Below are 109,841 nucleotides of genomic sequence, written 5' to 3'. Positions count from 1 at the left end.
GGCTGGTAAACTATGGCCAATGGGCCAGAACTAGTCCAACATCTATTTTTGCCCAAAAAGTTTTATTGGAACACAGCTATGTCTATTTGTTTATGTATTATTTATGGTGACTTTTATGCTACAATGACAGAGTTGAATAACTGTGACAGAGACCATATGGCTGACAAAGCCCAAAGTATTTACTATCTGGCCCTAAACAATAAAAGCAGATACGAAGGACCCAATAGAAAACAAACAGGCAAAGGAAATGAATAGGCAATGTACCGAAGAACACACTGGAACATTCAATAAATGCATGAAAAGATGCAGCTGTAATCAGGGGAATTCAAATTTAAAGTACACTGAGATTGCATTTCATATGCATCAGATCTGCAAATATTTAAGTCTTACAACATCAGGTGTTGGTGGGATATAGAGTAATGGGAATTTTTATTCTCTGCTGCCAGAAGCACAAGTAGGTACGATCACATTTGAAAGCAATTTGACAACATCCGATAATGGTGAGTGCATATAATCCACCCCTACACACACACACACACATGCACACACATATAAAGGAAATGCATATTAGAGAAACTCTTGCAGGTATGAACAAAGGATACAAGAATATTCATGGTAGCGTTGTTAGAAAAAATAGAAATAAGCTTAATATTAACAATAGAATAGATATATACTGAGTACATTCTTTAAACGGAACACTGTATTAGTAATAAAAATGAACTCATAATAGCCACATAGATCACAGGCTGCATGAAAAAAAGCAAGTTGTACAGGAGTACAGAATGATATTATTTATATTTGCAAAACAATGCTATATGTTATTTAGGGATACACACATAAGAAAAGTATGAAAATGCTGAAAATATTCATGGGAATTAACTACAAAGTTTAGGAAAGTAGCTGACTTCTCAGGTGGAAAAACATTGGAGAGAGATACAAAGGGAGCTTTGAATACATTTGTAACATTTTGTTTCTGTTTGTCTTTAATATTTATTTTAATGTTTGTTTATTTATTTATTTTGAGAGAGAGAATGTGCAAGCAGGGGAGGGGCAGATAGAGAGGGGTACAGAGGATCTGAGATGGGCCCTGTGCTGACAGCAGACAACCTGATGTGGGGCTTGAACTCACGAAGCAGAATGACCTGAGCCAAAGTCAGATGCTTAACCAACTGAGCCACCCAGGTGCCCCATTAAGATTTTGTTTCTTAAGCTGATTGCTGTGAATTCTGATTTTTGTTCTTTTTGTAAATTAGAAGTAATTCACACAAAAAAATGAAATTCAATCATTATAGCATTATGGGGGAATCCCCACAATCTCCCTGTTTTTATTTCTGTAATGGGGCACCTTCGCCCAGCAGGCAGAGCCTCTGTATACCCTTATACAGTCTCCATATTTGGGCAAAAATCAATCAATCAATCAATCAATCAATCAATCAATCAGTATAATACACAATTCTCATTTTAAAGCAGCAAAAGAAAGTGAAATCTTGGCAAGAAAAATTCTGTCATCTTTCCATGTTGTTATAAAAGAGCAATCTTGCAGGGCACCTGGGTGGCGCAGTCGGTTAAGCGTCCGACTTCAGCCAGGTCACGATCTCGCGGTCCGTGAGTTCGAGCCCCGCGTCAGGCTCTGGGCTGATGGCTCAGAGCCTGGAGCCTGTTTCCGATTCTGTGTCTCCCTCTCTCTCTGCCCCTCCCCCGTTCATGCTCTGTCTCTCTCCCAAAAATAAAATAAAACGTTGAAAAAAAAAATGTAAAAAAAAAAAAAAGAGCAATCTTGGGGCGCGTGGGTGGCTCAGTCAGTTGAGTGTCCTACTTCGGCTCAGGTCATAATCTCACGGTTCGTGAGTTCGAGCCCCACGTCAGGCTCTGTGCTGACAGCTCAGAGCCTGGAGCCTGCTTCGGATTCTGTGTCTCCCAATCTCTCTGCCCCTAACCCACTCTCATTCTGTCTCTGTCTCTCTCAAAAATAAAAATAAATAAATAAATAAATAAATAAATAAATAAATAAATAAATAAATAAAAGAGCGATCTTAAGAGAATCAACTAAAGAAACCAAATTTACAATTTTGCCTCACTTCACTTGCTCCTGAGAGCTGCTAGAAAATAATGGAAATGATTTAGACAATGGGCACCAATTTAGGGAAGGCTCCAAGGGCATCAGACAAGGACACAGGAGCCCAGGTTGCTCTGTGATGATCTTAGGCAGAGTACAATACCAGAGAGCTTCAGATTTCTTATCTATAAAACCAGAGGGTTGTCCATCTGTCTTTATGTTCTCTTTCAGACCCACAATTAGAGGAAATATGTCATTCCTAAAATCTTGAAGTCAAGGCATGTTTATATTTATTGACTTTCTAGCATATAAATAAATGTATTGTATATTAGTCGCGTGTCCAACTGGGCATTATTTTTTATTTTTTTTTCAACTTTTTTTTTTTGGGGGGGGGACAGAGAGAGACAGAGCATGAACGGGGGAGGGGCAGAGAGAGAGGGAGACACAGAATCGGAAACAGGCTCCAGGCTCCGAGCCATCAGCCCAGAGCCTGACGCGGGGCTCGAACTCACGGACCGCGAGATCGTGACCTGGCTGAAGTCGGACGCTTAACCGACTGTGCCACCCAGGCGCCCCTGGGCATTATTTTTTAAAGATAAACTCTCAAATGCAAAGATGATAGCAAGGTTTCATTTTAAACTTCTTAGGTCCGTTATCAATTTATTTCCATTTAACTTAATTTTACTTAGGTGACATGAACGGTAAACTATAAACTAGTGGCATTTTAAACCCTGTCTGCCTTAAAGTATTCATGAAAAATGTCTCTAATGTAGAGTAAAATAACTTGAAGGCATAGTGGAAAGTAAGAAAGGAGGTGCCCACAAAGCAGAATAATGATTCTATGGGGTCTATTAAGCCACAAAAGTCTACAAGAGAAAGGAATGCTGATAATTACCTGACACCAAAGTTGCTGCTGGCTTCTCAGTGGTAGTCATCTAGCACTCAAATGTTTTCTTGTCTGGAGACAGTGTCCCGTGTTCAGAAACATCACCTCTTTTGCCCCTTACAAGATTACTGGGTTTTAGGATTTTACAGTACGTGAGAAAACAGTCTGAATCAAGATCACCAAAACTATGTAACGTCGCGGGTTAACCGCTCACATGTAGCCTCCCATACTAACGTGCATATCAACACAGGTATAAAGATCCCAGGTGAAGTGACAGGCTTGTGGGGGTACACCGCTTTAATTCAATACATAGCTAACACTTAACTCTGTTAGATTAAGGGAGGCTTGCCCCCTGCTCTTCAAAATCTTTCTTCCATTTCCACAGCTCCCAAAGTCCTCACCCTTTGGGAACAGTGGAGAGTCATTTGAAACTTAACTGAACGCTGGAGGCAAGTTCTAGTTTTCAGGTCGTCCAATTTAGGAGATCCAGTTTCTGCAGAGGGAAGAAGACGGGTGGGGGAGGGAAAAAAACAGAGTCTACATATTCAGATCCTTCTACCTTCCATTCACGACCTGCCACACACATCTGGCCAAACCAGGGATTTTTGCCTTGAACCACCACCACCACCACCACCACCACCACCACCTTGTCACTCACGCCCGATAAACACGCCCCTCTGGTCCTACTCTTGGCCTGTGGCGGCTCCCCTCCTTGCATAGTAATGAGCTCGAGACCTCCGCGGGCCAATGGCGCTCCGGGAGAAGGGTTAGTTTTGCATGTACCTAAGTGATTTGCATAACCCAGCGGCCGGGGGCTTGGGAACCCGAGCGTGCAACCCTAGAAGGGAAAAGGACGGGAGGAGATTGAGCCGCGGCGGCGAGAGAGCGAGCAGGAGCCTGGGTGTTTGTACGAGAGCCGGGCGGGGGCTGGGGCGAGGGGCCGGCATGGCTGAAGGCTGCGCTCCGCAACCTTGAAGAGCGGCTGCGGCGGGAGGCCGGGGACGGGGCGGCGGGTACGATGGCAGAGCGCGGCCCCCGCAGCTGCGCACGGCCGGGCCGGCTGGCCTGAGCCGCCGGACGAGCGGGGCTGCCTCTGCGCTTCCATGGAGCAGCGGGAAGGGCGAAACTCCGGAGCGCCGCGTCCCTGCGCTGCTGCCGCGGACTGTTGAAGGGGCCCAGCCCGCGCGACCGCCGAGAGGGGAGAGCCCCCGCCCCAGCCCGCAGGCCGGCCGCCCCGGGGCGGCGGGGGGCGTCGGAGGGCAGCGGAGGCGCGCCGAGCGAGCCGCGCCGCGGGAGAGGCCGGCGCAGGAGGCGGCCGCAGCAATGCCGGGCCCGCTGGGGCTACTCTGCTTCCTCGCCCTGGGGCTGCGCGGCTCGGCCGAGCCCAGCGGCGCGGCGCCGCCTCTCTGCGCGGCGCCCTGCAGCTGCGACGGCGACCGTCGGGTGGACTGCTCCGGGAAGGGGCTGACGGCAGTGCCCGAGGGGCTCAGCGCCTTCACCCAAGCGCTGTGAGTGCCGGGGTCCGGGTGCCGGGGAGGGGGGCAGACGGCTGTTGGGGGGGGGGGGGCGGAGCCGGTGGTCAATCCCACCCCACCCACCCACAAGCGTCCCGAGGACTGGGGCGCGGGTCACCTGTGTGTGGGGTGCTGGGCACCCACTCCTGCACGGCGGGCTTTACAAACTGTGCCAGCCCGTGTCCGAGCCGCGAGTGGCTCTTTTTCCCAGACTTTTAGGGCACAGTCACCGCCCCCCCCCCCCCCTCAAGTGCATCTGGGGCCAAGCCGGAGGGTGGAATCTGGAAACGCTTGCCCCTGTCAGCCTTTTCAGGAGACCTTCCCTTCTCACGCGGGGCCCCGCTCAGCTGGCGACAGCTTCGCAACGCGCAGGCTGAGGGCGCCTAGAACTTGGCCTGAGTCTGCAGACCTAGGCACGCTTCGTGGGGGAAACACCTGGAGCCTTCAGGGTTCCAGCATGAGGGGAGAAGACACACCTGTGCCAATGTACAGGGCGAATCCCCTTCCAGTTTGGCCTCATCCAGGTAGAGCGACTTGGCACCTCGGTCCAGTTCCGCTCTGGATTCACCGACTAACGCCCAGGGTTCCGGAGCGCGCGGGGGAACCGGGTAAAAACAAGACAGGAGGAGGGGGAGGAAACTGCAGGTTTCTTTTGGTGAAAATACTCTCCTCACCCAACTAGGCCTTTTAAAGAAGGAATGCTGACCTGAAGTACAGGCTGTTGAAAGAAAATCAAAGTTCCGGAGCATAGAATCTGCCCAACCAGAATGGAAGGCGGCAGTTTTCTCTTGTACCTTTCTTTTGAGCTGCCTGAGGCTGGGAAGGCCACTCAGATGGTTCTGACTTCTAAAATCCCCCCTCCTCAAAGGGGGACCTGAGGCTTTAGACATTCCCTTCAGAAAAGCAGAGGACTCTGAAATAGGTGTTGTAGGTGGTATTGGCAAATACCGCCAATAGAGAAAGAATAGGGTAATTGAATGCAGGGCTTGGTGTGCGCACTGGCTCTTGTGTTGTGTGGCCAGAGTGATTCAATCAAGAGCCATGAAAGAGCTGTTTGAGAGAGGACGGGATTCTGAGAGGTCCTTGGGTGAAGGGAATTTCCTTTTACCTTACGACCAAGGAAAAGGAACTCTGAGAAATAAACAATGTTAAAGGAATAACTGACCCTGTGAAGACATCCTTTCTGTGCAGGCCAAAGCATTGCTGTGTTTCCAGGTGGGTTCAGCTTATTGCTGTCTGCCAGTGGGGTTTTATTGAGGATTGCAGTCTGTTGCCTTAAACCTGTCTCATTCTTTGCCTCCAGCTCCCCCTCTTTATTTTTCCTGTGTCACGTGTTCGTTATGTATTTGAAGTCATTTTCCTCCAGTATGGTGGAGCTGAACTTTTCACTGAAAGAAATTAATTTTGCAGTGAAGAGCGGTGTGCCCACAAACAGGTACATTACACCGGCAGGTTTGCGTGGGACCCGGGAGCAGTGAGGGACAGAAGATTGAGTAGAGGAGATAGGGCTGGTTTTCTTGTTTTGTTTTGTTTTTTTTTTTTCCTGTTCTCGTGAAACTTAGGGAATTCATGCAGCAGAGATTCCTTACCTGAAACCTCTCAAGCCCCTCTATTCATAGAAAGCCATGTTTTTACTATTTTGACCAGTTGTAAAGACCTTGTTTAGCAGATTTTCCCAGTTTTGATGGGTAGACTTGTCCCATAAGGAGAGGGACTGTTTTACATTTTACAAAACCACAAAGAAATGTTACATTTTTAAGAGAGCATGCTGCTGTGTAGAGCATCTTCCTTTAGAACTCACTGGAGGTGGTAAAATGCTCTCTTCTCGACGTGGAGCCTTTACAGAACTTACTGTTCAAGGCATGGGAAACAAAAATCATTGGCACCTGTCCCCATTAGATCGTCTAAACTAGCACCATCATGGCACTTCCTGAGCTGCTGTGGTGAGCAAATGTGTAACATTTTCCTCTTCCACTTGTGACCTATAGCCAGAGTATACAGATAACTCCTTATTTCATTCCCAGTACTCATCATGTCATCCTCAAAAGTATATATTGTGTGAGTACCCCATTTATAGGGCATTTCAAGGGCAGTGTGTTTGCATTTTGGGAAACCAGCTAGTCCAAGTGAATCTCAAAGGCCATGTTGAGCATGGGCACGTACTGTCGGTTTACACACTCCAATTGATTTGCAATCACCTGGGGTCTTTTCCCAAGTATGTCTGATCTGTTGTCCCACTGTAGCTTTAGTGAGCCACACACACCAAAGGATTAGATCCACGGTCCCAAACTTTTGTTTACCTACTCCTAATTTCTGGAGCATGTACACCCATAAAATTACACAGATACAAGTTAAAAAGATGAGAAAGATTGATTAATCAGAGTGATTTTATTTTCTTCTCCTGGCTCAATGGTGTAACATCCTCCCCTCTGCCGGGGGGAATGAATGCATCCCACGTTGGAGACCCTGGGCTGACAAAGAGCAGAGCTTTTATTTTACTCGGCTTGGAGTCCACAGAGCCTGGTACACAGCAGGCACTTAAAAATGTTGCAGTGATTAGAGAGGAACTTAATGCCACACTGAGGGAAGAGTCGGGGCTTGGGATTCAGACATCATTCCCACACAAGATTGCCAAATTCAGCGTTCTCAGCATTTAGTCTTTTGTCCAGATTTGAGGAGGCCCCAGAGAGAGGATACCTGCGTCTTCTCCTTCAGGCTCGTTTAAACTTGTTCAGTCCAACAGTGTCTATTTCCTGCTGAAAGCTGCTTTATCCGAGTCTGGGGGCAGAGTCAGACATAATCTCAGTATTGTTGATGGGATTCCTGTGTTCACACTATTTGCTGCACCTGTAGTGATTATTTATGTTTTGCAATAGCAGTTCTCAATCCTGTGTCACAATGCACTGGCTTGTCACAATTCACCCCGCGGTGTTTTGAGGGAAGTAACCTTACTAGTATTAAAATTCCAAAGTTTATTTTATCAGAGGGATTCAAGGCTATTCCTATATTAATGGTAATAGGTCACTCTGAATCACCTACACTCCCAGAATCTAGACTGTGGGGAGAGAGGGATGAAATCACAGAGGTGGTGGGGAGGGGTTTGCATATGTGTGTTCTCTGGTTTATGTGTGGTTACCTTGACGTCTGGAAGCCGTCTGGAAGAGTATAGGTTTCCACATCCTAGATTATGTCTGGTGACCAGTTTTAAGACCACACAGGCTGTTTGCGTGGCTTTGATCCCTTGGTTTGTCCTTACCATGCCACTAAATATTATGTGTCCTTAGGCAAGTCATTCTCCCTTCTTTTCTTTTCTTTTTTATTTAGTAACCATTTCCTCATCTGAAAAAATGAAATAATTGGATTCACTAGATTACATCTAAGGCTGCTTGTAGCTCCCAGAAGTTCTAATTTATAATTCTCACATAATTTTAGGATGGCAAGCTGTCGATAATGTTATGATCCTCTCATAAAAGATCCCAGGAGCAGCAGGATTTTGTTCTATGTGAAGTTGCTCAAGCCTCTTCATTACCACTCACTTGGAGGAGGAGTTCTTTGTGTTTAGAAGTGTGTGTTAGGAAATTTGCCATGGAGACTTGCTGCAGAATGCATGACTGGCTAAGGCGCTTTGCTAGGGTAGAATAGCCTTGCTTGTTTCCTGTGGGTATGGCTTAACACTTGGAAAATAAAATCATTCGGTTTCAGTAATTTGGATACTGTACAAAAAGTTACTCAACGTCCTCACTTCCATATAATTAGTCATAATCTCTCCAACCTTCCCAGTGTGTGTACCCTGTACGTTGGGCAGGTTATCGAGCTTTCTGTACAGAATTCATGGTTACCGAAGAGGCTTTGAAGTGTTTTTAAAAATAACCTGTTGCTTTTTTTTCTGTTGGAAGCATCATCTCAGATTCTTCCTTAAGATGTGCTTTTTTTTTTTCACTATGTGCTTTTTTTTTTTTTTTCACTACATCAAATACGTTTCTTCTTTTAATAGTATCACTTGAAAGTATTTTCTTATGCTTACTCCGATGTCTACTGTATACTCAGGCAGGTCAGTCATTAGTGGTAAATATTTGTATCTTTCTTGATGGTAGAGTTTTGATATCCCTCGATACCTGAATTATTTTAATGTTAGTTTGTGTGGTGGGTCTTTCTAGAGATGTATTATTATCTCCTACAATTGAACTTTCTGCTAAATGAGGCCAACACATGAACATCTTTAAGTATAGATCCTTTATTTTTACAAACTAATGAACTACTGGGTTCTCTTTAAATACAAGAGAAGAAAGAGCATTCTGCTGGGCATATGGAGAGCCATTTCCAGACCTGCCCGCAAATCACACAAGTGACCTTGAGCTCGTGACATGCTTAACCCCTCAGGGCCTTGGTTTCTTCACCTGTAGAACAAGAAAATAAACAACTCTTAACTGCCAAGAGTTTTCTTTCTCTTGAATTTGATTATTATTTTTTATACATTTCTTGCATCCTGTCTGTTAAGGGAAGTATATGGTCTAAATCATGGAATCTCTCACCCACCCAGGAAGCTTCTGCATTTGTCCCAACTCTCCTGGCATATTTCCATTGAATGGGGAACTCACTGCCTTCTGGAGGCAACAATGTGCTGGGTGTGGTCTGAACAATACCTAGGACTTGAACGCTAATTATCATTGGGAGCCCCTAAAGGTTTTGCAGTAACCACTAATGTTTTATGATTTCTAGCCGAACCAAATGCTAGTGACAGTTATGGTATCAAGCATTTAAAGTCCAGGCACTTGGCTCTCAACATTAGAATTGTAAGGTAACATTTGACAACTTAATCTTTTAGGGAAGATCAAAGTTTTGTACTGGTAGGTGGATCCAGGCAAGTTTAGGCATTTTCTTGGCCTCTGTCAGTTATCTCTCAAATTCTTATTTTAGTCATCTTTATAATAGCAAAAGTACTGACAGCCTGCAAGTTTGGAGTTTGGTTTCTGGTCTCCCTGTTTGCACCTATACCTTCGTTCCCATTTTTCTGATCAGTAAATAGTGGATTTTGGATTAGATGATGGCACAGATCTCTGACTGCTTTGAATTTCTCTGAACCTGTGTCAACTATTAGGCAAGTAAAGTTCTAGGAATCCTTTAGTGATTCATTGAATTTTTTCTAAGACTGTCTCTCACTTTTTCTCTATAAAAAAGATATAAATTTCCATAAAAGTACAATGTCTGTTGGTATACCTGGGTTAAAAGTTAAACCCTGCCAGATGTGCCTTTCACTCTGAAAAATGTAACTAATATAACTCAGAGTGTTCTTGATAAGATAGCTTTGCTCTTTTAATTTTTCAAGCTCGATCTCAAGGTTTTGGCTTTAGAAGGGTGTTATCCAGCTTGCCTTTAGCTGTCTTGGTCAGCCTTCAAGCTTTTGACAATGCTAACAGCTTTTCACATATATAAAGAATATGGATAACTCTTTCCTTTTTGCCCCCAACGTTGTTCAGTGAGCTGCAGCGTTTTTTTTAGAGCTTCACTAAGATGATAAAATCCTCTATTTTTAAGTCCTGCCAGGGAAGAATAAAATGCTAGGGCATTTAGCAAGTTAGTACTCTTACCCAAATGGCTAATTTGTCTGCTTTTCTAGGCATTTATTTTGTGTTTAAGTACTTGATGGTCACACTGTAGGCCAGGTAGCAGCCCTATGGTCTGAAGCTGGGTGAGTTCCAAACTGAGTTTAGAAATCAGGCTTAGCAAGAGACAGATCGTGATTTTATAGTTCATAGACATTTAATAACCTCAATTTCTAAAGACTTTAGCAAGTTTGTACTCCAGTCCCCCTTTTAAATGGCAAGGTATAATTATGTGGTCGTCTACTCTGGATTTACCCACCCATAGACAAGTATTTTTTGTTAAACAGTGTAGATGCCCAGCACTCTGTTTAGCACGGTCCTTCCAGTGTAATGAAGTCAAAATTCTGAAAGTTTGGAGTGGTTGTTTTCAGTCTCTAAAGCGTGTTTTGATACCATTACATCTCTTAATTGTCAAAAGCACTCGCCCTCGGCACTGAGTCGACAGCAAGATTTGGCATTAGGTGTCTCTTTTTTTAGATGCAGGTGATTGAGGTTCAGGAATGCCCTTCTAAGAGTCCATGTTCAAGAAATGAACGTCTTTGAAAAATACTTTTTTCTGGGGGCGCCTGGGTGGCTCAGTTGATTGAGCGCCCGACTTCAGCTCAGGTCATGATCCATTGGTTTATGAGTTCGAGCCCCACATCGGCTCTGTGCTGACAGCTCAGAGTCTGGAGCCTGCTTCGGATCTTTGTCTCCCTCTCTCTCTGTCCCTAACCCACTTGCATTCTGTCTCTGTCTCTCTTAAAAATAAATAAACGTTAAAAAAAATAAAAAAAAATATTTTTCTGGTTCTCCTAGCGTTACTGTACTGAAAGACCTTATGGGGAAGGCATCGAACCACCCCTCTGTGGCAACATGTTGGCCCATAACAATGTAAGAATAGCCTTGTAAGGAAATGTAAACCATAGATATTTTGGGAGGCGGCTGGGCCATGTATCCCAGGCTGGTCTGATGTCTGTGCTGGTGAGAAACTTGTGGAGGAAACATATCTAATATATTTCAAGTTATTTAATGACTCTTTACCCTTCATATTTAATTTGTTTTTACATATTCAGAATCAAGACAAGTAAAAGGTTGTGGAAGCCCCATTGGCTACTTTTTCTTTTCCTCTATTTTGACAATAGAATGTAGCCTTTTATTTATTTTTTTTTAGCAAAGTTTTAAATATAAAGTTGACCATTGAAAGAATGAAAATATTAGTGCACCTTGACAACAAAATATTTTTTGATACTTGAATCAGATTTCAGAAGCCCATATCCAGAAAAATCATGAGTTAGAGTCTTCACAGTCCCGTACATTTTTAAGGTTTTATTTGAGGAAAATTTTCCCTCCTAAGAAGAGTGATGTAAATTTGGCTGGGAGATGATACCTTCAGCTTGGAGCTGTACTAGGCAGGGCTGAGGAATGAGTCTCACTTCTCCATTCCCCTCAGGCGGTGAAGTTCATCCAGGCAGTTTCTAGTAGGAACTGAAGACAGTAACTTAGTACAAGTGGGTGACATCAAAACATCCCTGAAGATCTTGATTGGAACTGTTTTCCCAGGAGGACGGGTGGATGTCCTCATTCTCACTCCTGTCAAGGTTCTTAGGTATAGGGGGTGTGCTTCTAAGTTGGCAGTCCTTTCTCTGAAACTCTAGAGATTGGGTGGTGCTGTTGATTAAATTCTGGGTTTCCCCTATTTTCCTAAGGGAAAATGCTAAGAGGCTCTTGGAGAAACTACATGGATCATAGGAGAAGGGCTCAGCAGATGAGATTTTTCCAGGAGGGAAGAGACCTGTGGTGGCCACTCTGTTTTATGTTGTCCCCCTTCCTGTGTGGTGGAAGCCATATCAGCTGCTTTCCTGTGGGAGAATTCTCCAGAGAAGGAGAGCATGAGCTCTTGAATGATTTATACCTTAGGAACTCTGTTTTAAGGTCTACAGACTCTTGGGGCGCCTGGCTGGCTCACTCGGTAGACCATGCGACTTTTGATCTCAGAGTTGTGAGTTCAAGCCCTACTTTGGGCATAGAATTTACTGTTTAAAAAAAAAAAATCTACTGACTCTTTGGAGTTGGGGGGTGAGAAAAAACGTCAACTAACCTTTAGGTTTCTTACTGTTCTAGAAGACTTTTCAAACACTCTTCTTTTTTTTTTTTTATATATATATTTTTTATTTTTTATTTATTTATTTATTTATTTATTTATTTTTCTTTCTGAAATTTATTGACAAATTGGTTTCCATACAACACCCAGTGCTCATCCCAAAAGGTGCCCTCCTCAATACCCATCACCCACCCTCTCCTCCCTCCCACCCCCCATCATCAAACACTCTTCTGTTTTAGGCACTAGATCCACCTAGTCTTGGCATATTCCAAAGTGATAACTGCCTTTTAGTTCTCTTCAAACTTTCCTTATCTCACATAAATTGAAGCACAGACAGAATGTGTATACAATATGATCAGAATTAATTAGGAGATTTCTTTTTTTTTTTTTTAATTTTTTTTTTAACGTTTATTTATTTTTGAGACAGAAACACAGCATGAACAGGGGAGGGGCAGAGAGAGAGGGAGACACAGAATCGGAAACAGGCTCCAGGCTCTGAGCCATCAGCCCAGAGCCTGATGCGGGGCTCGAACTCCCGGACCGCGAGATCGTGACCTGGCTGAAGTTGGACGCTTAACCGACTGCGCCACCCAGGCGCCCCTAATTAGGAGATTTCAAGTGCATTTAATACACTTCAAATATTTTCGTATCAGGTTTTAAAAAAATACTCATTATGGGTGTACTGATATTTAGCAGTTTATAATAATCAGTTTTCATCCTTTCTCTGCTACTTCTGGTAGTTCATTTGATTAGTTTATTCAATTTTTATTTAATTATTTACTTTTTAAAATTTTTTTCATTTCATTCTTTTTTTTTTTTTTTTCTTTTTTTAAATCTTAGTATTTTCCTATCTTTGTAAGAAAGAAACTTTTCTTGTTGGCCTTCTGTTCTTTCCAAGGTCATTTTAAGTCCATGGTCACTAATCCAGCTCTTTATGTCAGAGTCTTCTTTTTATAGGCCTATCTTTATGAACAGGCCTTCAAAAATGACTTTGTTTTTGAGAGTATGGCACAAGGAATCATGACCTCGAGTTCCCAAATCAGTGTGGGCATGTCATGTAGCCACTTTGAATTGGCTTTTCCATCTGCAAAAAGAGGTAAGTTCACTTTATCTTCGAGGGTGACATGTAGGAAACTTCAGCATGACCTGTTTGAGTGACGGCAAGGACCCGATTTGTTGTCCTTTCTTTTGGGAGTGACTAAGCCATTGCATGTGTGTGTGAATCCTATTTCTCTTGTTCTTTGAATGTATACTAGGTCCACAGGCTGTTGTAGACTTCATAAGTGAGCTATTGTGCTGATGGAAAAAATGTCTACTTATCTGGCTGATCATTTTCATTCAAAAAACTGTAAAGATCTTGGAGAGAAAGTAGTGTATACACTTTTGTCAAGATCTCCTCTCTTAGGTGGTGCTACTGCCTTTCTAACAAGAAAGCCTCATTTCTGGGGTGAGGGAAGGAGTTACAGTTTCTCCTGAGGAGAGAGCTCGGGGGGGGGGGGGGGGGGCACGGGAATCGTGTTGGCTCCCCTGGGTCTCTGTGATTCCAACAGCACTGGTCCAGTAGAAAGGTGCTGTCCTAACAGGGGACACAGTTTTTTCTCCTCACAGCCAATAGGCATGTAACCTTAGGCAGTGTCAGTGTGATCTTTAGATTCAAATTTTCTACTTCCGACTTTGGAACACAGGATTTTCATTAAACCATGCCTAACTCTTTGGGAAGCCTCATGCCAAAGCATGCCTTCTGTAGTTTCTCAGATCATTTTCCATGTTGGGGATAGATGAGATTTACTCAGGATTGACACTTTTACTGCATTCTTTTTTCTTCATATCACGTTCTTTCTAGAAACATTCAGATGATGAGAGAACTTTTTAAGTACTTTGAAAATGGCATTTTATTGGTTATTTGGATACCTGTATATTCCTTTTTACATTTGAGATTAATGCTCGAGTTTTGTAGATAAAGAGAAGCTTATTATCTTAAAAGTAATTTTAGAGCCCATATCCATTCTTTAAGATCTTTTGCATTTCTAAAAAGTTAGATGGCATTCTTGTTAAGCAGCTAAATCATTCTCAGAAACTTTAAAAACTTTTCTAGGTTTTGATTCAGACCTGATCTGAAAATGAATGATAAAGCCAGAGCAGCAGCTAACATACGCAGCGGCGCTCACAACCTATTTAGATTGGCTGAGTGTTCCAAATACAGTTGTGCGTTTTCTACTTGGGATCTCTTTCTTTAAAAAAAAAAAAAAAAAATGTTTGGGATGTTTTTCCCATTACCATCTTGACATCTGCCTGGTTACACATGAATAGCTTGACCCAGTCCCTCAGCAGGGAGACTACCGTGGCCTTGCTTTCAATAGCCATGTCACTGACAAAGAAAACATATGGAATATTTCATTCCTGGCCTTTGCAAACAGTCTGGGGCTGTGAGGGCATGCAGCAGAAGGCTTCGTACTTCATGGTAGGTTGGCAAGTTTGTGTGCTAACCACAGGCTGTGCTGCTAGCAATCAGATGTGTTTTCCAAAGCCCTGCTACATTCTGTGGAAAAGGAATCTTGTGTTTTGGATAAATCAGTTTCTACTATCAGTTTGAATTAAGTTTGTATGACCTGATTGCATGGTGGGTTTCCAACCTAATCGTATATTTCACCAAAGGAAACTTGTGTAAGTGAGTGTGTGTGTGTGTGTGTGTGTGTGTGTGTGTGTGTTCATGTGCGTGTGTGTGTGTGCGTGTATATGTGTGTGTGTGGGCATGCAGGACATTTGGATGCTGTTCTCCCAGGTTTGATACGTGGTGGGTTTAATGGATACACACATTGGGAATGAGGATGCTTGATTCCCAATAGAACATGCCTTGAGGACTGTCTGCCTCTATGTTTATCTTCTTGTCAGTTCAAGGTCAATTGGTCATTGTCTACTAGCTAAGTACTGCTGTATTGACCTTTATAGGTTTCTCTTGCAAAGTACCAGCCTTCTACTTGGGGGCTGTGTTTCAGTTCAGCTAGCATTAGCAACTTTGCTTTGTGGCATCTGAATCTACGATGTGGAGGCTTATCCGTAGGGGGGAAGCGTGGGGGGGGGGGGCAGGAGAGGGCCAAGAATGTGAAGAAGAGGGGTAAATCAGTTGCCTTTTTCAGGTCTTCGGTGTTAAAAGAATTTGCCCTTGGCACAACCTTGGCTGAGGTGGCGTTCCAGAAGGGGAAAATACAAAAACAAAACTCTATGACATCCCAGGATGAGAAGATTCATGACTTTGGTGAAGGAGATAATGACATACATTTCATTAGGGTCCTTTCCAACGAAGTTACCCCAGCCTGAAATTCTAGTTTTATTGTTTCCCAGACATGTGGGCTGGTTTTGACAGGAGTTGATTTATGGAAAAGGAAATGAGCTCCTGTATTATCCCAGATATAGCCAAATATTTAAATGTATGTATACATTTTTTTTCCTGTAACGTATGTATACATCTTATCTAGAAGCTATTTCTGATGGTTCTTGGTGTCATCACTAAACATTGCTGTAAAACAGTGTGCTGAGAGGAATTATTGCCTCTCACATTTTCTCATAAGCTTAATTCCCTTTTTAGTTCTTGAGTATCATAGATTTCTTTTAAATTTGTTGGCTCTTGGAAGGTTACATTTTTGAAAACTTAGATTTTATGGTTCTTCACAAATGAGCCTATTTGAGGTCCTCCACTTTCTTTTAGTGCCTTCACATTTTTATCCTAAAATAACTAGTTTAATCTTGGGTGTTCCATCTTCTTTCTTCAACTGCTTAACTTTCATAGCTTTGAATTCATAAGGAAACTCCCCTCAAATCCCTCAATTCTAAAATGCACCCTTTCTTAGTGTATAGCATTGCCAGTGTTGAAGTGCATCCAGTAATGTGACTACTACCACTGTCCAGATCTAGAACATTTCTATCTCTTTGCCTCCACCCATGCCCTTTGTAGTCCTCCCCTGTCCCCACCCCTAGTCCTTGGCAGCTGGTGAACTGTTTTCTACCTTGGTTCTCTTCTGTTGTTTTTCATTTACCAGAATGTCCTAGAAATTGAGTGAAACAGAATGTAGTCGTGTGCCTGGCTTCTTTTACTTACCATAATGCTTTTGAGATTCTACCATATTGTCACACATGTTATTCTGTAATATTCCTTCTTATTGTTGAGGAGCAGTCCATAATGTGGATGTGCTACAATTGATTTGTCCATTTCCCAGTTGAGGAATACTTGCCTTCCTTTCAGTTTTTGGCAGTTATAAATAAAGCCAATATAATATTCACACAGAGGTTTTGTATGAATGTAGGTTTTCATTTCACTTTTGTAAACACCTAGGAGTGAGATCCTGTGTCATGTGGAAAGTGTAAATAAAATGTTGGTCTGGGTTTTAATGTCTTAGAGCTATAGTGAGGTTTGATATTACTAACTACTTATAGCCTCAATATATTATTAGCATGGTATATATTAGTAATAGCAAAAGCTGTTAAAAACGGATTTTGTTTAAATGGCTATACTTTTTAAAGGAGTGTAATTATTGTTATTATTATTATTTTAAGTAAGCTCTATGCCCAACGTGGGGCTTGAACTCATAACCCTGAGATCAAGAGTGCCACACTCTGCCAACTTAGCCAGCCAGGCACCCCAAAAGAGAATTCTTAGCCCCCTTTTTGGCATCTGACAGTTACTCTGATACCTCCAAGGACTTGTGGAGAAATGCTCCCAATGTGGAGCATTTTGCTTATAGGGACAAAAATTTTGAATTTTTAGCGTGTCCATGTCTGGAAACTCTGATTCAAAAAAATGGAAATTTGGTGAGGAATTGCTGGGCTTACTTGTGTATCAGACATGTTACATGTGTTAACTATAATTTCCACAGTAATCATCCTAGGTCCCTGACATGGTTCACATTTCATAGCTGTGTATCTGGAGACCTGAAAGGGTTCAGTAACTTGCCCAAACGTCCCACAGGTAGCAGGTGGTAGTTTGTGAAGCTCAGGTGTTCTCTGTTTGTACCTCCTGTAGTTTACTTGGATAGTCAATAGTTTATTAGAAGAGGAGAAGGTACAATGAGAAACAAAATGGTGAGAAGCTGCAGGTTTTTACAGGGGGAGAAAAGATCAGAACCGAACATAAAGTATCCAGCAGAAGCACACAGACATCTACGTGTATGTGCACACGATCGGAGTCTGTGAGTTGATTTAGGAGTAATTTACATTAAACAATCTACTTACTGTGTAAAATTAAGTAATCTTTTATTCACAGCAGAATTTTTTGAAAAGTATATCAGTCTACGTTTTGTATTTTGTTTGAAAGCTTTCACATCATTTTCTATGTTAATAGAGTTTTTCTGTGTCAGCAAAGTATCAGTTGTGTGCATTTTGGCTTGCTTTTTCTTTCTTTTGTGGAATTCACTTAGATGTTATATGAGGATCCATTAACATACTGACTTTACTGCTTCGTACAGAGCAAATTTCTGAATGTGCCTCTTTGAACCAAAACGATGAAGTAAATGAAAAAGTGAAGTGTGCACTATGATGGTTTCCATATAGCTGCTCCCTTTCACTCACTGGAATTTCCTGCCTCTCCTGTTGAAGATGTTTTTATAGGGAAGTCAGCATAAAAGTGCATCACCCATGAGCCTTTTTCCCCTCAAGGCATTTCATTTAGCCAACTTGGTATTAATTTAGTTGGTACTCTTTAGTTGACTTGAACACTGTGTTTGTTGATTGTGTGAGCTGATGTTTATTAAGCTGTTAATATTTTACAGACTCGATGGGCTCCTATTTGGATCTGTGTGCTCTTTTCTTTAGCAGCAGAGCTGTTCATGATTGAATCTGTGGCCACAGTTTTGACTTTGAACGGGGTGACAGCCAGCCCCATGCTGGAAGGTTATTTGGTGGCTCTAAAGGTTTTCTCCTGGAAGCATTTTCCTTTTTCATCTAATTCACATTGCGGTCTTGGTCTTCTTTATGGTCCGTCTTTCTCTACAGATAAACCATCATCATCATCTTGTTATTCACTTACATGCTAATAATAATAAATGTTATTGAGGGCCAGGCATTATGTGAAGTGCTTTACATGTGTTATCTATTTAATACTCTTAATAACCCTCTAAAGCAGATGCTGTTATTCTCTCCATTTTAGAGATGAAGAAACCACAGCGGGGAAGGTCACACAGGTAATGAACAAGGTTTTGTAAATGGGGTATGAGATCTTGGTTTTTCAGATCAGCATTGTTTGGTTGAGTGGGCGAGATGACAGTATTCTTCCCTGTCTCTCCTAGATGTAGGCATTCATCTGTCTTGCGTATCGTGGATGTCATGAGCTGCTCATTTTATAGGTGAGGAAGTCGTTCTGGAGAGGTTAGATCTGTTTCGTTCTCTACTTGAAGTGTCCTCGGCCTCTTAAACTGTAGACTTGGACCCTTCCAAATCTTAAAGGTCATCTGGTGCGGTGGTGCTAACACTCTTCTGTGTATTATGGGCCCCTCATTAAAGAGGCTAGGACTTTCTTTCCGTGGGGGAGACAAAAGTCCATTTTTCCCAAGGACATACATTTACATGTTTCTAGACCTGATATCTGTTTATTATTTGCTAAACCTTTCAGTTACATAAACTGGGAACACCAGAATCTTACATTTTTCAGACCTTCCCTCCCTTCTCAGCCCACTTCTTTTAAGACTGGTACAAAACAGTTGATCTGGTTTAAATTCTCCATCAACTGGGCAGAAGTCCAGTTACATTTATTCATATGACTTGCCCAGAACCATTGGTAGCCCTCCAGAGTATGTTAAAAACAAAACAAAGGAGGGGCGCCTGGGTAGGTAGCTCAGTCGGTTAAGCGCTGGACTTCAGCTCAGGTCATGATCTCACGGTTTGTGGGTTCGAGCTTACTTTGGGCTCTGGGCCGACAGCTCGGAGCCTGGAGCTTGCTTCAGATTCTGTGTCTCCCTCTCTCTCTGCACCCCCCCCCCCAAATAAACATTAAAAAACAAAACAGAGGAGAATAAAACACATTATCAGAAAAGATGGTCTTTTCTTTGATTATGTAAACCTTTAACATTTAAAAAGACTTTTGACTTAAGTTGCTTGTCAGATGCAACTTAAGCTTGTCAGATGCTAAGATTATCTGTGCTTTTTCCTGTGTTTTGTCCAATCTTTCATGGGCCCAGTACTTTGTTGAAATTGTAGGAGATGTTTTGTGGAGGTGAATAAAAAGCTTTCACACAAAGTTCAAAACGATTTTTTGAGAGCTACTAATACTGTATTTGTATAATGGTTCATGGAATCAGTAGTCTTTTTTTTTTGTTGTTTATTTATTTTTGAGAGAGTGCAAGTGCAGGGGGAGGCAGAGAGAGGGGGACAGAGGATCCAAAGTGGACTCTTGCTCTGACAGCCCTGAGCCTGATGTGGGGCTGAAATTCACAACTCCGCGAGAGCATGACCTGAGCCAAAGTCACACGCTCAACTGACTGAGCCACCCAGGTGCCTAGAATCTGTAGTCTTTCAACTTTAAAGTAATAATTATCGAGGCAATAAGTCAATACTTAAAAAATTAATTTAGCATTTATTAAGTGCTTTATGTGTTAGGAACTGCTGTTAGTGCTGGAGACAGAGTTATCAGAAAGCATCCCCGCCCTCACGTAATTTACCTGGCCTGGGATAAGGTAGGGGTGGTGGCAGACAGTATAAATACAATAAGGGGCACCTGTGTAGCTCAGGTGGTTAAGCATCTGACTTCGCCTCAGGTCATGGTCTCTTGGTTCTTGAGTTCAAGCCCCATGTTGGATTCTGGGCAGACAGCTCAGAGCCTGGGGCCTGCTTCAGATTCTGTATCTCCTTTCCCCTCCCCTACTCACACCCTCTCTCTCTGTCTCTGTTTCTCTCTCTCTCTCTCAAAAATAAACATTAAAAGTTTAAAAAAATATAATAAACATGAGGTCAGGTATTAGGAACTGTGAAGAAAAAGAAAGCAGGGTGAAAGGGTCTCACTAAGCAGTGTAGTCAGAGAAGGTTTGAACGGGGTGATTAAGATAATTACTGATTAAAATAGTACCTATTGGAATATGAACCATCTTAATCAATGGTAAAGCAAGATTTAAAAAGTTGCTCCTGGGGCACCTGGGTGGCTCATTTGGTTAAGTGTCCAACTTCGGCTCAGGTCATGATCTCACGGTTTGTGAGTTCGAGCCCCACGTTGGGCTCTGTGCTGACAGCTCAGAACCTGGAGCCTGCTTCAGATTCTGTGTCTCCCCTGCCCCTCTCTCTCTGCCCCTCCCCAGCTTCCTCCCTCCCTCTCTCTCTCTCTTTCTCTCTCAAAAATAAACATTAAAAAAAAAATATATATATATATATATATATATATATATATATATATATAAAGTTTCTCCTTACCCCATAGTGATAATTAAAACATAAAAAGAATAAAATCAACATTCCATAATAACCTGGTATGTCAATGCAGTGGAATAGTACACTGCAATAAAAGATCAAATTATTGATACATGAAACAACATGGATAGATGACGTGGGTATTATACTTAGTGAAAAAGCCAATTTCAGTAGGTTCCATATCCTGTACGATTCCATTTAAAACACTCTAGAAATGATGAAATTATAGAAATGGGGAACAGGTCAGTGGCTGGTAGGGTTAAATAGGTGGGAGGACAGCAGTGTGACTTTGGATGGGCAGCAGGAGGGAGTGGTGGAGTAGCAGTGGCAAGGGGATGTCTTCATTTTATTTTGCTTCATTTTACATATAGGTGTAGTTGATCTAGCAAGGAATGGAGTGGAGAACAAAACTTTCCTTGAGAGTTTTTTTTTTATTGTTATTATTTCATGGCAACACACTATGGGAACTTCCGTTTCATTTTCCAAGTAGAAGTTTGTGGAATTGAAGGTGTCTTTTTTTCGAGGAATTGAAAATACTCTGCCAGGAGGAATTGGATGTATTAATTCCACCTAGGGCTTCATTTCAGGTAGAGTAATGTACCCGTGTTTTTGTTGTTGTTGTTGTTGTTGTTTGTTTTTTGTGGTGATGGAGCAGTTTCTTATGATTTTAGTGGTGACTGCATGAATCTGTGCATGTGGTTAAAACATGAGTGCATGTAAAAAGTAGTGAAATCTCAGTAAGGTCTATAGTTACTAGTGCACCAAAAGTGAATATCCTGGTTTAGCTAATGTATTATGGTTATGTGAGATGTTGCTGTTGGGAAAAACCGGGTCAAGAATGCATAGGAACTCTACTATTTATGCAAATTTTGGTGAGTCCTAAGTTGTTTAAAAACAACAGATACACTAAATCAGTTTAAGGTCTTGAGAAATCTTTGTCTTGGCCTCACTCCTTAAATAAGATGGGGAGGGGCTCCTGGGTAGCTCAGCCGGTTAATAGGTTAAGCGTCTGACTCTTGATTTGGGCTCAGGTCATGATCTCATGGTTTGTGGGTTAAAGCCCCTGGATTGGGCTCCATGCTGGCAGTGTGGAGGCTGCTTGGGATTCTTTCCCTCTTTCTCTGCCTGTCCCCTGCTCATGTGCTCACTCTCTTGCGCTCTCTCTCTCTGTCTCAAAGTAAATAAACTTAAAAAAAGTTTTAAAAAATAATTTAAAAAATAAGATGGGGAAACTGAGTCTCTGAAGTGAGATGATAAACAGATTGCAGAGCCAAAGTCTGAATCTAGACTTTTTAACTTTTCAGGTCAACGTTATTTTGCTCCCTTAGAACATAACCGGTTTTAATTGCTTTTAAGCAGTTGTTGGGAGATCATGCTTGTGTTCTCCATCTTTCTCCCCTGCTTCCTTCCTCAAGTCCCCTCCACCTGTGTGTGTGTGTGTGTGTGTGTGTGTGTGTGTGTGAACTCTCTTCTATGTCCTGCAGCCTAGAAAAGTGTAAGATATAAAGTATGCACTGGGTTTATCATTTAAATGATTTTAACCATGTATTTGAATAGAACCCCTATGCCTCTTCTATTATGGAGGCATTTTGTTTCTGAGCACTTGGTATAATCTAAGTAGCTTGGGGATGATGTTGGATCTCTGCCTGTGAATTAGTAGCTGAGTGGTGTTTTACTTCTGATGATTCAGTATATTTGCCTTAATTGCTGGATTAACCAATTTCTTGCCTCCCACAAAAAGCACACACATTTGTGTAAAGAGAGGGTAAATGAATGAAGTTTTAGGGACTAATTTTTGTGGTATTTAAGCAACAATAGTCTAGATTACCCACAACCTTAATTTCCTTTCATGAGTCCTATAGATGGGCTTTGTCACCATTTACACTTGATTACTTCATTGTTAACCCCAGTGATGTGATTTAGCGTGCTAAGACTTAATTATTCCTTTCTGGCCTAGTGAGAAATTTCCTTCCAATAATTGCCTCCACTGTCCTTTAGCCTCTTAAGCATTTAGTTTGTTTGGAACAACATGGTTGTTCAGAAAGCATTTCCAAGCTCAGCAGTGCCTGGAGCTGTGTCTGGGCCATAATTTATACCTTTGACATAGGGACTGAGGCCTCAGTTCTCGGGCTGTGTGACTGGTGGATGCTCTTCATTAGAGCAGTGAGGTGATGCGTGTATCTGAAAGTTACAGGAAGAAAAGTTCATGACTGAACAGTACTGAAGAGTTCTCTTGTGGCCTCTCTTTCTCAGTTTAACATTTCCTTATTTTAACTGAACACTTATGCCAACTTCGGAAATAACATTAGGTTCCTAAAAAAAAACAAAAAAAACCAACCCCCCCCCCCCAACTTTAGTGTTTTAAAGAAGTGTTTTTGTAAGGCAGTCACATGCAGTGATGGTTATAGTGTAGAAGAGGTCACTGGAGAAGGTGTCCCTGTCAACATGAGGATCAGACTTGCTGGATGAAATTGAAATTGATGAAATTTGCCAGGTTTGGCAAAGAGATGTCTTTGTTTTATTTCAGTTAGCTTTTAATATAGGCGTAGTTGCATCTAGAACCCTAAAGCAAGGGATGGAGATGAGAGAAAAATTTTCCGTGAGAGTATTTTTTATTTCACTGCAACATCACGGGAAGTCCTGTTTCATTTTCCAAATGGAGGTTTGTGGAATTGAAAGTGTCTGTTTTCTGCAAGGAATTGAAAATATTCTGCCAGGAGGAGTTGAAAGTATTAATTCTACACAGGGCTTTGTTTCAAGTACAGTAATATTCCCGTGTCTCTATAGGCAATTTATAAGGCATAGTTAACATTAGTTTTTGGGGGGAGGGGGGACAGCATAGTTTCAGCGCTTTACTCCTAAGGCCCCTGTCACCCAGCTTCAAAATTCTATCCCTTCCCATGTCCTTAAACAATATTAACTGCTCTGTTTTTCTCAGAGAAGGTCTAGAATAACAATGGCATCATAGGGTAATTGGATATTCTACAATAAAAATACTTACATGCCAGTCTGTTGGAGGTACAGCTACTTCATTAGGCAGTAGAATAATATCACATTCATCACACTAATAAAAATGTTTGGGGCACCTGGGTGGCTCAGTCAGCTAAGTGTCTGACTCTTGGTTTTGGTTCAGGTCATGATCTCCTGGCTTTGTGGGTTTGAGCCCCGCATCAGGTTCTGTGCTGGCAGCCTGGAGCCTGCTTGGGATTCTCTTTCCGAGGAGAATCTCTCTGCCCCTCCCCCCACTCGTGCTGTCTGTCTCTCAAAATAAGTAAACTTAAAGTGTTTTTATAGGAAGTGTCTTATGTAGCCAGATTCCACCTTTTAGCTGCTGTGCTTTAAAGACATTTTTGCCTTGGGGCGCCTGGGTGGCGCAGTCGGTTAAGCGTCCGACTTCAGCCAGGTCACGATCTCGCGGTCCGTGAGTTCGAGCCCCGCGTCGGGCTCTGGGCTGATGGCTCAGAGCCTGGAGCCTGTTTCCGATTCTGTGTCTCCCTCTCTCTCTGCCCCTCCCCCATTCATGCTCTGTCTCTCTCTGTCCCAAAAATAAATAAACGTTGAAAAAAAAAATTAAAAAAAAAAAAAAAGACATTTTTGCCTTAAACAACCAATTTTTAGGAGAATCATCTCATTTTGTTAACATAAGAACTAAACCAAAGGAATACTTACTAAAGAGAGAGGTAGGTTATAAAACAGTTGCAATTATTGAAGAATTGGTCAGAAAGCACAGCAGAAACAATTGAAACCCTTCTGTAATGTGTTCCCTATTTTTTAGAGTTTAAAATACTCAGCATAATCCAGACATTTGCTATTTGATTTGATTTCTGTAAGTACTATCTCAAGTAACAGAATTTTGCTCATAAACAGTATTTTCAAAATTTCATGCAATGACTGAAATAGATTTCTGTTAAACTTTATTCTGATACAATAATAAATTCAATTATTATCCTTCTTAAACTCTCAGAGTTGTTTTAAAGATTCAGTATATTTAAGTAGGCATTGAGTATTTTTTACAGACAGCCAGTAAATATCTGGACAGTGTTCAGAGGATGGATACTACTTTCTCTTGAATGAATATTGGCTCTTGACATAGATTGATTTGTTGTTACCACTTAGTTAACTTATGATCATTAGATATTGTCACCTAGGTGAGATTTCCACCCTCTGTTTGTGTACTTCCATGGAAAAAGAAGAAAAGCAGCCAAAATTTATCATGGTGGATTTTCTTGGTTTTGTTTGAATTTGAAATATCCATGAGGGCATGAGAAAAGGTGTCTGTTGGTGATCTAGACCGGTGAGAGGAAGTAAGAGGCAGGGAGCTTGCCTGCTTGCCTTCAGGGAGCTTGCCCCAGCTGCTGGCTTAAGGAGCCAATTTCTGTTGGTCTGTTGCTACTGTCTAAGGAGAAAGGTAGTAAATCTGCCTTGAGGTTGTCAAATTCAAATATGTACAGATAGCTTTAATGCGTTATTCAGATTTTCATGAAATTAGTGTTTTGTGACCAAAGGACTGGGGTCATGAACAAATGGGTAGCAAAATCGTTTTGTTTCCATAACATTCTTTTCAGCTAAAGAACAACTGACACTCTGGATAATTTATTTTAAGTCAGTAAGGGTTTTAAATTAGTTATGATTTCATTAAAGCAGGTCTGACTAAAATTGCAACATTTAAAGAAATAATTCTGTATTTAATGATAATAAAGTCTTTGAAAAGAGCATAATGGAAAGAGTGATTGTGCCACACATTTGTTCATGACCCAGATTTTAAGATTTCATGCATCAGTAGTTTTGACTCTCGCGGTGCTCCAGAGAGCAGTGACCATTGTCACAGAACCAGAGGGCATGGACCTGGAACCGATGCACGCACTGTATCAATGTGGAGCATTCGTAAGAATTACAGGGTTCACTGAAGTATGTAAAATATAACATCTTTAAACTCTTATTCTCTCTTCCCTTAGCTAAATGAGACCCATTGGTTGTACATAGCTTTTTAAATATGTGATGAAACGTTTAAGGGCGCCTGGGTGGCTCGGTCGGTTGAGCGTCCGACTTCGGCTCAGGTCATCTCACGGTCTGTGGGTTCGAGCCCTGCGTCAGGCTCTGTGCTGACAGCAGAGCCTGGAGCCTGCTTCGGATTCTGTGTCTCCCTCTCTCTGCCCCTCCCCCACTTGTGTGCTCTCACACGTGTGCGCTCTCTCTCAAAAATAAATAAATGTTTAAACGTGATGGCTTAATACACTGTTGAGGAAATGCACATTAGTCAAATATATTGTGAAACCCAATCAGCCATTAATGTAATAGACATATATTTCCTGATGCCTCATGCTCAGAATTGCTTGTAAGCTCCCTGAGGGTAGTAATCAATTCTCACTCAACATGTTCTTAGCTATTCCCTTACCTACGTTTGTGCTTTGCGTGAAACTTACCCTTAAATCGTTGAATAGATTGAAGGATATGAAACGATTACTTTTGGAAATTGTTTTTTAACTGGTGACATTTTATTAATAACTTGCTTAGCAAAAGTTGTTACCATGAACATGGAGCGCATGCCTATTATCCTTCCAGCCACGCTACTGTCTTCACTGGGGGAGAAAAGAGGAGGACTCTGCTTCCTGTTCTAACATTGGTCCTACTGTTGGTGTGCCAGGCATTGGGCAAAGAGCTTCACGTTTACATTGTTGCTGGATCATCACATCAACTGTAGGAGAAAGGTACTCTTCCTTCTCATTTTAAGCTGACAACACTGAGGCACAAAATGTTTCAGTAACAGGTCCAAGGTCGTATGTTTTATAATCTCTAGCCAGGATTGGAACCCAAGTAGTCTCTTCCAGAACCTGTGTCCTCCTCCACTCCACCATGGGGGCTCACAAGCGTCCATGGGGGATCTGCTTTGGTGGAGAAGACAGACCTAAACACAGAATACAGTGTGGGAGTGCCGTAAGGTGGGATGAACAAAGGCTGTGGGAGCAAAGAGGAAAGGAACTTACTCTGCTTTGAGAAGCTGGAAGGCTTCGCAGCAGAGGTGACATTTGAGCTGGGTCATTCAGTCTTCTGTGGGGCAGCTGCCGGGAGTTCTGCCTTGTTTGAAATAAGCACATTTACAAGAGAATAGTGGAGCACATTCCGCTTGATGGATTGGATTGACAGTTTGGAAGTAACTCCCCAGAATGATGGCTTTGTTAGGTATTTATTCTCCAAGAACCCTACCTGCCACTCCCCTTTGGTGAATTGTGGCAAGAAAGCTGTCACATTAAGCTGTCACTCAGGATATTTGCGAGAGGGGGGAGGGAGGAACAAATTATGGGCACAACTAGATATTTTCAGAACAGCCTAAAACCCGGAAAGATTGTATTTCAGAGCATTTGAAAATGAACAGAACAGCCTTTTTTAAGTTGTGCAAAGAAAATCGAATAATGAAAAGTTAATTAGGCTATGGATATTTTTAAAGCTGGACATTCTGATTCTTATCCACCATAATTACTTGAAGCTTTGTGAAGGCCAAGATAGAGGGGAGAAGAAAACTTTAGAGGCAGGAATCTTACAGAACTGTACAAAGTTCTTACAGAGATTGTTTAATTGTGAAAATACCTTATCTTTTTCCATGAGATTTTTAAGGAATGTGTAAGGAGCAGATTCAGTTACGACTCATGTTACCCTTTATCTCTGTTGTCTAGTTGTTTGCTTGAATAGCGTCTCACGAGTTTTGCTGTCTCTTTCAATGTGTGTACGTTAAGCTATTGAAAGGCTTGAGAGATCAATCTAGATCTTTCTAAGTTATGTCTGCTAACAGTTTTATTTCTGGGGAGATGGTTTTGCGACCGCTTCTCAAGTTGGCACTTCCCTCTCCTCCCCCAGCTCCTGCTTTCTCCACCTCCCTTCTGAACAACCCCTCATTCACCGTCCACTCCCCAAGCCTGGAATGGGAAGAACTTGCTTTGTTACTGATGATAATATTTAAGCTCTAAAATTTTAACAGTATTTCAGTTGCAAATAAATGGAAATTGTGTATTCTGTTTAATGTGTTTCAGAAAATCCCTGCTATTTTTTTTTCTTTAAATACAAGAAAACAGGCGTGTAATGCCTCATTGAGAAAAGCCTGTGGGGGTGCTTTGTGCAGGTCTTAATTAAGGGCTTTGAAAGACCAAACAAAAGGAGAAAGGAAAATGCTACAGGGTTATTGTTATTCCACCCCCATTGGCTCAGCTAGCTGACCATCCATTGGAGCATTTTGTCCATTTTGAAACTGAATGACACTTTTGTTCGTGATTAACAGAGGTGAAAGAAGCCAATTATTGGGCCGTCTTTTTCCATAGAGCAGCTGCTGTTGGATTTAACTGCAGGCAAATATGGCCTTTTACTACCACAAGGATGTTGTGATGACAGTTTATTTTTATAGAACTATGTGGTGGAAAACAAAATCTGTCTGACTCCTGTTATGAATATGCCCTGGAATTTATCATGAAAGGATGATTTTAATGTTCAGGCTGTACCACAGTTCTCCTTTTAATAATAACGTGTGTGTGTGTGTGTGTGTGTGTGTGTGTGTATGTAATACATATTTGTACACATTTCAAACAGTTCTTTATGGGATTCCAACACTAAAGTTATATATTTGTTAATGTGTGCATTTGTAAGCTGCTTCAACTTTTCCCCATGCATTTGTAAGCTGCTTCAACTTTTCCCCAATTTTAAGTATACCACGTTCCATTACCTGTTAAAGCTGCAAAGTAATTTGGTAAGACAATGGTGTTGCCTGGGTTGCAAGCTATTTTGATATATAGACTATTTAGGTGGGACAAATGGGTCTCAGAGACCACCTACCCATTAGTGCAGACTTCTGGCTTGCCTCTCCAGTATTCAGTGGTAGGAATGTAACTGGAGAGGACGCTCCCATGTGCCTTGGTATTGAATGAATGTGTAATAATGGGGTGTAGCTGGAGGAGGGCCCAGGGGTCAGCTCTCAGGATTTACCCTACTTGGATATGCTTTTAGATAATAGGGCAGAAGGTGGGGTTTTAGGGTCCTGGGGGTCAGCCGTGACTTACCTCAGTAAAATTCTACCTTTTCCTTTTTATCTTTTGAGGCATGCTGGTGTAGTAGACAAAGCTCCGTGTCCGGTCTGCTTGGGCAAGTTTCTTAACCTTTCCAAGATTATTCCCTGAGTAGTGGAGTTTAAAATAGCTGTCTTCAGAATGGTCGTGAGGATTAAATGATTGAGCATGTAGGTGTCCAGCACCGTGCTTGGCACACAGAAAACGTCTGATCTGTGTGAACTCCCTTTCTCTTTGGCCGGGTGGCTCCTGATACCTAAATCCGAAGCCAAGGGGCAAGAGTCTGGCAATTTGGCTTCTTACCCAATTAGTTTTCCTAACTAGATTTTCAAGTAGCAGAAGGTTGAGTTTCCAGGCATAAGTTAACGAGAATAAATGGTTTCCCTCCGCAGCCTTCTCTTCTTCAATGGCCTAGGACGGAACCACCATGACCCCTCTGTGCACTGTAGTGTCTGTCAACAGCCTGGAGTACTGACTTGGTCTTGAGAGCCATTGTTGCAGTTCATCTAAGAGTCTTCTCAGGCCTGGCTCCCTCTTGCTCCACAACCCTGGGAAAGCTCAATTTCTGTTTCTTTATTGGCAACATAGTGATAATCCTTAACTCCTTACCCACTTTCAGGTATGTCTTTGAAGATGGTTACATCCTAGGCAGTTTTAAAGAACTCATTAGAAACCACTACATTAAAATGGAAAGGTGAGTTCCCCAAAATTGTAAAACAAAATAAATTTTTGTGACAAGCTAGGTAACTTAGTCGTGTAGCTGCATGGGATTCAGTTTCGGATCAACAAACGGTTTACAGATGTTCAATTTGTTAGGTACTAAAATCTTCGGGTAGCATTTTCATCCCCATGGGCAAATGAGATTGTAGACTTCCCAGAAGACGTGGTGTTGGACTGGGTTTTATGCCTCTTATCCTCTAATTTGATTTCCCATTCCTCCTCTCCATCCCCAGTCCTTGTGCCATGTTCTTTGGAGCTCTCCTCAGGTTGATACTCCTTCCTGCCTCCACAGCCTCTTTACTGGTTCTTCCTTGAGGACGGCGCTTGCCTGCAGCTTTTAGGTTTTCTGTTGCTTATCTTCCCACACCATTAAGATCTTAGCATTGAAGTTCTTGCCACTCCTCATTGCTGCCGGTGGGTCACTAGGCTTCGTTCTTCACTTACAACCCCTGTTCGTCCCATGCTGTGCAACCTTCAGTTCTGATGCCTTTCTGGTAACAGTCATCTATTAGCTTCTCTGTTGGTCCCCGTTAGAAAAGAATTAGGTGTTGAGCTCACGGTCTTTTCATTTCTGCCACCTCTACGCTACGACAAGTTGTATTATTTACCCCACGTGGGTAATCCTCTCAACGCCATTACCTGTCTCCATCATACTGGTGAGCCCTGTTTCAATGTCACGTCAGCCATTCCTCATGGCTGCATCCTGGACCTTGCTAGCACCCAAAACTGCCACATACCGGTTGTTGTTGTTGTTGTTGTTGTTGTGGTCAGCTCAGTTTCTCCATGCCTGTCACTAGGTGAATTTTTCAACCTCATCATGCCCTCACGTCCCTTGATTCATTTAGTTTCTCTCCGTTTATTCATTTCTTTCTCTGGCAAGATTAAGGTTCAGGGTCCATTCCTTCACTCTCTTGCCAGTATCCTTAATCTTCTTATCCTGTTGTCTTATCAAAGGTGACTTTTTTGATGATGAGATCTACTTAGTCACCCTTGCTGCTTTTCTGTGAAAGATCTGGTAGGTCGCAAACTTAGTTCTTACCACACATGCCTCAGGGGAAGAAAAGGAACTCATATGGTTTGAGGAGGCACTTATTATCAGAGGCTCACTGCTCAGATGAAATGGTTTGTTGGAGAATGAGCTTTCCATTATGATGCCCTGTGATCTTATTCAGATCCTGGAGCCTTCTGGGGTTCTAGCTGCCTAATCTATATAATGAAACTGCTTTTTTTTCTGAACCTACATGTAATACTAAAACTAATTTGTTCTAACTCTCCATTGCCTTAGCTTTGTCACCTTAGACAAAGTCCAGTGATCTGGGCCTCAGTTTCCCCATTTTTAAAAAGGGACACTACCTAGCCCTGCCTGCTTTGCAAGGTCGTTGTGAAATGCAAATAATAGCAGGAGTGTGAAAGTGCTTTGTAAGGTCGAGGCAGCTGTGTTCCTTTAATGTGCATTTGAATCACCAAGTTTTTTATTCAGTGGACCTGGGGTGGGACCCAATTATTGGCACGTCTAGTAAATTCCCAGGTGATACTGATGCTGCTTACCCTGAGAGCACACTTTGGGAACCACAGCTTTCAGGAGTTCAAGATTTGTGAAAGATTACCTCATTACCCTTTCCCCTTTTATGTAGTTATGTCAACCATACTTTTTAGTTAAAAATCAGGACAAGCCTAAAGGTCTTTGGGAAAAAAGTTATGCGTTAATTGGAATTCAGACTCTTTCTGAACATCTTGGACCTGTGGTGCCTTAGGTAAGTATGTCAAACTACAGTTCTTGAAGAATTAACTCCTGGAAATGACTGAATTTGGATTGAATACTCAACAGTAGTACTGTGCCCTGTAAAACCAGAATCGTCAAGGTGCATGTAAATATGAAAGCTCAAAAATATTTTGACTCTTTTTCTCAAAGGAGGTGCCACATAGAAAACTCAAAATTATATGGGAATTATGTCTCTAAGGTTTCACAGACTGGAGTCAGAGGTAGCTGTCAGAATGGGTTGGGGTGGTGTGCCTGGCTGGCTCAGTCAGTAGAACATGCGACTCTTGATCTTGGGTTGTAAGTTCTAGCCCCATGTTGGGTGTAGAGATCAGTTTAAAATAACATCTTTTTTATTTATTTACTTCGTAATGCTTATTTTTTGAGAAAGAGAAAGAGAGTGCAAGTGGGGGAGGGTCAGAGAGAAAGGGAGACACAGAATCCAAAGCAGGTTCCAGGCTCTGAGTTGTTAGCACAGAGCCCGAAGCAGGGCTCAAACTCACGAACCGTGAGATCATGACCTGAGCTGAAGTCAAATGCTCAACTGCCTGAGCCACCCAGGCATCCCACTTAAAAATAAAACCTTAAAAAAAAATGGATTTGGAGAAGGGTCATCTACTGGGCATACAGATGTATTTCTTTTTGTTTTCCATACCTCTTCACATCCCTTCACCCTGGTTAAGATGCATTGTAGAAATTGTACCTCAAGGAAAATGGACCGTGACTCTTCATAATTAACAACTCATTCCCTCAGGTTTCTCTAATGGTACTCCAATTTAAAAAAATATTGGTTCACTACCTGCTTCACAAAAGGGCCAAGGTACAGGAAGGAAGTAGAGCAGAGAGAGGTAAATAGAAGTAAACTTCAGAAATCGGTGGTCTTGACAATTCAAAATGCAATTGAAGGAATATAAAAAGGTGTAGCTACTATGGAAAACGGTATGATAGCTCCTCAAAAATTTATTTAAAGTTTATTTATTTTGAGAGAGAGAAAGAGTGTGCATGCATGTGAGCCAGGGAGAGGCAGAGAGAGAGAGAGAGGGAGGGAGATTGAGAATCCCAAGCAGGCTCCATGCTGTCAGCACAGAGCCTGATGCAGGGCTCGATCTCTTGAATCTTGAGATCATGACCTGAGCTGAAATCAAGAGTCTGTGCTTATCCGATTGAGCTACCCTGTTGCTCAAAAATTTTTAAATGAACCATAAGATCCAGCAGTTCTACTCCCAAGTATCTACCCAAACATTTGAAAGCAGAGTCTTAAAGAGATATTTGCACACACATATCATAGTAGCATTATTGACAATAGTGAAAAGCAGAAGCCACCAAAGTATCCATCAATGTAGTTGGATAACGAAATATGAAAAAGGAAAGAGATCCTGACACAGGCTACAGCATGGATGAACTTGAAGACATTATTCTAAGTGAAATAAGCTAGTCACAAAAGGAGAAATATTGTATGATTCCATTCATATGGGGTACCTAGGATAGTCAGATTCATAGAGACTGAAAGTAGATGGTGGCCATCAGGGACTGGAGGCAGGGAAGTGGAGAAAGAAGAATTATTATTTAATGGGTATGGAGTTCCAGTTTTGAAAGATGAGAAAGAGTTTTGTGGTGGATTGTGGTGGTGGTTGCACAACATTGGGAATATGCTTAATGCCACAGGACTCTATACTAAAAAATGATTGAAATGATAAATTTTATGGTTTATATAACATAACATCTTTATTATAAAAATGTCAGTATTCTTATCAGAGTTTTTCAACCTTAGCATCTACAATTTGAGCTGGGTGATTTTTTATTATGGGGGGGGGGTCTATATTATCTGAGTTCTCTGGAGAAATAGCACAGTAGGATATATAGAGCACATTTATTGTAAGGAACTGACTCCTGTGGTTATAGAGGCTGAGAAGTCCCAAGAGATGTGGTTGGCAAGCTAGAGACCCAGAAGAGCCGTTAGTGTAGTTCCAGCCTAAGTCTGGATTCCAAGGCAGGAGAAGATTGGTGTCCCAGCCTTAAGATGGGCAGAGAGAACAGTTCCCCCATATTCTACCTTTTTGTTCTATTCAGGCCTTCAACAGATCAGGCCAGGCTCACCCATATTGGGGAGAATAATCAACTTTACTCAGTCTGCAGATTCAAATGTTAATCTCATCCAGAAACATCCTCACAGACACATCCAGAATAATATTTAACCAACTATTTGGGCACCCTGTAGCCCAGTCAAATTGACACATAAAATTCACCATCACAGGGCCTGTCTGTATAACATAGGAAGTTTAGCCCCATCCCTGGCCTCTGTTCACTAGATGCCAGTAACAACCCCCACCTCTCCAGTTGTGACAACTAAAAATATCTCCAGACATTGCCAAATGTCCCCCAGGGGACAAAATTACCCCTGTTTGAGAACCATTGCTATACATTCTTTAGTTCTTAGGTAAAGAAAATAGATAATCTTTACAGATTTGCATTTGTTTTGCTTTCTTCTATTTTTTTAGATTTACATTTTGTATGTTATACACATTAATTACCAGTTTGTATTTGGAAGAATGCAGGAAATGCTGAGACCTAGATTTTGTTTTGATTCTGGTTAAGTGGCTTGGAAAAAAGCAATTGTCCCCTTTTTGGCCCTTAGATTTACTCATCAGTACAAGTTCTGGGGGCAGGGATGGGGATGGATGAACTAGATCATCTCTCTGGCTTATTTTAGCATCAACACACACAAACGCACAACTCAGATGAGATTCAGGTAAAAATCTGTAGACTTGAGAAGCAGAAGCATCTTTTTTCCATGCTTAGCATGACAAGGATTGGAAGGACAGACCTAATTCCTGTCCTTTGTGGGAAATACCTGATCAGGTGGCACTCAGCAAAAATAGCCACTCCTCAATTTTAAGTCACTGTTTATTATAAAGCACTTTGTAGAAAGTGTATTATATGGAGATCATTGGTTTTAATGATTACTGCTAGGTACCATTTTGAAACGTTTTTTCATTTCTAGAAAATAGCATGTCATTGGTCTAACATCCATGGATGATTATGATTTCTTTTCAAAATAACAATTTATTAAAAAAAGGAAAAAATTGGCCAAAACAGTAGGGTTCCTTGCCTATTTTTAAGGAAGAAATTACTAAGATGCAAAATAAGTTTTAAAATAAAAACGAGTGTGTGTATATTTGTACTAACTTACATGTTTACATTGGTTGTCCTGGCTCAGCCACATAAGTGGCAGTTTGCACTCTGAGCCAAACATTTGAGCCTTGACATCCCCCAAATTTCAGATCCATTCCAACCTTTATGGCTCATGTTGCTGCCTAAATATTGGGTAGAAACAGCGGAAGAACAAAAATAAAATGGGGAGGGGGGCTGGTATTCGAAATTAAAGCTAGTCAGTAACCAAACAAAACAGGCAGATTGTGCGCCCACTTTTTTAGTGTCTCCCCCTCAGCCTCCCCCTCAACACCTCCCCTCCCCCCATCACCCCCTGCTCCTGGTTTCAGTGCGAAGACTGGCTAAGGTACCGCCAAGCAAGAGGCCCATCCATCACACAGAGACAGGATTTGCAAACACACGATATTCAGGCCTGGAGTTACTTGCAAGTGTGGGATAGTCACATGAGAACATTGGGAACAAACAATATTAACACCTGTGACGAGGGTAAGTGATCTAGTGGTGATTTTCACCACCCTGTTGTAAACTATAATTACCAGCATTGCAGGGCCCTTAGAAAACCTTCTAACTGCTATCGGACATTTTCCTGAGATTTTTCCTTTCTTTTTTTTTCCCCACATACTTGATGAAAAATTAAGGTGGAAAAACAATGCAATACATGTTTTAGTTACATAAATGGCTTCACTCTCCACCAAACCAAGTGAAGCTCCCATTCTTACAGGATAAATTTCCTGGGTAAGTGGATGGTGTTAGAACATTTCTGAAAATGATTTGTTAGTGCCTGACAGGTTTTTTGTTTTTTAAAGCATTATGGTGTAGTGATTATGGAGACAGCGTTTGGAGATGGGCTGCCTGCGTGTTTGAATTCTGGCTTGACCGCTCTGCCGGGTCATTTTGATGCAGTTCCACTTCCAGTTCTGTAAAATGAGAATAGCGATGGTGTCTACCTTTTCTGATTGTTGAGAAGATAAGTACGTGAATCATTTGCTACCGTGCCTAGCACTGAATGCCAGCTCTTTTTGTTATTGAAGGGGTAGTGTTGGTTAGTGGAAGAGGCACTTGGTCAAATGTTATCTAGAAGGGATAATCTGTTATAGAGTGATGGCTTAAGAGAAACTAAAAGAATTTGTATCCAGTTGGAGCACCATAATCTCTGAGTTTAAAAATTTTTAGTCATCTACTCCTGAAATCATTGTTGCACTGTATGCTAACTAATTTGGATGTAAATTAAAAAAAATAAAAAATAAAAAAACTAACATTTTTAGTCAGAAAAGCCATCAGATGGAAGGATGTTGCTTCCTACCTGCCTGTGTGATGAATTGCAGGTGAAATATGAAAACGAGTGGCAATGTCATGATTTTAAGGAAGACTTCTTTTAGTCACCGAAAGGGCCATCTTTTATTCTAAGATGACGCCCTTTTGGCATTAAATCTTTCCTGCCTGCTTTTAAAATAGGTTGATGGATGATGATTGTAAATGTTCTCACATGTCAAAATAAAGAGTTGTCAGCCCTGCACTGGTTTCCCCGGTTGTGTGGGATTCAGGGCTGGGGGTTGGGTGCTTTGTTGATTTATGGTACCAGAATTCTGAGAGTCTTATCCATGGTAGGAATCTTGTCACGGGTCCTTGACAGAGGTCTTCTAGCCACTGCCTAAGTGTCTCCAGTGAGGATGTAGTGGCTTCTCCTACTGAACAGCTCTAAGGCATCGACAGTGTTCTTTTCTGTTCTATTTTGTAATATACTCTACTGCCCAGCTCAGTATAGTGGAAAGACCACAAGCTTCTACTGCAAATATTATTTTACTTTGGGTATGGAAGGCCAGACTTCTAAATATTAAAAGGGGATGCAGATGTAAACACTGAGCATGTATGAGAGTCTTAGGGATTGTTAATTTCCTTTCTTCCTTTCCCATCCGTAGCATCTTGTCACCATGCCTAACTGTCTCATCTGTGAGATGCATCTTCTCTGATTTACATGAGAGCTTCAGTTCCTTCCTTCAATCTCATCTTCTCCAGACCAGATTTCCCATATTTTTAGTGGCTCCTCTAGTCAGCATTTTGAGATCCCTTTATTTCCCAGCCTTCAGTTTTTGAGGCAGACTATGTGAATTTTCTAGGTACCAAGCCTTCTGTGTGGGCACCTAGTATGTGCAGAGAAGTAGTAATAACACCTCAAGTTCACAGAGGGCTTTATTGTTTTAAAAATGCCTTCCTGTCTTTCCCAGACCTGTGGCAGGGGAGAGGCTTTTCTATTTGCCTGTGAGGAGCCTGGGAGTCTTTCTAAGAGCAGACAGACATCATTTAATTTTAGAATTCGGAAGACTTTGCATACCATGGCAGCCTCATATCCCAGAAGAGAAATTGGAAGCTCAAAAGAGTAAAGGGACTTATCTCAGGCCACATGGCCAGAGTTTGGCCAGGCCCCTGGGGAATTGGACTTCATTTTGAAGTTTGGTTTTAGTCCAGAAGTTGAACCATTGCACTGTGCTGCCTCTGTGTTGTGCAGTGGGTGAAAAAAAGTATAAAGCAAATAAAACAGGGCTCTTTGGCACAAGGAATTTGCACAGGAATAGGGCAAATGATTTGTTCTGCCATTCTGTTCTTAAAAAAAAAAAAATTCAGCAGCTGAAGTGATGATAGGTACACATTTTGGGAAGAAAGTCCACATTGAGTGCTATTGTTCAGGAAGGATTTTTTTTCTTTTAATTTTTATTTTAGGGAGAGAGTGTGTGAGCAGAGTAGAGGGGCAAAGAGAGAAAGAGAAAGAATCCTAAGTAGACTCCCTGCTCAGCGTGGAGCTTGAGCCCATGACCCCAGGATCATGACTTGAGTGAAAATCAACAGTTGGATGCTCAACCTACTGAGATACCCAGGTGTCCCTCAGGAAGGATACTTTGTAGAGACTGTGAAGAAAATTAGATTTGGTTATGGGAGGAAACAGTAGAGGGATGTCCCATGTGAGGGGTGTAGGACAGTATTTCCTAAAATACCTGTGGTGATGGACCAGTTTAATTTCTGATCCACCGTGGTTTGATACGTTTGTAAAACATAATAAAGATGAACTTTTCATAAAATAAAATGGAAAAAAGATACAGTGGAAAAATACCAACCCAGAGTTTTCATTATTTGATTTTAGACATAAAATGATTTTACCAAGTTGCTAGGATGTGAACTTTCAGTCTGGTCTCATTGTGGCATGTTAACGATTTATAGAACGACCCCACATTTTGAGTGGCAATGATCTAGTGTGAACAAAAGTGGGGAAAAGTGGGGTATGGTGGCAGGGAGTGGATGGATCACAGGTGGTCTGAAGGAGGTAGACCTACCCAGAGCAGGAGAGTGTAGGAAAAGCATAAGAAGAAAAAGTGAAGGTGATGGTAACTGAGAGAGTATTTCAACTTTGAGGGGGACGGGGAGCTTAAATTTGGCACCATGAGCAGTTGGGAGCCCCTGCAGGTTCTTGAGCAAGGGAATTGGCTTGTTAGTGCCATGCTGTATGATACTCTTAGATATTTGAGGTATTTGCTGCTGCTGTGTAAGCTCTGTGTATATCTAAAACTCCTTTTTTTTCATGTAAAATACTCTTCCATGATTACTGTCTTTCTTCATTTTCCTCTGTTTACATCATTCAACTAGCAGAAATGGCTGCCTTGTATTTGCCGATGGGCCTTGTCTGTGATGGATGCTTCTTTCTAGAGCAGGTTGGCCATTTCCCCACACTCTCCCTCTCCTGTCGCTTTCCCACCTATGCAGTTGCATTCAACTACAGGTGTCTTCCGGAAAACTTCCGACTTTTTAAACCAGTACAGTCGACCCTTGAACAATACCAGCTGTATTTTCATGAAAATGTATTTTCTCTTCCTTATGATTTTCTTAATGTTTTCTTTTCTCTAGTTTATTGTAATACAGTATTCTTACAATATAACGTATATATATATATATAATAACATAAAATATGTGTTATGTTTATGTTATTGGTAAGGCTTCTGATCAACAGTAGGCTATTAGTCATTAAGTGGGGAGTCAAAAGTTTTAGTCGGATTTTTGACTGTGCAGGGAATAGGTGGAATCGTCACCCCTAACCCCAGTGTTGTTTAAGGCTCAACTGTCCTTGTTTTGCTTGTGAGCATTTTGAAAGCAAGGTCAAAGATGGAGATTGTGGAGGGAGGTGGTGTTTAGGTGGAAAAGGCTCTGTGTGTGTGTGTGTTGGGGGGGGGTTATTTAGGGAACTGTAAGGATAAAGTAAGATTGGTGTTCCTAATATATGGAATGCCTTTTGTATTCTTTATCCAAGAGGGAGTGGCAGTGCTTTGCTTTATAGACCAGGATTTGGGTTCTGAACTACCATGACCAAGAATTCGCCCAACACCTGAAGCCAGTAACCAGTAGGACATGGACATGATGTTTTACGGCCCACATGTATGAAACAAATGGAGTCCTAAGGAGAGGCGTGGCATGGACTGTTCCATATTTTGGAAAGATTGCTGTGGGTGCTGAGTGCAGGTTGCATTGGAGAGGGACAGTCATGGAAGCAGGGAGACCACCTTGGGGGCTACTGTGGTGGTTCTTGGAGAGAGGGTGGTGGCTTGCATTAGGGATTAGGGTGGGGGAGAATGGATGGAGCTGTTGTTTTGGCGCTTATCATAGCATTGGGGGCTCCTCATGGAGGCCCAGGAAACAGTTAAGTTATATTTAATATGTACTGTTAAATTTTGTTTAATTTTTATTTATTTTTGAGAGAGAGAGAGAGAGAGAGACAGAGCACAAGCAGGGGAGGAGCAGAGAGAGAGAGAGAGAGAGAGAGAGAGAGAGAGAGAGAGAGAATGTGCTGTTTGAGAAAGAGAAGGGCAAAGAGCGTTTTTACCAACAAAACAAAACAGCTGTTATCAAGAGGTACTTGAGTGTCTGCACCTCCATTGCCCTGAGGGTGAGCCCTCAGCTATCTGGAAAACTCGGCTATCCAGGACGACTCGTTCTCTGAGAGCTCTGGTTTAGCTGTATTAATGTGGAGGATAATCTGTGTGTGTGTCATTGTTTAATTGTTGGCATGTAGTGACTCAACTGGTAATTTAAATTAATAGACTGTGCATATAAGCACCCTATTGTTCTTCTTAGATCTCTATGGAGCTTTGATTGGCACTTAAGTGATGGTGTATTTGAATTAATTACTGTAGCTGAGCAAGAGCTGGGAAAACACATTAGAAACAAAATAGATAGTTGTGATGTAGGGGTGGAAGGAATACACGCAAAGTGTGAGTGAGCCCAGAATAAACGCTCCTGGATGAAGAGAATGGAGGAGTGGAGGCCAGGTGCTCGCAGACATCAGGGCACCCGAAGGAAGCGTACTCAGCTGGTAGCCTCAGCTGCTCACTGAAGGGGGAGCCACCCTCCTGCCCCTGCCACCCCTGCAGGACGAAGAGGCGTGGTGTGGGTCCCCCTTTCCCCATCCCTCAGGATCCCAGCCCAGGCATTTCCACCTCAGGCTGGCTCTTCCTCACATGTTTACACACATCCTCTTTAAACCTTGTGTTACTTTTCCTTTTCGCTTTTAAATCTTGCCCAGTTACCTCAGGAAATTCTCTCCCTTTCTTTGTTCTATTCCCGGAGCCAAAATTAAGAGGGGCAGAAAAAAAAAATTCTAGTTCTGGTTAATATTCATGAGATTCATGCTGTAATAAACCTATTGACAAATGATCTAATTACCAAATCCCATGGCTCTTATAGGTACTGATTACTTGACAGGGTAGTACTTCACCTTGAAGCTTCTTCAGATTCTTCCCTTACCTTCCTGATCATTCCTTCCTCTTTGTCTCTTAAACTGAGTTACTTCTGAGTTTTTTTTCTCAGGCATTTTCTTTATTACCCTGCACGTCCTCTTTGGGCGATGCCATTTGCTGCTGTGTCTTAATTCTCCATGTTGCCAGCTCGCACCCCCCCCCCCCCCCCCCCCCCCGGCATGTCTCGGTTCTGGGCTTCAATTTACAACCACCTGTTGCATAACGCCACACAACCTGAGACCCAGTGCACGTTTCTCTCCTGTCACATCCCCAGCTCATGGTGGCATCACGGTCCCAGCTCTGTGGATGAAGCACCACAGGGCCATCTCTAAGGTTCACCTTTACTTTTTCTTGGCCTCTAATCACAAAGCTCTGCTGGTTCTGCCTCGGAGAGGGCTCTTCTCGTCCTTTCCTTCTCTGTCCCTTGTGCTGCCGTTTTGGTTTCCAGAGCTCATTCTCCTTCACAGGTGCCCTCCACCTCAGCCTTCTTGCCTCTACAGTCACCCTTTCAGACCACCACCAGACACATTTGTACATTTGTCGGCCTATGCCAGGCACACAGGGGGTGCTCACAAAATGCTAGCACATTCCACTGTATTCCAAAAAAGAATTTAAGATTGCTTACAAAAACGTGTAACATAAACTACAGAAGAGGTGAACCCCAAACATAAATTGGGACAAGAAAAGATCACTTGCAGACAGGAATTACTGAAGCTACATACCTAACGTATACATTTGGGGAAAGGGGTTACAGTTTTAGCTTGGAGAAGCTTAGTGCCCACTAGGATGGGGGAGTGGTTCCATACTGTCCGTAAGATAAAAAGGGCACATTGTGCAGGAGAAACACAGCTGTTCTTGGAACCAAGGTCAGAGAGAACTTTCCCCAAGGGGCTCTGGTAAAGGGAAAACTGTGTAGCTTCACAAATCATAACGTCATCTCGTTCTTAGAACACCCGTGGCGATCAGTTTCATGGGGCTTCTGCTCCCAGCTTCGCTCTGTGGAGGACGGTAGCAGAGTGCCGACACGGAATTTCAATAAAGGTATAGGGGATGGAAAAATTGTGCTCGTCCACCAGAATTTCTTTGTAAATCAGCCTTATTTATGTGCCTTTAAAAAATAGCCTCCTGTGGCTTCTTGTTTGTGTCCTCAAATTATTATGTGGGTAATCAGTGTCCTCTGTGATCTGAGCCTATATTGTCGTTCAAGGTTTGTCCCTGACCCCTGAACTCCATATCCCAGCCAGGCCAGTCTACTTGCAGTTTCATGACTGGTTCTGTCCTTTAGAATCCACCGTCCTGCAAGCTGTTCTTCTGGCTTTGGAGGCCCTTCTCTTTCTGTACTTTTTTACCCAGTTTGCATTCAGCTGCCTTTTTTTTTTTTTTTTTTTTTAAGATCGGAGGGGACACTTTATTCATCATGCCAATAAAGATTTGTCGAACAACAGCCACAAAAGGTGTAAGTTCTTTACGTACAACTGACATTATGCATCAAAGCACCCACATCTTATAAAGGTATCGAGAATTTCACTTCAGCAATTTTATTTCCTTTTAAACTTACTGCTTCAAGTAAGAGACTTCTCATGCATTTACTTGGGTAAGTGCAGGTAGTATTGGTTTATTTGTTTCCATATTTTGGTTGTAACAGTTGTTCAGTAGTTGAATATATAGTGAGGGGTTCTGCCAAGCTTAGCCATTAACCTCGGAATCTAAGCACCATTTAACACATAGTTCCTGGGGAAGTTGTTTTCCCAAGTTCCAAAGCATATCACTGAAAACATCACTGCCACTTGCTCCAGTTTAAGATAGTAGAAAGATCCCCGGACTGCGATTTATCTTTTTGATTCTGACCTTGGTTCTTTAATTAATTATTTAACCCCTTTGGGCCTCAGTTGCCTCATTATTACAATGAGATGATAAGGTTAGATGGTGATCAGGCAGTGATAATAGTAAAAATAATAATTGGAGACTTTGATTCAGTTTTGGCTACGGGCTAGGTGCTGGGCTGGGCACTGGCTGGAAGTCACGTCATCTAATCCTCACAACAGTGTTCTGAAGTCAGAAGTGTTATGCCAATTTCGCTTGGGGAAACTGAGGCACAGATAGATAAAGGGACTTGTGCTGGGTTATATAGCTGACGAGTGAGCAGAGCTGTATTCAAACCCAAGGCATTTGGTTTGGCTTCTGGGAGAAGCATTTAACCACTATGCTTTCTAGTTCAGTGGTTCTGTGAGATGCTATTTTTAGGACAAAGCCTGTATTTTAAAATTTTGAGGAAGAAAAATTAGTTTTACTGAAATCCAAATTTACATCATTCCTCCCAAACTATTTTTAAATCCAGGAACTTGTATTTAAATGAATGCTTTACTCTCTGTCTTGCTTTTCCCCAAATGTGTTTGCATGTAGGGTTATTATTTGGTTATAGCAATAGACTTTGGGAGGAAATCTGTCATTAACACTCTTTGCTGTCCATAAGAAATGTTGCGTTCCTGACTGTTCCAGAAATGGGGCAGTTATAAAAATTTGTTTAAAAAAAAAAAAAGGATATTTTTATGTGCCCTTTCTTTCTTTCCTCCCGCAACCAGGCCATTGACTTCCTTTAGACGACTGGAAAATTAAGCCTTCTTTTGAATTTATTTTTTTGGAAATGTTAAGTATGTACTTGCTACCATGACCACTAAAGCATTTAACACAGTGTCTGGCATGCCATTCACTCAACTGTGGCCACACTGTATGCCACAGGCTTGGGACACAGTGGTGAACAAAACACACACCCCACCCTAATGGAGCATACGGTCTGGCTGGAGGACCAGGAAGTTGATCAAAGTGATATTTGCAAATGCTACAGATGTTTGATAAGCTGTTTCTCATATTATTATTATCCATATAGTATTATACAGATGAGGAATTACAGCCTTTTATTTAAACCTTCCCAAGGCAATCCAAACCAAGATTTCCACTTTTTCCCATAACAACTAATTCACTATCATTCAGTCATTCCTCTTGCTGTTAATGGGATGATCATTTAACTTATCTTCCCAATGACTAAGAGGGAAAAGAAATGCCATTAATAATTATGCTGAGATAATAGATATAAACTGGGGTTGTCCCAGGCAGACTGCAGCTTATTGGCATCCTGCATAATGGTATCTGAACTGACCTTCCAATCTTACAGTCTTTAATGATAGGTTAAATTCTTTTTGGAGAGAGGGAGAGAGAAAGTGTGTGTGTGTGTGTGTGTGTGTGTGTGTGTGTGTGTGTGTGTATGTGTGTGTGTGTGTGTAAGTCAGGAGTGTGTATCTGGTTTCACTGGGGGTTAAGGTATTAAATACTTTCTTCCTTATAGGAGTTTATTTGCTAAGATATTATTTCTTCTCTGCTTACCAGTTAATAACAAAACTGCCCCAATAAACATTGCCAAGTGCAGAATTGAGAGATTTTCTTAGATAAACATCCTAAGGCAATAAATCTGAATGTATTTTGGAGTTCCTAGAGTGTATTTGTCTCTCTTTTTTTAATAATCAAATTTCAGGGTAGCCCGTTATTTTCTGTCCAAGGTAAGAAACAAAGGACCATATGATCCATGTTGATTGCAAAAATTAAAAGGAATTAAAGTTTTTATTTCTGGAGCTTTTAGAACTTAAAGACTTGCTACAAATGGAGTTGTCCGGGAGTATTACAAAACCAAATTTGAGAGGTGCTTGGGTGGCTCAGTTGATTAAGTGTCCAACTCCTGATTTTGGCTCAGGTCATGATCTCACGGTTGTGAGATTGCCCAGTGCAGAGTCTGCTTAAGGGTCTCTCTCCCTCTCCCCTGCTCGTATGTGCACATGCTCTCTCTCAAAAACAAAAACCAAAAACCAAAAAACAACAACGACAACAAAAAGACAAATTTGAGAATCTTTGCTCCCAAATACTCAGGACTATCTCAGATTTGATTGCATAGCTTATTCTATACTGAATAAATCATTTGTGACTTTAGTGAGTTTAAGTTAAGTCATTCCCAAGGGAATATCTTGAATGATTTTTTTTATAAACCGTCATTATCAATGTCTGTTGTCTTATAATCAACAGAAATTGTTGAGTCATCTTGGTTACCATTTTGAGTCATTCCTTTAGGATAGAATATGTTTTATAAGCCTTTTTAAAAATGGCCATCTGAGAGAAGAAGGGAGAGTGTGTGGTATGTGTGTTTGGAAGGGGTATTGCATGCCTCATAACCTGCAGGGAAGCAATTGCTCCACAAAACCTGCATTAAGGGTTAGTGAAATCTCAGAAAGCCTGTCTCTCAGTTCAGGCCTTGACCTTATCATTAAGATTTTTCATCTTAATATAATGAGGTCAGTGCCTCAGTGTCTTAGACTTTGGAGGTTTTCTTCACTAGGATGATTATTGGATGTACAAACAATGATTTATTATATACTTCTAGAAACCCCCATAGAAGAATGAATGAACACAGAACTTTAAGAAAGAGGTAAACAATATGAGAAAGTGCCAAACAGAGGGGCACCCTGGTGGCTCAGTCGGTTATATGTCTGACTCTTGGTTTTAGCTCAGGTCATGATCTCACAGTTTTGTGTTTGAGCCCTGCACTGGGATTGTGCTGACAGTGCACAGCTGCTTGGGATTCTCTCTCTTTCTCTCTGCCCCTCTCCCACTTGCACTTTGTCTCTCTCAAAATAAATAAATAAACTTTTCAAAAAGGTGCCAATCAAAGCTGAAGAATACAATAACAGAAGTGAAAAATACACTAGAGGGAATAAATAGTTGGTTAGATGATACAGAAGCATGGATTAATGATCTGGAAGTCAGGGTAGTGGAAACCACTCAAACTGAACTTCAAAAAGAAATAATTTTTAAAAGTGAGGATAGTCTAAGGGATATCTGGGACAATATAAAGTGTACTAATATTCACACTATAGGGGCCCAGAAGGAGAAGAGAGAGAGAGAGAGAAAGGGGCAGAAAACTTATTTGGAGAAATAGTACCTCTGAAAACTTCCCCTGACCTGAGGAAGGAAACAGACATCAGGATCCAGGAAGCACAGAGTCCCAAATGAGATGAACCCAAAGAGATCTGCCCCAAAATACATTATAATTGTAAAAAAGTTAAAGATTCAGAACTTTGCAAACATCAAGAGAAAAGCAATTAGTTACATATAAGGGAACCCCCATAGACACAGCCAATTTTTCAGCAGAAACTTTGCAGACCAGAAGGAAGTGGCATGACATATTCAAAGTGCTGAGAGGGAAAAACTTATAGCCAAGAATACTCTGCCTGGCAAGGTTATCATTCAGAATTGAAGAGAAGATAAAAAGTTTCCCGGACAAATAAAACCTAAAGGAGTTTATCACCACCAACCCAGCTTTACAAGAAATATTAAGGGGATTTCTTTAAGTGGAAAAGAAAAGGCTATAAATAGAAATAAGAAAATATATGAAAGAAAAATGTCTGGTAAATATAATGTAAAACTAGTATGTTTAAAAAACAAAATAGTAAAATTAACTGTAATTACAACAAGTCATTAAGGGATGAACAAAAAGGTGTAAAATATGACTCTAAAACAAAACAAATAACAAATACACACACCTATCAATAATTATTTTAAGTGTAAGTGGACTAAATGCCTTTTTTAAAGTTTATTTCTTAAGTAATCTCTACACCCAACAAACTCATGGCCCCATTATCAAGAATTGCATTCTCTTCCAGCTGAGCCAGCCAGGCACTCGTCTCATCTCGTCTTGTCTCATCTCGTCTCGTCTCGTCTCGTCTCTGTCTTCTCTCTTCTTCTCTTTTCTCTTATTTCTTTTCTTTTATTGTAAGTGGGGTAAATGTTTTAATCAAAAGACATAGGGTAGCTGAGTGGATTTAAAAAAAAAACACAAAAACAAAAAAAAACCAAGACCCATTTATATGCTGTCCACCAGGGACTCACCTGAGATCTAAAGACACACACAGACTGAAAGTGAAGGTATAGAAAATGGTATATTTGCATGAAGGTATATTTCATGCAACTGGAAACAAAAATAAAGCTAGAGTAGCAATACTGTATCAGACAAAATAGACTTTAAAACCAAGTCTGTAGCAAGAGACAAAGAAGGGCATTGGATAATGATAAAGGGACTAATCCAACAAGAATATGTAACACTTGTAAATATACGCCCAATGTATATATATATATATATATAAAGCGATATTAATAGAGACAAAGGGAGAAATTGACAGTAGTACAATAATAGTAGGAGATTTTAACACCCCATTTACATCAATAGATAGATCATCCAAACAAAATTAATAAGGAAATGTTTGCCTTAACATAGTTATTAGACTTAATATATACAGAACATACCATACAAAAACCAAATAGACATTCTTCTTAAATGCACATGAAGCATTTTCCAGGATAGATCGGATGTTAGGCCACAAAACAAGTCTCAATAAATTTAAGAAGCTTGAAATCCTATCAAGCATCTTTTCCTATCACAACAGAATGAAACTAGAAATCAATTACAAGAAGAAAACTGGAAGAGACACTAACACGCAGAGACTAAACAACATGCTGCTGAACAACCAGTTGGTCAATGAAGTTATCAGAGGAAATGAAAAAAAAATACCTTGAGGCCAAGGAAAATGAAAAGGCAGTGGTCCAAAATCTATGGGGTGCAGCAAAGCCATTCTAAGAGGGAAGTTTATAGATGAAGGAAGACTTTCAGGGTTACTACTAAATGCTTTGATCCAAACTTGTGCTGGGAAAGCAGCTGTAGTTGTGACTCCATTCAGGTTGAAGAATAAGAAATACTTGGCTTTAATAGCCAAACCCTCGAATTCATGGTTCCGACTATATTTCACAGATAGTATATATGAACTTGAGACTTTGCAGTCAGTAAGACAGAAACACACGTATGCTGAACCAGAATTTCCTGAAACAGTACTTACTGTTACATTTGATGTGTTCCGATTTTTTCTATTCTATTCTTTCCTATTTAACTTTTGTTTTAACAAAAAGTTGGCAATGACCCATTGAAATGATTTCACAATCCATTAATTGGTTGTGAGTTGAAGTTTAAAAAAATACGCGTCTAAATAGAAGTTTTCGTGGGTGTGCGTGTTTGAAGGCAGGGACCATGAAGTAATGTTTTCCTATCAGTGGTGTTAATAAGTGTAGCCATAATAAAACATAAACCGTTTAGTTAATTAGAATATTTACCATAATAAATGCTGTTGGATTGATTTCTTTATGAATAGTGCATTTTGTCTGCTACGATGAAGTAATTGAGTGTTTCCAATCTGCCCAGCTGACAATCCTTACAATACTTCTTGTTGATGTTAAATGGACTATTGAAATACCATTCTGTCTGTGTGTCTTGGCTGGTAATGAGCACTGTTTTGTCATCGTTAGGGTTACCAGAACAGCTGTTGACACCCAAAGAATGCCTGAGAACACCCGTTAAGTAGCAAGAAAACAAGGAATATTAGAGTTTAACCCTTGTCTGTTCCATGGGATGCCAGAAGCTAGGGTACTTAAACTATAGAAAGGAAAATAATGCTCTTTTTCTCTTTGGATTCATTTTTTTCTTTGCCGTTTGATAATCATTACTCCAGATTTCAAGCATTTTATATTTTTCTCTTTAGAGCATGCCCCACACTGAAAAACTAGGCTGTTTAAAAAGACAAAAACAAACAAACAAAAAATCCTCCAAAAACAAGTGGAACTTGTTTCAATGTTAGAAAATACTGAATTAGCCTAACTACTTTTATTTTTTTAAAGTTACCCCTTTAAGGATGTATAACTTAAACCACACCTGCCTTTCATTGTGGTATGGTATTTTCACACCAGTGTTTTGTTCTCTACCTTTTCTAACTTGTTGGGTTAGCATCTCCTTGAAGAACACACCCTTAAGTGTCTCCTTGGCCGTATTGCTTCATTGAGAGCATAAACAATTACAGCATAAAATATTACCTTTGGAAATGAAGTCATGCGTCTTTCTTAATTACGGAACCCTTGTAATTCTGAAGGGGGTATGTTTTAAAAGTCTGTGCTCATTCACACACTTGTTAACACAAGCAGATGTGCCTGTGAATATAGGAAAAACATGAATCTAAGAGTTGCTTATTTTCTACTGATTATGCATGGAATGTGCAGAATCAGGAATGCCAAAGTAGGAGTCATAATGATAGATTTGGAAAAGACCTGAGGACTAGCAAGTACAAAATATTTTATAGTCGGGGAAGCTGTGTTCCAGAAGGGCTGGATTTCTTCTTTCCCTCCTTTCCTGCCATTGTAATATATGGCTGCCAGAATGATCTTTCTACAGTGAACCTGACCTGCTTAAACTTCCTCTGGCAGCTCGGATTTCTGGAGGTCACCTCAAGGCTTTTGGGGATGTACTTCCTGCTGATCTTGGTAGCGTCTCTCACCACCTGTAGCCATATTGCTTGTAATGTTCAAGTTCCTGGATAGTTTTCTCTCTTTGACAACTCTGGTTTTATCTCATTAGACCATGCTTTCACAAGTGGCAGTCCCTGGGCCTGGAAGGTACCCCCCCCCAAACAAACAAGTTATCTCGTTCAGAGTCTTTCAAAGTTTTCTCCCCATGAATCCAGTGAGGACTACATTTTATGTCATGAAAGAGTATATATGCAAAACCTAAATAATTTTGAAACAGTACTGGTTGGTTTTCTATGTGATATACTTAATCTGATTTTAGGTGTTTATTACACATTTTCTTAAATGCCATATGCCACCTGCTAACTACATTTCATCTCCCTCTCTGCACTACCAGCTTGCTATGGGAAGGTTGGACGTGTTTGGGGAATGTTTTTAGTTGCACTAATTAGTGCGCCAAGGGGCACAGGGGTGCCAAGTGCCCTATAGTGAGCAAGGTTGTCTTGAATAATGAAGAATTAATCCTGCTCAACATGCCAATTGCGTCTCTGCTGAGAAAGAGTGCCAACCTCATGAGTGAGAGCACAGATTGAAACAGCAGCTCTCTATAAAGTAATATCTGTCCATTACACCTTGGCACCACAGCCTTTGCCTTTGGAAGCCTTTCTCCAGTTCCAAGTTTGGTTGATCATCTTCCCTGGCTGTGCCACACACATCACAATATTTACTTATTGTTCATTATTGCCTTTCTGCTGTTTCAGAACACTCTTGGAGTAAACACTGTCTTACTTGTCTTTATATACCCAGCGCCCAGCACACAGGCACAAACATAATAGGTTTAGTAAAGAGAGAATGAAGAGGTTTGGTCTGATGTCCTACTGCAAGTGGATAGCAGAGGTTGGAAAAACAAAACAAATTAAAAAGCAACAAAACAAAACTGCGTGTTTCCTGATTCTGAAGCTGGCACTGTGTGTAACAACATCCTTTGGTTTTGGGTAAAGCTGGAAAAGAGGAGCTCTTAGCCATAGGATTATTTTTTCCTGTGGGAGAAATGTGAGGGGGTAATATATTTGCTCTTATTTATAAAAACAGCTGTTGAGGTTTAATTTACATATGGTAAAACTTACTGTTTAACGTACAGTTCTAAGAGTCTTGATAAATATAATCCCCAAACCCCCATCAAAGTCAAGATATAGAGTATTTTCATCACACCAAAAGTTCTCCTGTGCTCTTCTGTAGCCATCCTGTCTCCCATTGCATCTCCCAGCTGTTGGCCACCACTGATCAGTTTTCTGCCTCTAAAAGTTTGCCATTTCTGGTATGCCGTATAAATGGAATACAGGGGTGCCTGGGGTGGCTCTGTTGGTTTAGCGTCCTACTTCAGCTCAGGTCATGATCTCATGGTTTGTGAGTTTGAGCCCCAGATAGGGCTCTGTGCTTGACAGCTCAGAGCCTGGAGCCTGTTTCGGATTCTGTGTCTCCCTCTCTCTCTCTCTCTCTGCCCTTTCTCCTTCCCTCTGCACTCTGTCTCTCTCTCAAAAATAAATGAACATGAAAAAAATTTGAAAATAAGTGGAATACAGTGTGTAGTCTTTTGAGTCGGGCGTTAACTTTGCATAAGGTATTTGAGAGTCATCCGTGCTCTCAAATCAGCAGTCTCCTTTTTGTTGCTGGGTATTATTCTATTGTATAGATACACCATGTTATCTAGCGCCTTCCTTGGTGTTTCAGCAGTCTCCTTATATCAGCAGTCTCCTGCTTATATCAGCAGTCTCCTTTTTGTTGCTGGGTATTATTCTATTGTATAGATACACCAGTTTCTTTATCCATTCACCAGGTGAAGGGTATTTGGGTTGTTCCGGTTTTTGACAATTATTTATATACCTAGCATTGCTGAGTCATATGGTCATAGGCACGTGTTTATAAGAATTTGCCGGGGGCAATTTGCCTGCGTGGCTCAGTCGGTCTCCAGCTCTTGGTTTTGGCTCAGGTCATGAATCTCACAATTCATGAGTTTAAGTCATATGTTGGGCTCCCAGCTGAGAGCATGGACCCTGGTTGGGATTCTCTTTCTCCTCTCTCTCTCTGTCCCTCCCCTGCTTGCGTTTCTCTCTCTCTCTCTCTCTCTCTCTCTCTCTCTCAAAATAAATGAAAAAACTGAATAAACTTAAAAAAAAAAAAGAATCTGCCAAACTGTTTTCCAAAGTGGTGGCACCATTTTGCATTCCTACTAGCAGTATATGAGAGTTCCTCTTGCTCTATATCCTTGTCAGCACTTGATATTTGCGGCCCTTTTTCTTTCATACTTTAGCCATCCTGATAGTTGTGTGGTGTGGTATTTTGTGATATACTTTGCATTTCCCCACTAGCTAATGTAGAACATCTTTTTATGTGTTTTCTGCCATTTGTGTCATCTTTCGTGAAGTGTCTGTTTCAATCTTTTTGCCCACTTACAAATCTGGCTTATTTTCTTACTGAATTTTGAGAGTTCTTTCTATATTGTAGGTACAGTTCCTTGATCTTCTGTGTTTGGCAAATATTTTCTTCCAGTCTTTTTCTTATCTTTTCATTTTCTTAGCAATGACAATGTACCTTTGAAAGTCTTTAATAGAGAAATTCTAAAAGGGCCTGAGGTCGAAGTTTTAATCCAGTAGAAGAGATGATCATAAAATGCATTAAACATTCTTCCCTATATCTCTTAAGGCAAAAAGTTTTCATTTTTTTATTTTTATTTTTTTAAGATTTGAAGTTGGCGTTTTCTCCAGCCTTTCTGTATTGTTAGGAAGATTCCATACTAGGATATTCAAGTACTTTCAACAGACAATGACTTTACAAGGTGGTAACTTTTCTCTGCAGTAAACTAAAATTTATTTTTAAGTGCCAATATGGGGCGTTTTAGCAGACATCTTCTTAAGGACTGCAAGGCTGCAGGGAAGCAAGGTTTGGATTCTTCCCACTGGAAAACAGAGTCTTTGCGTTTGAAACACCAAGGAAGGCACTAGATAACATGGAGCCAATTTCTGCTGCCTAAAACTGTAGTAGAAATGTTGCACATGGTTTTAGAGGGGTGTCTGTTGTGACATCTAGTTGGATTCTAGCAGTGCCAAAAAAACATGTAAGGTCAGGAAAATCTCTCTGGAGCAAAATCTGAGTGAAGTACTATATAAACTGTTTTGGCCTCATTTCTGCAGTATAAAGAGCAGTATCTTCAAATATACATAGCTGCCCTGATTGCTTTTGAAATGCAATAATGCATTTTTTAAAAGTTAAATTTAATTGGATGTTGCGACAAAATATAGTGATAGTAAGTGGAGAATAGAGTGATGGATTTTAATTAAAAAAAGAAAAAGGAAAAAAAAAAAGAACCGTGAATGTATCTTTTGACACAGAAGCCTCACCATCTTAGCACTTTGCCTTGCACGTAAGTAGCTAATGTTAAATGGGTGACACAGTATCTCCTTTTATAGGAAAATCCCTAATTAATTTTCCTTTTGGCATAGTTGCTTTCACTGACAGAGAGTTTCTCATCTCATGATGTACAGCCTGCCAAAGATAGCATCTAGATAATATGAGATGGTAATACAGTAAAACCTTGGTTTGCGAGCATAATTTGTTCTGAAAACACGCTTGTAATCCAAAGCACTTATATATCAAAGCAAACTTCAAGAACCATTGGCTCAGTTGTGATCAGGTGACGTTGGGTGTCACGTACTACTTGTATTGCAAGACATCACTTGTTTATCAACTTAAAATTTATTAGAAATGTTTGTTCATCTTGAGGCACCTGGATGGCTCAGTCAGTTAAGTGTCCGACTTCGGCTCAGGTCATGATCTCGCGGTTCGTGAGTTCAAGCCCTGCGTCAGGCTCTGTGCTGACAGCTCAGAGCCTGGAGCCAGCTTCAGACTCTGTGTCTCCCTCTCTCTCTTTGCCCCTCCCCTGCTCACGCTCTGTTTCTCTCTCTCAAAAATAAATAAACATTAAAAAAAAAAAAACAGATGTTTGCTCATCTTGCAGAACAAGTTACTTGCACTCCAAGGTTTTACTTTTATTAAAATATATTTTCAGAGAAGTTTTTATTTTATTTTGTAAATGAAGAATCTTAGGTGCCAATAGATAAGCATGTTCAGAACTATATGATTTCAGATTTGTAAAAAATATATACCATATGTAGAAAAAATCTATAAGGACATCCATGAAATAGGACTGTGGTTATTTCTGGCTATTAATATTGTGAATGGTTTTCTCTGTATTCAGTTTTTAAAAAATGAATGCACATGGATCACTTTTGTTATAAAAAGAAGAGTGAGAGAAGGAGAAAAAGAGATTGCTTGTCTAAAGAGACAGAATCCTTTCAGAAAAGAAGTGAACCCTTCATAAGCTTTGACTAGGATTTGGTCTTCTGTGTGTGTCAGCGCAATTGATGGGTTAGAGAGAACTTCCCTTCAAATTTGTCCCGCCAGAGGCATCTTTCAAATTTAGTTCTAGTTTTTTTTTTGTTTTTTTTTTTTTGTTTTTTTTTTTGTTCATACTGCATACATCTGTGATTAGAGACCTGAAATTTTTGGCTAATTACAGAAGACCCTAGAAAAGACATTGGGATAGTATTTATTATCAACAGGTGCTTGTGGAGTTTAAAGACACAACCATTTCCTAGAGAACAACATGAAAGAACCCAGTGTTCTCTAGAACCTGTATGTTGTTTAGGGACTTTAAACCGCTGGGTAGTGTTCGAGATATCATCAACAATGTGGCAGTAGCAGCACACTTTTATCTAGTACAAACAGGAGGACTTATTCAAATTTAGATAACATTGGGTCAATCAGAGTATATTATAAATTAAATAATTCTGTGGCAGGAGGCCCAGACCCAGTGAGCATACAATGGCAGAGTCGAAGGTGGTACACGCTTGGCCATCAGCAAACAGGTTAGTCTTGCTTCTGGAGCATTTTACAGGGGTTTTAAAAAGGAACCTTGTTGAAACACGATGTTCCTTTTTACTCTGTAGATACTTTAGAAGTAGTGAATTTTATGAGGGAAAAAAGATGAGAGTTTAACTACTGGGGAGATTTAGCAGTTTCAATTAAACAATTGTACCCTTTAAATTTTAATTTTGAAACCAGCCACTGCTAGTGTTTGAGCATTCAGCTTCCCCCCTGCCCCCCTCCTAATGAGGTAATGTGATTTTGTATTTCTGATCTCTGCGGTAAAAATTTGGGAGTATTGCATTGTGTCAGCATAATATGCCGACGTGTATTCTGTTCTAGTTGGTGTACTTGGAGAGAACTAAGTGTAAAGAAATCTGTTAGGGAACAAATATGTATAGAAAAGATACAGTCAAGCATCCCTTTAAAAGTTCTGGGTTCTGTTCACTGCTTGTCACTAAACTATGTGAAGTCATCCTAATCTTTTTGAAATTGGCTCTTGTCCTCCCTTGTCCTTCCAAAAATTTCCTATAAGAATGTAATTCCTTTTATTTCTTCTCTTTTCTTTTCTGTTTTCTTTCTCCCTCTTTCTTCTTTTCTTTTTTCTTTTTCTTTCTTTCTCTTTCTTCTTCTCTCTCCTTCTCTTCCTTACTTTCAAGTGTTTGATTAGCACCTCAATGCCTATGCCTCAACTTTTTTTTTTTTCTTTTAAAATGAAGTATTTGACCTCAAAGGGCTCTTCTAGCTTAAAACTCTTTGACCCCTGGAGTTCTGGAGTTTAAAGTCTAGTTTTATAGTGGGCAGGACTCCAGGTTCTAGGTCTTCTGTACCATTTAATGTTTCTCTTGTGTAAAACTGGTTTTCTCTCTGAGGAAAAAAGGCCACCAAAGGCAGTGTGCCACTTTGCCTGCTAGCTTTCACTGCACTGGGCTCAGCCAGCCAGCTTCCAGGAGCCGCAAAAACATGGATGATAGTAAGCTGATACTTTATCACTTATTTAGCTTCTTCTACGTGACTTGACATTTTCTGATCTTCATAGCAGTCTACGAGGTCTGGTTATTACTGCCTCTTTTTTTCCCAAGTGAAGTAGCTGGGACTCAGGAGAGATGAACAGCTTGCCCATGATCACACAGCTAGTCTTGTAAGTTCGTAAGTAGATCTTGGTCTGTGTGGCTGCCAACCCGTGCACTTCCAACTATGCCAGGCCAACTCCAGTTACAGCCATCGGCTCTCTCGAAATTGCCCTCAGAGATGTTTTGAGTTGGCGGTGCTCTGACCTCGTATGATTTTTGGTTTTCTATGTTAGATTTATTTTCTTCATAGCGACCCGGGATGGCAGATCACTGGGTTTAACTTCAGAGGTTACCACTATAAGGTTGTGCTGCTCATCTGAATGTCAAACCACTGATCTTAAGGTTTATCTTTTAGCTGAACATTTTCTATACAAATTTTTTAACTTACATGTTTTGATAATTCATACGGCTTGTGAGCCTGAGATGTTGGTAAGTATGGTGTAGGGCTTCCATTTGTAAATTGTTACGGTTAACTTCTCACCCCCAGCATCCTTTCCAGCCATAAGCTCTCTTGTCGGTGTTGGTGATGTCAGGTCTGGAATCTTCTCCAAGGCTTGTCTGTAGGTTGTTTATCACCATTAGCCCTCATTATTTTAAATGAGTACCCACCCACCTTATAATCTGTAACCACATGTTTCCAGAACTTCTCTGGAGATAACATCTTGTAGGCTCCCCCTTCTGCTTTTTTTTTCTTTCTTATTCTCAAATGTTTTGTTTAACGCCCCGAAAATATGAGAGAAAACACCTATAAAGATATGGAACCTCTCTGAGTGTGTGGAAATTCAGAACATTGTGGAAGCTAGTGTTGCTCCTGTGTCTAAAGCTTTGAAACAAAACTTCACCACATGTTTAAAACATATTAGTTTGTAAATATAGAGTCCTACTGATTGCATTTATAGCTCACAGCAGAACTACCTGTCATGTCTTGTTACTCTGAGGGGAAAAAATGAGAGAAGTGTATAGGTGTCTGTGTTTTAAAAAATTGGAATGCTGAGAATAGTGTGGTGTAATTTCTAATTATGTGTCTTTTTATGGTGAGGCAAGTAATCAGTTTTTCTGTTACTGTGATGTTCACCTGACTTCAGGTGTGCCAAGCTTAGGGGCAACTGCATGGAGTGCCTCCTTTCGTAAAGTAATAAATTGTGGTTGTCCTTCTTTCTCCATTTATTGGAATGGCTAAAGAACACCATAGTCGTGTGATATTTTAAAGATCACTTACTCAGATTATTATTTTGCCTTTCAGTGTGACTAAACGTTTTGTTGTATTCTTAAGAATGATTTCATTGGGTAAGAGCAAATAGTTTTGCAGTGGGAGTGAGTCATTGGTTTTATAATGGGAAACTAATAGTCTTTAAATTTTGTGTTATGGTAAATTTTCCAGAAACATTCCTTTTCCACAAAATGAACCTCATATAATTTCATCAGGGAGGATGGGCCCCTCCATGAAAACTACAGGAAAAGGTAACTCATAGAAGTATATAGCTTCAGGCTGGGAAGCCCCTCAGCCATTTGGTTCAGTGCTCTCATTTACAGATGAGTAAACTGAGGCCCAGGATTACACAGTGGCTATTGGCAGTGTCAGGAGTTGAACCTGCTTCTTTAGAAGCACCCTATTTTGGTGCTATTTCTCCAGTAAGTTGCTTGAGTGTTTATGAAAAACAAAGAGTTTCCCTTCCCCTGCCCAAGGATAATGATCACTGACTAAATTACTATCAGGGCCTGTGTTTAAAAATAATTCTTGAGGGAGGGACGCCTGGGTGGCTCAGTTGGCTGAGCATCTGATTTCAGGAAATCAGGAGCATCTGAACTCCTGATTTCAACTCAGGTCATGATCCCAGGGTCATGGGATCGAGGCCCTAGTTGGGCTCTGTGCTCAGTGTGGAGTCAGCTTGGGATTCTTTCTCCCTCCTTCTGCCCCTCTCCCCTGCCTGTGTTCTCTCTCTCTCTCTCTCTCTGTCTCCGTCTCAAATAATAATAATATAATAATAATTAATAATAATAATTCCTTGAAAGGTGTATTCATTTTGTTTTTCTCATAAGTTATCTTTAGTAGAATTTTAGTTATTTTCTTTTTTTTTTTTTTTTTTTTTTTTTTTAACGTTTATTTATTTTGGGGACAGAGAGAGACAGAGCATGAACGGGGGAGGGGCAGAGAGAGAGGGAGACACAGAATCGGAAACAGGCTCTAGGCTCTGAGCCATCAGCCCGGAGCCCAACGCGGGGCTCGAACTCACGGACCGCGAGATCGTGACCTGGCTGAAGTCGGACGCTTAACCGACTGCGCCACCCAGGCGCCCCGAATTTTAGTTATTTTCAATGATAAAATTTTGGAATGAGTATGGAATTTTGGAATCCCTATGGACATAGGATTCATCTCTAGAGCAGTTTTATGCTCAAATTTTTATGAACTTTGGTTTCTCAATTCCTAAAGCTATTTATAATTCTTTTTTTTTTTTTTTTTTTTTTTTTTTTTCAAATTGTCAGGCAGAAGTTCTCTTAAGGTTCACTGATGATTGTACCTAGGTCTTAGAGGCAGTATCCCTTTCCCTTTCACCCATGGTAGGACGGTGAGTTTGCTTTGTATCTTTTTTTTTTTTTCCAAACTTTTATTTATTTAAATTCTAGTTAGTTAACATATGGTATAATACTGGTTTCAGGAATAGAATTTAGTGATTCATCACTTACATACAATACCCAGTGCTCATCATAACAAGAGCCCTCCTTAGTACCCATCACCCATTTAGCCCATCCCCTGCCCACCTCCCTCCATCAACCATCATTTTGTTCTCTATCATTAAGAGTCTCTTATGGTTTGCTTTTCTTTCTCTCTTTTTCCCTTCCTATATGTTCATCTGTTTTGTTTCTTAAATTCCACATATGAGTGAAATAATATGGTTTTTGTCTTTCTCTGACTGACTTAATTTTGCTTAGCATAATATACTCTAGCTCCATATATGTCATCATCACAAATGGTAAGATTTCATTCTTTTTGATGGCTGAGTAATATATCATATTACTCAGAGTCCATATTTTGGACTCTTTCTATATTGATGATAATGCTGTTATAAACATTGGGGTGCATATACCCCTTTGAATCTGTAGTTTTGTATCCTTTGGCTAAATACCAAGTGGTGCAACTGCTGGGTCATAAGGTAGTTCCATCTTTAACTTTCTGAGGCACCTCCACACTGTTGTCTAGAGTGGTTTCACCAGTTTGCATGGCTTTGCTTTCTATCTTGACTACCACTGGAGAGAAGTAACAGGACTCATGTGATACTTGGGAAGGCTCAGTGTTCAGTTAAAATCATGGACTCTGGGATGTACATTTCCTGTTACACCATTTGGTGGGTAGCCTTGGGGAGTTCTGTACCTCAGGAAGCCCCAGTCTTCCCCACTGTAAAAGGAGATGTTATGTGTGGTCTTACCACAGTTTCAGTATTCTCTATACCTTAGCTGATACTGCTATTGCTGGTTTTGTGTCTGCTGTTGCCGTTATTCCTGAACCAGAAAGGTTTCCAAACTTGCCTTGGGAAGAGCTCATAAAGAGGAATGTGAATTCCATTTCCAAATTCCAATGAATGGAAAAGATAGGGAGAAGAGATTCACCTACTTTGGTACCGAAGGTGTCATCTTATTTATTTGTTTGTTTGTTTGTTTATTTCTGAGACAGAGAGAGACAGAGCATGAGTGGAGGAGGGGCAGAGAGAGGGAGACAGAATCCGAAGCAGGCTCCAGGCTCCGAGCTGTCCTCACAGAGCCTGACGAGGGGCTCGAGCTCCGGAACTGTGAGATCATGACCTGAGCTGAAGTCAGATGCTTAACCGACTGAGCCACCCAGGCGCCCCAGGTGTCATCTCTTTTAAAAGAAAATTTCTCCTGACCAAATTAATAAAAGTCCTAGTGTTCTTATTGTTAGCTGATTTGGGTGTTTTATTATTAGCTGATTTCTCTTCTACCCTCATATATCGGTATGTCTGAACTAGTGATGAGGCAGTCACATTTGTGAGTTTTCATGGTGAGTTTTAGAAAAGAGAGGCCTGAGGGCCCAGCCAGAGACAAGAGGCAGAGGAACCTGATTTGAGGCAACTGTCCCAGTGCATGCTGGGGCTTTCCCTCTGAGACTGCCTTAACCTGTCTTTCACAGTGTCCATATTAAACAGAGTGTGGAAAGAGAAAACCAACTGAGAAGGCAGTTGCCGGGGAGGAAGGAAATGGTCAATAAAGTATTTTTTAGCTGTTTGAATGTAGTTAATTGTCGAGTTGTATCAGCAAGTGAGTTCTCTCCTTTCTGCTGCTTCTTTGAGGAAAAACTGTAAATGGACAGCATACCTGTCATGTAAGCACATGTCTCTAGGCTGCATCTCTTCGTAGGCTAAAAATTAAATCCCCTTACAGCTATTACCTGGAGGACTTTTATAGGTTTTGCAGAAAAAATGCCTGGAATACAGCTAGGACCTGTTTTATTGTCCCTGACAGTGACTTAAGAAGCCACCTATGCCTGCAAATCTTTTATCATGCCCTGGGGTATTCATTTGTTTATTTTTATCAGGTACAGCATTTGAATACCAGAGCACTGGGAAATCAAACTGGCCCAGTCGTAGGTAGTTTGAGGCATTTTTCTTTTCTTTTTTCTTTGCTTTTTCTTTTTTCTTTTCTCAAGGATATTTGAAGAGGGAAAGGAAAATCCAGGACCTGGGTACATTTCTAAATTATGGGACATCATTTATAATAAAAGATTTAACTTTGTATTTGGAAGCCAAATTAGGATTGTCCCTATATCTGTCTTGTGTGCTCATTTTTCTTCTTTACAGAATGTCAGCAGCTAATTATTCTTCTGAGTTGAGTTCTTTAAGTCTAGTATCACTTAGTTAAAAATTTTCTTAATTTTGTGTTTTCCAGGGATATCAGTATGAACAACATTACTCAATTACCAGAAGATGCATTTAAGAACTTTCCTTTCCTAGAGGAGCTGTAAGTAATATTTTGAGAAATACGTTTTATTTGTGTTTTTGTTTCCCCATTCTCTTTGGAAGCTCTTACAAAAGAGATAGTCTAATGTTTCTTAGGGAACATTCAGATTAGCTCAGTTTCAGTGAGCTTTGTGTGCAGAGGAAATCATGTTGTTTTCGGGGAAACAAACTTGATTTTTTTAAGCAGTGTAATTGCTGGAGTTATTTTTGAAGGCCAGAACTAAAAATGTTACTTTCATAGGAGTTTTTTGCTGCAATTATTATAACCATGAATGCTACAGTGACACAAGTTAATTACAGTGTTATCCTGAGATAACAAGGCTGGGGTAATTACCATTGTTGCCAGAGGAGTTGCTGTATGGGTAACACAACCATAAAAAATAATACAAGGCGTTTTAGGGTCATGATGCAGGAGACAATATTGTTGGGAGCGAGCAGAAAACTGAGTGTGGGTCCCCTTGGACATTTGCACATGACCTTTGGGGATTGGTTGAAGGCATGGAACATCATCCCAGTCGCTTAGAACACCTTTAAGAATGTTTCTGGACTTGTCAGCTGCAGCTCACGTTTCCAGTTTAACAGTTGACATTGTGGAAAATTTCTTTCCATCTGTTTTAACCTCCATTTCGTTTTGCTTTTCAGACTTTTTTTTAAAGTTTATGATAAAAATAGGCACTACTACATTTTAAAGTAATTGGAAACTATATAATAGGAATCCAGGTGAAAAATAAAATCAGATCTGAATCAGTTAAATATAGGTTTTTAATGGCCAGGCTAGTGGATTATGTAATACATGTAGGTAAGAAGGGGACAGCTTGATACTAAGAACATCAAAGAGATACAGCCCTGAAGGAATTTAAATTCATATTACAGATTGTATCCTACAGCCCAGCTGTTGAGTGTTAGATCCAGGTCTGCGAATGTCTCCTATCTTAGCTCAGCCTCTCCCCCAACATGGGGAAAAGGAATCAAATATAAGCCATGCAGGTTATGTGTGCTCCCTTGCTTCTGACAAAAGCATTGAAATAGCAGATAAGGATTTAGTAAAGTTTTGGAGAAATTTTTCTTCCCACACTACTTAGCTGAACACAGTGTTCCCACAGCAAAAACTGAACAGAGATCATTTGCCACTTCTAAGCTTGTGAACTGGGTCAAGTTATTTAACCTCCCTCTGCTCAGTTTCTTTGTCTATAAGGTACAGATAGCAACAGTCCTCCCTCTGGTGAAGACAGAATGAATTAATAGATGTTGAATGCTTAGGACAGTGCATGAAGCAGAGCAAGTGTTGTGTAAATAATAGCGAGTACTTATTTTACCATTTTAAAGTGCATACAGAAAAAAGCAGTGGAATGTATAATACTAAATGTTATCTTTGGGGAAAAGAATTAAGCGTGAACATTAATTATTTTGTAACGTTATTCATTTATTTTATTGAGATATAGTTGACCAGTAACGTACTAGTTTCAGGTATACAATGTAATGATTTAATATTTGTATATATTATGAAATGATCACCACAATACGTCTAGTTAACATTCACCATTAGTTACACATTTTTTCTTGTGATGAGAACTTTTTTAAGATTTACTCAGCAACTTTCAAATACACAATACAGTATTATTAACTATATTCAGTGTGCTGTACCTTAAATCTCCATGACTTATTTATTTTATAACTAGAAGTTGGTACTTTTTTTTAATAACTTAGAATATTGAAGTTTCTTTATTTTTTTAAATGTTTTTATTTATTTTTGAGAAAGAGCATGAGTGAGGGAGGGGCAGAGAGAGAGGGAGACATGGGATCTGAAGCAGGCTCCAGGCCCTGAGCTGTCAGCACAGAGTCCGATGTGGGGCTCGAACCCACGAACCGTGAGATCATGACCTGAGCCGAAGTCAGACACTTAACCGACTGAGCCACTCAGACTTCCCTGGAAGTTGGTACTTTTTGACCCTCTTCACCCATTTTGCCTACCCAACTCCCTAATTATTCATTTTTTAATTAAAATTTTAAATTAAAAAGGAGTGAACTGTGTATTTGAAGCCCCCACCTCCTTGCTCAAGGTTTTAAAAGATGCTTCGCTTATTTGTTCTCATTTGTTATTGATGTATTTATAAATGTATATGTATATATTACATAAATATATTTATTTATAAAGTTTTAGACTTTAGGATTAGTCTCCCTTTACAGGAGTAATTATGCAATGAAAGGACATTTGCAGGTGGTTGTCCATCCATTTTATAATCACTGTGTGATGTGTGATGCACCAGATAGAAATGGACAAGTTCTCTTTGCTCTGGGTGGGGCGATTGGGTACCAACCATCTTTGTTGATGCCTCAGATGGCCAATTCCACTCTGAGGGATTTTGTAATGAGGGCCTGGATATGGAATCAAACCTGCTTTGTCTCTGCTTTGTGAAGTTCACATCTTGGATTTCTTAAAATCTCACATGTCAAGCTCATGAATTCTATCAGTTGAGACTTTTCATTGGAACCAAATTGAATTTGAATGCTAGTTCTTTGCAGGTAGGTCACGTTCTCTCCATATTCTGCTTTGGCAAGTGATGGAGCCCATCAAATCAAGCCAGCACATCTCCAAATACTGGATGGGATTTCAAAAATGAATTCAGTTAGGAAAGCTGATGGTTATTTTTTAAAAAAAAATTTTTTTTTTCAACGTTTATTTATTTTTGGGACAGAGAGAGACAGAGCATGAACGGGGGAGGGGCAGAGAGAGAGGGAGACACAGAATCGGAAACAGGCTCCAGGCTCTGAGCCATCAGCCCAGAGCCCAACGCGGGGCTCGAACTCACGGACTGCGAGATCGTGACCTGGCTGAAGTCGGACGCTTAACCGACTGCGCCACCCAGGCGCCCCAAGCTGATGGTTATTTTTAAAGAATACTGCAATATAGTCTTTAATACTCTGGGAATAACTTCAGGCATTTAAAGGAATTATTTTCCATGTTAATAAAACCATGGTAAAAAGCCCATTTCTTTCCTTATAAAACACTGTAGTTGATTTTGACATTCCAAAATGATGCTGCCACGACTATTGTAATATTTCATAAACAGTGTAACCATTTATTCAGAAGTCATCTGGAAGTCATTTAAACGTGATTGTGAAGCTGAAGTGCCCTGAGTAGAAATGAATGATTTACTGAAAAAAAATTTTTTTTTTCCATTATAGTTAATGAGGTACACTTTACAAGATGTGACCGGGTTGGCTAAATTTTATATGATAATCCAGAATGCTTGGAGTGTTGGGTGGAATCACTTCCCAACAATACAGAAAAAGTGTTTATAGATACTTAAACATTTAATTACTCTTCCAATAAACCCTGAATCCTGCTCTGTGCCAGGTACTCTGGTAGGTACCGGGGGTACAGAGACAAGGAAGGACGGTCTTTGTCCTTGAGTTGACAGTCTGTCTATAGCTGTGTTGCCCAAAACCATAGCCATAGGCCATAGGTGACTATTTAGTTTTAGATTTAAAATAATTAAAATTGAATTAAAAAATCCAGTTCCTTAGTTAAACTAACCATCGTTCAAGTACTCAGTAGCCACTTGTGGCTAGTGACTATTGTATTCGGCAGCACAGATACTAGAACGTTCCTAACGCTGCAGAAAATTCAACTGTACAACATTCGTCTAGGGGAAGGTATGGGACTACCACTTGGTACAGTGTGATGAAGGCTTTTAACGCAATATGTGCAAGGTCAGTGAAAGCCTAAAGTATTGTATTCCCTTGAGACTGTAGGATTTGGGGAAGGCTTCCTAGAATGGCTTCAGCAGAGTTTTGAAGGACACCTAGGAATTATCAGATGGGGATGAGGATGGGTAGTAAGACTGCTCCAGAAAGAACCTGATAGCAGGTGCAAAGACACAGAAGTAGACATTTCAGACATTTCAGAAGTGTTAAAACACAGTTATTCCTATTGAAACATAGAGCAATTTGAAATACTGAAAGATGGAGAAGTGTCACGATATGAGGCCAGATCATAAAGTGATGTTTCAAGCTGAGTTTAGACTTAATCCTGAAGGAACTGAATTGGATATGAGAGTGAGCAGTAGGGAGGAGACTAGGATTTTTGCCCTGAATGACTGGATGCCATTGACTGATGTCCCCCCCGCACTCCGGTCTCTGAGCATACAAAAACATATTCAATTCAATACCTACAATATCTGAAACCTTGGGACTGTCTCTTGATTTTTGTGCCTTAGTTTCCCTACTCTTTAACATGGAACTCCTCACAGTAGTATTATAAAGGGAAAATGGGGTAATTTATGTAAAGGTGCTTTGTGACCGTAAAGTGCTACGTCCACAGGAGTAAGGTAAATTTCACTAATCCTTGTACACATTTGCAGTCTTTGTTTTCCCGATTTTCTTGACTTTAGGGAGAAGTTATTTTGCTTGTGGATGGAAGTTGGAATGGGTCAATATAGATTTTTGTTAGCAATGCCAAAGGAAAGCCAGAATTCTTAGAAAATATTCATTTAGCATCCACAGAATCTAGTCCAATGTGATGCTGGCACAACTATTTCTGACTTTCCTTGAGACCTACAGAGCATTGGTAGGCATCTGGGGAATGTCTGAAATGTGGAGCTGTGAAAATGATTTAATTAGAATCAACAGAAGGAATATCCAACTGCTTTTCCATAGGCTACCATGGATGTTACTTTGAGTTTAGATGTTGCAATAGCAGTAGAAACCATTGCCAGCTTTGGCACTTGTACAGTTTATTGTTTAATGCATACTAGAAGATGAGGATAATTCCATTGGTTTCAAAATATACTTTGGCTTTAGAAGACTCACAGTGCTAAAATAAAACTTAGGTCTCTGTGTCCTAATTCAAGCCCGCTCATCATTTTTTTCATCTTTAGGGCAATTAATTCTAAATTAAGGCATTACTTTATAAAAGAGGACTAGTGAATGATTCGAACAGGGAGATTTCAAATCAGATACAAACAGAGTGGATCAAAACTAAATAGTTTTAAGTAGTTTAATTTGGCCAGTACTTACATATAGAACATATTTATATATACACACACACATACATAACATTTCAGACTTACAAAATATTGCAAGCATAAAGAATTTTCACACATACCATTACTCAGATTCTCCAAATGTTAACATTTTCTCTCCATACACACACACATACACACACACACACTATGAAATCTAAAATATATGTACATTTTTTCCTGAACCATTTGAGAGTAAGTTGCGGTTATAATTCCTCTTTACCACTAAATATTGCATCGTTATTCAAAAAAAACTCGAAGAATCCATTTAAGTAACTGCAGTACGGTGTCTAAACTCAGAAAAATAGTGTTGGTACGTATTATCATCTGATCTGTAATTTTCATTCACATTTAGTGGCTGTCCCATAGATAATTCTTATAGAAGAAGAAAAATAAAATTCTGGTCCAGCATACAATCTGGAGCCACCAGTTGGACCCTGCTATGTCTTGATAATTTATTTTGTTTTGAAAACTATTCCCACCCCCCATGCCCCAGAAAAAGTAAAATAGTTTCTCAGTTGCTCTGGTGATGTTTGATAGTTAAAAATACTCTATTCTTGGGAGCATTCTCTTGTTCCACTTCATAGTGCTCTGTTGGGATGATTTGTGAGCAAAGACCACTGCCCTTACTGTTGAGAAGTACACAGTGAGCTCACAGAGGGGCACTGCTTGTCTGGTTCATGTTAGTTCCTGTGTGTCATTTGGGGAGCTCTCAGATTAGGAAGTAAGGGTGTAAAAAGATAAATGGGAGCAGAGTTTATACCAATTTTACCTGCTATGTATTGGATAGCCACCCCCACCCCCAGAACAGACATTGTTTTGTTTTAATTCATATAACATTGAGCTATATTCAGTCCCACCTTGCTGATGAGGAAGCTGAGGTTTTCTGCAGAGTGATTGAGTAATTTGCCCAAGGTTACATAGCATATTAGTAATAGACCTGGTTTTAATCCCAGTCTATGGTCCTGTAGATGTGGAGAGGATGGGGAAAGACATGTAAGACAGTTTATTAATTCAACGAACTTTTGTTAGGTAAAGCACTGTGTTCAGTGTTGGGTTAAATGGGATCTTTACTTTCAAGAGGGATGGATGGTGTAAGAGTTTTGGGAGTTCAGAGGCTAAAGGAATTTCTACGTATTAAGAAAGATTAGGGAAGACCTCACCAAGAGTTGGTATTTCTAGAGAGTCCTGAGGGATGGTAGGTTAATTCATGAGGAGATGTGGAAGAAGGAGTGTACGAAAAGATCTAGAACCTGGTGTCTTTAGAAAAGATATAACGGCTGGTGGTAGGAATGGTGTGGTGTCTGGTTGGGTTGTAGTGTTGAGTTCCTGAAAGGAAGTTATGGGAAAGGAACCTAGAAAGGAGTCTGAGGCCAGACTTTCAGCTCCAGTCCTGTGCCTCTTTCCTGGCAGACTAACAAGGAATTTCAACTTTTGAGCAACTGTTGAAGTGTTTCGAGCTAAGAAATAACTTGACCGAATAGGACCTTCAGTAAAGGTATTCCATAGCAGACAGTAGGATATTTGGGATTGAGAAATTGCAGGGAGACACTTGAAGCAACACATGTTGCTACCGGCAACAGTTCAGCTGCGAATCATGGGAATTTGAACTAGGGCAGATGAGAAGCAATGAGAGAGAGGAGGGGATATCTGCAAAAGATGGAAATAGAATCAGGAAGACGTGTCAGCTGGCATGATGAAGGTGATGTCCATAACACTTTCATTTAGGATTACCAGGAGTCTGGTGTGTTTTGATAAAAATACAGACATACAGACAATACAGAAAGAGAAATTGTTTTGGAAGAGAAGCTATTATTCTTCAATATACATATGGAATTTTGATGGGATACGGGTAGGAGCCTCTGGAAATATAGGTGTGAAGTCCAGAAGAGAGATTCGTGGGTATAGATTATAGAATTAGAGTATTATGGGTATATATTTGGGAGTCTTTTATTTTAAGGTGATTACTGGAAACATGAGATTGAAAGAGCTTGCCAAGAGAGAGAGGGTAAAAGAAAAGGGAAGGAAGCCAAAGACAACTCCTTGGGAAACACTTGAATCCGGGTGTGGGAAGAAGACCAAGTGCCAGAGGAGCAGGAGAACTAGGGCAGAACTGTGCCCCAGGAGCTGTGGGAGGAGAGATTTTTCACAAGAAATGAGGGATCAACATTGACAGGCTGGAGAAAGGTGCCTGTGGCCAGATAGGGACAAAAGGCCTTGAATCTAAGTTTTTTTAAAGAATCATTTCAGTAGGGTTACTTTGGGGTAAAGACGTGCATCATGAGGCAGACATTCAGGGACTGCTAGTAGGTGGTTTCTGGTTTGGGGAGAGTAGTGAAAGCTTGGAATATGTGCTGTATTTGACAGGAGTCCCCAGAGCTTAAGAGACAGAAACCCAGCTGAGACACAATAGAGGATTTATTGTTTCATGTAGAACTAGAAAGTCCAGAGGTGGAGTTGGCTTCAGACGGTACCCGATCTCAAGGTTTTAAAGCTATGAGAGTTTTCTCATGCTCTCCATTTCTTAGCTTTGATTGTCTCTAATTTCGTGTTTTGGCTTCATTCTTTCCTGTTGGAAATAGCTGGTCTCCATATGGTGCGAAATCAAATGTTTGGTAGCTCTAAGCACCTCTTTGCATCTTGAGATCCAAAATGGGTATCTAAAGGCTTCCTTGCAGCTTCCAGTGGAAAATTCCAAGGAGGACTCTGGTTGGCCAGACTTAACCTCACGTGCCTGTCCTTGAACCAGTTGTCATTCTGTTTGGAATGGCATGGTCCAATCTGGGTCATGGATTCATCCCCACCCACTGGGGCTACTTGAGGTGGAGAATCCTCTCAAAGGAAGCAGAAGGGGGAAGGAAGACTAGTTATCTCAGCCCACTAGAATCTAGTAACTAGACACATTGTAGGAAATGTTTAATTGGGTCCATCTGAAATGAACAAAGAATTGACGAAGAATATAGAAAAGTCTCAGTTAAAGCCTAGGTAATATTAATGTTTAGTGGAACCAATGGGCCCTGTAACTTTGCCCTGTAGTCATTAGCAGTTTAGAAGTGGAGGTGATGAAACATGGGGTGAACTCAAACTTGGGGGTTAAGTCAGGATTTCATAGGGGACTAGGGGAAATCCAGCAGGAGAATCAAGCAGTTCAGTGTTAAAAGGTTTGACTTAGGATTCAGAAAGCATAGAGAGGCAACTGAAACCACAGTTTGCTGGTTCATTTATTTGTTTCATTTATTTATTTTAATCAAAGCTAATTATTCTTTGAAAATAATAGTGACTATAAGTAAGTGAACACGTATTTGATTTTCTACTAGCATAATTTAATTTTCCAGCAAGGAAATAGGCTAAGTTATTTCTTCCATGTATTGTCCACTCTTCGTCAAACCATGCTTGTTTAATATATTATTATATGCTTTAGTACAACCTTTAATTCATAATTTGTTTATTGTTTTTCCCTAATAGGTATTTTTACTACTTCTTAATTTAGACTATAGGTTTGAAATTGTTTTTTCAATGTTTCTTTTTCAGAGAGAGAAAATGAGAGTGTGAGACTGAGTGGGGTAGGGGCAGAGAGGGAATCCAAGCAGGCTCTGTGCTGTCAGCACAGTAGGCTCTGCTGACAGCACAGAGCCTGATGTGGGGCTTGAGCCCACACACCGTGAGATCATGACCTGAGTCAAAATCAAGAGTTAGGTGCTTAACTGACTGGGCCACCCAGGCACCCCCTGGCCTATACATTTATAACAAAGAAAATAATGTTGGAGGTGCTGGAAAGTCACAGACACACTTAGCTTTTTAAGAAAATGATCATAAAATTAATGGTTACTCGATTTTTAAAATCTGAATACATAGAAAGATAAGGGAGGAAAAAGTAAACACCCACTATCTCAAACACAAATGGCTTAAACACATAAGGCGTCTACACACACACACACACACACACACACACACACACACACACACAAAACTATGGAACTATTATGGTGCATCACAGAGTCAACAGGGACGTAGGCCCTGATACTCTGCACTTCTCATTGTATAGCTACCACGTCAAGATCACAAAACAGCTGTCTACTTAAGCTGTAGCCATCATGACCCAGTTCTCAGCAACAGGAAAGATGAAGGAGAAAAGAAAGAGGGGGATATCTCCCAAAAGTCAGCTTCAAGAAGCCATCTTAAACCCTCTATACAATACTTCTGCTCACATCTCATTGGCTAGAACTTAGTCACATGGGCACACCTAAGAATAGGATGCTGGAAAGTATGGCTTTTGAACTGAGCATATTGTCTGAACCAAAATCAGAATTCTATTACTAGGTAAGAAAGGAAGAGTGGTTATTGGTTAGGCAATTAGTTAAAGTCCTTTGGCTACAAGAAACAAATTCAATTCAATGTAGCTTCAACAGTAAGTAAATGTGTTATCTTATATAATAAGAAGACCTCCAGGGGCGCTTGGGTGGCTCAGTCGGTTAAGCGTCCGACTTCGGCTTGGGTCACGATTTCACGGTTTGTGAGTTTGAGCCCCATGTTGGGCTCTGTGCTGACAGCTCAGAGCCTAGAGCCTGCTTTGGATTCTGTGTCTCCTCCTCTCTCTGTCCCTCCCATGCTCATGCTCTGTTTCTCCCTCTCTGTCAATAATAAATAAATGTTAAAAAAAAAAAAATTAAAAAAAAAAAAAAAAAGATGACCTCCATAACAGGATGGTAGAACTCTTCTAGGGATAGTTGATGGAGTTAAGTCACATCCTCAAGAACCCAGATCCTTTCTGTCTTCCTAGTCTGTTCCTTCAGTAAGGGCAGCACCATAGTTGCAGTCGCTTCACTTGGTATGTTTAGACATTATGGCATCCAGAAAGAGAAGAGAGTCCCTCCTTCCATTGCATCCCCATTTAGGAAGAATGCTACCTTTCCCAGAAAGCCCAGCAGACTTGCTATAACCAGAGCTGGGGTCACAGATCCAGCCCTAAACCAGTCATGGGAATGGGATCAGCATGACTGGTTAAAACCAATCAATAATTTACTCATGGAGCAGCGTCATGTGAAGGAGGTGGTGTTGGAACAATCCCAGGCTCAGCCAGGAAGGCATGAATGAGTATTCGACAGGTGCGGTTCCTCCCTCTCCTCTTCACATCTCACCCAGTTCATAGGGTCCATTTCCATCCCTTTCTGCCATAGGAAGCTTTCCTTGGTCTTTCTTTTTTCCAAGTTCCTCTTGCACTTTCTTTGTGCCTCACCACGTCATGCTGGATTGAGTGCCCTGTTATTTTGTGCTCAAGGTGTGTCAGTGTGTACTTATCTCTTCAACCTCTGTGACTTTTCTCTAAGGGCAGGGCCTGCCATGATACACTTCTCCTATATGACCTGGTAAAGGTAACCACGTTTTTGAACTAGAAGTTGAGGTAGGGGTTAAGATAAAGGATTTCTTCTTATTTTGAACTTCTTGATGTCAGAAACCTTATCAGACTATATGAAAACTAAATTTGAGGTTTTGTGTTTAATGAATTATCCTTGTTTAAAAGAAATGAAATGAGAAGTGTCTTGGGAAAGCTCATTACTTACTTTGCCAAACCTACGGTGATTGGGCTGTAGTAAAAGGTCAATATTTATTGGTAGATGCTGCTGTAAAACTTTTTAAAAGTTGTAACATATTTCCTCACATGGGTAGATATTGCGTGTTTACTGCCAGAGGTTGTCAGGATAACTTTGCTCAGGAAATGTAACCATTGCCAGGGTTTTATTGATTTACCTATAATATATGTAGGTATACTCAAATAGATATATGAAATAACTTTTCCCTTTTCTGTGAAGGAAGTCTACTTTAAAAACCTTGGGAGTTTCTCTAATAAGGGTTCTTAATACATGTATGTTCTTAAAACATATTCAGTTTTTAATGCACTTACATAAAAGTTATATGAACATGTAGGTGGAGAAATAGGGTAAGCAAAACACTGTTAGCTGACTCAGGACTCGCTGATACATGGTATCAGGTGAGGTTTATTTAACCTTGATGGGAAGAATGTCCAAGGGGAGCTATTTAGTTGTCAGCCCTGTCTATTTACTAAGAAAATAACTGCATCCTTTGGTTCTCCTAAAGTCATTCACAGAAACTAACAAAAAGCAACATTGTTCTATTTCTGGAATGTACGTTATTTTCCTTTATTTACATTGTTTTATTTCTAGGATTTACATTATTTAGCTGTGCTATAGGGCCTTGGGCAAGACACGAAGGAAACAGAGGCACTTTGTTTTATTTATTTTTATTTTTTTTAACGTTTATTTATTTTTGAGACAGAGAGAGACAGCGTGAATGGGGGAGGGTCAGAGAGAGGGAGACACAGAATCTGAAACAGGCTCCAGGCTCTGAGCTGTCAGTACTCAGAGCCAGACGCGGGGCTCAAACTCATGGACCGCGAGATCATGACCTAAGCCGAAGTCGGCCACTTAACCGACTGAGCCACCCAGGTGCCCCAGCACTTTGTTTTAAAGACAACAGTAGGGGATGGTGTTAACAAGGGCCAATATGGTAGAGTAATGGAAGGAAGAGGGCTACAGTAATGTTCCTTTTGTCACTGTGTGGTGATACTGAATATCCATACCTGGAAACTGATGTACCTCCTGAGGTCCTCACTTTTCACAGGACACCGCAGAATTCCCAGCACATAGTAGGGCTTTAACACATAAATAAATACATGGTTAAGGGCTTATACCAGAGGTATGCATTATAATGGTTTTTGCTTTTACTTGAAAATGGTAGCCAACATTTTAGAACCTGCTGATTTCAAATTATATTTCATAAGAGAATGTCACTTAACCTCCCGTTAGATGCTTCCCTGGGCCATACTTGTCCAGCTCATTTTCTTTTAAGGTTTGTTTGTTTGTTTAAAGCACATGAACAGGGGAGGGGCAGAGAGAGAGAGGGAGAGAGAGAATCTCAAACAGGCTCCATGCTGTCAGCACAGAGCCTGACCTGGGGCTCGAACCCATGAACCACTAGATCATGACCTAAGCCAAAAATCAAGAGTCAGACACTTCATCTACTGAGCCACCCCGGCGCCACTTGCCCAGCTCCGTTTTGAGCTAGAAATGCCTCCTCTGGAGGTAGTGTCACGGGCTGGTGGTTGTGTCTGTCATACTTTGCGTGTAGTGTAACGCAGTGCTGATCCACCCACTTGAGAGAATTTAATGGGAGAGGCAGCCTGGATGGATTTGGGTACAGTGTGTGATAGTTCGTGTGTGTGGCTTCGGATGGAGACCTGTTGGGTGGGAACATGCAGGTATGGGACGAAGTTATGAGGGGCGACAGAAGATGTTGGTGTGGGGGTAGGTGAATATCGCTGAGAAGGGGAGAGTGGTGTTCAAAGGACCTTTTTGTGGGAACTGGACAGGAGTGTAATGCCGGGCCATCTGGTAGCCACCTCTGCAAAAAGAAGGGAGGCACATGATTGTGCCACCCCATCCTGCCTCGTCCTCCACTCCCCAACTTCCCCATCGTGTGATACAGAAATTGGCGTGAGTAAAGCTCTCTGTTGTTTGTGTGCAAGCGTGCTTCCCACCCGGGCTTTACTGCTGCAGTTGCTTTGACTCCTGCTTTCTCCACCCCAGACTCCTCACAACAGCTGCTGGAAGCTACTGAGCCCTCATCAGCCCTCCTCCCGGCTCTGTACGTATGTGTAGTCATCAGCATGTATATTGTAGTCCTTAGTCCGCTGGTCCTTGGCCAGAATTCCAGCCAAATGGCTACAGTGAAATTTCTGTAATAGGATGGAAGAAGCCTAAATCCAGGCATTTCTTAAGAGAAATAGCACCAACTGGTTTATTATCTTTTTCACACTTGCCTCTCTTCTTTCTTTAAGTTGCCTCCCAAGTGAAGAAACCTGTCTTAATCAGCACATTTCATGAAAGTGTGAACCCTCCGGCACAGATTACCTACTGAAATGTGGTCTCCTTGTTCATACACACCATTGACCTGTGCCCATTTCACCAGTGCTGTTCCTGCTTCCCTCGCTGGGACGGGTGGCAGATAGAAAATATCGTGTAGCACATGGATTAAGAAGAGAGGATATAATTGAAAACTCTGGCTTCCCCTGGAAAGAGGCCCTCATGTGAATCCATGGACCTTATGAATAATAAATGCACACAAAACAGATTCATAAAGACACTACACACTGAGCTGCTTGTATCCTGTTTCCTGGAATGGTTCCAAATCCAGTGGGAGAGCGGAAGTCTCATGGCTTGCCCTTTCCCTCTCTTCCACCCTTTCTCTGTCTCTCCCCTCCCTGTCTTTGCTCTCTGCTTCTCAGACTGTTGTAACAAGCAGCATAAATAGGAGTTGCCTTGAGGTAGACTGTGTCCCCATTTGAAGTCCTGCTAGACTTGTTTTAATTTTGTGTGATCATGTGCACAACCCAGAGTGCATGGAGATAATACTGTTGACCAGTGGACAGGTGTTCCCATGTTTAAGGTCTGCCCTCCCCTTCCCTAAGAAAATGTACTCCCAGAATATGTTAAGAAAGAACATTGTTGCCATGGCACTTTAAGATCTTGCCAAGTAGTTATTTCTTGTCTGGGAGAGTGAAGGGCAGTAGGGGAGCAGAAATTAAACAAGAGAAAACATGCAGAAAAGTAAAGATAAACAGTAAGCTTTCCCCGCTCTTTAAGGAGCAATTGAATCCAGAGCCCTACTGGGGCTTAGCTGAGGCATTACGGCAAATACCAAGTGTCTGCTACACATAGGGTCCCATGTGAGAGAATACAAAAGGAATATGACTTGGTCCCTGCCCATAAGGGACATATAATACAACTGTAGGAGATGTAACAAGTTCACAGTAACTAGAGGCAAAATAAGATGTGCCCAATGAGAGCTTTGTTTAAGTACCGGTGGAATCAAAGAAAGCTGATATCATGATGGTTTCATATTTGTGGTAGTATCCAACTTGGACAGTGATGATGAGTAATGTTTCACTTGGCAGAGGCTGGAGTCAGGGTATTTCAGGCAAAGGAAGTGTCATGAGCAAAGAGTCGGAGGTGGAGAAGCATGGTGTGCTAAATTATAGGACACGGGGAACATTGGGGAATAAGGTAAGAAAGGAAGAGAGGGATCCAGAATGAAGTTCCAGCTAAGTCAGCAGGGAAAAAAGCCTTTTGGAAAATGCTCCGAGTTGAGCTTTTTTAAGATTTAGCTCTCACAGTATTATAATTAAGTGGTTGAGGAGGAGTCTTGTAGAGGTTCATGGCGGTAATCCAGTGGAAGGTGGGGGGGGGGAATTAAGGGCTTAGACTCAGGTGACAGCAGGCAGAATACAAGAGTGGATAGGTTGAAACCTTGCAGTGAGGCTTTCTGGTCTTTGGAGACAGGAGCTAGAGGTGCAGAAGGCATCAGAAGGAACTGATGCCTGGGACCCTGTACCCTTAGCATGCAGAAAATTGTATCATGTTCACCATTCCGTTCACCCTAATGATTTTCCCCCTTAGGTCTTCACAGCCATCAGAAGAATAGTGTAAAAAAAAAAATTACATATTTTGTATATACACATACATATATATACATATCCTCATTTACCACATTAAATTAATTTTAATTGGCTTTGCTATTGTTAAATAATAAATTTAGCAAATTAAAAAGGTTTTCTGGAGCCGGACAGCAGGTCCTCAGGAAGTGAGGCGTTGAGGAAACTGTTGGATCTGGTACAGACAAACCCAGGTGTAGAATAGGGAAGGAACTGGTCTTGGCTAGTTGAGGGCCATCAGTGACTCTTCAAGACCAGCCATCTCTTTTTCCTTGAGAGTTGCATTGAAGGAAGCACAACCAAGAATACTATCTATCCTAAATAAAGTCTCAGTGAGTTTCGGATCTGTCCATACCCTGGGGCACTCAGGGATCCATCCTTCCGGAACCTCCTTTCCCACTGGTCATCTTTAGCTATGGGAAGGATGACACTGTTGGTCTGTTGGAAATTCATCCGTAGTCACAGTTCTGAGCTCCTAAAGCCACAGTCCCTGCTTGTGAGCTCCAGTCTACTGGGGGAGAGCTGTTGATACTCAGAACAAGGCTATTGCCCAAGTCCGCCCTGTTCCACCTCTCTGGGAATTATTTCCCAACCTTTTGGTGACACACCAGAGGCATTGACATGACTAAGCACTGGGGCCAGCCAGGCAAGAACTGGAATGCTGGCTCCTCCACTTCCCATCTGTGTGGCTTATGCCCAGTCACCTAACCTCTCAGGGACTCGGAGAAGCAAGGCCATAGTGATGAAATGACTAACAGAGAAGAAGGTCTGTAAACCATGTATCTCAGTGTTTGTGACTATTGTGGGCTCATTACATAGGTTTTTGTTCTTCCAGAGTTTTTGGGAACTTTGTCCCTAACGCTGTCACTTAATTTACTTTGCTTGCTTCCGGATCTGAGGTTTTGGACATGAAGCCTCCCCAGCGTCTACTATAAGAAATACTGGCTCATGAAAGAAAGAAAATGGGAAGAGACTTTGGAGCATGTGATTGCTGGATCTGTAGAGCCTTTTCCAAGCTGCCGTGCTTATTATTCATTAACACAGCAGCTTGGGAAGCGTGGGTTGATACATTCCTCAAGACTCCACATGATATGTTTGCTTTAGTAGGAAACGAAGGAATCGCAGTAGCGTGAGGTAGTGTGCCTGCTTGCTCTGCGTTATCACCATTCACTGCGTCCTAGAAGTGTTTATTTCTCCAGAGTGTGGGCTTGCATTTCGGGACAAACCACATGCAGAGAGCTCATTTGGTCATTTCTATGAATGATAAGTAGTGGAGAAAAGACACTTTTTGAAGTTAGGTTACTTTAGTTTTTCCCTTGGCTTATAAAAGGGGGCAGAGATTTGGGAAAAGGGAGCAAATATCTTAGCTAATGTGGTTAAACACTCTTTTCTGTTGACAAGTAAAGGTAATCAGGCACTCTGCATTTTGCCACTTCCTTCATTATTTTATAAAATACTCTTTCATGAGCCCTGGCATAATAGACGAAACTCCTCAAGGAGAGCCCATAGATACAGGGACATTACAAATATTAGAGGCAAAAATTAAGAACCCTGTAACAACTTCGGTCTGTTTATAGTGTTTGTCTTTTGGTAGAACTGAACTTTTTTCTTTTTTTAAGATTTTATTTTATTTTCAAAGTTTATTTATTTATTTTTGAGAAGAGACAGAGACAGTGTGAACACGGGAGGGGCAGAGAGAGAGGGAGGGGGAGAGAGAAAATCTCAAGTAGGCTTCGTGCTGTCAGCACAGATCCCGATGTGGGACTCAAACTCACAAAACCGTGAGTCTATGACCTGAGCCAAAACCAAGATTCGGATGCTTAACCGATTTAATTTTTAAGTAATCTCTATACCCAATGTGGGGCTTGAATTTATAATCCTGAGATCAAGAATATCATGCTCAACCGATTGCCAGCCAGGCACCCAGACTTGAGCTCTTTAAAGCAGCTCTTTCAGATAACTTGCAGGAGCGGTCATAGTCATGTGATTACTTGCAGCGCTGGGGGGGGGGGGGGGGGGGGGCTGTTGCCCCTTATGGTCCTCATGGTACAATGTGATTTTTTTTAAATGTGACCTTTTGGGGCACCTGGGTGATTCAGTCAGTTAAGTGTCCGAATTCAGCTCAGGTCATGATCTCGCAGTTGCTGGGTTCAAGCCCTGCATTGGGCTCTGTGCTGACAGCTCAGAACCTAGAGCCTGCTTGGGATTCTGTGTCTCCCTCTCTCTCTCTCTCTCTCTCTCTGCCCCTCCCCTGCTCATGCTCTGTCTCTTTCAAACATAAATTCATTAAAAAAATTTTTTTTTAATGTGACCTTTTGAACACTCCCATTTCAACTGTGAGAATTATCAACTGAATTTTGGTTAGTGAGTTTGGGATATAGGAAGGCCCCTGAGAGGGCTTGTGCTGAGCCTGCCCTAAGGTAGACTGTGGGGTGCCATGGCAGTGGAATGGCTAGCATTTTTGAGGGGGAAATTCTGAGAAAACAGTTTCTGACTAATGAGTTAACACGTTAGTGGGTAGTAACAGAAGTGTGAGGTGCATGCCCTGTTCTGGGCACTGTTTGTACTTGACCTGCAAGACTAATGGGCAAGAAACAACCAGTAGAATGTAGCCTGTGACCAAGTTTAATGATGAATTCTAGGAATTCACACACAGGTCATGTTCATAAGAACTAAAGTCTTCATGGGCAGTAATGCTGGAGTTGAGTATTCAAGGAGAGAAGGTGAGGTTGTGAGGTGAAGACATTTAAAGACATAGTGACCGTCTTAGTGACATAAAGCCAGTGACACCGGCTAGTCTAGAAGCAAGAGGATTTGCTAAGGAGAAATATTTTTAACCCTGAGGAGGTGTTAAAACCATCTTTCCCAATCCCTCATTTTACATATGGTGAACTCTTGGAGGTAAAAGGCCAAGAGACTGATGGCATAAAGTAAGCTATTGTGAGCCTGGATGTGGAAAGCCTTGAAAGGTGCTAGGGTGCTTGTGAGATCAAAATGTGTGGTGTGGCTTTTTAGGAGGAATTTAATTTAGGGGCATGAACCCTGTGTTACACCTGTGGTGTTCCTGAGAAGCCAGCATTGTGATCCTTGCTACTGAAAAAATAATTCTCAGTATTCACTCTTGGTTTCTGAGTCTTCTTGTTCTCTCCCCACCCCCATACACACCTTCTGTATACATCTATATATTAATGCTAGGTAAGGATCAAGTATTATCTTTCCCAGGGATATTTGCATTCTTAAAAGTTCCAGAGAAAATAATGCCTTTGAAAACTAGAGTGTCAGGGACACCTGTGTGGCTCAGTAGGTTGAGCATCTGACTCTTGATTTTGGCTCAGGTGATGATCCCAGGGTTGTGGAATCAAGCCCAGAATCAGGCTCCTTGCTCAGTGCTTGCTCTCTCTCTCTCTCTCTCTCTCTCTCTCTCTCTCTGTCTCTCTCCTCCTCTCCCCACTCATGCTCGCTCACTCTCTCAAAAAAAAAAAAAATAAGTTTCAGACCTCAGTGACTTCAAATGAAGGAGCTTTTCTTGTGCCCCTAAAGTCAGGGTATAGAAGAGAAGCAGATTGGAAGGTGGAGGGACCAGAGGTCTAAGAAGAGGATATTGTACATCTGGCACTTAGTAGACACTCATATTTGTTAATGAATTAAACTTTTTTGTGGACAAATGAAACTTTTTAGTGAATGAGTGAATCGATGAATAAGACTCAGAGGTACAGGGTGCTTACAGAGAGAAGAAAAAGGGATGAAAATAGAACCTTTAAAGGAGGAGTGAATATGACTTGATGACTATGTGATCCTAAGACATGAGGAGAGAGAGCATAAAAAAAATTAGAGATACAAAATCTTGTTGCTTGGGAGAGTATCCTGATGAAACCAGGAAACTGGGACAGTCCTGTGTTTAACATATGGGCACACAACTATCATTTTTAAGTCAGTGCTTGGAAACCTTCAGTTCACCTGTTTATAAGTTATTTACACGAGTTGCTGTCTTTCTCTCTGCTTCTTCTCCCTAAATTCCTGTTTAACTTTTTCTCTCATTTCTGTATGCCTGGGAAAATGGGAAGGAAAGTGGGGCTCAGTATGAATTGTGGGCCCAGATATCTTATAAAAGGACCCAAAGAGGGGCGCCTGGGTGGCGCAGTCGGTTAAGCGTCCGACTTCAGCCAGGTCACGATCTCGCGGTCCGTGAGTTCGAGCCCCGCGTCAGGCTCTGGGCTGATGGCTCAGAGCCTGGAGCCTGTTTCCGATTCTGTGTCTCCCTCTCTCTCTGCCCCTCGCCCGTTCATGCTCTGTCTCTCTCTGTCCCAAAAATAAATAAACGTTGAAAAAAAAAATTAAAAAAAAAAAAGAAAAAAGGACCCAAAGAATTCTTGTCCTTTCCTTATTCACACTTACTCACTCTTACTCCCACTTAAATTTGTCACTTTAAATTTTCTTTAGGAAAACATTTCTTTAAAAAAAACAACAAAAACACCCACCTGTCTATTGATCGATCGATAGATAGATGCCTTTGTTTGAAAAATTATGCTTACAGTGACTTTCACTTTCTGCCTCCCTTTTGCACAGAACATGTCGCCCTTGGTAATGGATAGATAACAGGTTGACTTGCCTGCAGAAGGCATTCCTCCTTAACAGACCGGTTTGCTCTGATCCGTGTAAACACTCCTGCCTGCTGACCAGTGGTCTGTATTTATGAGGCATTTGGAAAACACTGCAAGCTGCAGAGAGTGACCATGAATAGCAAACTTAATTTGGTTTAATGTGTTTTGGCTTGCTTGACCTCACCAGAATAAAAATGTGCCTGTTTGAATTATTGTATTGGGAGTTAAAAAAAAAAAAATTCTACAGACATTTATCTCATTGGAAGAATCTTGGGATCACTTTAGCAAAGGTTTAAGTCCATGTTTAATGTCAGATAGACTTGAGAAATGTTTAATGTAGAGCTTTAATCACAGATCAGTTTATTGTGAGTTCTGAATTTTAAGAGCCTGAATTACTATTTTTTTTTTTTTCTTGCTACTTTTTTCCCCCTAGACGATTGGCTGGCAACGACCTCTCTTTTATCCACCCAAAGGCCTTGTCTGGGTTGAAAGAACTCAAAGTTCTGTAAGTAATGCAATTTTAGAGTTTCACAGCTGGCTGTGTATTTTCTTTCTGCATAGTCAACATGCTTGGAGCTAGGGTAAGCACAGTTTCTTTTAGTTCAGGATTAAAAGATTTAAGGAGTGGCCAATGGGTAGTGTGGGATGCAAGGGTTCATTTAGGCAACCTTGGGTCTAGATAACAAAAGTTAAAACTCTAAATAATAGGTGTTCTGACCTTCAGTGTATTACAGTTGAATGTATTAGGCTTTTTGTTGGGCTAATGCACTGAATCAAAATCATATTTAAGCTTTACTGGTAGAGCTTTGTTTCTACTTATTGTATACCTTTGAGGACTTTGAATTAGCTGACCCTAAAGGGAAAAAGGCTAACAAAAGCTCAAAGTGTTAAAATCATTTTAAAGCCAAAAGGACTTAGGATGCCTATAATTTATATAGCCTGTTGAAGGACCAGGAAATGAATTCCTGGCATTGGTTAGGCATTTAGAGTATGGCAGATTGGGAAACAGATGAACTGACTGCCAACTCCACTTCTGCCACTACCTTGCTGAGTAACTGTCTGTAAGTCACTAGACCTCTCTGGTTCAGTGAGTTACATGTACCTTTTACTATTCCATTCTGTGGTTGTGATTCATGTCAAGCGGTCATTGTATTAAGATGACTAGAAATGGCTTTAGGCAAAAGTAATAAGGACTTCATTTTCAGTGCAGATCTATGCCTTTCTTCTCTGGGTCCTATTAGATGGTTAAAGCTCTATTTTTGCTGTGGCCCTCCATTCACTGAGGACATGTCTGCTGCTCCCTAAGAACTTAGGGTCTGCTATCTTCTTGGAAAACCTGGCTCTACTGAGTGTCCATGTTTCTGGGCTCTGCTTTATTCCAAATTGAAAAGGCACTAGGGATTCCAATAGGTTTGTTTGTTATACCTCTCCCAGTTAACTTGTTATGCTTCCTAATTAACATTAAAAGAGTGATGAATGTTAATTAAGGTGCCTTAATTCTTGAGAATGAAACACCTCTGGAAATGTGGATTATCAGTAGGTCTGTGTTAAGAGATGGCTTGGGATAGTGGCTTAGGTTTCATTTCTGGCCTTATAGCAAAATGCTTCTTGCTTTTTCTGCAGTTCTCTTTTCTTGGGTGCTTTACACCTTGACCTTTCCTCCTTTCCTGCCATTAGAAATATTTTTTAGATAGAAATGGCTCTGAATTCTTCTAAGAAAAAATAGTAACAATTGCTTGTTATTCACTAACCAAAAATTTCCTTCCAGAACCCTGCAAAACAATCAGTTGAGAACAGTACCCAGTGAAGCCATTCGAGGACTGAGTGCTTTGCAGTCTTTGTAAGTAACTTTTTCATTTTCTGCATTCTTGAATCATAAGTAGACCACTCGGCTGCTAAATGTGTAAAGAACTGGAATCCTAGCAAAAGGGGAAATTTACCCTCTCATCTGGGATAAAATTGGGGATAGCCAGGTGCTATTATCAAAATGCCATTTGGTGACAGAGAAGCAGGTGGATCAATTTACCCCCCCTCTTGTGTCAGATGTTGGGAGAAAGTTACAAGCATGCACTTCTGGGTCTAATTCCAGGAGCTTGTAAGTGGCAGGTGATCATCACCTCTTTAGAACCAGAATTAGATGTGTACAGAAGTTCTGGTGTCTTGTGCCACGGTGGTCAAGAGTCAGTCACAAAGAAGTTCCTGTTTTAGGTGGTAAGGATAATCAGAACAAACTGATTATAATTCCTCATCTGTGGACCTTGAACTCACACCTTGAACTTACACTGGGGGTATAACTTCTTAGTCTCTTGTACTGCCTTCTTCCCAAGGTTTGTTTTTGTTGTTGTTGTTGTTGTTGTTTTTTGAGGAAAGTTTGGTTTTATATGGAGTGTTCAAGATTTCAACTCTTGGTTTTTACCATGTTGAAAAGCTTGGTTTTTATAAATTTCAAAGGCTTTCTCAAATAGCACTTCACTTTTTGTTCTTCTTTGCATTCTTTCCCATATGTATGTGTGTGTATATATATGAACCTGGAGAAAGGTGATCACTCCTTCCATTGTTTTGATACACATGCCCCATACATCCCTTCCTCCTGTAGTGGGTGGATCAGGTAAGCAGCAGTGGTATCACAGGAACCATGCAAAATCCACAGAAGATTTTGAAGAAACAACCATTTTTATATTAAATACACATATTTGTTAATGACTACAATGAATGTTATAAACTAGTATTGTTGGGACTACAACTTTTCGTCCTTTTCATCTTTGGGATCGGAAGATCAAGTTCCTCTGTCTCTAGGGGTACCTTAAAGGAAAAAAGTGAGAAGCACTGAGCTGATGTGTGTGGTTATTGCAATTCGCTTTTTGTCAAGATTAAGAAAATCCCTTTGCATATTTATCTGAATGTTTGCAATGCTCTCAAAAGAAATTCAGATTAATTAGAATTCTGAAACAGGCTTGTCTGGTTTGGGATCCCCACTTTGTCACTTGCTAGCTGTATAACGTTGTGCAAATTATTTAAAATTCTCCATCGAGTAATGTGCTCATTACTCGCCGTGTATTTTAATGCATGAAAAGCACTTATAACAATATCTGACGTGTGGTAAGTGTTCAATAAACATTTGTGGAATCTATTAACAGTAATAATGGTATATTTTTATCAGTACTTTTTTTCATTACTAGTTTACCCAATTTACATAACCAGGTGATGGAGATGTCTGAAAGTAATGAGAAAGTATTCTTCAAAACAGGGAACTTAATTTGCTGTTCTACTAGAGTGACGAATACCAATGTACATTGTTTTGCTCACGTCGTAACCCCAAAGACAGCGGGGAGAAGGCGTAGTTTATCAGAGTGTGGTACTTTGTCCTCTTGGACCAGAAGCACAAGTGGGGAGATCATGAAAATGTAGACCCCTAGGCCATATCCTGGAAGTAATGGTTTTTTCTCTTTAAAGGTAGGATCTAGGAAGCTATATATTTTTTTAAAAATTTCCCCAGGTAATGTTCATGTACATGGAAGTTCTGAGAATCACTCTGAATAAAAACTCATAATAGTTATCACACTTCGCTACGTTCTGGGTCACAAAATTAGGTTTTAACCATATCATGTAGTTGTGTAATCTACAAATCTGTCCCATACATTTTTCTTTTTATTGCCCTTTGAAATAACTTCCAATGTACACTTTTGTAGCATATGCGTATAGTAGACTTGATTGAAAATCATTGAACTGCTTGTCTCATCTGTTTGCTGATATAAAACCATTTTTAACTACACCCAGACACATCACTGGAAATTGGAAATTGCAGATTACCTTTTGATGGGGATTAGACATTCTAGTAGTTATGAGAAATGAATGTGAAAATTAAAAAAATGTACTAATAAAGCATATCATACTCTATAAAAGTTAAACTTTAAAATGTATCTAATGTCATAAAAAAGGAGTATCTGAGGTATTCATCATTCCATTTCTAGTTTCAATAGAAGTTTAAGGTAGAAATATATTAAATAGCTAATTTTGCCACGATGCCAAGTTTATGGAATATAGGATTTGTTATTTGCCATAAGTAATTGAGTAGACTCTGACTAGACTCCATCAGTGAACTGGTTGGAATGAGTCCCTTCACAGATATGTGACTCACCTCTACAGACCTTCTGACCTTGGACAGATGTGCATGGAGGGAGCCATCTTATCTCCCTCAGACATTTTATTTTTATTAAAAAATTTTTTTTTAAATTCATTTTTGAGAAAGAGAGAAACAGAGCATTAATTGGGGAGGGGCAGAGAGAGAGAGGGAGACACAGAATTCAAAGCAGTCTCCAGGCTCTGAGCTGGCAGCACAGACCCTGACATGGGGCTCGAACTACGAACTGTGAGATCATGACCTGAGCTGAAGTCAGACACCTAACCGACTGAGCCACCCAGGCACCCCCAGTAGACATTTTAAATAGTTGTTTTCTTTTACTTCTTCAGAATTCATTTTTTTTTAAGAACTGCATACAGCGTTGTTCTTATTTCCCAAGACTAAATGATCAAAATATTCCATCATTTTGTCTAGTTGGAAGGCTGAAAAAGATAAGGAACAGAAAAACTACGAAGAAAACATGCAGATAGATTGTGGTCCATAAGCGCAGTAAAGTCCACATGACATTTATTGATAATTTAGATGATTTAAAGTGTTTTTCACAGTAGGTTTCTCCCTCTAAAATGGTATTTTAAAGAAAGCATGTTGTGCTCATCAGTCATTGAGTAATTGCATAGTTTAAATTATCTCCATAATTGGGATGGGGGTGGGGAGTGGAGAGGAGTCAAAGCAAACTATTTTCTTAAGAAAGGCATTGGGATGTTTTTATATGCATCAGAAACACAAGGAGATAAGCCTGTTTTACTTAAGAAGGAAATGTACATGGGTTTGTTAGCATAGTGGGTGTAGCATTCAAGGTAGATACTATTGAAATTCTGTCACGGTGTAAAACAGTCTTATCAGTGCTTGAGTTCAGTTTGCAAATCTGATCTTCAGACCTGAATTACAAGAAAGGTTTCCTTGTGGTTTTGAAATAGTGCTTAGAAAGGAGCAAAGTTCGTTAGGGGTTGAAATTGACCAGAAGTGGTTTGATACAAGTGTGTGAGGATGACTATAAAATCTGAAAGTGAATTGTCAATGTTAATATAAACGTAGCATAACAGTTTTCCACAAACCCATGGAAGTGGCTAAAGCGTTGTCCTAGCAAGCTAGTAAATGACATGTCAGAATTTGCACCACCGGATTTTTTTGTCTTTAAATTACATCACACTTGGGAGCACCTGGCTGGCTTAGTTGGTTGTACGTCCAACTTCAGCTCAGGTCATGATCTCATGGTTTGTGAGTTTGAGCCCCACATCAGGCTCTGCACTGACAGTTCAGAGCCTGGAGCCTGCTTCAGATTCTGTCTGTCTGTCTGTCTGTCTCTCTCTCTCTGCCCCTTGCCCCCACCCCCCCGCCTCCTTGCACACACTCGCTCTCTCTCGCTGTCTCTCAAAAATAAACATTAAAAAAAATAAAAAATAAATTATATCACACTTGAATGGTAAAGGAGGATTTCAAAGACTGAATTTCCTAGGTTTTCCACAGTAATTGCATCATCTTAACAATTTATACTTGAAACTGGCAATAAAATATAACACTATAATATATATGTTACTGGTAAGTTAGAAGTAGAGAGAAAAAGGGAAAGCTTTTGATTATAGAATAGATGTTGATAACAGACATTCATCAGTAAAATGTGCATATGGAATTATTATTGTAATTTCATTTAAGACAAAAAAGTATGTGAGTACTCAGTAAGATATAAAACAGGCTTTTGAGAATAGGGAATAGAAACACATTTTAAAGACAAAAATAGTAAGGGAATTCAGTTAATAGAGTGTTAACCCTTTAACAACTAAAGTACACTTAAAGTAATAGTTCTCTCTTGATGGATTGAGTTTAAATGGTGAAATACCTTAAACAAACCCACACTTATCTCCCCACCTAGGAGATATCTGATGCTATTTATGCATCTACTGATTCAGTTATAGTATTTTCTTGGTCTCTTCGTTAGAATTAATATTAAATGTGTAAGTCCTTGGTACAAAGCCGTGATTCTAAGACAGTTTCTCTGTGAAACACTGATCTTGTTATAGGGGCAAACTCTTTACATTTGTGAGTGTGCTCCCAACATCCGCATGTGAATTGAGGTGTAAGGATTAATTACTGAGTCATCACAAATCCTTTGCCTCATTTAGCTTTATTTAAGTGTCCCATTTTTCCAGAGTTCTTCTTCCTTTTGACCTCTTTTTTTGTTTTTTTTTTTTTTAGAGAGAGAAAGAGAGCAAGCACTCCAGTACCTGTGAGCAGGGGAGGGACAGAGAGAGAGAATATCTTAACCAGGCTCCATGCCCAACGTGGAGCACATTGTGGGTTTCAGTCTCACACCCTAAGTTAAGGCCATCTCTTTTCTTTGATGGTACATAGTACAGAATTCTGCAGGAGCATAAATGGTGTATATAACACTGAAATAATGTTAAAAAGGTACAGATAGCTTTCTCTATAGTATTTTGCCACATCTTAATGAAACCTTTTATAGAGAAGGCTTAATTTCAGTGCAGTGTTGTGTGTGTATATAGGGGAGCCTTTCTCATTATTTTATTGACTATGAATGCACATTATAATCAATATGATAACATAAGCAATTTAAACTTTTAAATTTTTTTTTTTTTCAACGTTTATTTATTTTTGGGACAGAGAGAGATAGAGCATGAACGGGGGAGGGGCAGAGAGAGAGGGAGACACAGAATCGGAAACAGGCTCCAGGCTCTGAGCCATCAGCCCAGAGCCTGACGCGGGGCTCGAACTCACGGACCGCGAGATCGTGACCTGGCTGAAGTCGGACGCTTTAACCGACTGCGCCACCCAGGCGCCCCAGCAATTTAAACTTTTAAACTGCGCTAATGCTGAGAAACTGGGAAGGGACTTCAATTTGTACTTAAAATACATTCCAAACCCCTTACCTAGTTTACAAGGTCTACATAATCTGGTCCCCATTTGCATCCCCAGCTATGTCTCTCAGGACTCTCCACCTTCTTCCTGTGTTCTAATCACTCCTGACCTTCTGGGAGTTGCTGGGACCACATTCTGCTGGTTTCTGCTGAGTCTTTGCCCTCTGGATCTCAGTTTATATAGCACCTTGTTAGGGAAGCAAAAATAAGGTAAAAACAGACAGGGAGACAAACCATGAGAGACTCTTAAATACGGATCACAAACTGAGGGTTGCTGGAGGGGAGGGGAGGTGGATGGGGGATGGGCTAAATGGGTGGTGGGCATTAAGAAGGCACTTGTTGGGATGAGCACTGGGTGTTTATGTGTAAGTGATGAATCACTAAATTCTACTCCTGAAATCATTATTACACTATATGTTAACTAACTTGGATTTAAAAAAAATAATAAAGAGAAGAAAAATAAAGAAAAAAAATAACACCTTCTTAGAGATGCTTTTCCTAACCAATACATTTTAACTAACTTCCCTCCCCCTTAGTCTCTATTGTTAATCTTTATCTTGGGACCCTGTTTAGTTGCTTCATAGCATTCTTAAGCACTCTATAATCACTTTTTAAAAAAATATTTACTTGTTTTTGAGAGGCAGAGTGTGAACAGGGGAGGGGCAGAGAGGGACACACAGAATCTCAAGCAGGCTCCAGGCTCTGAGCTGTCAGCACAGAGCCTGACCAACCTGGGGCTCGAACTCAGAAGGGGTGAGACCATGACCTGAGCCAAAGTTGGACGCTTAACCGTCTGAGCCACCCAGGCGACCCTATAAACACTTTTAAAATGTATTATATTGTGGGTCACTCTTCATTAGAATGTCAGTCTCATGAGGACAGGTCTCATGTCTGTGTTCACCATTTTTATCTCTTTTGTGCCTAACAATATGCTCAGTTTAGATGTGTTAAATGAATAGCGATAATTAAATGGTTAATGCAATTAAATTCTACTTATAGTTAGTTACATTATATGGTTGATTATATGTTTATATGTTCGGTGTCTCTTTCTCTAAGTGGAAGTTGTGCAAGGTTGTGAAGTGTGTGTGTGTGTAAGAGAGAGAGAGAGAGAGAGAGAGAGAGAGAGAGAGAGAGAGAGAGAGAATACTATCCACACATTAAAGCAAATCTCCTAAGCAGCTCCATGGCCAGGACTTTGGCAGTCTGTATTTAAAGGGTACCTGTTTCTTCTCAGAGGTAGGTGCTAGAAACTAAACAAGCCTAAAAATGTTTGTTTGTTTTTTAATTTTTTTTTAATGTTTATTTTTGAGAGAGACAGAGTATGAGTGGGGGAGGGGCAGAGAGAGAGGGAGACACAGAATCCGAAGCAGGCTCCAGGCTCTGAGCTGTCAGCACAGAGCCTGATGCGTGGCTCAAATCCATGAGCCATGAGATCATGACCTGAGCCGAAGTCAGACGCTTAACCAACTGAACCACCCAGGGATCAAAATGTTTGTTTCTTTTTTTTTTTTTTTTTTTTTTAAATTTTTTTTTTCAACGTTTATTTATTTTTGGGACAGAGAGAGACAGAGCATGAACGGGGGAGGGGCAGAGAGAGAGGGAGACACAGAATCGGAAGCAGGCTCCAGGCTCTGAGCCATCAGCCCAGAGCCCGACGCGGGGCTCGAACTCGCGGACCGCAAGATCGTGACCTGGCTGAAGTCGGACGCTTAACCGACTGCGCCACCCAGGAGCCCCAAAATGTTTGTTTCTTAAGGCAGCTGCCCGGTTCCCTGTGTTGTCCCCTTTTTTAGTGCTTATCTCGACTTTATCAAAAAGAAGCTACCATCAGATCTTTACCAGGATCAAGGGTCTTTAACCCCTGAGACTCAGACTGGGGCCGGTGTTTCAGAGCAGGGTTCAGCATTTGCCGGGAGGGGAAAGGGGCCACTAGGGCAGGCCCAAAGCTGGAGCAGCAGAAGGAAAGAGACAGATGCAAGCACTGCTCCAAAACTCAGAAATTCCTGACCTCGCCGACTGCCAAACTCCAGGGCTTTAAAAATATGCCGTCATTTTGACTTTTCACGTATTTTGTGTTCTCTAATTTTCACCAGGAAGTCCATGCCTGGGAGGTATGAATTTCAGTAGTGAGGTTGCATCAACATGGGAATTGTGAAGAGGGTTGTCATTTGGCACATAACTGTCCTTTGTCATGTTAACATCAGGGTGTCTTTGGGTTGGAACGTGCTTATTCCAACAATTAGGCCTGATTGTGCCAACAGTAACGTTAGGACATCAGTTTCCAGATTTTTAGATGGGGGCTTAATTTTTTTCTTAAATGTTTATTTATTTTGAAAGAGAGAGGGAGAGCAAGAATCCTGAACAGGCTCCCTGCTGTCAGCACAGAGCCTGAGGCAGGTCTTGATCTCACAAACTGCGAGATCATGACGTGAGCTAAGTCCAGAATTAACAGTTATTAAGAAAACAGCACAGTGTTCACAGGAAACATTAAATAGCTACTCTGATCAGTGTTATTGTGACCTTAAGCCTTCTTTTAAATTTTCCCCAAATTCTGGAATTAAAAGACACCTTGCTAATAAGATGACTCATACTTAAAATCGAGTCCCCATCAGGGACGCCTGGGTGGCTCAGTTAGTTGCGTCTGACTCTTGATTTCAGTGCCAAGAGAAGAGGCGGTTATTTGACTAGTACATGATACCTATAGTTTTAACTTGCCTGCTGGTAAGAAGGATTGTTAGAAGAATCCCTTGAAATGATTTGTTGCTGTAAACTTTTTTTTTTTTTGTAAATATTTCCTTATGTTTTCTCCTTTGGCATCAAGTTAAAATAACAAATTTAATATCAGATCTTAGTTGTAATGTAAAATTTTAAGTACAGTAGCTTATTTACTCAGCTTAGTTTCTTCTTTTTTTTTTTTCTTTCTAGTTTTGTTTTATATAGATTCTGAAACATAAACTTCGATCTAGCTTTGGCCTTTGGCGGGGGGGGGGGGTTCTTTCTTTTTTTCCAACATTGTTTTGCTATAAAGTCACTCTTAGCCAAAGATTCTTGAAAGATTGTTCTGTAGGAAGGGAAAGAACAGACTTCCACCGTATAGTCTTAGAAAATTGGTGCATTTTATGAGACTTTCTAGAGAAATTGAAGAAATAAGGAATGCCATGGCTCCGGCCGTTTTTGTAACTCCTTTCCGTTTTGAAAACGGAGAGCTGTGTGACTTGGCTCCTTCTGCTAGAATTCGTTCTTGAACGTGGTGGTTTCTGTTTCTGTCAGGCGTTTAGATGCCAACCATATTACCTCAGTCCCCGAGGACAGTTTCGAGGGGCTTGCTCAGTTACGACATCTGTGGCTGGATGACAACAGCTTGACCGAGGTGCCCGTGCATCCTCTCAGCAACCTGCCAACCCTGCAGGCACTGACCTTGGCCCTCAACAAAATCTCAAGCATCCCTGACTTTGCATTTACCAACCTTTCAAGCCTGGTAGTTCTGTAAGTATCCATCCCTTTTAATACCTTATGTCTGTGTGAATCTGGGAGCAAAAGCAGATTTCTCGTGACAGATTATTAGGAAAGTACCTCATTTTTTGTTACGCTTCTGAAGAGAGAGCATTTGGGGGAGCTGCCTCTTTTTGCAAAATTAAATGTGCTGACTTTTAAAAACACAAGCTAGGATAATTACAAAATTAAAATCTGATAACTGTTGAACCTCTCTAAAATGTGTGGCCTTTTGTAATCATAACAAGAAATTGGGACATTCAGCAAATACTTGGACAGCTTTTACTTGTGTACCAGCAATGTATCGAGTGTTAAAAGAAGTAGAGTTGTTTTGAGATGATCACAGAAAATAAGTTTGAGTGATATTTCATGTTTTGAACATCTTGTCTTTTCAAAGAATGTATCATTCTCTGTGTTTTTAATCTTTAAAAACTTGGACATAATAAAATGGCATTTCTTTTAAAAGCTGTTACTCGGGCGCACCTGGCTGGCTCAGTTGGTTAAGCTCTGACTTCGGCTCAGGTCATGATCTCACAGTTTGTGAGTTCAAGCCCCGCATTGGGCTCACTGCTGTCAGCTCAGAGTCCACTTTGGATCCTCTCTCTCTCTCTCTCTCTCTCTCTCTCTCTCTCTCTCTTTCCCCCTGCCCCTCCCCACTCACGCTCTCTCTCTGAAAAAATAAAAATAAAAAATAAAATAGGGGCGTCTGGGTGACTCAGTCAGTTAAGTGTACGACCGGCTCAGGTCACGATCTTACGGGTTGTTTGTTCAAGCCCATCTCAGCACAGAGACTGGAGCTTGCTTCAGTTTCTGTGTCTGCCTGTCTCTCTCTGTCCCCCTGCTTGTGCTCTCTCTCTCAAAAGTAAATAAACATTTAAAAAAATTTTTTTTAATAATAATAAAATTAAATCTGTTACTCATTCTCACTGGTGTAAGGTGAGACTCTTCCCTCCATGATGTTTTCCCCCACCTCCTTGCCAAGGGGAGCTCACCACAATTTTACTTCATATAATTAAAAGCTCATGAGAGCTTTTGTTCTGATATGGCTAAATATTAAAGAATCTTCAATGTGTGTACCATTTTCCCACTAGAGATACTTTCTTTTCCCATGTTCAGTGAATCCAAGTCTGTGCAGCGTATATCAAGAAATACACTATTTGTTTTCCATTAGTCAAGGGTTGCAATGTTTAGCCACACTCCTCCTTTAAGCCAATTTAGGCATATGAAACATTATAATAGTTGCTACTGGGTGATTTGAAAGTCATTGTGATCCTTTTTTCCGTAGACATCTTCATAACAATAAAATTAAAAACCTGGGTCAACACTGTTTCGATGGACTAGATAACCTGGAGACCTTGTAAGTTGATTCAGATTTCAGATGGTTATACTGTGATGTTGGTGATGCAATTTTGTATTTCATTGCAGGAGAAGGAAAAAATAATGGTCTTGAGTTCAGCTCACTATTAACTGACTTTAATACATGACTAAATTTTTGCCACCAAATAACATAGTTAGGAATACTAATCTCAGTTTATGATTAAAGATGGCACACAAGTTTGAATTTGATATTTCTTTCAAAAGTACACATAAAAAAAGTGGCTCAATCTGTCAGACTGTCTACTTTCTCAAAAATTTTGGGTCTGTTAAAATGTGCGACAGTTTTGGAACACCGAGCCTTATAAAATTAATTCTGAAAAATCAGCTTTTTTTGTTTGTTTTTTCCATGATCTCAGCTGCCTTACTAATTATTAACACTGGGTTTGAGTACTATCTCTGCTTTCTTAAATGCTAAATGAAATAAAGTTTTCCATTTTGCTTAGGATACTTTTGTTGTTCCCGCTAGTTAAAGTTTGGGAATTCTGGATGTTTCCACTGTACATTGCACCACTGTTTGAACAAAAGACCTTGTGCAGCTATGCATAATCAAGAATAGGATTTTATTTTTGTTGTTTTAGTTTATTTTAGTTGTCTTTATTCAAAGATTTATAGTATTTGCTATTGTGGTGTAATAAATAATTCAGACAATGTCCCAATTAGGTTACTAACATTTGATTGGAATGCTCAGGGCTTGTGATATTTTGTTTAACTGAATATTCTGGTTAGCCTAATTAGAAGACTTAAAATCTCTTAGTTCTTTATGAATCTACTTTCCTGTCCAAACAATGAAAGGATAGTGAACATCAGTGGACATTGGAAGGTGGAAGCTCTTGAAGAAGATAGTTCCAAACTCAGTTCTCCTTTACTAAGTATGTAAATACCAGTGTAGCAGAGGACTGGAAGGAACTGATCCTAGACCACATATACTCTTCCAATTACATTAAAATGAAACTTCTTCTTCCCGGCTAAATTCTTACTTGCCACTTTTCTTTCTGCGTAGAAAAAGAAAACAAAATAGGTCCCTAAAGAGCTGGACTTTTGATTTTGTGTTACTCTCATTCTAAACCATACTAATCCTATCCCATCATGCTCTTTAGGTTATAAAATAAATTAAAACTTAAACACTCAAATTAAGACTTTTTCTTACATGTCACTGTGGCTTTTCTTGCTCCTAATTAATGTAACATTTTCAACAATTTATAACCTGCTTCAGGATGCTAGTGGTGTGAACCCATCCTGGTCCTTGACCTTGTTTGTACTTATCTCAGGTCATCTGCCTGATAGTAGGGCCGAGGTCAGCTGCCCTCATGCCAGAGTTTCAGGAAGCCACTCTAAACCCCAAATGGAAACCGTGCTTTCAGGTTGTTGTCATTTATAAACGGATATTCCATAAATTCTGTTTTATGGTGAACTTCCTGAAGAATGCCATTCAAATGATTTGTTTATTTAGTGCACCAATAATAGGTGATTAAGAATTTCTTGATCTTTTAAAATTAACTTAAAACCATCATAGAAGAATTATGATTCTTTTTTCTATTCACTATTCTAAGAAAGGATATAAATTCAGTTGAGCTACGAGTTTTAAATGGCACTATGGTCAGTGGGGAAAGATTACCATCCAGAGGATGTGATTTTTGTTAAGAATACATTTGTACCAAAATGCCTTATAAATTGTGACCGTTCTTCAGTGTTCTTATATATTTCCCCCATTTTTTCTAGGGACTTGAATTACAATAACTTGGGGGAATTTCCTCAGGCTGTTAAAGCCCTTCCTAGCCTAAAAGAACTGTGAGTATTGCTTTGCTCTCTCTATGCGTGCCATAGGGTCCTTAGAACTCATCACTTCATGTTCCAAGAGTGCGATTTTAAAGCCTCTTTGCTCCACTGCACATACCATAATACCCAGACACACACAAACACATATATGATCATACAGACCAGATGGTGTCAGCGCAGACAGTGTGGAGCCTAGATTTCTGTACCGAGCTTGTTTTGTCTGTACTAAGGTGTCTTCCAGAAACCATAACATACAGTCCCTGCCAGTTAAGAGCTTGCAGTCTCCATGGCACTGGGGAAGCTAACCATGTGAGACTTGCAGATAGCAGTTGTCAGGTAGAAATAAGTGCTAAATGCAGAGGGTAAGTAAATCATTCCAGAAAAAGACCTCATTGAGAATCAGGGTCATTAGAAAAGGCAGTGCTAAAGAGGAGGAATTTGACTGGAGTTAAAAGGATGGAGATAATAAAATAAATGAAAAGATGAGGGGGCATTTTAGATGTTGGATTTGTCAAGGGCAGAGACAGGAGTGTACATAGCATCACAGAGACCTGAGAGATAGCAGCTTTAAAAAGAATTCGGGGGGTGCCTGGGTGGCTCAGTCGGTTAAGCGTCCGACTTCAACTCGGGTCACGATCTCGCAGTCCGTGGGTTCGAGCCCCGCGTCGGGCTCTGGGCTGATGGCTCGGAGCCTGGAGCCTGCTTCAGATTCTGTGTCTCCCTCTCTCTCTGACCCTCCCCCATTCATGCTGTCTCTCCCTGTCTCAAAAATAAATAAACATTAAAAAAATTTTTTTTTTTAAATAAATAAATAATTCGGTATGGTCCCGGAAAGGATGAGATAGAATAAAAAATTTGGTTTCCTCACATTTTTGAAATTTTCATGTAGTTGTTCTCAGCTGTGTTTCACATAACACTGAACAGGACTAGATACTCGAGTTTTAACTTATTTCACAAGGGGACATGTATTTCAAAAATATTTTTCTCCTACCTTTTTAGGTTATTTCATAGTAATTCTATTTCTGTTATCCCTGATGGAGCATTTGATGGTAACCCACTCTTAAGAACCATGTAAGTAGTTCTGAAAGCTTCTTTTAATATTTAATCATGTAAAGCATGTCTGTATGATGCCAGACATTTTGATGAAGAATGAGTGAAAATTCAGGATTTTAGATCTATGGACTTTGTGAACATAGGTTTAGTGTTGGAGGGCTTGTGAATATATGAAAACTTTACTTTTTTGTGGTGTTTTTACAGACATTTGTATGATAATCCTCTGTCTTTTGTGGGAAACTCCGCATTTCACAATTTATCTGAACTGCATTCCTTGTAAGTATTACACAAATTCTAAAACAAGCCTGAATCTTTATGCAATTGCTTTAATGGAAAACTAGAATGTATTATTGTAGCTCCAGAAGACAAAACTCTCCCCCCCTTCACCCCACTCCTTTGGGTGAAAGTCCAAAGGGCAGTTCTGAAAATTGATGATGGTTCTTATTTATGTGAACTCTTGGCCAAATTATCACACTCTCAGGTACATTCAAGAATTGAAACTGATTTTATTTTTAGGTGTAATAGTGCTGTTATTTTATTTTATTTTATTAATTAATTAATTTATTTTAACGTTTATTTATTATTGAGAGAGAGAGAGAGAGAGACAGAGCATGAGCAGGAGAGGGTCAGAGACAGAGGGAGACAGAATCTGAAGCAGGCTCCAGGCTCTGAGCTGTCAGCACAGAGCCCAACACGGGGCTTGAACTCACAAACCGTGAGATCATGACCTGAGCCAAAATCTGACTCTTAACTGACTGAGCCACCCAGGCTCCCCAATAGTGCTGTAATTTTAAACTGTTCAAAAAAAAATAAAATGAAAATATCGTGTATGAAAATTTCTCATTTTAAATTACTTTTTCTCTCCCAATTTCCTAGAGTCATTCGAGGCGCAAGCATGGTACAGCAGTTCCCCAATCTGACTGGAACCGTCCACCTGGAAAGTCTGTAAGTGCGGCTGTTTGAAGAAGGATAGGGTAGAAATGACATGCTGGCCTGCTCTCAGGGTGCCAGTGGTTTTTGGGGTTGGGGATGATGATGGTGTTGATTCCTACAGTATCTCTTTGGGCATATCATGCATGGATATGGATATATTGGGTTTGGGCTCAGTCACCTCAGGTAGAATAGAGCCTCATGTATGGAGATTAGATCCAAAAAGCTCACTGAAAATATGAGGCAGTAACTAAACGCCAAATTCCAAGCAGTGCTTTAGGAATTCAGAAGTGGAGCAGTTGATGTAGACTATCAGGGAAAGCGTTAGGGAGAAGGTATAGTTTCAAAATCGAATACTGCCAGGTTTTCAGAGCTGGGTCTTTTAATTAGAAAGGCAGGATTTAGCAAAATGGGGAATACTGAAAATTTTCTCAGGGATGATGTAACAGACGTGCATATGTAGCTAGAATTGCATGTCTATAATGGAATGCGGTGTGATATGGAGAAATTTGGAAAATCGTTTGGGTCACAGTTTTAAAATGGCAACCCTTGAACATTGAACATTTGGTCATGGCACAGCTTCCCAGTAAGTGGTCTGTGAATGGGGTACATACACATCTAAGCCCTTTCTGACCTCAGCTCTCCAGACAGCCAAGAGGAGCCTGAGGCTGCTAAAGGCCTCCAGCCACAAGGAGCCTCACGTAAATGTTACGATTTTCCAATGTGCCAAAATAAAAGAAAAAAGAGGTTGGGAAGCACTGGGCTCGGGGTTAAACTTGACTTGTTAAGGTAGTTTGGATATAGGAGGGTAAGAGAGACTAGAATTGGGAAGAACCACAAGGAGGCCATGGGTATAATCCCCTTGCTAAATGAGTGCATTTAACACCGCTGGCATTCCTCCATGTGGACTGAGATTTCTCCACCTCCATCTGCTTCATTTCACATGTGATTCGATAGTGCTAATAAAAATGAAGAGAGGGTCAAATGCTGGAGACACGAAAAAGGAAGGAAGCACAGGAATTGGGACTGACTGCAGATGGGAACATGGGAAGGGAGGGAGGAAGAGAACATTTTATTCATAACAGTGAGTCAGGTTGCCCGAAAACACAGAAACCAGGTTTGGGGGCAGGATGCCAAGGTAGCTTCGCATGTTTTGGGGGTGAGGTGGTGTTGCAGGTGATTGTAGTCAGGCGGGAACTATGGATAAGTGTTTTTCTGTTGGTCCACGTGAGAAATCAGGCTTGACGTCTGGACAATATAAACATCTCCTGTCACAAGCTTTTCTGCCTGACTATGAAAATGAGATCCGTAACAGAGGCTTAATCCATCTGAGGCCTAATCCATCTTCCCACATGCCTGACTTTAAGGAGTAAGTAGGCAGTGGGATACAGAGACTCTAGTTCATATGCAAATATGTGAAAAAAATGTTTCTTTTTCTACGCGAGAATAGCATTTTGTTTACCATCTGAACTTGAACGATTCCATTTCTTAGATGAACAATGTTTTCCACAGGACCTTGACAGGCACGAAGATAAGCAGCATATCCAGTAATTTGTGCCAAGAACAAAAGATGCTTAGGACTTTGTAAGTTGGGTCCCTCTTCCCTTCATATACTTTTTCTTTTATGTACTTCACGTATATTGAGTTTTATTTTGGGTCCACTATTTTCATTAGCTGATTTTAAGGTAGAATTATGTCTTATTTGTTCCCTTTATGGAAATGAGCAGGTGTTTTAGTGGCCCAAGGGTAGGTAATGTTTATTTCAATTTGGTTTTTAGGGTTATGTATATGTCATACATCTTGTGACTTTGAACAAAGTAAAACCAGACTAGTCTCTTCCTTGTATTTTTCTTATCTGGGCTTTCTTGCCCTTAATTCTAGATGCCCTGGGACTGTCAGCTCTCCACCTCTTTCTGTTTTATCCAGAACTTAAGCAGAGCCCAAATCTTTCTTGGATCAGGAACCAATTAAGCATGGAGCTTTCCAAAAAATTTCAACTACCCTGGAAAGTAAGGAAGTAAAAATGTCATAAGAGCAAACAATTAAGTTACTAAGTTGTTAATAAGTATTCAGGGGAGAGAGATAGTAACAAAATAAGTGACTGATTGATTAAACAAATCATTAAATCATGTCACGGAATATCAAGCACAGTGATCACTATGGAGGAAACACTGCAGTGGGATTAAGTTAGAGTTAACGAGTCCCTATATTTGGTTTAATATACATTTTTTTGAAAATGTGAGTTATGTATACCACTCCTTAAAGCTTTATAATTAACATAGAAATTATTTATGGTATAAACAAAATTATAAAAATATAAATTAAAAACCACATAAATCTACCACTTAGACATAATTTTGATATATTTTCCATATCTGTATATTTTATATGCTTAATGTTTTTGATAGTTTTATTTTAAAATTTTGAAACATTTTAAGTGTTTTTAATATATTTTATATTGTCTGTACTCAACATTATATACTTCAAGTTTGCAATCTTAAGCATGTTATATCACTCTAGAAACTTACAAGTCTTAGAAAAAAAAATAGATGATTTTCTTCAGGCATCTGTCTTTATTACAGATCTTAGTGCTGTTTTCAATACTGAGTACAGCTCTTTTAATTTAGTATTCTGATAACACAGAATTAATTTGTTAATTTTCATTGTTTTAAGGGACTTGTCTTACAACAATATAAAAGACCTTCCAAGCTTTAATGGTTGCCATGCTCTGGAAGAAATGTAAGTTGGTCTTGAACTTACTCTTTTTGCTGTGGTTTATGGTTGATTCATTGAACATTTCCTATTTTAAATAATGGCTTTACCATCAGGAAATTAGAAATATTAAAGAAATAAATGCATATAATCAGGTATCCCTGTGAATAAATGTCATATTCTACTAGTTGTGGCCATACAACCAGCATTTATTAGGTACTTACCAGGCATTCTATGAGACAGTACAGCAGGAGGGCTGTCTACACACACACAAAAACAAACAAACAAACAAAAACTGTTCCTGGTTGTTGAGGGAAATCAAACCCAGATACCCACTGTGTACCTATAAGTTTTGATGGAAGTTGGTTGGGAGATGGGGAGAGGAAGGCACTAATTCTCCCGTCACTGATCCCTTTCTTTACCTTTCCTGTAGCCTTCTCTCCATGGTACTTGGTATGGTTGTACTGTCTTGGGTCCTTTTTTACCATGTTGTCTTCCTGCTCTCCTGAATGGGGTTGGTAAGGAATTTAGCTAGTGTACATTAACTCCCAGCATAAATTGGGATGGCATACCAATTAGTCTAACCCTTTCATGTTATTGATGAGGAAATGGCAGTTCTCTTACTTTCAACAAAATCAAGGTTATTTATGAATGAGTATTTAAACTTAGACAAAGTTTAAGAAATGTTATCTTTCAAAATTGAAAATAATTTTTCTCTTTTTTCCTTCATTTTTTTTCCTTAGTTCTTTGCAACGTAATCAGATCCACCAAATAAAAGAAGGTACATTTCAAGGCCTGATATCTCTGAGGATTCTGTAAGTTTCTCTTTGATTATTAGAAACAACTAAAATTTTTGTCAAGTTATAAATTAATCTATCATTATAATTCCCATTATAGATATACTTAAAGATGTGATTTGTTATGTGTAAATGTTGTTCAAATTTTACCACGTGGTACTTTATAAATGATCTAACTTTCAGTATTTTTTGCCTTAGCTGATTTATGCTGTTGTATGTTGGTAAGTGAAATGGTGTAATGTATACAACCTGAGAGATGGAGCTTGTTGGTTTCCTAGTCACAGTGATGAGGTTTGCCAATCCATTAGAGCAGCGGGTAGGCAAACTATAGCCTGTGGGCCGGGTCCAGCCTGCCTTCTGTTTTTGTAAATTAAGTTTTATTGGAACACAGCCACGCTCTTTTAAATGTTGTCTAACACTGCTTTAACCATACGATGGCAGAGTTGAAGAGTTGGAGTAGAGAATATATGACCTAGAGGTGAAAATATTTACTACTTGGCCCTCTACAGGAAAAATTTGCAGACCCTCACACTGGGGTATATATCATAACAAATATAGCTAATGTGCAACAGACGCACTCATTTGAAAAGTATATTTGTAGTTGAGTGTATATTTGTGCCAAGTTTTCCATTAAGCAGTTGGTGATATAGAGGTGGCTAAGACAGGCCTTGTCCCTGTATTTATAGAACATTAGTGCAGAAAACACAATATGCTAAAATAGTGAATATTTTTAAAATACAGAACAAATTTGAAAAATTGAAGGCGAAGTGAAATTACATATATTGATTCCTGTCTTCCAATAGATCCCAGTAAGAAACAGAAAATAATTTCTACTACAAAGTATTTTATTAGAGATTGGGATCTTTTCTTGTGGCTGACAGTCTTACTGTGTGTGGGTCTGGGCAGTAGCGAGGAAGGGATCTGGCTCCTAGCTGCAGTCACTTGTAGAGCACCGATAAGCGACAACAGTGAAAAGCTGTCCTTTTTTTTGATTCGAAATCAAGTTTGCCGAATTGTCCTGTTATCCGGGAGATGTCTTTAAATTTCCCTTAATGCTCAGTTTAAGTGTGGTTGCAGATTATTTGTTTTATTAATTCTGCAATATCAGAATTTCTCAGGGTGTGTTTCTGAATACAGTACAGCTCTGGTGTTGATATGATTTTTATTTCCTGCTTGGGAAAGAATGATATCTGAAGCCCTTCTGGAATGCTCTTGTTGACATATTGATTATTTGTCTTCCCTCAGGGCCTTATCACTGACCTTTGAGAAAGCAAATAGTATGAAACCTGTTTTTATTTTCAGCTTTGTCAGGAGCTGAGTTTTTCCTCACCTACTTAATAGTACCAAAGGTTATATCATATCATTTATATTTTTGAACTGGTACCAGAAGGATAAGGTGGAGAAAATTCACAACTGTTTTGAAACAGGTGCCAACTAGAATTATTGCTCCGTGGAACCCATTCCAAGAAATAGATTTTTGTGAAGGAGAAGAATTCAACATAAACATGGAGTTGTTGGGCGAGATTAATAAGATTTATTATCTTATCAGGGATACTGTGACTACCTCAAATACCAAAGTATAGTCAGAGTAACTGCAGTTTGAATTTATTTGAAAAGATTAACATGTTATTCTTATAATTGCAGAGATCTGAGTAGAAACCTGATCCATGAAATTCACAGCAGAGCTTTTGCCAAGCTTGGGTCAATAACTAACCTGTAAGTTGATGATTTTATGCAGTAATGTCCTGAAAGTAATAGTCTACAGAAACTTGTGTTTTGGCATTGTCCTATCAAAATATTTTTTTCTGTTTAGTTGCTCCCTTGTATAAATGCTAAAGCCGCAGTGATATAGTGACACCTTCTAGGAAGGCAAGATGAATGCCAGAACTATTGTTTCGGCACGCCTGAACTTCCTCTTAGAGCTCTAGTATTTATGATGTTTACACATGTACAGAGGTTTTTGTGTAATTTGCATCTTCGGAGTTAATTTAAAGTCTCATTCACATTTTAGAGATGTAAGTTTCAATGAATTAACTTCATTTCCTACGGAAGGCCTGCATGGGCTAAATCAGCTGAAACTTGTTGGCAACTTCAAGCTACAAGAAGCCCTAGCAGCAAAAGATTTTGTTAATCTCAGGTGCGTTTTTGCTTATTTTTCTTTTTTATTGGGGTTATGGTGCACCCCTAAAATATAGAGTAGGCTAGTTTTGGGCTGTGGTTCCCAGATTTTCTGGGAGGCCATAAGTTAAGAGTATTTTCTACCTCAGTCCTCACAAATTTGGTAAAAAAAAAAAAAAAAAAAAGAACATGAGCATTATACCTTAGTTTTTGAGAACATGAATTTCCAGCCCTTGAGGCTGTCAGGAGATAATGTAGCCATTCATCAGACTGGTTTTTTATACAGTAGATTTGTCATGAACAATGTGGGGAGAACCACATAAGTGTGAACGTACAGAAAATTGATACAGAGTGTAATACTTCATAGAGATATTTGATATAGTAGAGACAAGGCTTGGGGATATTACTGTGGGAGAAGAAAATAAATATTTTTATTACACTTATGTGAACAAAGTAAATTCATTTAATGGTGTAAAGTCACAAATGATCTGGGACATTAATATGAAATGAAACTACCAGTATCCTATGATAAATTAAGCATGGTAAATTCACGTATAAAGGGAGTCTGATAAGATTTCACTTTAAATTGCGGTATTACTCCTAAGTTGTAAATATGGTTTGTTTTAAATTCAGCTTTTAAAAGCACATCTTATATGAAAAGAGAAATTCATGGTGTCACCTACCTGAGTTCTTTTCGCAGATGAGGAAACTGAGGCCCAGAGAGGCTAATGACCAGTTTTTAAAGCATGTGACAGTCAGGTCTGACTCCTAGGGCACTTAAACATTGAAATACTTTTTACAAAACAAAAGCATGTCTGTGAAGTTGTTCTTCAATGTAGATTTTGCAATTTTCTCCAGGTCTTTATCAGTACCATATGCTTATCAGTGCTGTGCATTTTGGGGCTGTGACTCTTATGCACATTCAAACATGGAAGATACCAGCCTCCAGGACCACAGTGTGGCAAAGGATAAAGGCGAGTGCATGTACTTTTTAAAGTAGAATGTGCTTTATGGCATTAATTCAAGTCTCTGTTATTGTAATCATTTTTGAAGAATAAATAGGAAATATGTGAGAAAACGGCATAGACTGTGTTACTTGCATCTTTAGTATGTTATTAAGCCTCATGGAAGCTGAACTCAACTCATGTACAAGAGAGAAGATTGCAGGAAAGTATGGTTCTTTTGAACTGCATAAAACTGGAATTAAGCAGTTTACGTTATCTATTCAGGTCCCACGGGTGCAGCGGGTGTCACAAGCAGTGCAGAGAATGAAGAACACAGTCAAATAATTATCCACTGTACGCCCTCCACAGGTATGCCCAACACATTTTGCTGTAGTGTCTTGCTCTAAATAAACATTAGGCACATAGAACTAAAACTTGGGGGCGGGCTGTGATTTTTTGTAACAGGAGTGGTGCTAGATGATCTCACAAGGCCTTCTGCCTCAAGCAGTGGTCTGCATACCAGGAGCTTAGGTGTCCCTTGCAGAATCTCTGTCCCAGACTTATTGACTCAGAGTCTTCGTGTTACCTAGTTCCCTGGAGGGTTATGCGCATGCAAAATCGAGAAGCACTTTCTGAATGCTTCTTTAACTCTAGCGACCAGTTCTAGGACTTACTGATCTGCAAGGATTTTTAGTGTAACCTTTTTTTTTTTTTTAATGCAACTTTGATTTTCCTTTTCTTTCTACTTTATTTCATTGAACTTCAGTGGGCTTGGGAAAGTTACTAAAATGAGACCACATATTTGGTTGTGACCATAATGTTGGACTCTGCCTCATCTATCAGGGAAGATAGATTTGGAATTTTACTGTAAAAGAAAAAAAATAAATAATTGGCTAACTGGTGTGCTATGAAGTAGAATTTTTTTTTAATATAATAACATGGGATGATCTGAATATTGAGTTTATAACTCAGAATCAAAAGTATTGTGGACTTTCTAATGATGACTGCTGAATTGTGAGCTTTTTAAGGGGCTGTGTATGTATTCTTTTAATACTTAGCACAGTGCCTGTGTTGAGAATGAGCTTAAAGTGACCAGATGAGCAAATGGAATTGGCAAGAATCATTTCAGCATAGGCAGTGTATATTATCTAGGTTCTGAATTAATTGTTGGAAGTTAAGAGGGTGGATGCTCACTGGCCTGATTGGGGCTCTTGTATTAGAGAATGTGCATAAGGAACTGACAACCCAATGAGAAGGGAACAGCTTTGTTAAAGAGGAGACTAGACCTGAACAGGCAGGGATTAAATTTCCTCTACACTGAATTTAAACCTTAGTCAGGAAAAAAGTTGGTCTAAGATTCCTCCCCACTCCCCCCACTGCGGTAGAGTTACGCTGCGGGCTTGACTCCCCACTCAGCTGTAGTAACACACAGACCCCCATGTGCTCACGCAGAAGCAGGGAGTAGCAGAGAGTGGGATCCATCTGTTAGAACTGGAGGAGGCAGCCAGTTTTCAGACAGTGACTGGGTGGAGCCTGCTTCCCAGGGGAGAGTATCTCCACCTACCAGACACTTCCAAAAGGAAGTCCTGTTCTCTCAGGTCAGATGAGCTACTCCTTCTTCCTTGAAGGAAGATGAGTTCAGATACAGAGATAAAGGTGGAAGCTTCCTCCTAACATTTCCTAAGGGGGTGGGGGGGGGGGGAGGATAAAAATTTTTTTAAGTTTCTTGTGATATTTGGAAGTCAGATAGATATAAATGTTGCTGAGCTGGCTTGTAAGGTCTGTGAATGTCTCAGCAATTTAAAATGTGGGATGTATCAAAGTTCATGACAGTTCAGAAAGATACATCAGAACATGTGTTTTAGGCAATTGTAATACATAGTTTTCTTGAGCTTTGTAAACAAAATTTAGTTTTCCTTTACTAATTTTAAAATAAAATAGTTGTCATTTGTGACATAACTAGCCAGTCAAAGTACATACAATTTAGTTACTAAATTAGTTCTTGCAATTCTAGTTTAAATTTCACAGGGTTTTATTGGATGTGGCTTTGTATGAATAGCTAACATCAGTGTGGTTTTGTCCTCACTCTATTTATTGTCTTATTGAATAACTTTTGTCAAGTCTATTGAACACTTTGACGTCTCAATTTCTCTGGATGGAAAGTGGGCATAATTATACCTATTTTAATCTGCTTCATCAGATTGCCCTTGAAAGCCACATATATACATGTACATACATACACATACATAATTTCTAAAAGCTGTATTGGGACTGGGAAGTAGGAAGAAAAGGACCTAGGGGCACCTGGGTGGCTCAGTTGCTTAAGCGGCTGACTTAAGCTCAGGTCGTGATCTCACGGTTCGTGAGTTCTAGCCCCGCATTGGGCTCTGTGCTGACAGCTCAGAGCCTGGAGCCTGCTTCAGATTCTGTGTCTCCTTCTCTCTCTGCCCCTCTCCCGCTTGTGCTGTTTCTCTCTCTCTCTGAAATAAATAAATATTAAAAAAAAAAAAAAGAAAGAAAAGAAAAGGACCTAGTATTTATAGAAGTCCACCTCTGTACCTAGTAACTTTCTTGCATATCTCATGGATGTAATTTTATTTAAGCTACACAATGCTATAAAATAGGCATTATTGTCCACAAGTGAGAAAATGAAATTTATAGAGGTTTAAGTTGCTTTCTTAAGGAGGAGTAGCAAGTTATGAACCCCATATTAAAGCCCTAGTTTATCTAATTCCAAGCCTTCAGTGTATCAAGTACTTATCATATATGAGGCACTGTCCTATATATATATATATATATATATATATATATATATATATATATATGCATATATATGCATTTGGTATGATTTTATCAAATATTTAATAAAAGAAATTAAAGTCAGTTATTTTTATTTAAAAATTTTAAAATATGCCTCAATGGTAGTAATTTTATTATTATTTTTTAGCTTTATTTATTTATTTTGAGAGAGAGAAGGAGAGAGAGAATTCCAAGCCGTGTCCACATTGCCAGCACAGAGCCCAATGCAGGGCTCAACCCCACGAACCGTGAGATCATGACCTGAGCCAAAACCAAGAGTCTGATGCTTAGCTGACTGAGCCACCCAGGCACCCCCAAATCAGTTATTTTTAAAATAGCCTAGTCCAGTGACTAAAATATCTAAGAAAGAGTCATCTTTTCAGTTTGGTTCAATTCAGTTGTAGCAGCAGATTTAATTATGCTAGATTAACCATCCTTATTTTTCTTGCAGTCCAGAGCGTACGGGAATATGGTGTTTTCTAAATTGTCTTTTATTTCTCTCTCTTGTTTTAGGTGCCTTTAAGCCCTGCGAGTACTTACTGGGAAGTTGGATGATCCGTCTTACCGTGTGGTTCATTTTCCTGGTTGCAGTGTCTTTCAACCTGCTGGTCATTTTAACCACATTTGCATCTTGTACATCACTGCCTTCCTCCAAACTGTTCATAGGCCTCATTTCTGTATCCAACTTATTCATGGGAGCTTACACCGGCATCTTAACTTTTCTGGACGCCGTGTCCTGGGGCAGATTTGCTGAATTTGGCATTTGGTGGGAGATTGGCAATGGGTGCAGGATAGCCGGGTTTCTTGCAATTTTCTCCTCCGAAAGTGCCATATTTCTATTAATGCTGGCAGCTGTCGAAAGAAGCTTATCTGCAAAAGATGTCATGAAAAACGGGAAAAGCCGTTGTCTCAAGCACTTCCGGGCTGCTGCCCTTCTAGCTTTTCTGGGAGCTGCAGTGGCAGGCTGTTTTCCACTTTTCCACAGTGGGGAGTATTCTGCCTCACCCCTCTGCTTGCCATTCCCCACGGGAGAAACGCCATCTCTAGGATTCACTGTAACCTTAGTGTTGTTAAACTCCCTAGCGTTTTTATTAATGGCCATCGTCTACACAAAACTGTACTGCAACTTGGAAAAGGAGGACCTTTCAGAGAACGCACATTCTAGCATGATTAAGCACGTTGCCTGGCTCATCTTCACCAACTGCATCTTTTTTTGCCCCGTTGCGTTTTTCTCCTTTGCGCCGTTGATCACTGCGGTCTCCATCAGCCCTGAAATTATGAAGTCTGTCACTCTGATCTTCTTCCCGTTGCCCGCTTGCCTGAATCCAGTCCTCTATGTGTTCTTCAACCCAAAGTTTAAAGACGACTGGAAGTCACTGAAGCGACACATTACCAAGAAGAGCGGATCGGTGTCAGTGTCCATCGGTAGCCAGGGTGGCTGCGTGGAACAGGATTTCTACTATGACTGTGGCGTGTACTCGCATTTGCAGGGTAACCTGGCCGTGTGTGACTGCTGTGAGTCCTTTCTTTTGACAAAGCCAGTGTCCTGCAAACACTTAATAAAATCACACAGCTGTCCTGCATTGGCGGTGGGTTCTTGCCAAAGACCGGACAGCTATTGGTCCGACTGTGGCACGCAATCCGCCCACTCTGATTATGCAGACGAAGAGGATTCCTTCGTCTCGGACAGTTCGGACCAGGTGCAGGCCTGCGGACGAGCCTGCTTCTATCAGAGTCGAGGATTCCCTTTGGTGCGCTATGCTTACAATCTACCGAGAGTCAAAGACTGAACTGGTGTGTTTGTAACTGTTTCCCCCATCAACCAAAATCACAGCATTTAGAGAAGAACCCTGGTCTGACCTTTCATCTGGGAAGCACTTCTGGGATCACTGCCTGGTGTGTCACTTAGAAGGAGGAGAAAGGGGGCAGTTGATTTCTGAAACCAGACGTTCTCAAGGAACAAGTGCCTAACCTGTCAGTCGATGGAAAATGCAACGTGCAAACAATGTGTGGTCTATTTGGGACAAGTTTATAACTTGAAAAATTTTATGTATATCATAGCAATATCATGTTAGGTTTTCCTGATCCACGAGAAGCAGATTTATACCGATTTCTGAACTAAGCACAAGGTGAACAACAGCTGTTAATATTTTTTTAAGAATATTTTAAAATGTGATTTTATGTAGCTAAGAAAAAGTCTTGCTAATTTTACCTAATGGTTCATCATTAATCTCAGGACAACTTAACTGCAGGGCCAAAAAAGGGATTGTCTCCCAGGTAAAACTGTGAGAACAGAAGAGTAGGCATCGCCTGATTGCATTTTCTGGTCCCATCTTTCACACAACAGAATCATAAATTCTGTTTAAGTGATTTATAAACCTAAAACCTGAAGATGTTTTTAAAACAATATTAACAACTGTTAGATTTTAAAAGAATAGCTGAACGTGTGTTTTCAGTGCTCACGCTTCGCTGTGGTGCAAACCCAGTAATTTTGCCCTCAGTGTCTTGTGACCACACTAGGAAAAAGTAAAGGACTCATTGTTGTGTGGGTTTGGTAGATTTGGCTAAACTACTAACTGATATGGGATTTTAATAGTATCTGAGGGACTTGATGGCTCTGTGGAATGTTCTCGTTAAAAAACATTTCTTAGTATCATTGGCTGAACCGACATTTTCCAATTTTGTTGGTATGTTATCTACATATAGTTTGAATTACGCAGAAAATAAACAGTGGTAAATTATTGTATTAAGTTGGAAGAAATTGGGAGTAATTATGACACAAAGCACTTATAATTATTTCTTAGTGAGCTGGATTCTCCTGAACCTGTGCTGTTACATGGTAGCTTCCATACATTTTCCCCTTACTGTGATTTAAATGCAAAAGAGCCTATGCTACAGTTCAGATACTGTGTCCTTGTGAGATAAAACAAATCTGTCATTTAAGAAAAAGAATAAAGCTTAGGCCTGTGTCTTTAACAATTAAAAATTTTACTTGATTCTTATCTATGGACTTTTGACATGTCACTATGTGGAGTCTTAAAGTTATAAATGTTTTTTGAACCATATGCTAAATCAATAGCAAACCCACTGCCATATTAGTTATTCAGGATATACTAAAAAACATTAAGCTAGTTTGCAGTTTAATAGTTAAACTGTATATAATGTGCATATAATGAATTTTTATCTTATGTAAATTATTTTTAGAACACAAGTTGGGAAATGTGGCTTCTGTTCATTTCGTTTAATTAAAGCTACCTCCTAAACTGTAGTGGCTGCCAGTAGCAGAATGTTAAATTGTGGTTTATATACTTTTTTTTGCCTTGTAAATAGTCTTGGTTGTACATTGTCAGTGTAATAAAAACAGAATCTTTGTATATCAAAATCATGTAGTTTGTATAAAATGCGGGAGGGATTTATTTACAGTGTGATGTAATTTTGTAAGGCCAACTATTCACAAGTTTTTAAAGTTGCTATCATGTTTGTTTATTTACACATCTGATAAATATTAAATCATAACTTGGAAAAAAATCTAGCTAGAAGTGTTTTTTCTCCAAAATTCAAGTTACCGAAAACTTCACATTTCATTTAAAACATAGAATAGCAGATACCTCAACTATGTGGTAGGTTGTGCTATACATGTAGTGGGAAACACTATTGCAACTTGAGTCTGAATGATAACTCGTGGAAAACAAATTGTGAAATTTAAGAGACTACCATTAATTAGGTCTTTGTTTAAAAGCAAATGATTGGGGATCCTAGCTAGCTTAGCTGGTGGAGCGTGCAACTCTTCATCTCGGGGTTGTAAATTCAAGCCCCACCACCTTGGATGTAGAGATTACTTTTTTTAAAAAAATTTTTTAATGTTTATTTATTTTGGGGGGTGGCACAGTGTGAGTAGGGGAGGGGTAGAGAGAGAGAATCTCAGGGAAGCTCCATGCTGTCCGCACAGAGCCTGATGTGGGGCTTGAACTGAACTCACAAATGGTAAGATCATGACCTGAGCTGAAACCAAGAGTTGGACGCTTAATGGACTGAGCTACCCAGGCATCCTGGATGTAGAGATCACTTTAAAAAACTAAATAATAAAAGCAAATGGTTAGTAATCCTTCATGACACCAAATGTAGTCAGTTGCCCAAATGCTTAGCTATAAATATTCACAATCATCGAGCCCTAATTTTACAGACGAGAAAATAGAGGACTTGATGAAATTTAAGTGAATAGCTAAATCCTACACAAAAGATAAGAAACCAAACCGGTACCCAATTCTTCTTAATGTGAGACATCAGCTTTTGGTTTTGTTCATTTGTTTTAAACTTAACTTTGTGTCTGGAATTTCCATAACAAAAAGAATAGTATAATTACCCTTCCCATCACCTCAGCCTTCACCCCAGGTACCCATCACCCAACTGTGGCAATTATCAACAGCACATGGTAAATCTTGTCATCTGCGTCCCATGCACTAACTTGCTCTAATCCATCTGCCCCTTGGATTATTTCTTGTCGTCTATTTACTTATTTTGAGAGAGATGGAGAGCGTAAGCAGGGGAGGGGCAGAGAGAGACAGGGACAGAGAGAATCCCAAGCAGGTTCCACACTGTCAGCTCAGAGCCTGAAGTGGGGCTCAAACTCATGAACTGCAAGATCATGACCTGAGCCGAAATCAACAGTTGGACGTCTAATGGACCGAACCATCCAGGCATCCCTACCCCTTGGATTATTTTGAAGTGAATCTAAGACATGTTTCATCTGTAAAGATTTCAGTATGTCTGGGGATAAATTTTTAAAACTTGCCTAATTATTGCTACAAGGCTAACTGCTAATGGTGTTATTTTTGTAACAAAGTCAGATAGGGATTTTTAAGCAAAAGTTACTCTTGTACAAGGTTACAAAGTCAGCAAAAAATAAAAATTTATCTCAACTGTACCATGAAAATGAGTAGTAAGTAGAGAAGTTACCAAAAACTTAAGGGGGGGGGGAGGGGGAGGCCTTCTTTTGAGCTTATTTATACATGTATATATAATTCTACCAAACTTGATTATGGCTTCTCAGTCACAGTAATGACAAGGCACTGTAAGAAAGGAGACCACAGGACTCAATTATGTTCAAGCCCCAGCACCAATGCCATGGATCTCTTTGGTTCATTATCTCCAGTGTTGCTACAGCACAATGCAGTAGATGGTCATTATGACAATTCTCAAGACATCAAGGGAAGGACATAATTTGTTTAGTCAAACATTTTGAGGAGGCAGAAACGTATGACATTTTAGATTCCTATACCAAGAGGTCAAAGTGGAAAAGTTTGGGAGTTTAAATGACACAATTTATCATTTTCCGTTTTCTCTGTCAGGTCCTATGCCAGAAACTTTGAGAATTAATGACACACTAATGACTGGGAGATAGGTTACCTCCCTGTTACAAAGGAGTAAGTTAGGAAAGCCAAAGAGCTTGTTTAAGGGAATCTCATGAGTAAGAAGAAAATCACTGATTCAAATCCAGGTCCCCTTCATACTAACACTTTTATGTTTTTTTCCTCCTCTGCTTCAGGGATGTCAGATTATGTTGGGAATAGCTTGTTACCTCCTATGAAGCCCTGAAGTGGCCTGAGGCCTTTTAATGCTGTTACTGATTCTAGGGAGGTTCTCACAAAAGTCTTAACCAGATCTGCCAATATTGAAAAACAGAAGTAACTCAAGAAGTACAGAATGTAAACTCCACTAAGCCCGTTTTATTTCTTGATTGACTATATTACACAGTTAAATTGATCTAATTTTCTGCCATTTTCATTGTTTTTACTGAAAATTTTAACAAAATTAACAAAAATTAGCATTCCACTAAAATAGTTTCAACCATGTCATACTTTATTAATTATAGCTGCTGCCTTGTGAATTGCCCTTGGTTGCTATTATTTCTGCCGTACCTCATTCTCATGTGTCAAATTTTGCAGATCTAAATTTCATCAAAAATTTTCTATTACTCTTTGGTCAATAACAAATTTTGTGTGCTGTCTTAGCCTTTGCCACTTTTCAGTCTGATATTTCTACTAGTAATATGCATCATGAGCTGGACCAAAGCCATATTTATTTACAAGTGTGCACAGTTTTGTCAGCATGAACAAAGCATCCAGGTTTATTGTCTACCACTTCTTCCTTGCTACCGTCATCCCTATTCCCAGTACCTGAAAAGGACAGTGCTCCTTCCGAGGTCTCACCAAAAAAATCATAAAATGCAGATCACATAATATTTTAATACGATGATTCTACACCACAAAAGAATGAGGAACGTGTGAAGGCAGGGCTTTTACTCTATCTTTAGTGCTTAGCACAGCCCCTTGTAAATTAGAAGCTT

The 109,841-nt window shown here is 40.3% G+C and overlaps 1 protein-coding gene across 1 annotated transcript; it reads left to right on the top strand.

The window, feature by feature from the left end:
• The first annotated feature begins 3,648 nt into the window (after positions 1-3,648).
• LGR4 (leucine rich repeat containing G protein-coupled receptor 4) lies at positions 3,649-107,023 on the top strand. Its single transcript, XM_047823657.1, has 18 exons — positions 3,649-4,450; positions 59,280-59,351; positions 78,917-78,988; positions 80,252-80,323; positions 88,768-88,983; positions 90,275-90,346; positions 92,086-92,154; positions 93,142-93,213; positions 93,400-93,471; positions 94,072-94,140; positions 95,638-95,709; positions 96,799-96,864; positions 97,581-97,652; positions 99,279-99,350; positions 99,646-99,771; positions 100,611-100,726; positions 100,982-101,065; positions 104,009-107,023. Exons 1-18 carry the CDS (start codon positions 4,266-4,268, stop codon positions 105,283-105,285), a joined length of 2,856 nt encoding a protein of 951 aa, XP_047679613.1. The 5' UTR covers positions 3,649-4,265; the 3' UTR covers positions 105,286-107,023.
• Positions 107,024-109,841: the final 2,818 nt, after the last annotated feature.

The sequence above is a fragment of the Prionailurus viverrinus genome, chromosome D1, assembly GCF_022837055.1.
Source record: "Prionailurus viverrinus isolate Anna chromosome D1, UM_Priviv_1.0, whole genome shotgun sequence".
Classification (NCBI taxonomy): Eukaryota; Metazoa; Chordata; class Mammalia; order Carnivora; family Felidae; genus Prionailurus; species Prionailurus viverrinus.
The sequence above is the reverse complement of the archived record's forward strand: the minus strand, read 5'-3'. Positions and strand labels throughout refer to the sequence as shown.

Bases quoted from the DNA above. Each gene is read 5' to 3' on its own strand.
- LGR4 (XM_047823657.1), top strand. From the start codon at position 4,266: ATGCCGGGCCCGCTGGGGCTACTCTGCTTCCTCGCCCTGGGGCTGCGC. The intron at 95,710-96,798 runs GTAAGTTGGGTC...CATTGTTTTAAG, and splicing joins CAAAAGATGCTTAGGACTTT to GGACTTGTCTTACAACAATA. The intron at 96,865-97,580 runs GTAAGTTGGTCT...TTTTTTCCTTAG, and splicing joins TGCCATGCTCTGGAAGAAAT to TTCTTTGCAACGTAATCAGA.